Source organism: Leptosomus discolor, chromosome 23 (assembly GCF_034619465.1).
Source record: "Leptosomus discolor isolate bLepDis1 chromosome 23, bLepDis1.hap2, whole genome shotgun sequence".
Classification (NCBI taxonomy): domain Eukaryota; kingdom Metazoa; phylum Chordata; class Aves; order Leptosomiformes; family Leptosomidae; genus Leptosomus; species Leptosomus discolor.
In genome coordinates, this window is record NC_141413.1 from 3,670,346 (window position 1) to 3,792,945 (window position 122,600).

Sequence of the window (122,600 nt, forward strand, 5' to 3'; positions counted from 1 at the left end):
AGGGGGACAGACCCTTCCTTTTGTCCATGCATACACACAGGTGACTTTTCAGTCAGTGTGATAACGGCTTGCAGTTTGCACTACATACGAAGTTTGTAGTTCTCGTTAATGCGCCGAATCTCTTCATTTGTGCGAGAAGCCAGAATTTCAATCAGGCAGCCTTCATCTGTTCCGGCACCCTAGGGAATTGCAAAGACAAGATCCAAGATTATTATGAGAACTGCTTTGATATGCAGCTAGGATCATTTTTTTTTTAGTTGTATGTAAGTTAATAATAATAAATTAATAACAAATGTATAATTATGCCATATCGTACTAAATTGACCAGAACTTAAGCAACATAAAAGGAAGATTTCCAAACCTTCATAGCCCTCCTCAGTTCATGCACATCATACATGGTGGTAGGAGTCATCATACCAATGATCACCCTTTCAAAATTCCCGCTCAGCTCAGACTTCAAGTCATCAATCAAATCCTGGAAGATGGAGAGAAGAGAAAGGAGTTGGGGGAAGATACAGCCTTTTAGAACAGAAAGAACTCATTCACCGCTTTTCTTCGTGCTCCAGCCCTCCTTGGATGAATAGTTGCTCTGAAGTGAACAAGACCAAAATAACCTTGGCCAGGCAAAGCTTGTGCTAACCTTACTGTCGTAGAGACTAGGATGTTGTTCACGTTTCACCCGAGTGATATAACCCCAAACCTGTGTGCATCTCCCACTTAAAGCCACAGTCACTAATCTCTGAAGACCACCTACCCTGCCAATACTGCTTTTATAGGTGATCAGAACTTGCTGACGTTGGGAAACATTTAGTTTGGTCAAGGTCTCGATGATGGCATCTTCATCTGTGCCTGGAAGAAACCAATGGAAACCAGTCAAGCCGCTTGCACAAGAACCAGACGCATGCTCTGGGCTTGTCCAGAGTGAGCCATTAGCCATCTTCTGTTCCTTACACACCCTGGTCCCCAACATCTTCTGTTCCTTACACACCCTGGTTCTCAATATCTTCTGTTCCTTACACACCCTGGTCCCCAACATCTTCTGTTCCTTACACACCCTGGTTCTCAATATCTTCTGTTCCTTACACACCCTGGTTCTCAACATCTTCTGTTCCTTATACACCCTGGTTCCCAACATCTTCTGTTCCTTACACACCCTGGTTCTCAATATCTTCTGTTCCTTACACACCCTGGTTCTCAATATCTTCTGTTCCTTACACACCCTGGTTCTCAACATCTTCTGTTCCTTATACAACCTGGTTCCCTACAGCAGTGGGGACTAGATCAGTGTACAGAAGTGCCTCAACCCAGCCAGCTGCATGGCAGCATCACACCACAGGAGAGACAAGAGCCTGACTAAGGATGTTTTTGTGGCCAAGACTTGGATTTCCAGTTGGGTTCATGTCTCAGCCTGATCGAGTCACTTGAATCCTTTCAGTGCCCTCACAGTGGCAGTGCAAATGGCTAGGCTTCCCTCTGACAAACCACCAGACAAAACATTCCTGGTGCTCAGGGGATGAGGGGGGAAGAGGGTTTAGCAGTGGTAGGAGACCAACTTACCAAATCCCTTCATAGCCTTCCTTAGCGCCTGTGCTTCTTGCTCAGCACTGAAACTCGAGACCCCCTTGATTGTTGCCTAAACCCACAGGAAAGGAGTTATCAAAGGCAGATGCAGGGATACATACATACAGTAGAGTTGAATTAACAAACTTTCAAAAGATGCAAACACAGTGATAGCAAGCGAAGCCCACCCACCAAACATGAGAGATTTTATACCAGGCTTCTATGCTTCCCTAAAGAGAAACTGCTCTACAGGGACTTCCCAGGCACAGAAGAAATAAGCCACAGGGATACAACTAAAAGAAAAAAATAACTTCATAAAGCTGCCCATGGAGTATCTGGTTTTCAGTTAAATAATGGCAAGCAGCCTGAGATCTCTGTTCAGTCCAGCTGGGGCTTCTTCCCAGCAGTTTTCCACGTAGATTGTAGAAGAAGCCGTTCCCAAAGCCCTACTCCTGACTTTTCTAAGAGCAGCCAAGGACCATCATTCTGTAAATAATGCACCAGGAAGCTCAGTGTTTTACTCAAAACAGTGATTCACAAAGAGGTTTCTCCTGCCTCCTGTCCAGTGCCATTTCTGTGGGATGACACTGTCTCTTACAAAGCCATCCTTGTTCCCATGAAAGTCATCACCCAAACACTGCTTAACATTCGTGTCCATTAGGCTTTCTGAAACAGGCACAAGGATAACTACCATATAGATGGCTACCTTGCAGGTTGAACCTGGAAAGAATAATATACCCAGGAAGTTTATCTGCAGAAATTCATGCTCTTTGAACTAATATCAGATTGGATTTTCCATTAACTCCCAAAATGGAGAAGCCTATAAGCATGGGTCATTCTTCTGTAGTATGAGGAAGCAGAGAGAAGTGATAAACTCACCCCCATAAAGGGACAGACAGTGACAGTGTTCTTCCTGCTGTGTCCTTATCTGAGCTACCCTCCCCACGTTTATCTGATCGGAGCAAGCTTGGCACAGCATGGTACGGAAAACACACACACTCACCATCGCTCTCGTATTTGGTCAATCTGTTATTGTCCAAGTCCCCAGGCAGTTAGACACCTGTAATAAAAACCAGAGGGAGTGGTAGTTTTCTAGCAAATAATTAATGGACTATACCTACCCTTACCGGTTAATGGGGCTGGTTAAGTAACCATCTAATTCCTCTGAGGACGAAAAGCAGCGCTTGAACAGCCCTGCTGAGCACCCGCAGCAGCATCCCTGTGTTCCCAGCCCTGCTTCGTACCGAACGGACAAAGGCTGCCTTGCAACAGCATCGGGCCAGGGCGCTCACCCTGTGTGAAAGAGGGGTGTGGAGCACAAGCAGATGATTAGCACTAGTATTTAAAAAAATTCTTTTCTTTTGCTAGCGTGGCAGCCCGGCTGAGGCTACAAGGAGAAGCAGGCAATGTAGCCCTGGGAGCAAAGGAAATAGACTGGATTCCCATACCCTTCAGAACACACAGCTTTGACCTTGCCAGGTGAGAGCATGAGGGTGAGTTTCGGTGAGGGTGCCTGCACAGTCCTAACAGCCCTCCCAGATACTCCTGGGGAGGCAGAGACAACAGCAAGGTGTAGATGAGCATACAAAGGATGACCTCACTCGAGGACTGGGACACAAGAGTTATTTTCCCTTTTAAAAGCTGCCCTATTCCACTTCTCCTTAGTTTGGTACGATATGTAATTCCTCGCAGGACTGCAGTTTCGACTGTTAAAGCCCTCAAGAAAAAAAAAAAAGCCTACTTGCCATCTCCCCAGCTTATTCTTTCTGCTCATAATTTTGTTTTCACGTGTAGGGCCTATACCTGTGTATAGCCAAAGTGTTTTCCCATATCCCTGGTCAGTTGACAGGATGTCAAGTACTAGGACCAGGTTCCCTCCCCTGCAACTCCAGTTCAACACAGCACGAGCCGGGGTTCTCGCATTAAAGCCCTTAAGTAGAATGATGCCAGCGGCTGACAACATCTCTCCTTAATCCTGCTCATGGTGCTTAATAGCTGCTATCAATGAGCCCAGACGGTTGTGCAAGAACAGGAGTGTCTTTGCTCATGCTTCACATGACTCTGACAAATCCGGAATACGTTTGGAGGGTGCTGTTTAGGCAAGTTAACTCTCAGTCTGACATTTGCCATCGTTGTGTTACGCACAGGCACTCCCGAGTACTCTCCAGGTCATCTGGACGTTATTACACCCTGTGCAATCAGGCAACGCATGGAAAATTATTAGTGTTGAGTTTGCTGTCACTTCAGTATAGATTTCAGTGGTCAAATTAAGATGTAGACCTCAGAAAAGTCATCTTTGCTCTTCTCTAATCTTTTACAGAACTATAAAGCCAACTTTATTTGCTTTAGCCAGATGCTAAATGATGGCTTTGAATTTCACGGATGTTTTTCTGATGCAGTTTTACCATTCAGTTGTTTTGTGCACAGAAGCAGGAATATTAGGCAGGCGGGTTTAGCAAGTCAATGAGGGAGCAAAAGAAAGGTCAATAAACAAGGAAAAGCGTGTGGGAAGCAGAAAAATTCTGAGTGCCGATGTGGTGGCAGAAAGAAACGAAAATGTGAGGAAAGGATGAGTGTACGGGATGCAGGGCAAATGCTCCTGCAATATCAAATTGCAACAGAAATGTCACATTGAATGTTGACTGTAAGATTCTGATTTCTTCATCCAGCTTAAATGTCCCTGGGAATACAAAGAGTAGAGCACAGCGAAGGGCAGTGGTGCTAACCCCGCTGCCTGAGCTGCAAACGCTGTTCTGTTCCCAGTGTGTTTCTGTGTGCGGTGCCACGAGAAACGAGCCACTGAAGTTACAGGTGGAAGCGCTCGGCAGTTCAACAAGGTTCTCCAGTGGCCCCTGCCCCTGTCACCCTCTTGCTCCCTTTCTCAGGGGAAGGTGTCTCCGTGAACTGCTCAGGCTGGGGCATTAGATGAACACAACTCTCCTAGCCACCCCCTTTGCTAGTAGAGAGAGAAAGGAATTGCTTGGTCAGATTTGCCAGCGCTCTGCAGCTTAACACAATGCCTGGCCTGCAGCTCAAACGGGGAAAAACAGCTTCAGGATAGGAGCAACACTTCAGGCCGTGTTTTGAAGAACTAAACTATGCATGCAAAGAGTCAGGTGGCAAGTGCTGAGGTGCCCTGGCTAATCCCTGTCCTGATGTTATTTGCTTCATGCCATAATAAAGGCCTGAGCTAGCCGTTATGGTAAACCTGGCTAAGCCAGGCTCAAAACACTGTGGCCAGAGGACAGAGTGCAGGTGTACGAGACATCCCTCCCATTTTTCACATTTTGTCCAGGGATGACCTTTTCCTGGCAGGCTTTATCAGCTAATCAGGCAGTTGTAAGTCCACATCGATGTCCTCCAAAAGCTGAATCCAGAATAAACTTATAAAACAGCTGAAACGATCATGTGTGCTGCCCAATTCAAATCTAGGCTTGCTCTGAATCAAGTTTTCCTGACTGTGCACAGAGCACACACAGCTCCCAGCAAGCAAAGCTCCCAACAGCTTAACAGGATAGAAACCCAAGGTTTGTTTTCTTTTTCCCCCAAGTTTGAGCTCGCAGACACGTTGCCAGTCCTACACCTTGGATCCAGAGTGGAAAACCAGCATTTTGCGACCCATCCCCTTGCAAGGCAAACACTGGACTCGTTTGACTAGTTCTTTCGTTCAGTGCACGTTTACTCGAACACAAGCCCACACCCTGCGCCAGATCAGCTTTTCCATGGCTCTGCCACCGCCAGCTGTTTCCAGTGCGCTGGATCCAGCCTGCTCCCTCCGCAGCTGGGTGTGCTTCAGGGAGGCAGAGTGCCCCGGGGTAGGTCTGGGGCTCATAGCAGAGTCACTGACTTTGATTTCAGCCCAATCTGCAGCTCAGGAAAGGATCTCCCTTCTGCTGGCGAGCCCCGAGCCAGCTGAAATATCCCAGCACCTCCCACACAATGACCTTTGCCTGGCCACTGCCCTCAAAAGGAATAAAAACATAATACCGAGTTAGCAGAGCTTTGTACTCCTCACTTCAGGCTGTGTGCCCACCCAAAGCCGCTTCACAAGCCCCCCGGCACGCCCTCCACACTCCAGCATCCAGCGGATGGATGTGCCAGCATGGACACGGCAGAAATAGGAAGCAAGACCTGCACTGCTTGTGCCTGGGAAGAGTCAGCCATCTTCCTCCTTCCCACAACCTGCCTCCCTGTCCTTCCTTACCCCAGGCCTGCCCCAACATCCTAATGCCTCGGCATCGTGGCCCCGACACGGCATCCACCAGCCGAGGGCTGTCCCGCTCCCGCACAGCCGCGCTACCAGCCGCTGCGGTCTGGCAAGCGGCGACGGTGCTTGGCACCTTCCCAGGCACATCCAGCCGTGCAACCCCTTCCCCACGCCAAAGGGGACCCCCCGGTTAGTTTGGCACTCACCTCCTGTCCCAAGCGGGTGACTTGGCAGGGATGGGGAGCTTTGCTTGCCTTGCCCTGGATGGCAAAGTCCCCGCCCTGGAGCGGGGTGGGACTCGTCAGCGCAAAGCAGCTTTTCTCGCACGCCTGACGGGAAGGCGATCCAGCCCCGCTCCCCTCCTCTGCCTTCCGTAAACAGTTGGTTGTAATCCAGGGAGAGGTTCCCCAGGGAGCCTCACGCACATGTAGGAAACGCACATTTGGGGTTACGCAGAGGCCCTTGCAAGTAAAAGTGGCCTGGCAGGCTCGGATGGCTTCCAAGCTCCCCAGCATCGCCTGTAAAAATCTCTGAGAACAGAGGGGGTCTCTGACTGCAGCCCGAGCACACAGCCTGATGTCTGCTTGATGCTGTGTGAAAGGGCAAACCCAAGGGGGGAGCGAGGGGGACGATGGCACGGAGCACGCTGGCAGCAACAGCCTTGAGCAAGAAGTCCTGTTCCTCCCCCCCCCCCCCCCCCCCCCCCGCAACGTTTGTGGGGATTTCTTACCTGTATCGTGTCACCTTTGCTCCCACAGCACCTCTCCAGGTCTTCAGTGTCATTCCCCCTTGTCTGAGAACTTCGTGTCACAAACAGCCATGATTTCTGTAAGAATGATTGTTTTCATAAAGATGATTATTTTTGCCCCAATAAATGGCGCCACCCTCAAGTCAAAAACACTTCAGGCAAAGGGATTTCAATTTTACCCTGATGTGACACTGCCAGGGTCAGCATTGGACAAGATCATGAGGCTGACAGAGGGCAATCAACTTTGCAATAATACCTATCTTGTCTTCACGGTGTTTATCCTCGGGGGCTTTGGTCTCCACTGATGCCAAAAGTAGAGTTATTATAATGGGCAAATCAACCCCCTCAGGTTCTTTTTTTCCAGCTCATACGACAGTTATATCTCATCCCTGTGCCTCTGTGCACACGCTCTTTTGCTGGGAGAGACCTAAATTTAGCAGCTGGGCTGAATGCAGGCTGTGCTCCAGTGAGCATGCCTGTGCCGCTGCCTTATTATAGCTCCCGCTGCAGCTCAGTCTCCCAAAAACAACCCCACGGAGGCCAGCCGGCCAGCACCTACCCACCCCCTGCTGATGCGGGGGGGCAATGAACAGAGGGTAACAAAACCCCAGGGTTCCAGCCACGAGCACTCTCCTTTTCCATTGCAGTCTCTCTTTCCTTGCAAAATCTGGCACTTCACCCCCACCAGGATTCAGTGTGGACTAGTACATAATGTCAACAGTCACTAGGGAGAAACTTCTCCTTCCTACATCTGTTCCAGTTTCCATCCTCACCCCTTCCTCTCACGTCAGCTGTCTCCTGCTCTGGGTCCATACCCACTCATTTTAATCCACCAGCAGGAAAACTTCTATGTTTCTCCATCTTGTGTTGCCTTTGATTTTTTTAGCCTGTGTATTTTCGAAAGCTTCATTCTTCTGTTTGCTTTCCTCTTCAGCGCCAAGGGCTGGATGGCTCTGACACTGCAGTCAGTGGTATATAAGCAACAGCAATTATTCAAGACCATAAGTTATTCATCTTTTTTTGGAAGTTATCCTTTAAATATTGCACGAATCCTGCTGTTCACGATTTGCTTAATTCAACCTTTTCTTTCCCCCTGGGAGAGGCTCCACGTAGGGAGGAATATTTGAAGATGCAAAGTGTTTGTGTGGATGTTTTTGGCCATCCAGAATTAGTCATGTAAGTGCAGTCCGTTCGGAAGGCAGATCCTGACCCAACACACAGCCAAGTTCCCTATATTCTTGGCTGGTTATGGATGCTGGCTTCATAGCCATCCGATTCAGACAATCACAATTATTTGGACCAGAAAGGGGGAAAAAAAAAATACAAAGTACAAAAGCTTCTGACCACGCTGAGAGTTAGCCAAGCTTCTCTGGAAGGTGGATGGAAGGACAGGGGATTTAGGGCAATGGTTGTCTGCAGCCTGTTGTACCTTGCTACAGGAGCTGCTCCCTTCAGGAAGGCGAGCGGTTGTTGCTGTAAGAGAAATTTCCTATATAAGGTTCAGGAGACAAAGCTTTGTCTCTGCCAGAGCCCTTTGTCTAGGGTCTGCTCAGCTTTCAGTTGTCTTTGTCTCTTAAAGGACGGAAAGGCTATGGCTCTCCTTAAATATCTCCAGCCTGGAGCACTGTCTAGCACAGTTTTGCTGTCCTCACATCAAAAAAGGGACAGTAATGGACAAGCCCACAGTTGCTGTCAGTGTAGTAAGTGACAAAGCACATTGCTTTTCTTGTCACTGATGTTTCCTGTTTGTCCCATCGATTATTTTAAACCTCCTTGTTATAAAGCCCTCCAAAACCCCAGACTTTACTCAGTTGCATACCTGCTTTGTATTCCCACTCCATCCTGCTGTTCTCCCATCTCTACAAAAGACATAATAAAAATCAAAGGTCACAGAAAGACAGGACAATGTGCATTAAGTAAATAAATGGAGCTCAAGCAGCCAGCCTGTTCGGAAGGAGGTTTTATTCTAGGTCCCACAATAAGAACAGAGCCGAACCTCTCAGAAAATGGAAGCATTTGTGGTTTTGCCCTAAGGACCTGGCCTTTTACATTTGCACCTCAAAGAGTACAGAGCCCTGGTGCTGGAAGAAGAGATTATGTGTGTCATTTGATTAGCAGGTACCTGCCTTTAGCTTTAGAGAAACAGCCTCCCCTAATTCACCCAGGTCCAGATCCTGGCTAAAGACTTGGTTACTGCAAATCTCCCACAGATTTAAGTGGGGCCCCGAATCTGGGCCTTTGGGGATTATGGAGGTGTTTTGAGGCAGTTCATAAAGGAATGCTCCTTTTTATACCTGAGCACCGGCAGTTTGCAACCGGCAGCCCCTGAGAACGGGGTTACTCCGCTGTTGCCCAGGTGCTGTCAGAGCTGTGTGGCAATGCTGCAGCTCGGTTCGACTGCTGTCTCCATAGCAGCGGGTAGCCGAGGTTAGGGTGGAGGCTGGAAACCAGCGCTTGCTTTGCTAAATCACCCTTTTTCATGTGCTTGTAAGAGGGTGAAGAATTCTCACGTTCTGCCTATTAATATCAGATTAATCACAAAGTCAACTGCAGGTATTAGGACTCACTGCAGAGATGGAGGGGTACTTTTGAAACTTAGAGCAAGGATGTCTCCTTACCTCCAGTTCAGCACTGTATGAGGTACAACGTCCATTTCCACAAGGCAGAGGTGGCCTTGCTGTAGAAACAGCAGTGTTTTGGGGAAGACCCCAGGAAGAGCCAGCCTGAAGCTTTTGTTCCATTATTTGAGCAAAGCCCTTTTAACACAGAGAGGAAGGAAGGTGACAAACACACTTCCAGAAATAAGCAAGCAGTGTTTATTTGAGGTGGGAAGGCTGAAATACCCCAATTCACGTAAGAAATGAAAGCATTCTTAGCTCTTCATTACTTACCACAACCATGAGAAACACTGGGTTTACACGGTCAGTGTTGCCAGGGGAATGTGCAGCACTCCACCACTTCGCAGGCCAGACAGGACTTTTCCAAGCCCTGAGCAGAGCGTACCAGCGCTGCTGTGCAAGTCAAGAGCTCTCTGGATAGACCCTGGTTGATTGCACAAACATACATGTCACCGAAGGCCAAGAAGGAACAGGGCAGCAGAACCCATTTGAGAAAATCTCTCTAACCCAAAGCGCCTTTAAATCAAGAGACCACTTAGACAGGGTGGTCTACACGCCTTAGAAAATATGCTGTAAGGGGAGACAGCAATGAGCCGCCGTATGAAAAAGCCAAGAGTCAAACTCCCCATTTCAAGTGTGCTTCAGTGACAAGAGTTTTAAGACAGGGATCACTTGCATGTTCTGCAGGCAGGCACACAAGAAGAGATCCTGGGTGCTATTACAATTTATAATAGTGACAACTATAACAGCACCTCGGGTGCTGCCGCACTCGCTGCTTTCCACGCGGCTGTCCCACAGCATATGCTGTGTTGACACTGTCTCAGAAGTGCCCACACACTCTGCCTTTCTCTTGCAGAAAAACTTAAGGCTGCACTTGGCCATGAGCCCAGTCTACTGTTTTCTTTTATTAACTAAAGCTATAAACAGCAGGGAAGGCAAAGAGTCCCGAGCCGTTGCTTGTTTAGCAGCTTCGTTGGCTGCCTGTGTTAATGAGTGCCATCCAAAGGGGGACTGGAGTCAGCCAGCACCTCTGCAGTGGGGTTTGAAGACAGTTAGGCTCTTGTGGGGTGACACTCTTACCTTCAAAAGGGCCTCTTGCCGCCAGAGAAGTTGTCACTTGCTCTTGACCCTAGTTGTGTAGTCTCACCTTCCGCTCTTCAAACTGAACTGGGGAGAACAGGTCTGCTTTAACATCCCCAGCAGGACTTAAGGCACAGGCTGTGGCAGAATCATAGAACAGTTTTGGTTGGAAGACACCTCCAGGATTATCGAGTCCAACTTTTGTCCTTGCTCTACCAGCACCACCAAACCATGTCCCTAAGTACAACATCTACCTGTCTCTTAAACACCTCCAGGGTTATGGTGACTCCCCCACCTCCCTGGGCAGGCTGTTCCAATGCCTGACAGCCCTTTCAGTAAAGAAATTCTTCCAGATATCCAGGCTGAACCTCCCCTGGTGCAGCTTAAGGCCATTTCCCCTGTTCTGTCGCTTGTTACTAGGGTGAAGAAACCAACAGCCACCTGGCTACAACCTCCTTTCAGGTAGTTGTAGGGAGCAATAAGTTCTGCCCTCAGCCTTCCCTTCTCCAGGCTAAACAGTCCCAGATCCCTCAGCCGTTCCTCACGCGAGACATGCTCCAAGTCCTTTCCTAGCTTGGCAGCCCGCCTCTGTACCCTCTCCAGCACCTCAATGTCCTTCTTGTAGAGGGGGGACCAAAACTGGACACAGTACTCGAGGCGCAGCCTCACCAAAGCCGAGTACAGGGGCACGATCACCTCCCTGCTCCCGCTGACACCACCATTCTTGATGCAGGCCAGGATGCTGTTGGCCTTCTTGGCCACCTGGGCACACTGCTGGCACAGGAGCCTTCACATGAGCTCGGGTTGCCCGGCCTTGGTAAGCCGTTCCCATCACGTGCTGGGAAGGCATCGCCTCGCGCGGCTGCGGTGCCATCCGTGCCTGTCGTGGTGTAGCCCACGCGCCTTAAGGACAGGGGAGGGTTCAAGCCACAAGGCGTCTCCTTTTTCCTTGCGGTCTCTTTCCTTGTGAAATCTGGGCTAGACCCCTATAATTGCATTCACATTGCAGTTTGTACAGATATAATAATTTTATCTCAGACAACTCCCCACCATCAAGAGCGATTGATACCACTTGAGCCCCAGGCCTTAGGGCATTTACCAGCTCCATGGAGAGACAGCCAGGGAAACTCCTGCTGCCCCTGTGGAAGCTGTCTGGTTTTTGTGGTACAACCTAAACCTTCCTTCCCCAAAGCTGCAGGCTATGAACTGCTACACCATTGCTTCCAGCGGCCTTAAATGCATTATCAAACCTAAATTTCATTTAATGGGCTTAATGAATGTTTACTTCAATTAGCGTACATATAGTTCTGAAGAGGAAATGAGTAGCTTTCTTTTTTTTTTCCTTCTTAATTAATATCTGCCTCTTGTAGCTTTATCTTACTTAGCTGCTCTGTAATTTGGCTATAACCCAGCTCTAGGGGACGGAAACAAATCTACGACTGCCCAGCTAAGGGGCGCTTCTAAGGCACACGAGTATTCATTCCTTCACGGAAACACGATGGAAACTCACTGGCTGAGGCAGTATTTGGAGTGGGGAAAACACATTAAGGACCTTCACGTGATGTATCAGGTGCTAAAAAGCAACAAGAGCAGGGCTACTGCACAAGAGAAAACAAGCTAGGAGCAAAGGACGCCAACAGCACTGTGGGTCAGTCTGCAGACAGGACCCACTCCTGCCCTGCCTGAAGGGAGTGGGGAGTGATAACCGGCTCCCTCAACCACCCAGCGATCACGAGCTACAGCAAGGCAGCAAGTCCACAGCCTACCCAGGAAACCAAGCTAGGAGCACTAAGAAATAGCACTACTCACCAGCCCAGAGCTCCCCCAGCACGCCCAAAGGCAGAACCACAGCCAGGACTACCTGAACTGCCTCAAAGAAAGAGCAAGTCTCCTGGGCCTGCGGTTAAATGGAGGTCAGGGTTGATGAGCAAAGGGGGCTGGGTAGAGGCCCAGGTGAGACTGCTCGGGGGAAGGAAAGCCTGAGGGTTCCCTCAGGACCCTGACGCTTGAAACGCCGCTGATAAATCCCTTCTCAGTGAGAACCCAACCTCCAAATTTCTCTTAATGCAATGATACCTGCTTCAAACAACGGCGTGTATTTGTAGCGCAAAGTCAGGCTCCTCGAGAGACACGGCTCTTGTTGACTTGGTGGTCAATCCTATTGAGGCATCAATCCAGGCTACGCGTGGTATCGCATCAAACGTGCATGAGCCTACAGATCTCAATGACTTCCCTGTGTGCCCACTATGTCTACAGGCCATGAGTGCCACTACCTTTGATGGAAGGTCTTGGCTTCTGGCTGCAAGAAGCGTAGCTATTGCTGGAGCCAATGAGAACGTCTTACAAGGGCAAACAGGAGCATGTAAAAGGTGGAAACTTTTAGTTTTTAAGCAGGTGAAACACAGATACGAGTTTTGGAGTCTTTTTGTTCCTCTGCAGAACTCTGAACCTAGCCAAATCACTAGCTAGATGAGGGTGTGCTTGAGAGTTGACCTTTTCTTGGGGATGGTAGAGAAAAGTGATGTTTTTTCCTAGTCATGCTAGTGGTCTTTGTGGCCACTGCTATGCATTTAAATCTTGGATTCCAGAAAACATGGGCAGAAATATAGATGGACAGAAGAGTAGCTCTACTACTCTTTAGCTGGTGAGAAGCTTGGCAGAAATTTTTGCAGTAAACGTGTGTGGTTAAGGGAATATCCTTATCAAGAACAAAATAACCGGCTGGAAAGACTTAATTGTGCATCGAATGCAGGAAAATATGAGCAGTACCTTGTTGCCTCTGGATAGCTCTGTATAACCGAGCACCGAAAGCTGTGCAGGCTCGTTCCTACCTTGTTGCCACTTTTGGAAATGTCCAGGAGAGGTCAGTGTGCCCTCGCTTTTAGGTTACTCGCCTAAACCAAGCCTTTCCAAACGTATGTTTTTATTTAGAAAATGCTGAGTTGTCTGGAAAGTTTGATCAAGAGGGATGCAGCTGTATTAATGTGCTGCTTCCTGGGGATTTGAATGCATTTTCTTAGCGGTATAGGGGAGCCAGGGATCAGGGAGACAATATGTAGGCAAACAGCTCTGCTGACCACATCGTCAGGACTCAAATATTTTAAACTCAGCGTCACAGGATTTTAACAGCTAGAATTTGGTGTTTAGGGTTGGCTGTATTAGACTGAGGTTTCTCTCTGCAGTGGGACAAATCTGCGAGCGCTCTGGAGTTGCTCCAGGCCAACACAGAAGTACTAGACCACGTCTCTGCTGGCAATCACTGATTAGCTTTTCCACTTAAAGCTTTCGGGCTCGGTTCTCTCTGATCCCTGTGAAGGTCACTGAGATTGCAGCAGTGCAGCCGAGCCTCGTGCCTTCTGGAACAAAGAATATCATCGGCATCTGCAACCGAGGATCGGCTTCCCCCGTGCTTTTGCTCCCCAAAATGGTCACCGACAGTGTTCGTGTGCCTGTGGCCAGAACGTCAGGGTCCCATAGCCGTACGTGGGTCTGACACTCTGCATTATACCTCAGCGCTCCCAGGTACATTTTTAAAAAGTGCTTCTCAGTGCCTAGTTGGGAGGTTCAGCAGTGCATCTGCAAGCCCTCTGCATGGCAGTAGGCTTTATCTTCTTTAGCTGGAAATGAGTCATTTCCCTGTACTGTACAGAGATGCCCAATTTCCTTGGAAATTGTTCAGTTCTGCAGAGTCCCCAGAAATCACTGATTATTGTACTCTCTTTTCGCACTGGGTACTTTACCTCAGTCTTAATAGATGCTTGGGGATGCTTCATAGGTTAGCATAATTAAAAAAAAAAAAATAGAAGCAACTGAAGCTTTACCCAGTTCATATTTAATCTGAAGGGTAAGTGAACCTTCTGTATTGACCATTGGCAACTCCTCATACAGCCCCAAACCAAGCTGAGCAAGGTTTACTGGAGATTAAAGCCTGCTAAAAGAAAAAGGACTGCCTTCACACTTGTGTTAGCTGGCTGGTTGAAACGATTGCCGTTCTGGCTGAGTGGATTTAGGGTGTCTTGTAGATGACACTTGGAAATGAGGTGCAGATAGGAGCCGCTCTGCAGCACCCTACAAACTAGGGATGAATGGAGGACTTTGAGGTCTGCAGGGTGGGCCGGTAGACCCTTACCTGCAAGAACTGCTGAGAGCAAGGATGATGGAAGAAGCGTAGCGTTAACTGTAATGAAGAGACACAGGGGCTCAGCAGAAAAGCAACTGTACAGTGACGCGCTAAAAGTATCCGACATGCTAAATATCACCAGCAATTTTACTTGCCTATTCCGAGAGCCATATGCATCTTAAAAGTCTTCAAACATTGCGGAGGGGGAACCCAATTAGGTCTGTTTACAACAGTCTTGTTGGCGTTGTTGGAAGCCTGTGCCCAAAAGCAATGCAGGAAAAAGAAGTGCTGGGCTACGTGTAAATATTTTTGCCATCCCGCAGTAAGCAGGGCCTGCCTAGCCTACCCGCTTGGGACAGGAGCTTGTCAGCAGGATGACTGTGGTTATTGCCATAATACAGGAAATAATAGTCATCGGGAAAATGCGAGTGTGCCCTGGTTTCCTCTTCTGCCTCAGTCGGAGGGGAGGAAGGAGAGCGGTGCTGTCATGGAGGCATTCCCCTGGCGGCCATGCACTCCTCAGGGTTCCGTGTTCTGGGTTGCAGGCTGAGAAAACTGATTTTTGCCATTTTAGTATTTCCCTCTGCCGTTTGAAATCCCAGCTCTGGCCTTCCCTGTTAACACACGTGGAAAGGAGAGGAGTTGGCTGCTGCGGACGCCATAGGCTGGAGAAAGCTCCTGATTTCTGAGGGGAAAAAAAAAAGAAAATGGTTGAAAAGAACCCAAAGTGCATTTAAAGGAAATTTCACGAGATTCGAGCTAAATTGAACTTCTCTGAAGCCAGACCAAAGGGCTTTGGGCTTTTCAGATGAGCCAGGCTGCTGCTTATGAGCATCTCGCCGCAAGCTGCGTGAGGTACTGGGGCGGGGAGGAGAAAGATGTAATTTAATAGTGGATCCAAGGTGCAGGCTCTGCAAAACCAACCGCTAGGTTTAAAGCTCCCAACGAGTTTTGAGGGCTGGGGCTTTCCCTGCTTTCTTTTTAGTTTTATTTGAGGCTCTTGAACCGGGCGCTAGCAGGGCCCGTGTGAAGACAAACGTGGTACTTCAGGCCAAGCCCATGATGTCACAACAGGAGGCTATTATTATTATTATTTTATTATGACACGAAAATGTAAAGTTTACGCGCACTATTTCGAAAATAAATGTAAACAACCGTCGACGGGCGAGACCCCTCGCTGACAGGATTTCTGTGCCCGGCCCTCCCGGCAAGGGGAAGCAATGGCCCCCGGGCCCCCTCCGCTCTCCCTGGGGCCGCCAGAGACCCCGTTCCCGCCGGCGGACTGAGGGGAAACCCCGGCTCCGCGGTCTCTCTCCACAGCCCCCTCACGGCCCCGCCAAAACGGCGCCCCCCGCCCGCGCCCCCCTTTCCTCCCCCTCCCGGCCCGGGCGGGGCCGCGCTGCATGCCGGGAGTTGTAGTCCCTGCCGCGGCGGCGCAACCGGTGCCGCCGGGTGGACGCGAACTACCGCTCCCAGCGTGCCGCGCGGCGGGGCCGACTGCCGCCATTCCGCCTATCCCCCCCCCCCCCCCAATTCCCCCGCCAAAGGGCATTCGCCTCTCCGCCGCGCTGTGGGGCGGGGGGTGACGGCCGCACTCCCGGGTGGCTGCACCGGTGGTGGCGGAGGGGCCGGGCCGAGTCCTCCGGGCTGGCGGGGGCGGCGCTGCCGCCGGCAGCCGGGACTTCCTGTGACAACCCATTTCCTGGTCGGATGGGGCCGGCGGGGGGCGGCGGCGGCGGCGGCGACGGGCTCGGTCCCTGACGGGCTCGGTGGCCGCCGGGAGCTCCGCCAGGCAGCGATGCGGGCCCCGGGCCCTGCCGGCAGGCGGCCCCCGCCGTGACCCGCCGCGGGCAGCCGGTGGGGCTGCGGGCAGGCCGGCCGGCCCTGGGCGCCGCGGTGCGGGGTGCATGGAGGCACCCCCCGCCCGCAGAGAGGTACCTGGCGGGGGGCCCTGCCGTCAGCCCGGGCTCCCCTGAGCGGGCTGCGGGGGCCCAGGCCGTGCCGTGGGGATAACCGCCTCTCCCCTCCCGTTATCCCCCCTGTGCAGGTGTGAATCCCCGGAGGACAGCGCGCCTGCTCTGCTTGGCCCCCCACGGCGAGCGGCCCCGGGGCTCCCCTCACCGGCCTCGGCCGGGCCGCAGGAGGAACAAGGAGGGGGCTTGGGACCTTAACCAATAGCATCGCCCCCATAACCAGGCAGCTGCTGCCTCCTGAGAAATGAAGAAGTTTTTCGACTCGCGTCGGGAGCAGGGCGGCTCTGGCCCCGGATCGGGCACCAGCGGCGGTGGCGGCGGCAGCGGTGGCCCGGGCAGCGGCTACATCGGCAGGGTGTTCAGCATCGGCCGGCACCAGGTGACGGTGGACGAGGTGCTGGCGGAAGGTAAGACCCTGGTGCCTTCTACAGAGCGCTCTGCCTTTGCTTCTTTTTCCTCCCCTTTTCCCTCACAAAGCTGGAAAGGGAGGCTTTGGCCTTTCCCATGCACTCCCGCCTCCCCTTCTGTTCCTGGATCCCCGAATATTTCATTGTCCTTGACAGACTTGCAATCCAGTGGCATCTGCAAGCTGACATTTCTGGTCTTCGTATGTGTAACCCCAGTGTGGGTTTGCTGGATTTGGTTTGGGTTTGTTTTGTTGGGTTTTTTTTTTGGGGGGGGGGGGGGTTTTAAATGTTTTGATGCAGAACAAGGTGTTGTAAATAAAAGAAGCAGTGGCCTTCACTCTAACTTTCTTCAGCCAGTTGCCTCCTTTCCTACCTTAAGCAGAGAGGAATAAAACACTGGAGTAAGTTCCTTGTAGGAATGTCATGCACATAGGTAGGCTGAATAGAGCTGGCTGTGATCTGGGGTGAGGGGTTTCTGTTTGTGTGGGTTTTCTGCAGGGGAAGCAGTAATCCCAATTGCGTGAGGTTTTTCTTTCCAAATAAAACAATTAAAGAACTAAAAATGAGCAGTAGGGGTTATAAAACTCACTTATATGTACAGTCCTTGCAGTGCAGCAAGCTGCTGGTGGTATTTACAAAATTGTAACCAGCACTGCTGCTTTAACTATCGTTTTACATTTCGTTTGTTTGGGCTATAAGGGACCTTATGGATGGCTCTGGCTGGTAACCTTAGCCTCGACCTTCAGAGAGATGTTGGCCTCCTTAGACCTGCTCCTGGTCCATCTCCTGCACAGCATCCTTTGCAGTTTCAGTCAAAACAGTGTTTTGTTTTGATCTTGTAATTGCGAAGGAGGGGGTAGCTGCTGTGTGAGAGCTGAGTGGGAGGGCCTGTGTTGGCTTTTACAGAAAGAACCCTAAAATGGAAAAGGGGCTCTTGTGTACGCTGTGTGCGGTCAGGTTTGTGAAATGTCACCACAGTCTACAGGAAAATAGATCCGTGACCATCTTTCAGACATGGTTTCTGATGTGTTCTGCTGCATGCTGAGCTGAGAGGAACACCAAACCCACTCTTTCAACTAGTAACTATAGTGATTTTTTTTCTTTTTTTCCTGGCTTGGAATTTGCAATGTAGGTTTGCCTTGGGTGATATTTCAAGGCCCTTTTGGCCCGAGAAGCTTAGGAACTGTAGGAGCTAAACCTGAGAAGCTGTCACAGTCCTTTTTTTTTTAATGCAGGTTGGCCTCATCCTGGTAACATGGGGAAACAGAGGCTTTTTTTGCTGATGAATAATCTGTTGGCAGGTTCTGCGCCGGTGCTGACAGCACCAGGAAGCAAGCCTGTGTGTCACTGGGCTGTCTCCTGCTCTGCAGGCCTAAGCTGCAGCCACCAAAGGTGCGAGGTGGTAGCACAGATTGCGTGGGGGAAGCGCCTTCCCCTCCTGTCCCGGAGGAGCTGCTCCTTCAGAGGGCTTTGCCCTGGCTCCTGCTTTCTTGCCTGGCCTCCGGGATGGCTACAGCTCTTAGATCTGCACGCACAGGCCAAGCAAGGTGCAGCAGGCCTGTAAAATAGGTGCTATGTTCTCCTGCTGGCCCACGCTGTGAGGCAGAGGAAGTTGTTTTGGTGAAATGTGCTACGCAGGCATTTTCCTCGCAGTCGGACTCCTGGTGCGGGCAGTCTGAAGTCCTTCTGCGTGGTGAGCGAAGTCTCCAAGGGGACGAGAGCAAGGGGGCTTGTAGGTTTGCAGGCTGTTGCTTTTTGATGGGAACAGAGGGGTGGAAATGCCGTTGCCTTTCTAGGGAAGGTAGGCCATCCAGGGAGTCAGTGCGGGTCAGAAGCGCTGCAGCTTTGCATGCTTCTGCTTTTTGGTGTAGCTGCGTGTGCTCCCCAAGTGCTGGTAAACAGCAGCTTTTCACTGACTCAGCTGGAGACCTGGGGAGTTCTCTGGCAACCTGGTTCCTGCACTACTGACGTCTGAATCCTCAGCTGGAAAACGCTTTTGTATCTGCAGTGAATTTTGATGGTTCAGCAGCGGTGAAAAGGCAACTTGTGAAGTCTTGGCTATTTCTGCTAAAAGGAAAAGTCCCCTGGGAAGCGCTTTGGAGGAGGAGTATCCTGTCTGGGAAAGAAACACCTCTCATCCCTGTTGCTTTAGAAGGGAGAGGAGAGGCTTGTGTTTTGATGCAGCATGTGAAGCCTAGAAAAGAAATGAGATGTAAAAGTGGCTTAAAAGAAAGAGTCTCTGAAATGATGATGGATGGTGTGGGGGAGACTTGAGTTGCAAGCCTGAGGAGCTGGTTGAACCAGAACTTTTGGAATTAAAGTGTTGGGATTTAGCTGTCAAAGCTGTGACTGGTCACCCTCAATTCTGCTGAGCAACCCTGCTGCTGCTGACTGCTCCCTGGCCTGGGATGGGAGTCCTCAATGCAGGCACTGTGGAGCATGCCAGATGGCAGATGTCTGCCTGTGCTCGCAGTCTCTTGCGTAGATCCCCAAAATATCCGCTGTGGTTGGGTACTCTCCTCACCCCCTTAAAAATAGTTGTGTCTGGATACTCACTTTCTGGGTGGGGAGGAACATTTCTTGCTTTTGGAAGTAAGTAGATGGGAGTAATATAGAAGGAACTGGAACGATTGTTTGTCTGTGATGGTGTAATACTGGTGAATCAGTATTTTCTTGCAAACAGTATATTGCAATAGGTGATTCTTAGTTGAGTCTTTGTGGTTGTCTTGCTCTAATCCATATCACAGCGTGAATAATCTCTTGAAAATTTCCCCTAAAGTTTGCATGAGGATTAATTGCTGTGGGAGATCAGCGCTGCCGGCCTTGGAGTCCTGCAAGGCCAGGGTTAAAATCGGCATCATCATCCTGGTGCTCCAGTATGGGCTGAGGGAGGTTGTTGCTGACTTTAAGGTGATGGCGTTTCTGGGAGCGGAGGTGAGGCATTTGATCGTGTGGGTGGGTCAGGCTGCTATCTTACCATTTTGTTTTTGAAAAGGAACAAAACTGTGATCAAATTGGATGCTGCTTTTTGGTTTTGCCTGTGTGTAGGGAACAACAACAAAAAAACCACCTCAGAAGCCCACACTGGAGGTGTCCCTCTGGTGAGGACCAGAGCAGCAGAAACCTTTAGAAGGATGTTGCCAGAAATCAGAAATCTGCTGAGGAGTTTGTGGGATGTGCGTGTGTGGCGAAGTACCACAAGCCACATGTACTCCTCTGAGCTAAACCAAACAAGGTGCCTGCCCCAATGCCCAGTTTTCAGGGGCTGTGTTTTGTGTTACCCTGGGCACTTGGGGTTTTGTAAGAGTGTGCTGAAATGATCCAAGGCATGTAAGCGTTGATGGGGTGCGTGTTTGAGCTAGGATTTGGTTTGTCTTGGTCTCCTTCTAGCAAAAGATAGAGGCTGCATTTCTTCAGGTCTGTGAAAAGTTACTTTTTCGATTAGTAGTCTTTTTCTGAAGGTGCTACTTGTGGTTTTCTCCCCTTAAACTGTGTAAGTTGGGGGATTCGGGTTTAATAATTGTCAGATATGGCACTGTGTTTTTTGGTCAGCTACATTCCTGTCTGTGTTGTTAGCTAATGTCTCTTTCAAAGCATTTAGTGGTAGACATTATAAACCAATGCAAAATTAGCTTAAATTTGCCAGCTATATTTTTTACTCTGTTTTGAAAAGACAGATGCTGTGGGAAGGTTTCATTGTCATTTTCTTTAGCAGATGTGCAGGCCAAAACGTGCATGAAGAGCTTGGTAAGGCTGTGAATGCACAACCTGTGCCCGGTGGGGGAAGGTGGTCCCCTGAGCTGCCCAACTGTGTGGTGGGGCTAATGGCAGAGGACGTCTGCTGATCCCTGCCTCGCTTACCCTCAGCGCTCCCTTTCCTGCAGCACCGTAACCTGAAATCACTAATATTACACGTGAGCTGCTTCTGAAATAACTTCCCATTCAAACAAACCCCATCTGAGGTAAATTTTGCACATCTGCTTGTTCCTCAACCCAATTCCAGTGTGGTTGGGTTCAAGACATCACTTTGAAGTGTATTCTGTCAGTTATTGCCTTCTAGCTTCTGCCAAGTGCCAGCTGCTGATCAGCTGACCAGTGACATTTGGATTAGGAATTAAACTATTTCTCCTCTTGGAGTGGGACATGTGATTTTTATTTTTTTTTTTCCCCATTACTTTCCCTGTGTACCTTGTGAGGCAGGGCATGTACGCTACGCTCTGTGCTCCTGGGGAGAACATTGGCTCCTCGGTGTTTTAGTAGTCTGGTTTTTGAGCGTGCAGGCCAGGCAAACTGGTGAGGAATACCAAGTGAGTGATTTGGTAAATGTCAAGCTATCCCAAGTGCCTTGGTGCTTTTAGCAGCGCAGATTTTGGTGGGGCAGAGTGTGTGCCGTTTCCCTGGGTGTAATTGGGAAGGAAAAGGAGGTGTTAGTGGGTTTAACTGTGTAAGGAGTTGTATAGCCCAGACTCGCGTTGTCTAGCCTCACTTGTGAGCTTTATGCAACACGTCAGAGAATGGGTCTGGGATTGCACACGGGGGTGGCTGGTTTCTTACGTAACAGCTATAGAAGCTAAAAGCATATTTAATGGTAGTGTGAGCCCAGTGCGGGCATGGGAGGACGAGTTTTCTGCAGTCGTCTTCCCAGGCAAGAGCCTTCTGTGTTTGAAATAAAATAGTTTCTAATTCGGGCGCTCCTGCAACAGCCTTATGAAGTTGTTGGTATAAGAAAGCTTAGTTTGGGGTTTCTGGCTGGGGAAAAGACAGGGTTTAACTATCGAACTTGGGTGTTTTATACATACAGGCTACTAACCTCTGGTTGCAACACCAGCATTGACATTTTTGGATCTGAGGGGAACATGTACTGCCATGAAGTTGTTATTGTGTCGTGGGCCTTCTCCCGTTCGTACAGGAGCTTGTCAGCAGTTGAAGAGAGCAGGTGGTAAGTTATAAATGTGCCGAAGACAAGCTGGAATCCACTTTGGGTTTAGCACTTGCTGCCTTCCAAGCTCACCCACCTGCATTAATCATGGCTAATAAGGGGTCAGAACTGACTCGGCACTGCACACTTGCTTTGAGAGCTGCTTCCTTTGAAGGTGACTTTTTTTCAGTGAAAATAGTGATTTGGACAGACTGAGGCTGTGCCTGTTGGAACAGTGACTTGCCAGCTGCAGGACTTGCTGCTGCTCTTCTGGAAAGTCACAACCAAATTGCCTTCATTCGTACCAAGTAAGTGTTTACTCGTGTTTCACATGTGGAAGGAGACAGGAAGTCTCTGAGGAGAAACGTGCCATAAGCAAACTGGTTTACGGAGGAGTTCTCTTTTGATAATGAGAGGTAACTGAATAAATAAGTTTCCCAGGAAAGGATGCCTTCTTCCTTAGATAGGAGGGAGTGCAGATGTCCTTGTGGTGGTAACATACTGGAAACGTACCTCCTTCAATCAGATAGTGGCTGCTGTACGTTTATGAACATAGGAACAATACCGACCGTGATTTACAAGCACAAGGAAAAGATTTGGAAAGGCTTAAGTGAAACACAGTTGCAAGGTAACTCTCTCTTATTTGTGGCTTCTTATCATGATGGAAACTCTCCTTTTCTCCTTTTGTAGGAGGTCCAGGAATTGCCACTAAGTGCCCTGAAGGCTATTGTTAGCTGCCTACAGTATGATGCAGTAGAATGAAAGCAGAGGAGTGCCGCTGCAGCCCCTCTAACGCGAGGAGCTCTCACTACCCTGTTGCCAGAGTATCTGAGCCCTGGCACAGTCTATGAAAGTGTCCTTCCGTTCCTTTTAGGGCTGCTGGGAAATAATATACTGAGATACGAAGGTGAAGCAATGCAGAGTGTGTGTGGCCAAGTCAGGAATTGATCTCTGGCCTTCCAGATTGAGTGCGTTAATTGCAGTCTGTGTTTTCTCTCAAATGCTGCCTCTGTGCGTTTTAAATGGGCGTGCTCTTGGCACATTTGTGATTTGGGCATAAATTTACGCTTGCTTTATGGCAGAACCCATGCTGACATCAGGACCCCGGGCCATGTGTCACAGGATTGGATTAAAGACTTTTTTTGGAACAAGATGCTCAGAGCATCTGGTTTGCTTCATGGTTTTGCAGAAACAAATTACGTACCAGTGACGGGTGATCTCAGATTAAAAATAAAAAAGCCATCAGCAGCTGAGTTCCCCAAGCAGAGATGTTGAGTGCGTGCACATCCACCCCACAGCTGAGCGGGAAGCTAGCTGGTGCTGTGATGAGGACAGCTAGATCTGGTCTTCACTCATTCACGGTTAGGAGCGTGCTGGTTTTGCTTCCTATTTGGTGTTCGTAGGGCTATAATAGGAAGGTGACCCCAAAATGTGCCTGTGTGAACTTAAAAAGCAATCTGGCATGCTGCTCTCGGGGGTGTGATGGTAAAATACGTGGTCTTCTGAAGTTCTCAATAATGCGTAGCTGTGATTCGGATGATTTCTTAGCTCGTGTCTCCTTTACTTCTGTAAGCTAAATGGTGCTTGCCAGGTTGACGTGTGCTTTTGCTGCACAACTCTGATGGCAGCAGTAAAATAAACTGAGCTTGTCTCTCGAAGGAGTGCAGGGTGCTCCATGGGAAGTACGGTGTGGCCTGGTTCCTGCAGGCTTTCCCTGAACATCAGTTTCTATTCAAAGCACCACAGTAAGCGAGAGGAACCCTTGGTTTGATGTGGTATACCGGCTTTTGTGACTTCACTCCTATCCTGGATTGTACGGGGAAGCTACTCGGTTGTTGTGGGAGTGAGAGTGATATAAAACTCAAGACTTTCAAAGTGTTTTAAAATACTTAAAATGAACCCAGTGCTGATGCGAGAGGAGCAGACCTATTGCTTTATGTGCCTTCTCTGCGCGACCTACCTGCTAAGTCGGTGATACTTTAGTTACCTGTCATGAGCCTCTGAAGGATTAATTGCTTCTGACTTGGGAAGTGCTTCAGAAATAAAGACCTTCTCTCCAGCGTTTAGCTGCCGCTTCGGAGGAGCGAGCTGGATCGATAGGAAATCCTTGCCTTATGACTGCGGTGTGTTCACGTGAAGATATTTGTGGCTACTGTTGACCCTTGGGCTCTGGTCTAATAACTCTCTTCGTGACCTTTGGCAAGAAGTGTCTAATAGCAGGGGATATACAAATGATTGGTGGCACGAAAGGTACGGTGAAGTTCTTAGAGGAAATACCCTTCTAAGTCAGGAGAAGGATCTGTGAAAGCACATGTGCGCACGCACACACTCGTGTGCTGGCACACCGGCCTTTCTTGTTCACCCCAGATACTGTCGCACCTCTTGTTAGGCAAGCGTCCGCGTGGTGTGTAGAGTAGGTGGGTAACAAGGAACAGCCAGCCCTCTGGGGTTCAGCACAGACAGGCGGGAGATGTTGGCAATGATGATGAGGGAAGAGGCAGTGCCCTGTCTCTTTAGGGGAGAGACTGAGGTAAGGGCAGGAGATAAGCAGAGGTAAGCAAGGATGGCTCAGTGCCTGGGTGGAAAGGTTCTCTCTTTGTAGGATCCCTTTGAATAGTTCCACAAATGTCCTGTTTGGCAACTTGCACAAGTGAGAGGTACCTGCTAAACTCATCCGACGCCTCTGTGCCGTATTTCCCCCTTGGAGTGCAGGTAGTGTCAGCAGGATACTGGTGACCGTGTTGGGAAGCAGGTGACGTGGACGCCAGCTGATGGGCACTGAGTATTCCCCAGGAATTTCGGCAAGTGCTGCTTGCAGAGTTGGGAGTGTTCTGACTTGGGCCCTTTGGTGGCTGCGTGTTCGTGACAGCCCTCTCGCAAGGCAGTCGACGTGAGATGACACAAGAAGCCATCCCCAGTTGTCAGTTGGTGAGATCCTGCTGGTTCTCATGTTTGTTCTTTTTTATTGATTATCATAGAATCACAGAACGGTTTTGGTTGGAAGGGCCCTCAGATCATCTAGTTCCAACCCCCTGCCGTGGCAGGGACACCTCCCACTAGACCAGTTTGCTTGAGGCTCCATCCACCCTGGTCTTGAACACATCCAGGGATGGAGCATCCACAGCTTCCTTAGGCAACCTGTTCCAGTGTCTCAGCACCCTCAGGGTGAAGAACTTCTTCCTGGTATCTAGTCTAAACCTGCCCTCTCCCAGCTTCCAACCGTTACCCCTCCTCCTGTCACTGCAGGCCCTTGTAACAAGGCCCTCCCCAGCCTGCTTGTAGGCCCCTTCAGGTACTGGAAGGCTGCTCTAAGGTCTCCCCGGAGCCTTCTCTTTTCCAGGCTGAACAAGCCTGTCCTGGTAGGAAAGGTGTTCCAACCCTCTGACCATCTCTGGACTTGCTCCAGCAGCTCCATGTCTGTCTTGTGCTGGGGGCTCAGAGCTGGATGCAGTATTCCAGGTGAGGTCTCACAAGGGCAGAGCAGAGGGGTAGAATCACTTCCCTCGACCTGCTGGCCACACATCAAATGTTTGTAAGGAAATTTAAAAAAAAATGCATCGCCAAGCACTGATATGTGGATTGTGGGGTGGCAAAGGATGAAGGAGGGACAGTGCGGCAGAAAGAAAGGGAAGGGGCAGCACAGACTGGGGTCACACTCCGTCCTGGGATGCCTGGAGTGCACCTTTCTGGCAAGAAAATTTCTGCTGCAAATCAGAGCCTTTCTTTTGGCCTTTACCTGCTGCTTTTGAGTTAGAAGATGTACTTAGATAGGTGAGTGTGAGTTCACCTTTCTGTTTCTATACCCCAGTATCAGTTGTAGTTTGAACCGTTGCGCTGTCTCTGCTCTCCAGCGAACATGAAGACCCCTGTGAACTGGTTGTTATACAACTTGTGGTTCTGTGCATGGTGGTTGTTCCCCGCTGCAAAGCAGACCAACAGATGGTGGAAGAAAGGCCTATCAAATTATTTTACAAATGAGAAACTGAAGCCCACGAAGATGTAGCGATTTGATAAGGGCTGTGTAGGAAAGCAGTGACAAAGCCTTGTATTAAATGCAAATGTACCTCCTTGTCTGGTGTTTTAACCACACTGTCATTAATATTCATGTCACCATAGTATCGTGGAACTTTTTATCATGGACTAGGGCCCTGTGTCACATAATGCAAACACAGAACAAAGACTGTCCATACTCCTGGGAGATGTCTGGCTGCCCTTGCCTGTGCCTGCTGAGGCTCAACATTTGCCTTCGGTACCCAAACACGCTCGTGTGCTGCCGCCTAAGCAGACGTAGTCAGAAAGACCCATCACGAGGTGCAAGCAGCTGTAATCCTGCAGCTGATCATGACATGATAACTGACACACTTAGCTTCTAAAGATCTGATGTTATTCGGAGACCACAGGAAACACACAAACCCAACCTTGCTCACACAGCATTCAACAGAACATGTGACAGGATTAAATATGTATTGGATTTTTTTTTTTTAAGTTAAAATGGTGCTATTTTTGGAGTGGGACAGATGGTGGTTTTCTACCTTTTGCTTTTGTTTTAAAACAACACAAGAAGCTCTTAGGTTATACCTTTAAAGCTTTTTCTGCTACCAAGCAGGCTAGAAATGCATATATCAATATATTATATGTACGCTGGAATTCTCAAGCAATAATGTAAGTTCATTTGAGCTGGTGAATTAAATCCATAATAATTATGGGGCTTATGAGTAACAATCACAAGACTGCAGGTTCTGGACCCCTGCAACCCTTTCCTGTTTCTGGACAGCTGACAAATGAACAGACAGGCATCTGTGTATTCATATCTCTCTGCTTTCTCACCTTGGTGTATGTGGAAAAACTCAAAGCCCTGCTTCACGGAGGGCTGATTTTTTTTTGATTTCTGTTTTTAATTTTTTTCCCTGTGCTGAATCATGGATACTGTGTGCTCCTGACTGTACTTAGTGGTTTGAATTCCCTGGGAGCTGGCTGGTGGGGTAGTAGATACCTCTCTCCATGCTTGGCATGTACTGAGACGTTGAAAAGTTCAGTGCTGTCTTCAGGGTCCAATTAGCATATACTCTTCTAGAGGAATATTACGGAATCCTGAAGTTGTGTTTTCCTATTACTCAGTGAGATGGCACTTCTGTGGCTCAAGAGTATACCTGTAGTTACATGGGAGACCCAGAAAGGTTGAAATCTGGATTCCTGGGTGTGGGCAGAAGAAACTTGTTTGAAACAAACCTCCACACACTGTTGTGAAGCTCTTACAGTATCGTGTTAGCTGTAAGCTTGAGCTTTTCTTAGAATGCCTGTATTAGGGTTTCTCTTGTGTTTTTCATGCTGCTTTGCTCGGTAGGGGTGTCTGGGTGCTACCGTAGTAATCAAAATTCCTAAATGTCTAACTTGGCTGTTGCCATGAGCTCTCTTTGGAACCTTGCATAATTGCTTCCCAAATGGAGTTTGCTGTTACCATAGCGCTTACGGTCTCCAGTAAGCCCACTCTGGCTGGCCCTTGCAAGCAAGTCCAGTTAAAAACCAGTCCCAGCCCTGGCCAGTTTAATCTTGCTTTCTCCTTCCTCAACAGCTCCAGCTACAACCTGCTCTCTGCTCAACTAGTTTTGTTTTTTCTCTCCTCTCCTGTCGACGTGATTCACCGCTTCCTCGCTTTTCCAGTGAAGCTTTTCAGCTGCATGCGATTGCTGCAGCTTCTTGCTGGCTTTGCAGTTCCAGTCCTGTTCACTCAAAACCAGTCGTGCTCTGCAGCATGTTTGTGCCATTGCTAATTTCACTTGGAGATGAAGGAGGTCTCAGATGCTGTTAGCAGCTGCTTGAATAATGGCAGCTGAAACGTGCTTTTTAGAGGGCCGACTGATAACAAATGATTTTTTTTTTTTTAAGCTGTGAGTTATTCATGACCTGTTAATTTATTTTTCTTTTTCAGTCTTACAGTGGAAGTTCAAGGACTAAAATTGTCACAATAGAGAGGGACTGAGTCTGCTTTGCCAAGTAATCGACTTGGAGGCAGTGCATCTTGCTGCATAGTAATAAAACACTGCTCCATCAGCTTTGGGTTTCCAAGCCTGCCTGTCAGGGAGGAATTGAGTGGCTGCACAAGACTGTAAAGTGGAGCACATGCCTAGCAAATCTACCCACGTGAACGTCTAAACGTGCTTCCTGCTGTGAAGGCCAGTACAGTTCCGTAGCCTTTAGTGAGCTGCTATTTGTTATGAAATTGCTGTCACAAATACTGTGAGACTTTAATACCCTTGAATTAAGGTGTCTGGGCTATGTTCTGACGGCGTTCTTGGTGGATGGGTAGTGTGACAAGCTATCGCTGCCCTTGAACTGGAGCTTTTGAAAAGGGAATGCAGAGTAAATGCACAGGATGAATCTTGCCCATTGATTATTTTAGGCTTCTAATATGCTGTTGCACAGCAGAGAATAATTTACTCCCCCTGTCCCCCTTTTTTTTGTTATTTACCTCCTCTCCTTTCTCTGCTGTATTGTGATTTACAGTTTCCTTTTTTGACTTTCTCCGTGGAGTTGGCTGGGAGTTGAAGGGCTATCGACTAGGGGAGAGTGAAAGATCTGTAATGAGACAAGGTCCTGAAAAATGCAAAGACATGAAGCTACACAGCCTTAAATGAGACCTATCAAAATAAACCCTAGAGAAGTGACGAGGAGGCAGTTAAGCTTTTTTCCATGTCATCAATGCAGTGAAAAAGCCTGTGACTATGTAAATATTTTGTGGCTGTTTGTAGTTGTGAGCATCACAGCTAATAAACTGAATGTTCACCCCAAAAAACCTCAACAATCCCTAGCCAACCAGTCTGCTTTCCTAAAATTAGGAGAGGCAAGGACTGTGCTTCTGCTTTTTCTTGGGTGATGTGTCTGATTGCATTATTTTGCACAGTTTAGGCACTCGTGGCCGTGACTGCCACGCTGACATTAACTATGACGTCCTGCCTATTTAAAAAGTGCCCAGAAGAGGGTGGAGCCTGTAAATCTAAATCTGTCTTGTCATGGCCTAGATATTGCAGCAATGACACTAAGCGAGAGCCCTGTAATTATGTTGGTAATATTGGATAATCACATTAGGATTCTCAGCTATGGTAAATCTGTGTAGGGCTAACTATGTCCCTGCTTTACTCTTGCTGTGAGTCCGACCCGTGAGCTCTACGTGAGCTTGAGCCTTTGTTTCACCTGGGGAGCAGTCCTGTGCTCTGGTAGATGTGCTGGATGTTCTATTAGAGTTTGTCTGGTGGTATTTAAAGACTAGAGCTTAAGCAGCGCTGCAGCTGGAGCTGGGGGAGCTGCTGCTTTCTTGAGTTGGTAGCGAGAGGAGTTTCTAAAAAGCAGGGCTTCGCCTGCACGCCCTGGGCTTTTTTCAGTGTTGGATGCAGATCTTTGCTGTGATGGTGTGTGTTGTCTAATGGACGCGCGTGACTCTGGAGATAACTTTCTAACTAGGTTTGGGGTTTTTTTGGTCCTTTTTTTCTCTCCCCCCTCCCCTCGCCTAAATCAGTTGTGCAGCAGTTGCATTTTGTATCCGGCACAAAGCTGGCGCAGGTGCAGGGCTCTCTGTGCCCAGCGGACTTGCTCAGCGTGAAGCTGCCTAACGGATCGTGGCTGGCCAGCAATGGAGGCTCCTCTTCTTTCAAGTCGTAGAAAACTGTATTGCTCCTATGTGCAGATTTCCTTTGTGGACAGCAAACTTTTCCAGCTTAAATGTGAGCTGCATGGAGAATTTCTTGCTGCTTGGAACGGTTATCGTTGGTGGAAGAGTGCCGAGCCTCACGCCTAAACCTTGGGACCTCTGGAGCTGTAGGGCTGCGTGTGTAATTCTCTCCACCGCAGGCTGGCTGTGTGGACCAGAGGACCGAGTGTGAGTTTATGAGCTGCTCTGCTCGGAACTGGTGTTGATGTGAATATGAACCAGGTGAACACAGAATCTACCTTGATTTCCCAGCACGGCTTTCCCCTGGCTGTAGGACCAGACCTGTGCTCGCTCTGCAAGGAGAGAAGGCGAGTTGGTGATTTTTATGGGGCTGCTGCTCAGCAATGCTTGAATGTTCTTCAAGAGTTTGTCCTGCGCCAGGAGGATGCAATCCTTGGATGGCTTGACACACAACCTGTGTCCGTGTTCCTTGTGTAGTTGCTTTAGTTAAAGTATCACTAGAAATATTTATAAAATGAGAAGCTGCATTTCCTGTAAGTTCGATTTGACTTGGAGCTCTCTTGACTTTTTGCAGTTGTGTCACTGTTACAATCTTCTTTAGAGTATGATCGCTATTAAATTCCTGATCTTGTCGCAAGTATACCTGCCTAGCCGATTTTCCACCTGCTTAGTATCTCATCTGGGGAGATGCAGGTTTCAGCTGATTCTCCTGATATTTGTGCCTGTTTCAGGTTTCCTATCTCATAATACTAGGTGTCCTTTATGCTTTATCTAGCTGCTATCTACTTTCCCCACAGTTCTGAAGCTCTGGTTCGCTCCTACAGCCGCTTAAAGTGGTCAGAACACGGATGAAATTTGAGTGATTGTCACCATTGCTACTTACACAGACAAAGCTCTTTCAGCTGGAGTTAGTGGTTTGCTTTTCTTTCTTTGCCCTCAAGATAACTCTTAGATGTTCAGACTATTTAATTGGCGGTTGATGTTTCAAGATCTGATTTGAAAAGTTTCCCAGAGCAGTTCTATCTCCACTCCAGTATGAAGCCTTCTAAATTGCAGTTTAGGGGCAATGGAAGCAGCTCAAAGGAACAGACTAAGCCACAACTGAAAGCTTAGTAAACCAGCCAGAATCTCACTGATTTTTGTTTTGTTTTAATGGTGTTTAACTGGCTGTACAGGTGAATATGGTAAGGTAAGACACTGAGAGCTGTATCTTTCTTCTTGGAAATGAGCATGGGGAGCTTCCCAGGGATTGCTCCTGTGCATGAAAGGAAGCGTGGTACTTTGTTGTCTGTGGTCTCATTTGCTTCATAGCTATTAGGCCTGCACGGACTAGAAGGACTTGTGGCTTTGTGTTCTAGAGCCCTCGAGCTGAAGGAGAACCCCTGCAGTACTGTACAGAGATCCTGCTTTCTTCCCTGCAGAGACCAGGGGTTTGTATTCCTGATGTGTAGAGTTCACCTTAATAACTTGCTCCAAATACTGCTCTCGGAGATGCTGGTGCAGGCCTTTTAGATTGAAGTAGTCCCTTAAACTTGGCACTGTTATGCTTTAGCATAAGTCAAGTGACTTAAAAAACCAAACCAAAACAAAAACCAGCTAAGTAAAGCTTGTTATTTCCTTTGAGGTAGAAAATCTTAGCTGAGAGGAGACCTGTTTAGTTTAGCGTTATTATCTGCTGTTCTCAGCTGGAGAGCCTGTTGGCAGAGGATAAGGGTTTTGTTTTGTTCTTGTTTGGAACGGGACTCTTTGGTTATAACACACACAAACGCACATAGTGATTGGAGTTAGAGGAACTTGGATGTAGTAAGACCAGGAGATGCATATTCAGGCCTTCCTGGTTCCAGAGGCGACTGCTTGCTCTGTGGTCTGCAGCGTGTCCTGCGTTTTGCTTCTCTGTTCTCATCGCTGCCTTCAGAAAGTCACTCCAGTCGCACTTACAGCCGTGGGTTTCTGTGTGTGAGCCTGTTCCGTTTCGGCGGGTGGCTGAGCGCACCCTGTCACTGCTTTGTGCTTGAGCTTACAAGCTGTTGACACAGCTTAGCCTAGGTAAAGAAAATCCTAGTTTTGTAGCCTGGGTTGTGGGAAACAAACACCAATTATGTCCACGTACTCCTGAGGCGTGATGCAAGCCTGTGCCTTTAGGATAGGCCGTGTGTTTTCTGTGCGTGCAACTTGACGGTGAATAATCTTTGCTTATATGGATATGAAATAACATGTAAATACCCTAATGTAACCAGAGGATTATGGAATTGGGTGGGAGAGTGAGTCATAGGCATTTAATTAAATCCCAAACCCCAAGTGTCATGATGAATGCTCCAACATGGAGTAATAAAACAACAAAATACAAACACAAAGGAGAACATTAGTACAACCACCGCTGCTTCAAGTCTTTTTAGTCTTTTTGTGCTAGGTAATCTGGAAAAGGCACTCTGGAGAGCACACCTCCAGCCGTGCAGGAGGTCGTGGAGAAAAGACCGGCAGTAGCTTGTTGATGGCTGTGGCACGTAGGGTAAGAATCTGGGGTTGAAATCGAGTCAGTGAGGAATTCGGTGAGACTTCCTGAGGGTAAGGGTAACGCTGCCCCAGGTACAAACCTTAGCTCAAGAGCATGTGGGGAATGTGTCAGCAGAGTAGTTAAAGGACAGGTTAGACAGACGCGTCAGGAGTGGCTGTGGGCATTGTCAGGCCTGGCTGTAAGCGAGAGGCTGAGTCAGGTGAAATCCTGTGCCAGACAGTGACGCAGTGACACAGGGCCACGCTTTTCCAGTGGGGCAGTCCTGTGTTGCGCACCAGCATCCTACTGCAATTTGGAGCGGGTGAAATCAGGCTGGAGAAAGCCTCCCTCTGTCTGTTAATCTTGTCATCCTCAACCTACCTCCATTCGACTTCCCTGGGGCAAGAATAAAATCCTCTTTTTTTTTGATGCAGATTTTGTACGTTATCCATAAAGCTATAAAACCACTGAGGGGAGAAGGAGAGAGGTTCGAAGGCCCAAAGCGCTCGCCTTTTGGGATGCTGCTTAGGTGGAGATGACCACGAAAAAGGAAGAAGATACTGGAGGCCATGCTAGTGATCCTGCAGTTGTCTGTTTGGCTGCAGTGAGTCTGGTGTCTTCGCTCAGGGGAAACTGAAGTGCCCCTTTGCTTGCAGGCTCTATAGTAGCAGACTACCTCCCACTGCCTTCTAAAAAAGCTGAGGGTGTAGGAAATGCTGTTTGACTGTATCGGTGATTAATCTTTCACCAGACCAAAGCAAGCTTGTGAGTAACAGTTCTAATGTTCACTTTTAAGACTGGATTCTTGGCAACAGTTGGGGCCCTTTGTCATACCTGGCAGTACTGGGAAACTTCTAAAAAATGTGTTTTCTCGATGGTAATAAGTTGTGCCGTACCCAGAATGTACTGAGGGGTTTCTGGGTGAACCTGCAGTCCTGTCCTGTGAGGATGACTTGCTGCTATTTCTCACGATGGGATGCTGCGGTTTGAGGGGTCTTTTCTGGACTTGCCCTGGTTGGACACCTAAAGGTGCCCTTCCAGCACAAATTTGCTTGCTGGAGACAGCCTGCAGAGCTCACGTCTGCGAAGCAGAGCTCAGGGACACGAGCTGTGTAATCGGGGCCTTTGCTTCATACTGCTGCTAGGAGCAGTATGTTGTCATGTTGACCCATGTGTTCTTTGGCCAGGTTCTTGATTTTTTTGCCTTTTTTTTGTTAATCGCAGGTTTTCCTACCCTAGTAGCATCCTTTTTAAGACTGTGACTTACAGAACAGAGGATATTTGCAAATTGCTTGTGTTTCTCACAATCTCCATCTCCAGGAAGGTGGGAGCAGAGATAACATCCCAGGTTGAACTCAGTAGATCATAGATTGTACCAGTGTTGTCTTTACTTTCTTTGTTATGGCTGTGATCTTGGATGTTACAGCACTATCACAGTCTGCCTCATTACTGTGGCTTCTTAATTAAATCTTGAACCGTTTTAAAAACAAATCCTGAGGGAGTTGTATTTTTCTTTCAAGGTGTTATCTGACGTCCCTGTCTAAAGGTGGTGTAGATGCTTCATAAAGCGGGAAAAACGATGTGCAGTGATCCTGACCATTCCAATTCCTTGTTATGTATCAAAGCAGAACGCTTCACAACACTGATCCCAGTTTGTGGGTGCATTTGGTAATGAGAAGGGGTAATATTGGAACAGAAGGCTTATTTTGGAGTGAAATATCCTGCCCTGGAAGCAGAGCTCAGAAGCGATGGAGAAGTTGCATCAAAGGGGGAAAAATGGGATTTGAAATGGTGCGGGTTTTAGAGGTATGCTGCAGGAGTACCCTCCTGCTGGGCAGTGGAAGAATGGAATAAAAGATAGCAGAAAGAATATATTAGTGTGGATTAATACCAACAAAAACAGGACTATAATCCTAATGCCGTTCGTAGTTGACCAGTGACCTATAATTAAAGAGCCCATATTAGAGTTAACCAGCAAATATTTGCCTGTGTGGAGGGTAACACAAGATCTTCACACGAGAGACCTGACCAGTAAGGGACTGTTGCCCTTTGCTTTTATCCCCGTTATCGCTGTATTCTTGGGACCATGTGGTGCTTTTTATAGGAGCTGCGGGGTGAGCCTCCTCTTGACAGCGAGACTCCCGTTGTGATGCACAGCAACCCTTTCTGGCAGTAACGGGCAGTTTTTCTGAAGGTCTCTGCAGCTCAGCAGCCCCAGTGTGGTCTAAGGAAAGAATCCCAGGGCACCTTGGTGGTTTTCCCTGTCCTGCAGATGAGTCATTTCCATCTGCATCCTTGGTTTATAGCGGGGGAGAACCGAGACTGGGTTATTCTTTGTTGAAAAGTGGCACTAAGAGCTGTAGGAGAGCAGAACTGGCACATCTGAGTGCTTTTCCCTGATGTGCTTGCAGAGCTTGATGCTAACCTTAGCTGAACTTGGCTGTTGTCTAAAATAATTACAGATTATTGTATTGCTTAACTCTGCCCAAAGTGTTTTTCTTGGCCTTTTTTCTTTGTGGGCAAGGGTAAGTGACTCCAAAGTTGAGGTTTGCTGAAGCGGTCTCTGTCCCTAGAAAAGACTCCCCAATGCTTTGGTTCTTTATGATTAAAACCCATATCATAGAATAGTTTGGGGTGGGAGGAATGACTATTGTGTATACACAACTAGGGAAAAGCTTCTTTTTGTTAAATGACTGTGTGTTATGCCAGCTAGAGGCGTCAGAGGGGCAGGAAGGCTTTCTCAGTACAGCAGCAGAGAGAAAATGGTTCTGGTGTTGCCAGGTGATGATGTCCAGTGACGGGCAATGTGCAGCATCTGTCAGCTGGTTGGGGCTACGGCTGTGTGAAAATAAGTGCCGGGAACTACGTTTGAGTAAAGCTTTGGGAATGGTGAGCTGAGACACCCTGTGCAGGGGAGTTGATAAGATTTTCCTGTAACTGGATTCACAGCATCCTGACTTGGGCAGGAGGGGGGGGGGGGAAATAAAAGAGGCAGTGAGCCTGGCCCTTGTACTTAGGAAAGTAAATGCTAAGGAAGTTCTTCTGGCTTGTGAGATAAGGCAAAATATGACATAATTCTTGATGGATAAGAATTGGTAAGTGTTCAGATTGTGCAAATGAGGAGTGGCTTTGTGCCTGGTTCGGCAAAGCACTTAAAATTAAGTGCTTGCTAGCACAATCGGAGCTTAAAATGCCTTGCTGGCTGTCCCTGGAGGCAAAATATTCCGAGGGCAGTTGTTGGGGATATCTGAAAAGCACTTGGCTGTCCCCTCAGCTTCAGTACTAAAGCACGGTGGGCTGTCTGGCACACAGAGCTTTGAGGTGGACGAGGTAGAGCTAAGGCACAGAAAGCTGGAAACAATTCAGTGGAAAACCACATGCATTGTTTGTCCAGCTCAGAAAAGAATTTCACCCCTGATGAATAAAGTTATTAGTGGCATCCAGAACGTTTATCAGGAGCTGTGGTAATTCCAGATATTGTTAATTTGTTTGTAGAAGGGTGATGGAGAAAATCCAAAACGAAGCAGTGATATTTTTATTATTTTTGCTTTGAAGTGTGAATTGGTGATTTGAGAGTTGGCTCTTTCAAGCCCAATGATTTGAGTAACTTGACTGAAAAGAAAGGCGATTCCTCCCCCTCAAACCTGACTGCTTTTGGGTCATCCGACATAGCCTTGGAAAAAAATGAGGGCGGTGATCTAAGACAAAACTTGAAAATGTTTGCAGAGGGACGACACATCCATGCGGTGGAGATGTTTTTGTAGCTGTTATTGCAGAGCTCAAACATGCAGCTGGGAGATCATCACGCTACATGTCTCATTTGCTCCTGTGCAAACAGCATTTAACATCTCTGGGGACATACTTTCAGCGTGGATTTTAGAAGGAGGTGTTCTGCCCGACTGTGTTTGGATGAAGCTATTCCTGTTTGGTTAGCGTACCTGCTGCCTCTTGTAGGGGGTGGTGGACAGCATGGCAGGGTGATGCAGAAAACGCAGTATGTTTTGGGAACACTAATGGCCTGTGAAAAGGCCTTTGGTCCTGCGGATCCCGTGAAATCTAACTTGCTTTGCTCTGTGTGTGCAGGGCAGAGTCCAGCCGGTTGTCCTGTGGGCTGTGATTAACTTGGGTGAAGCGGTCTGTTGAGCTGGTGCTTCAAGCGCTCTCTGGCTGTGGTTGAACTTGCTTTATTTTGGCTCAGCATGAGCAAAACAGCCTTGTTGTGGGGACCCGTTGTCTGGCAGGCACAAAACCTGCCTGCAGTAATACCTTGTTTTCTTCTCCGCTGTTTAAGTAGTTATCCGATAGCGTGCGCTTGGAGGTCTGAAGCAGGACTGAAACGCAGCTCCAACAGCCGAGTGAGCGGTTGCCTGTGAAGATACAGTAATGGTGTTCGTAGGAAGGGAGTTCTCAGGACAGGCTGTTTCTGATGGTTTCCACCACCACCACCACCGACGGTGCTGTCCCAGAAGGACAGCGTGGGTCTGTTTCTCCAGGAGACCCCATGCCGGAGGGCAGTTGTGCCCATCAAGGGTGAGGTGTGCAGTGGGGTAAGGTGTGCGGTGTTCAGCGTAGAGTTCCTCTGCTGTAGCCGCACTTACAGAGCTTGGCTGATTTCTGGGGTCACCAGTGAAAGGCAGCGCTGGAAGAGCTTGTCACAAAAGGGTGATGGAAGGAGCAACCTGTTTCTCTGTAAACTTCCTCCCCGCAGTGTTAGTTAGTGCAGCTTGCTCGAAGTAGCATCTTGTGCTCGTTTGCAGATCGGCGTGGCTGGCTTGCTGGTTGCAAGAGGATTCCAGGCTTGCAGTACACATGGAGCACTGAAATGCAGCAGAGTGCTATCTGCTTACCTTGTGAGGAGCTAAGAGAGGGGATCACATGCAGCTTTGGGCGGCTGGTTTTACCTGGTTTAGAAGTGCTTGCCTGTCTGTGAAGAGTTCTGCATCCTGCTGAAATTACAGAAGGGCTGAAAATACAACTACCAGCGCTGGAAACTGCCCAGTGCATTGACACAAACCTGCACAAAAATTGCTCTGGCATCTGTATTGACTGGAATTAACTTTCCTTTTTTTTTTTTCCTCAGCTTATCCTAAAACCAGTTAGCAAGAACAACAGTCAGGCCAGAAGAGTGTAGCAAGATAACCATGTCCCCATGCTGTTGTAGAGGTCGATGCAGGCCTAAGTGCAAAAGGCACCGATGTTTCCCAAGAGACAGTTGCTGGCTCTAAGCTGACAGTGATTGCAATACTGACTGCAAGCTCCCTGTTCAACAATGTTAATATGTCTTAAGGATGAGCATATAAATAGCCTCCTAGTCTTAGAATGAGGGTGGTATTTTAGCTTCTGCTGGCTTGTATGGCAAAGGAGTTGAATTTCCTTCAGAACTTTAAATCACAGGCACTTGTTTACAAATGCAAGGAAGAACTGTCTCCTGAGCTGACTCTCAGGCTTAGTTCTTGCTTCTCTCCCTTCTGGTGCTTGCAAAGCCTCTGGATTTATTTGCTCTATTGCATCTGAAGCCCAGACTGGTGTCTTGCCTTTTGCTTTGGAAAAAAGGCTCTACCAGCAAAGACGTGAGGATGTTCCTGGTGCCTGGATTATTTTGCTTCTGAGCTCTGCCTTGTGTGTGACCCAGCCTCCCTGGCCACGTGTGGCACAGCTATCTAACTTCACCTGAGGCAGTGGAGGCTCTTGAGCTGACCTTGGTTGCCTTGGAGTTGCACAAATCCTGGCATGTCTGGCTGTGGTGTTGGAGCTGGCATAGTGCATTGGAGCTGGCGTAGTGCATTAGAGCTGGCAGTTCCTGGCCGTTGGAGGGGTTGTCTTGCTTTGCTCTTCACTGAAAATAGAAGTAAATGGCCCTGTAATGTGCATCTGGCAGTGCTTCATAATAATTGCTTGTCAATTTGTCTTTGATCTATTTCCTTTCAACTTTGCCCAGATTTAGCAAAGTTGGGAGTTGGATTGGAATGACGAGGGAGAAATTGGTTGTGGTCTGAGGCTCCGGAAGCTGAAAGTAGTCCTTGAGGCTGACGAGGTGGTGAAGTTGTAGACATGTAGTGTGCAAGGAGGAAGGGTTAACCGGTGGGGAGAAGCTCTCAACAAGGTAGTTAAAAGCTAAAGAAAGTGTATTAATTTCAGCACGATGCTGTGAAAACCCATCAGAGTTCAGATGAGTGCTGGGTGACTTGTCTAAGCAAAACCTGCTTGTTCAGTGCAGCGGGGACCAGGCAGACAGCGAGAGCCGGGCCGCACCCGTCCTTACTGCTGCAACCCATAAAGACACCCATCGGCTTCTGCGAACAGGCCCCTCTTCCACCGCTAATGCTGCGTGGTAGGTGAAAGAAAACTCTGAAATCCATTAGAAGGCCTTCGTTAGGCAGGGTTGGCTGCAGTCCAGGTGCTTGATGGCTTGGTCCCTTCCTGGGCTGTGCTGAACAGCATCGCTGTTCTGGGCTGTCTGATGCTGCCAAGTGAGAATTTCAGCCTTCTGTTGGGTCCTCCTTCCCTTCCTCTCCGTCACACCTTGCTGAAAAAGGTGGACTGTGCTTGCTGTCTGCTGCTTACCAACAAAGTTGCTGCTTTTGAGGAAGCTGTAGGAGCACAGGTCCTTCTGGAACCGCACTTTCAACGTGAATCTGAAGTATTTGCCACAGTTGCCAAGAAAAAGGTCTCAAGTGCTTCAAAATGCTTGAGTGTCGTAGCTGATAACCTACTTCTGCACCTTAACCCCTAACCTTAAAATGATGATGTAGTGTTACTGTTAACCTCTTTTTGCAATGCAGTGGTTTTGGGCAAGTGCTGTTTTCTTTAGCAGCATGTGTGGTGCATGAGCAGTTAGTGATAAACGTGTGAGGGACTTGGGAGGTGAGGGATAGACCAAAGCTCCAAAATCATCTCTTATGCACGAGTCTTCAGAGGAAATCTCTCCAGGTCTAGGTACAGACCACTGAAGGCATCCCTGTCATTTCCAGACATGCAGATACACAGCGGTTGTTGCATGAGAAGCTTCTAAGCAGATCCACCCATAGCTCTGACCTTGGCCTGGAAAGACCTGCAGCCCGAAACGCTCCTGGAAGGAGCAGGATTCCTCTGGTGGCTGATTTGCTCTGGCACATGGATGTGATCGAGCCCCGTTTCTGTACATACGTGTGCAGTGCGTGAAAGCCGGTGGCCTGATTTCTCTGCCCTGTCTGTGCACCTGCCGCTTCCTTTGGGAGCCAGTTTGCAGGGGCAGGTTCTCGGTATTCTTAAAACTGGCCGGTATGTCCTGCTAATGGACCTGGATTTTGTGTTGCTAGAGCCATTTGTGTATCAGGAGTGTGGGAAGAAGCTGCTATTCTTTCCCTGTCCCTTTCCTCTTCCCTGATCCTCCTGCTGTTTCACTGGGTGTTTCACAGTCCTGTTCTCTGCGTGCAAGACGGGGAGTGCTGAAGCCAATTAGCAGTGGATAATAAATGCAGAGAAATTAAAATTAAGGTGGTATTTTTCACACCTTTTCTGATTGAAATGTGAAATGACTCCCTCGGGGAAGTTGGACGCTCTTGATTATGTTGTGTCTTTTTGGACTAAATCCTGGCTATAGTCAAAACCTGAGCTCAGTAAACTGTCGTTTGGAAGGATATGGTGATCTGGAAGGATATGGCGATCTGTTTTAGCTGAGGCATCGGAACAGATGACGTATTAGTCATTTAGAAAGCAAAGATTTGCACCCTCTCTCAAATGGATGCGGATCATCAAATTTTGCTTCTCTGATGGCAAAGTCGCTTATGCTAGATTGCTGTGTAAAAATTGCTGTATGTACTCTTATTAAATCAATACTTGTTTTCTCTGGGGAGAAGCGTGCTGCTTTTACTAGCAGCCAAATTGTCATGCTTTAATCTGCAGTCAGTGGGAGTTTAATAATAAAGTAACCAAATTGGTAGGTGTATTTGCAGACAAAATAAGTTCAATGATTCTGCACAGCTTCCGTGTGTGGTGTCGTCAGCTGGAGTTTGCAGGAGTTAAAGGTAAGGGAGAGAAGGACACAAGGATGTAATTTTCCTACAACTTGAGTAAGTACTGTGACAGCTCTGCAAATGTTGCAGGCTTCCTCCTCCTTGAGCGCGCCTCCACCTGACATACTCGTCTCTCGCTGAAGATGCTCCGGGTCATATTTCTGTCAGGTCCCAATGTGTTGATGTTGCAGTCCTGTATCAGAAAGCACTGAGTTAATGGTTATTTTTTTTTTCTTTAGATTCTACATGTCTTTTTTCTTGGAGCTCTCAGGATGGTTTAGCCATGCTGTCCGTTGCATAGACCGTAATTTTCTTTGCCAGTTGGCCCTGGTTGCTTGTAAGCGGAGCAGCATCATGTACCTGTTCTAGCGAGGGTGCTCCAGGAGTGACTTCGTTAATCAGCACAGGGTCCAGGCTGGAGGAAAGGTACCTTGCCCAAAACTTTGCTAATGAGACATTAGCAGTTGGTCTGAAGAGGCGCCAGTCCCACTTCAAGATTTAGAAGAAGGAAGTCCTTGAATTTAGTGGATCTGCCTTTTTTTTTTTTTTTTTAAAGCTGAATTGATCTATTTTTGCTGCTCAGCTCGTGTTTCTTTCTGCTGAGCGTAGCGCTGTAAACAGAGATACGATATGCTGCTGGCCTCCGGGCCTGGCGGGAGGCGTGGTGAGGAGGGGAGGCTTCTGGTGGGCAACTTCTGACATTCGCATTTGGGGGGAAAAAAAAAAAGTTTTTGTGCATCCCAAAAAGTTTTGATGATGACTGAGACTCTAATTAAAAAAACCAACCAAACAAACAAAAAAGGTTTTGTTTTGTTTTGTTTTTCTTTAATGTTTTCTTTAGATTTTATCTGCTGTCCATGGAAATGAAAAAATAAGTCCAAACCTAATCTCTCCAATGATTTTAAAACTCATAATGTGTTGAGAAAGTAGGGATTGGGGAAGTTGTGCTGATTATGGGTCCCTGATTTCTTACTGGCTCCGTTGTGGGTTATAAGGGCCGGGGGGGGGGTGTGTGAAATCAGTAACGTGCTGTCTTGCTTTTTTTCAACACAGACATCCTTTGGGCTAAAGATAGCCCAGCGGGGCGTGCAGATTTGTTCCCCAGAAATGAGACCAATGTGGCTAGGGTAGAACAATAAGGCTACTGCTGTGGGTTTAGGAGTTCTTAAAAATTACTTGTAATTTGAGATCCTCAACTTGAAACAGCTTAAGGGAGAGAGTCGGGGTTATTTTTGTGTCTGAATTTGAGCACTATGAAGAAATGAGGCCCTCCAGAACTAGACAAGGGTTTTAAAACCCTCTCTGGCAGGAGTGAGCAGCATCCCAGGGCCGTGTCCCATTTTTCCGAGTTTGAATATCCATTTTGCAGCCTGGTTTTAGTTTTTTAAGACCTTTAACTGAAGTCTTGACACCTTTTTCTTCTTCACCACCCCCACCCCCCCCCCCCCCCCCCCCCCCCTTCTTTCCATTGCATCTTTTTGCGGCTTCTCTGGGGCTGCTATCGGTTAGTTCTGCTCCTAAAAGTCAGTGGGGCTTCCTTGGAAAACCTGGTCCAGTTCCTATGGCAAACTGTGATGTGTAAAACCAAGGGTTTTGCACGCTAAGAGGTATTTTTTTCCTTTAACAGCTCTGGTGCAGATAGGCATGTTACATGCATGTGTTGGAAGATGGGCTGTAATGGGTGCCATAAAAGCTGTTTGATGACAAATGGGGAGGCTCATACTTTGAACACAGCAGTGTTGTCTGGTCACTTGCTCTTTTTCAATCTTTTCTTTGTAAAAATAAATCACAGAGTTACAGAATCACAGAATGTCAGGGGTTGGAAGGGACCTGGAAAGATCACCCAGTCCAACCCCCCTGCCAGAGCAGGACCACCCAGAGCAGGTCACACAGGAACGCGTTCAGGTGGGTTTTGAATGTCTCCAGAGAAGGAGACTCCGCCACCTCTCTGGGCAGCCTGTTCCAGGGCTCTGCCACCTTCAGAGTAAGGAAGATTTTCCTTATGTTCATGTGGAACCTCCTGTGCTCCAGCTTGCACCCATTGCCCCTTGTCCTGTCACTGGCCATCACCAAGAACAGCCCAGCTCCATCCTCCTGACACTCGCCCTTTACGTATTTATAACCATTGATGAGGTCACCCCTCAGTCTCCTCTTCTCCAAGCTCAAGAGACCCTCATGAGGGAGATGTTCCACCTACTCCATCATCTTCGTGGCTCTGCGCTGGACTCTTCCCAGCAGTTCCCTGTCCCTCTGGAACTGAGGGGCCCAGAACTGGACACAATAGGCCTTTTGGCTGTGGTGTTTGATTTGTTAACAGCCTGTGAGCACCAGTTGTTGCAAGACTGGCGTTGTCAAATGCGACCTATTTTAACCCTAAATATTACCCCAATGTGGCTGTCTTGCTTGTCACATTTTACAGGACGGGGAGGAACTCATTTAAGTGCCAAATAACCATTAGTAATAATTACCTACAAACTTGTCAAGTGTAACTGTGCATGTATTGTTGACCTGGTGGTTTCTCCCAGCTTGTAAAGAATGGGATCCACCAAAGGGCTCACACTTTTAAAATGAGAATTCTTTGGGATGTGACTAGCTTTTTATGGTGTGTAACTACAGCTCTTGGCGTTGTGGGACTTCTGAAGGCTGTGACGGCACTGAATGATAACTTACTATTGAGCTGATGCTTTAGAAATCCTTAAGCACAAGAGAAATAAGTGCTGTAATGTAAGGTAACAGAGCAAATGAAGTGCTGTCAGGCTGTGGCATCGACAGTGTCATCGTGCTTCCCTTTTTGCCATTGTGCAGCACTTCTTGGCTACTTGGATCCGTGCAACTCTTTGTTCTGATCCATTCTGATCTCTGGCAGCCAGGTGTGAGACTTCGATGCCTGTGTGCCTTCATCCTCAATCAGCTTCCTATTTCTGTCCGGGACTACAAATGTAAATCCCGTATGTTTTGATGCAAAAGGCTTTCATCCTAAACGAGCCAAGTATGTCCTGGGAGTCCTGACTTTACTAATAGCAACAACCACAAAACGGATTGTGGGTTTTTTGGGGTTTGTTTTTCTTTGTCTTCTGTCCTTTTTTAAAAGCACCGACATCAAACCATGTGTGGGAGATGGGTTTCTTCTGCTCCTTTCACAAATCAGCTTTGTAATGTAACTTAGATGCTTCAAAAGTTGGAAAGCCTTTTGAGTTTAGGCCTTTAGTAACTCAGTGGGTGATCTGTAGCTCTGATTTCTGTCCAAGGCAATGTTGCTGTTTGTACTTCAGCTTTCTTCTTCAAAATGGAAATTAATGGAGCACTGAAGGACTGCCTGGCAGGACAAGTAACCGGTGTAATTGCTTGTTTTTATGGAGATGTTAAATGTTAACTTCGCTTCCATTAACTGCGGATTTGCCCCCTTGGATTCCTTTTAGTTCCCAGAAATAACTCTCTAGGTGGAGCTGGAAGCTCTGGGGCTAAGGACGTGGAAGGGGCGCGCCCACCATGGCTCTGCTGGTAGCTGCTGAGTGCCCTTCCTCTTCTGGCTGTACTCTGAAGGCAGATGGAGGCAGGGACAGGTCGGAAGCAAGGACCAAGAGGGTTCTTTGTTAATGAACAGGATGATTTTGTCTCTTCTCCAGGTGGATTTGCAATAGTGTTTCTTGTGAGGACTAACAATGGGATGAAATGTGCCCTGAAGCGGATGTACGTCAATAACGAGTACGACTTGCAAGTCTGCAAAAGAGAAATCCAGATCATGGTAAGTCACCGCTTTGTATTGGGGTCCCAGACTGGGAGTGGAATTGTGTGAGACCCTGGGCACCTTCTGCCTGTGATCTGCGTAGCATCATGTAGAAAACTGTGGGTTTTCTGTAGTGAAACTGTCTTTCTTTTGGGAAGACCTAACTCCTGGAGTTACGCGACTATATGAAAATCTCGTGTGGAATGACTTAAAATGTAAATAGTTTCAGTGGACAAGAAAAACATGGGAGCTGAAAAAGCAGAGGGAATCTCGGGAAAATGAGGGGAGTAAGAACTCCTGTGTCAACCCACGACTTAATAGGAAAGGGAAGAGCTGAAGAGGTGAGCATCCTTGGTGTGTTAGACTTCAAAGTCTAACCGTCTCCAGGGCTAAAGTCTTAAGCCTTTTAGACTTCATCAGAACAGGCTGGTGATTCTGATGTACCTGTCTGAACTCAAACCAGTGCATGACTGGAGGAGCTCCATCCTGAGATGAATTTGTATCGCCACAGCCTCTAATCTTCTGCGCTGGGAGGAAGGCTGTCTCTGTATTGGTGAGGCTGATAGATTGAAAACAGTGTTTGTGGGGTAGTTCCTGCCTGGGCTTTTGAAACAGGGAAGTGTTTATAATAAGCACTGGGATATTTCCTGGATTATTGGGTACAAGGAGTTACATGATAGGATAACTATTTTTAATGGCTGTTTTAAACTTAGCATCTGTAAACGAAGAAAAAAACTGAGATGATCCAAATAGATTTGCTTGGTCTTGTTTGGAGCCTGGTAAACGTGGAAAGTGCTGCTTTTGAAGTTGTATTCAAAGATACTGATGAACATTTCGAGCAACTGTGAGGCGGGGAAGGAAAATCCTCATTCTGCTCATTTATAAGACGAGGTATAGGTTTGGGTAGATGATCTTCATATCAGAAGCTCTTACCTGTAGCAATTCCGGGTGTGTTTTGTGAAGTAGCTTCTAATTAGGTTAATACCTTTAAGGTTAACTTCTGGAGTTGGTGCGACAGCGCAGTGAAGCTTTTGGGCATGCTTTGTCATCACTGTAGCTAATGCTACATGGGAAAAGTTGAGATTAGATCTTAACATCAAAGGTTTTAGCTGTGCTCACAAAGCTTGTTTACTTGGATTTTACTTGCTGGTGCTTTCGGTTGTCTCCGTGTCTTTGGTGTCTCTTCAAAAATGTGTGGCTGACCTGGAAAGCAAGGGCAACAAGTGTCCTTCCTCGGCAGGTCTGCTTGCTCTGGTACTGAATCTTTCTGTAAGCGCTAACCTCTGCCTCGAAGAACCGGTATGTCACTAAAAGGACATATTTTCTTCTTCCCTAGCTTTTGCGTGATAAAGCCGTATTTTAAACTTAATGGCACTTTTTGCAACCCTACAGCATTACAGCAGAATGTGGCCAGCAGAATCTTGATTTCTTTTACTGGTGAAGCTGAACATTGAACTGGACCGGCTGTCACACCTGAAGCTGGCCGTCCCAAAGAAATGCCTTTTCCCTGCAGGTTTAGCATGTGTCATGGATAAGGCATTGCTACGGGAACTTGTGCTTTAATCCCTTGAGTTACTTAAAATAAGGTACTTCTGAAAGCAAGGTTAAAATTTATTTTATTACCTTAGTGGTTTTTTCTGAGCATGCGAAGATTTGGGACGCTGTTTGCCAGCAGAAGAGTGGAAGGAGGTGAGGAAAGTAAGCAGAAAACATACAGCGCATGGCCACCATGAAACATCTGCCTTGTTCTCCCCTCTGCGTAAAGGAAGAGCTTGGCCTGGGCCATCTAAGGGAACATGCAAAAATCTGGACCAGTTAGTTCAGCAGGATGGCTGTTTCCCTGCTGTTTGTCTCAAATCCTTCTGGAAGGAAAACAGGTAGAGGTGTTTTGCGTGACGATTATTCTGAAGTGACAGAAGCTTGCACCTAGGCAGGAGGAGAGCTAGGAAAGCTGCACAGTGTCGAACCACCAGATAAAAATGTTACTCGCTCTATATGGTTGGTTTATGCTTGGAATTTATTTATCTTGCAGCGGGACCTGTCCGGCCACAAGAATATTGTCGGATACATCGATTCCAGTATAAACTCAGTAAGCAGCGGCGACGTGTGGGAAGTGCTGATACTGATGGATTTCTGTCGAGGTGAGCGTGGGCTCAACGTATTGTTCATTGGTGGATTTGTCCCTTTTCAGCACTTATGGGAAAGTTGTACAACATCTTTGTTTAAAAAACAAACAAACAAACAAACCAACCTATTCCTAGGCCCTTCCTTGGCTACCAAGGCACCGTTCTGAGCAAAGCAAAGCCAAGACTAGGTGTGGAGAAGTGGATGATAACGTGGGGCTGTGTTGATGCTGTAATGGGATTGGTACCGCCTTTGCCCCTGCCCAGGGTGGTCCTCGATCCTTCCTGTTGTGAAGGAGAACACTTAAATGTATATTGCTGTTTTCCGTGGGCTGGCCCACACAAGGGGTGGCTCTTCTAAAGCTGCTAGGCTGTGGAATGAAATTCTGCTTCGCTTTATGTCGTATTGCAAGGTTTTTTCCACTTCAGCCTGATTTAGGATTGTTCTGGAGGAAGCTTGAAAAGGATCATGTGAAGCCAAAAAGTATTCCTTTTACCTCTGACCTTTTTGCTTGGCTGTCTCTAGCCAGACAGGCTCTTCCAGTCTTTTCCAGCTGTCCCAAAGCTTTGATCTCTTGTGGCTAGGAGGTGGTGTTTGGAAAATGACGGATGTGCTGCGCTCAAAGGACCTCTTGCAGGAATAGTGTTAAGCAAAAATAATGTTTTGGCCAGGTGACTTCAGAAGTCTGTGGCTGTTTTGGATGGTGGCGGCTGATGGAAATAGGTATTTTTGGGACTGTTTGGCTTTTAACTGAAGCCAGGTGCATGGTAGCAAGAACAACTGGATGCTAAAATGCCTTTAAACTCGTACGGTACAGCTTTCTGTTCTGCTGTGCCCTCTTTGCTGCTTCGTTTTGGTGCAGGAGTCTCGACTAACTGGCATTGGGTTCGTTTGCTGGTAAAAGGAAGAACCTTATGTGCGGTTTTGCTGGAGGAATCATTACGTTAGCTTTCTGTAAGCTTAAACCTGAATATCTCAAGGAGCGTTGTAAGAAGTAGGCCTGGCAGTGCTGGTAAATCCAGACTCAGCTCCACATTGCAGACCCCAGTGCAGAGGGAAGTGCAGACTGTGGCAATTCGGAATGCACTCCCTCCAGCTGCATTAGGCTCCCTCTGTGCCAAATTTGGGGCTGATGAAGTAAAATCCATCTTTCTGAGGTGTTTCCTTCCATCTGAAAGGAGGAGAGCTGCAAGGTGGTGTTTCTCCTGTGGCTTGCTTTTACCCAGTGCTCCGCTCAGCACATGCCTGCCTCTGTCTCCAGCGTTCAGACTGAAGCACAGGAATTGCTGTTATACATTGGATTTTCCTTTGTTATTTTCCTTTTGTGTCAAACAGTTTCCAGACCAAATCAGTGTGTCTTTGTGTGCAGAACTGCACTCGCTTTGAGTTCACAGCTGGACGATTTATTAAGCTGAGCTGTTCTTTTGTACCATGAAAATAAGTTTTCCAACACTTGTGAAATGATACCGTTTGGCTTTGCCAAAGCTTCAGAAAGGAGTTTCTTCTCTGTCTGTGTAGGGTGTTTGGAGGGGGGAAGAACCTCTGCGTGGATTGTTTTGGAAAGGCCTTGACAGCAACAAAACCCCAAAGTTGAGGCGAATTCAGGACTCATTCATGAAAACTTGCTTTTGTTTGTCTGGAATTTCTGTTGTTACAGGTGGATTTTAGATATTTTTTTTTTTTTTTTTTTGCCAGTCATGACTTTAGCCAAACCACTTACGTGTGGGGTTTTTGAGTGTCTCCCTTTCTCCTTCCTCTTGCTTACGGGTGGCAAACTATTTTGTGGGTGCACCAAATTCAGCCTTTTATTCCTCTAACTATTTGAAGAAGAGAGAAAAAGACGTGGTGCAGTCAGAGTTACATTCGAGCGTCCCCACAGGCAGGTGAAGGTAGGCCTGGGGAGCTAGCCTGCCGCTCTCGGAGCGTGGCTCAAAGACCAGATGAGATGTAACGCCTGCTGGCAGGTATGCAGAACACCCTGGGATTGAGGCGAGGAAATGAGAATGAAGCACGATGAGTAAGCAGGTTGCAGAAAGCCTCCGGGGAAGGCTTGGTGCGAATTGTGAATTTGAACTCGTGAACTTCTTGTGCGCTGACTGTACGGCCGCAGCTCGATGGGGAGCAGACTCAGACAAGTGATGTCTGACAGGACTGGGGCTTAGGCCAGGCCAGACCTCATCTTGCACGCTCTGATTCTTGGTGTTTGTTTCTCCTCAGGAGGTCAAGTGGTGAACCTCATGAACCAACGCCTGCAGACAGGGTTCACGGAGAACGAGGTCCTGCAGATCTTCTGCGACACCTGCGAAGCCGTAGCCAGGTTGCATCAGTGTAAAACGCCGATAATCCACAGGGATTTGAAGGTGAGTTGTGGTCTCCAGTAATACAGCAGGGAGTGTGCATCCTCCTTAACGTGTCTGTTTGCTGCCTACGCCATGGCAGACGGGCTTTGAATACCGGTACTGTGTTTCTGTGGTTATTAATGAGAAAAAGTGGGCATAAATACCTCTCTCTATTGGAAGATAAAAAAGAAATGAGCCTCTCATTGCTGCTTACCATATGTTTACCATCTATAGATCTACTTAAAAAACACAAATGTTTGTGAATAATTCTGTTTCACACAGGAGATGTGCCAGGATGTATTTGATGAATTATTTATGGTGCCTTTCTACCACCTGAAACACTGTTGATGTTATAAGGTAGTTCACAAAAAGCACGCTGTAAATTTGCTTCCTGGACCCACATTAAAGGGTTCCCTCCAGAGATGTTGGCCTTGGGGCAGGAGTCCTTAGGAGCTTTTGAAACTGGCCTCTAACACTCTGTTTACCACGAAAGTGCATTGTAAAACTCTGTGTGCTTAGCTGGGAAAGAGCTAGGCCAGCAGGGAGAGCTTTTGAAAAGTCCCATGCCTATAATCAAACAAACAAAAAGATGTTCTCTTTCCTCTCAACTAGCTTGTAAAATGCTCGAATAATGTATTCAGCCAAGAAGGAGGCTCCTGTGTACATTTGAAATTCAGATGTGCTTTGTGGGTCAGGCTCTGTGTTCAGAGCCCTCAACAGATGTTTGTTTTGTGCCGCTGGCCGTTGTTTTGTAGGAGCAAAAGGTGCCACACGTGCCCACGAGAGCCAGATAGCACAAGGGGGAAAAGTCCTCAGGGTTCAGTGTGCTTCAGAAGCGTGTTTCAAATGATGGTGACCCCCCTGCTCGGTCAGTTTGAATACATGAAACAAGTCTGACATTTTTCTAGAGTGAAACGGGTGGAGTCTTCTAACAATTAAACCTGTTAAGGTCTGCGGGCATCTCGCAGGAGTTTGTATAGGCAAGGAAAACTGGGGTGAGAGGATGAGGCTGAGCAACAGGAACTTCTCCAGTCGATATTAACCCCTGCTGTTACCTTTGCTGTTACCTTTTTGGTGAATCCCTGGGGGTTTTTAAATAAAGGACAAACTCATTGTGTGGCATGTGAATAAATTCTGGGACATCTGTGACGGATTAGTGAGTTGATCGTGAGCGTTACTTTCTACACTGAGCTGCATTTGAAATGGACTGTTACGGTCTGATGTCCAGCCCGCTGCTGCGTGCTTAGATCAGTAAAGTTTTTGCAAGGCCTGGCTCTTGGTTGGTAAGCTGTGCCTGAGGTCAGAGAGTTGGCTCTTCTGTGCTTTGAGGTGTGTTTGCCAGTTGAATATTGTATTATTTCTGTCATGATGACCTCTGGAGCTCCAGTCACGCTTGGGGATCTGAGTACTAACACAGAATTAATGATTTAGATATGTTTTGATTTTATTTGCGTTCAAATTTAATAATTTGCCAGGGAGGAGCTGCAATTCCGAGAGAGATTAAGGGCCTGAGAAGTTTTGTACAAGTTCTGAGTGTAAGGAAAGGCATCCATTGGGTGGGTGTTTCCCTGGGGTGAGCATAACCCTGTTGAAGAGTGGGCAGATGTGGACTTTGCAGCCAGCTGCATGGGGATCGGAGGCGTTTTTTGCCTTCCAGCTCTTTGATGTCGCTCTGATGCTGGAGGTTCCTGCCCAGAGAGCTCTGCCAGCAGAAGGGATTGTGTGAACAGTCTTTAAGCCCTTTCAGACGAACGCAGCTGGATTAGTTTCAGCGGCCTGTGGCTGTGAGTGTTGAATTAACCCAACAGGCTTTGCCTGAAGCAGAACAACCTCCTGTTGGCACAATCTCCAACTGGTGGGAAGTGACCAACAGCAGGGACAGCAGCACCTTTAAGCAGCGTGCCGACAGGCAACAGTGGGCATCTGCCAGCGAATAAAGACCACCAAAAAGATGGCGTGTCATCCCTGCGTGTGCTTACGGTTTTCCTTCCCGATGGGATGGTTCGCTCTCAGGTGCTGTGTCAGTCTGTCCGTGTGTCCCTACGCCTGCGTGATGTGCTGTACGGGCTGTGAGGTTTAGTTTCATGCGCTTCGATTGACTGCCGCAAAACCAGGCGTATGTTGATGCTGCTTTTTCCTAAAAGTTAGGAAGCCCCTCATGTACAGCCTCTGCCCTAGCGAGGACCCCTGTGGAGGCAGCGTAAGCCTACTGGCAGTAGGCTTGCCTTGCAAGCTTACCTTTGCTTTTTCTCACAGATATCTTCTTCGCCTCAGCATTCATAGGGCATTGCTGCTGCAGGGCATTCCATAAATTACTTTTGTTCTCCTCTTTCTGGAATAAGAACAATTCCTGTATCTTTGTTAGGCCTTTTAACAGCAAAGAACAAATGGCCAAACCTTCTTTTGGCTGTTATATTACCCTGGCTGTGAAGTCTCTGCTTCTGTGTAGAGAAACTCTTAACTGTCAGACCCCAGAGGAGCAGGGTTTAGTCAGGTGGATGGAGGGGAAAATGTATTTAGGGCTGATGGTAACGATTTATACAGCTACTCTATATCTCGTGGCAGTTGTTTGCATAACTTGTTTTATGTTTAACCTTATATTTCCAGTCTTGCATCCTATAACACGTGGTGTTCAAAGCACCAGCCGAGAGACAACTTTGATTTCTACAGCTCGGCGCTTTCTGCAGTGAGGGGTCTCTCACTTCTACCTGTGGTGCTTCTGCTAGTCTGAGCCCATCTGCTTCCAGGAGTAGATGACTGGCTTGCAGATGAGCGGCTGATTTTTCTTGTAGTAGACACACAGCAGGATGCACCAAAATACTGTGACAGTCAACCCAGAGGATGCTGTTGATCAAGACCTCTTTCTCCTTTCCTTTCCCTGCTTTCTGAAATAACCAGCTCTCATGTTAAGGATTCGGTTTCTTCTGCTTTCATTTTAGCTGGAGTCCTCCCAGCGTTGCACTTCTCTGTGGTGCGATAAGACAGTCACGCTGTGCTGCTGTTATCTCTCTGCCTTCCATCACCCTTCTTTGTAATGCCAAGCCTTGCCCTGATGCCACCAACAAGCCTTTGGCTGGAATTTGTTTGGATGGATCTGTGTTCAGAGTGCCATATGTAAAATGGGTCAGTCCTCTCATGGTAAACCCTGGTGTTGACCATGTGAAGAATATGCCTGTGCCAAAATCAGTTAGTGCTCTTAGATGTCACGTTGCATTCGTTTCTTTGCTATAAAGTACTAACTAAGCTTTCACAAATAAATAGTGAATGCTGCCAGGGGAGGAAGGGGTGTTGAAACCTCTCTATGGAGACCTGAAGGTGCTGGAGAGCAGTCGGAAAGCGTGCCTTGGTCATGCACCCCTCCCGAATTGCTGCCTGAACTTAGAAGTACCGGCCTCAGAAGCCATTGGTCTCACGAGAGGATAACGCGTGCTGATTTTGCTAGTTAGAGAAAGCCTTACTCCTCCTCCCTCGCCAGGATGTGTCTGTGCAGTGTTTTTACAACTGGACTTCTGGTTTTAGCGAAGAAAGGCATTTGTTTCAGAGAGTAAAGGCAGAAGCTAACTACGTTCTGTAACTAACAAAACTTAAGGCAATTCATAGTTTCCCTTAAAGATTTTTGGGGGGAGTGGGGGGGTGTCTCTACATCTCACTTTAAGTGTCGGGCATGTCAAAGAGTGCAGCCGGCGTTGCAAGTGCTCAGCAGTGCTGAAAACTGGATTGCAGCTGTGAGTGTTTGGGTGGAAGAAGGCACTTCCATACTTTTTTTTAAAAGACAGTTTTCTCTAGCCTGGCAGTCAGTAGCAGTAATTCAGGTACTTTTCTTTTTTTTTTTTCCTGGAAGTTCCTGAACAAGGCTGTTGCTGGATAGTCCAGTGCTGATGCACATTAAAACTCTCAGGATGTTTCAGTGAGAAGTCACGTCAGACTTCTTGGCCAGATAAAGCGGAAGGATTCTTCTGGAAATGTTTGACGAGTATTTGCAGGGAATAGGGAATAACACTGTCAGTGTTGATCTGCTGGGGAGAACATCTGTGTGCAATGCTTTATTCAAAGCAGATGGCTAGCAGAGGGGGGAAGGGGTGTTGTTTAACCCTTGGTTTCAAGCCAGCATTTCCCCCTTCAGCTGCTCTAATTTGGCTGCGTTTTCTGATGCTTAAAATGCTGACTCCTCCTTTTTCTTTCCTTCTTGTAAAGATCATCCTTGATGGGGAGCTCTACTTCCAAAAGATTTTGTTAGCAAACAGTTGTGTGGGTTTTTTTTTAAATATACGAGCAGCATGTTTTATCTCGTTGTATCCGAGCATTTGACAATGATTGACGATAAATACATTAAAAATTGTGTGAGCTCCCTGGAGAGAACATGCTGTTAATGCCACTGTACAGATGAGGAGCTGGAATACAGGGATGCTCTGCCAAAGCAAAGAACTGAACCCAGGTTTTTCCACATCTTATGTCAGTGTCGAAACATTTAGACAGTTTCTTAGGAGGATGCAAGCTAGATTTTTGTTAATGCATGATTAAGTGTGAATATTTAGGGGAAAGGCAGTGACTCTGCTGATTTTATGTGTTTTTCTTTTCAGCTATCCCAGGTGTTTGTTTCAGCATTTGTTTGTTGTCTGATTCAAGCTACCAAATAATGTTTGAAAGAAAGGGGTCATCTCAGCAGCCTGGAGGAACCTCTGCTGATAGAACCACTGTTTAGGGAGCATGGGGTACCCAGCACGTTTGATAACAAGCACCTGAAGTGTGAGCATAAGCTGAAGTTTGTTTTGAATGAGACCCAAAGTGACAGGTGAAATGCAGGCAAAGAACTGGAGATTTATTATGGTTTCATAAAGTACGGAAGTGTGCGTGCTGTCACGCGTTTGCCTCCTTTCAGCCCCACTAGGCAGCGAGGAGTTGTACCCCTTTGTAAAGCTGTGGACAGCTTGTGTTAGCTGTCCCAAGTTCAGATGCCAGACTGGGGGTCATAGTAGCTCAGGGAAGTTGAGCACTAGAGACACCAGGACACCGTCCTTGTCCTGAAGCACATAGGAGTCTTAGTGGAGGCAAGGCCATGTGCTTTCAAAAGGAGAAAGGAGAGGTGGCAGGAGGGAAGGCAGTGTTACAACGATGCTTCCACAATTTGACTTCTCCTTTAGGAGATGTGACAGAGGTTTGATGCGTGTTTTCTTTGCTGTCATGTTATGTTTTTGTGTCAGACATGTCTAGTATGTCTTCAGGCACTAAAAACCCTGGCTCCTCTGAAGAAAAAGAATGGGTTTTTGTCTGAACAATTCTGTATTTGTCTGTGATGCTCGTAGGTTGAAAACATCCTGCTACACGATCGTGGCCACTATGTCCTGTGTGACTTTGGGAGTGCTACTAACAAATTCCAGAATCCTCAAACAGAAGGGGTGAATGCAGTAGAGGAGGAGATCAAAAAGTAAGTGTGCTTTTCAACTCAGACAGAGTTTGTATTTGAAGGGTAATTTTGTCTTGTACTGGGACTAAATTTTACTCAGGCCTGTTGCGGCAATTGGATGCTGCTGCACAGAAGTGTCTTCCACAGGTAAATAAGCGCCTGGGGGAAGGTGAAACAATAAATTGAGTTTGATGTAATTGCTTTGGACCTGAAAGACTGAGCGTACTAATGCAGAGAAGTTGCCCACCTTGACGAGGTAGTGACATGTTCGGTTATGTATGGGGGTCAGCCTGTCTCTGTCCTTCATCTATCTTGGCTGCTTTGAACTGCAGTACAGCAGATGACAAAATCCCTGACCTCCACTGAGCCACTCATCGTAAATCCTTACAGTGACTAAGGGAACACGTGGCCTGACTCCTCAGCTCTTCATAGAAAATGTGAGGACCTCGAGGTGTTTAGTCTGGCTCCTTCTCTTGCCCCATTGTCGTGGTTTGAGCCTGCCCAGCCGGCAACAAAAGCCCCTCTGCAGCCTCTCGCTCACCCCTGCCCCGTCCCCTGAGGGATGGGCGGGAGAAGACACAACCCAAAAGGCCTGAGGGTCGAGACCCAGGACAGGGAGGGCTCCCTCACCAGTGATGGTCAGGGGCAAAACAGCCTCAACTTAGGGATAACACCACAAATGTCATACAACCAACCACCACCATCAAGAGTATGGAGAGATACAACCAGCTCTTAAAACAACCCACCTCCCCCCACCCCTCCGGGCTTCCCGCGCTCAGCTCTGCTCACAGTCCCGCCGGCACAAGGGGTCTCCGCTGCTCCTTCCCCCTCAGGGAGAGGGGCCCTCGCAGCCCTCCCCTGCCCCCCCGCGGGGTCCCCCTCAGGGCAGACCCTCCTCCATGAACTGCCCCAACGCGAGTCCTTCCCGCGGGGCCGCAGCTCCCCAACCCGCCCCAGCGCGGTCCCTCCCGGCGCTGCCGCCCTCCCACCGACCGGCGGCTCCAGCGCGGCCGGAGTCGCGGCTGCTCCGGGCCCGGGCCCTGCTCCTCCGGCCCGGGGCCCTCCGCGGGCTGCAGGGCGACCTCTGGGCCGCCGCTGAGCTCCAGGGGCTGCAGGGGCTCAGCCGCCATCTTAACCGCGGGGGAACCTCTGCTCCGGCACAGCTCCCCTCTGCTTCCTCACCCCTGGGTGTCCGCAGGGCTGGCTCTCTCCCATCCCCCTCCTCTCTCCCCCTCACCCAGACAGGCAAAACAAGAACAAACCCCTTCGTTCAGCCTTAAATAGTCATTTGCAGAGGTGTCCTTGCCCTGGCCCTGCCCAGAGGCGGGTCCGAAATCGGAGCTGGGGAAGCTTCTCGAAGCCTCTGACAGGAGCCCCCTGCCCCGCTCCCACACCCCCACCAGGCACCAAACCAGCACACCCAGCTGTAGGGGGGTAGCAGCTAAGTGCACCTTGATGCTTTTAAAAAGAGAACTTAGCTGGCAGTTCAATGGGACCTAGATCAGGAGTGGAGCAGGCTGCAGGTCCTTGGTCTTGCTTTAGTTTTAACACCATCACTGCTGCAGTTTTTCCAGTTTTGTTAATACAATATTTGGGCTAGAAACCAGCATGTTAGAAACGTGTGCAAATGCCTCCTCCTTGTTGGGATTCCATTACACCTAGACTTGTTTGACTGAAGTTTTTAGAGCGGTCCTAGTCTGGCTTTGCAGTCCCTTTGGAACGCCTTGTTCGTACACTTGTTAACAAGCCTACAAAAACTTTGCCTTTAGCAATGCTTTCTTGTGAGCAAGGTAAGCAGCACGCAAGGTGTCGCAGCAGAAATTATAGACCTACCGATAGGAAATCTTATCATAAGAGTCTCTTAAACTGTGGCGCAGTTTCCAGCTTCTCTATTTGTAGTGGTTTGTTAAAATGAGGCAGATCTTGGCTATAGTTTGAGATACGAAATAACCTTTCACTTGTTTACAATGACTCTGAGCAGGAGTCCTGGTATGGAAGTCTGTTTATTAGGAGCCACGTATCTGGTTACAGTCTTTGTAATACACTTGGCCAAAGCCCCAGCAGTGAGGACGCTGCAGAGGACATTTGAGTACTGCCCTTGTTAATGCTCTGAATCCTTGGATATTTCTGTTCTAGTTCTTAAAATGACTGTATGGTTTTGTGGGTAAATTTCTTGCTTTAGAAAGGATTGTGGTTACTGCTTTGGTTTCACAGGGCAGTGTGCAGTGATTAGTATTTTATTGTTATAGGTATATAGCAGATTCTGTTGTTAAAAGATTTTTCCAGTAGATTGTCATCTATAGTATCCCTTTCCCTAAAATGAATAGGGAACGAGTGAATTTTGAATTGTTTGGGAATGTATCTTAGTGAAAATGCATCTGATGCCCATTTCGAACTCACTGATAGATCTTTCTGCTGCAGGTACACTACGTTATCCTATAGAGCACCAGAAATGGTCAACCTGTACAGCGGCAAACTTATTACTACAAAAGCAGACATCTGGGTACGTATAAAAACCACTCAACGTCATACAACCAGACTGCAGCTTGCTTTCGTTGCCATAATGCCAGGGGAGCTGTCTGGCTGGGGCTCACTTAGTTTCCATAAGAGACTGGAAGGTTTCTGAATAAAGAGTTCCTCTGCTTGATGTTTCTGATGAGTTACTGCTGAGCGGGGTGGTTTGTGCATAAAACATGCGTGCTTCTTCGCATGCTACCTCCCATGTGGTTTTAATTTGGAGATGTATGAAATTCCAGGGTTGAACAGTGCAAACCTGCTTGTATCGCTTAAGGGTTAAAACAGAAAATCGGAGTATTGTGACTTCTTGTGCCTGGATTGGGCTGCAAGTGGGTGAAATCAAAGTTACTGGTCAGAATTTAGTAAAGATAGACCTTCCCCCAGGAGCAATAGTATGCTTATCCTGGACAGTGTAACACAGGTCTGAGCTGTCAAACCTGGCCAAAGACCAAGCTTTTGCTCTGCTGTTTCTAGTGATCAGTGCAATCTTGCCACGCTTTTCATCTTGAGAGCAAAAAGCGACTGTGGTGTAATCCGTAACCGGCTAACCTGACCAGGGATGGAAACCTTCCCTTCAGTTGGGATGGAGGTGAAAAAAGGTCTGTGCTGTTGGTAGTGTGGTGGCAGCTCAGCAAGTGGGGTGTGTTTAAAATGCTAATTCAGAGCATGTTCGTCTGGTTTCTGAGGCCCTCAGCTAGGAAGTAACAAAGCAGGAGCAGTGTCAGGAGAGTTTTAGTGTATCCTCAATAGCTCTGCGTCTGCATATGCAAGAGGGAAGATTGCTGGCATGACATCTGCTGGGAAGAGTCCTCTGTCCTCTCTGAGAGCTGGGTGCGGAGTCAGGAAGGCAGCAGCTCCTGTGGGGCTCTGACTCTGCTGAGTTCAGCAGGGGGGTTGTAGAACTGGGCCCTGTACCGGTGCTGGGTCACTCGCCTTGGTGTTAGAGACCCCGAGAGGGAAGGTCACAGCTGTAACAGCATGAACAGATTGTCAGGGCCTTGAAGGCATCCAGAGGAGAACCTGGGATTTGCAGTCCTTCCTGTGATGATAATGTGGAAAGGTGGAGGCCCGAAGGCTCCAACAGCTCTGCTCTTCCCGGCATGGAAGGAATTCTGTTCTAGTGACCCGCTGAGCGTTTCCAAACGAGTGTGTGGTGGTGCACACAGTGGGGCCTCGACTTCAAGGCCTCCTGCAGTGCTTGTCTTGCCTCCCTTTCCTTAAATCTTATCAAGGTTATTTTAAACTAGAGTGCAATTTAATTGTGAAATCCTATGACAAAAGATACAAGCTGATGAGGAGTTGCTTAGGATTAGGAAATGCTTCCCCCTCTCCCCTCTGAGATGGTGGGAGTGTTTCATAATGAGCCCTTTGTGCAGAAGTTGTATTTTCTTTTGAAATAGGTGGTGCTTCTTGCTGTCAAAAGCAGCGCAGGAATAGATGGAAGGGTGATAGAACCCAGCAGCCTGCAGACTTAGCTGTATGTCTCTCCCTGGTACATATTTATGACAGTTGAAAGATTGTTTGAGCTTCAGCTTGGAAACAGTTTGGATTTTTCTTTGTCAGAATAAATGTGTAAGGATGATGATTACCATTTATTTTTGCTATTACTTTGCTTTTTCCTTCCAGTATGTGGTGGAAAGAGGCTTTGCCTGTTTGCTGACATGAAGGGTTACACTATGTGGAGCTGGAGGGGTGGGTACGTGATGATGCTCACGCGATCCCCCAGACTACGTGGAGTATCTCAGCCTAGCGAGGGAGAGCTCTTCGTGCGTTTATCTTCCCATATAGCTGGGCTTGTTTTCGAGTCGATCCCAGGGATGTTCAAACGTAGGCCTGGCGTCACGCGGGACCCATCCAGTGGAACAAGCCAGAGCGCTTTCCCCGGTGTCTGCAGCGGTATTTGAACTGTGCCATTCCCTTCGGTTTGTTAAAGCCTTTGCCCTGTTCTCTCCTTCCAGGCCCTCGGCTGTTTGCTGTACAAGCTGTGTTACTTCACCTTGCCGTTTGGGGAGAGTCAGGTGGCGATCTGTGATGGCAATTTCACCATTCCGGATAATTCTCGGCACTCGCAAGACATGCACTGCCTCATCCGTGAGTGTCCCTGGCAGTGCCATAATCTACTGCCGCAGAACTAAAGAAGTAGCAAAGATGTTTTGTTCTTACGTTCCCTGTTCCTACAGTAAAACAGTTGGTGTTTCTCTCTCTCTTTTTTTTTTTATTTTTTAAAGGAGACTTTCTTGCACCAGGGGTGGATAAAGTGATCTTTTGGTAGCTTAGGAGATCACTCTTCAAAAGAAATTACGGTGAAGAGGTTGCTGTTTGGCTAGGCTGTAGTGAACTCTGTGGAAAGCAGGAACACGGACAGCCGTTTGGTTTAAGAGGCCTACAGAAACTTGCACAATAAGCCTATTTATGCAGAAACGTATTTCTCCAGTAATAAATCTATTTGGATAAGGAACTGAAAAGAACCACAGTGACTTAGACTAGCGATAAGAATTCATCTTCTGTGAATGAGAAACAGAACTGAAATGATTTATAAATAACTCCCTGACTAGAGTGAATGTGTAATTAAGGGTACAATGCACTACTCTTGGCAAAGCTGGGGCAGCTCTCTTGTTTTCAGCACAGCGTTTGATTATTTTTTTTTTTTCCCTTAGCCACAATCTTAACTAGCACAGAGCTGGATGTGTTTGCAGAGCAGCCTGTATTTTCTTTGCTTACATGGTGGTATATGTGGCTGGCCTGTCCTCCTGCCCCGCTGACGCACCGGGGCTGGATCAACCTCTTTCCCTGCAGATTCGCTTGGAAATGCAGAAGCCGAAGCCAATGCTATTCCCTGACCAGGCAGGCTGCGCTTCCCCTCCTCGCCCTAGAGCCTTCGGTAGCAGCTACAGCTTGTTCGTAGCTGTGTTGGAAAGTATCTCCTAGGTCCACCCTGACTCTCTGTCTTGCCCCGTTCTCTCTGACCCTGCTGATCAGCTCAGCCCCGCTGCCCGGGTGCTTTGGAAGAGGCAGGGCACCCTCTTAGCACCCAGTTATCCCAAATGTAGCTCTGCCACGTCGGTCTGTTCTAATGCTCTGATACCAGCATCTCTGTCTTTTGAAGGATATATGCTTGAGCCAGACCCTGATAAGAGACCTGACATTTATCAGGTCTCCTACTTTGCGTTCAAACTGGCAAAGAAGGAATGCCCAGTCCAGAACGTCCAGGTGAGTCGCGAAGGAGCGGACTGATGTGGGGCTTTGTGGGAGGACACTGCGGGGGGGGGGAACTGGTAAATATTGAGCATTCCGCTATATTCTATCAGTCATTCCCAGTTCTGTAATTAGGGAGGATCTTTCCCTTTTTTTTTTAATAATTAGCAGCGCTGTTTGGAGTTTTGAGTTTGTTTGGGGCAGGAATCAGGGATTTGTTTCATATGTTGTTTGTTTCCGTTTGTCCCTGATTTACCTCCTCCCCCGGTTACCAGCGTGAGGCCAACCAAGGGATCTTGTGCATGTGAACGTGGTAAAACTAGGCCACGCTTGTGAAACGGATTTGATTTCCAGGCACACTCGTCGTAGCGTGTGTGATTTGTGCTGCAGTTGGTTTTAAACGTAGCAGTTTTGTGTCTGCCGTCTGGCCGGGACGAGCCAACTTGCATTTGAACTGCATCAGACCTTACACAACCATCTGCCCCTTCTCGGTCTATCTTTATAGTCTTCAACTGAAAAATAAGAGTTGACAAGTATTTTCTTTTGGTGTCATGGACATCTGTGACATGACACTTTATTGTGTTGTATCCAGGTAAGAAGAAACCTGGGTTTTTTTTCCCCATGTTCAAGTGATTATTTGTGTTCCTTATGAATGAGACATGGTTTTGGTACTGTTATGCCTGTATTTTTAACAGCATCATTAGTAAGTATTGCTGCTGTTGTCCACAGATGGTCTTTTAAAAATACCCAGGTGTGCTATGAAGCTTTGTGTTGAGATTCCACATGTAGTAAATGGTCAAAAAGCTGACCTGTATTTTTCCTTTGTAAAGACTCTCCCAAACTACTGTGTCTTCATGATACTGATGTCGACGGGTTTGTCCCGTGTCTAGCATAAGGAATAACTGCTTTGAGTATCCTCCAATCTCCCCGTTTTGTTGTGATGCTTTTGCAAATTATTTCTGACTCTGATTTCTGCCCTCAAAATACAAAATTCCGTGTTTTTGGGATCTGCAGAACTCTCCAATCCCCACTAAACTCCCAGACCCGGTTAAAGCAAGTGAAGCTGCTGCAAAGAAGAGTCAGCCCAAGGCCAGGTAACCACATCTGCGTTATGCTCAGCCCTCTCTCTTTTTATTGTCTGTTGTCTTTCTGCTGTTTACTAGGAAAGGTGCTCGGTATATTTAGCTGCTTCCTTGTGGTCTTGCATTTACACATGGAGGCAAACACTGCAGTCCTGAGGCCTCTGCTTCAGCGACATAAATAGCCATTGATCTCCTTGATCTGAAAGGCAGAAAATGCAGATATTAGGGGAAATTTTTCTGCAGCGGGGGTGGGGGTGGCGCTTGGGCAATACTCAGCATGACTCAACATCGAGGCTTTTTGTGCTGAAGACATTGCTTGACAGCAGCGCTCGCAGTTCGGGCGCTTAGATGAATCTAGCGGGTCATCCATCCGGAGGCAGTACCCGGAGTACCTGGGAGCAAAGTCAGGAGAAAGACTGCGGCGGGCCTGGAATTGGCCCAAAGAACGCGAGTCTGCCGAGAAACCGCATCGGGGACTGTTGCTGTTGGAGCTTGACCCCCGGCAGATGATAACCTGACCCAGTAATTACTGCATGAAATTGCTGCGATCTGTGCAAGCGTCCTGTAATTTTTTCTGGGGGGAACACGAAAGCCCAAGCAGCCTCCATCTGAAGAGCCCAATTAGTGGGGAAACCGCTGTACTGCTGTGGCTTTTCTCCTCTCCTGCTGCTGCTTGCTCTGCTTATGATCCTGTCATTGAGACTTGCAAATCCTGTTGGACAAAACTTGTACCTTGTTTTACTGCAAACTGAGCAGTACAGCAGTGGGTACTCCAAACCCAGCAGTTTTCTTCCAACTCTGAAATAGGGCATCTCTCCTCCTGTCTGTCAGTCCCAGGAGTCTGCTTTGTTTATTTTATAATTGAGTGCAGTTACTCTCCCATTAGTGGAACAACTTGATATCTAACAAGCAAATGTATCCACAGAAGGGCAGGGTTGGTTGTCTGGCTGCTTGGCTCTGTTGCTGTGCATTTTTGGAGCTCGGTAAATATTGAGCAGAGATCCAAAGAGGTCCAATGAGCTGATTCTGGGGTAGATGTACTAAAAAGTTAAGGCACTTTTTAAGATGGCAGTTTAGACAACTCTACCCAAAGGTGCCAGCTGCTCTTAAGCTAACTCGTTATGTCCTTCATCTGCTCAGCCAGAACTCTGAGTGGATTTAAACAATGTGTTGCAGCAAATATTCAAAGGAATTGAGTGGTTTTGACAAGTTCCAGCTGTCCAACAGGAGAAGATAGCACAATTGGCAAAGAAGTCAAAATGATAGTGTTGGATTAATTATCGTGAATGCATCCGTTAAGTTTTACTGGGCTTGAAGTTTTCTGGAAAGAGTCGATGTGTGTCTGGATGCCCACAAGTGTTTCGCCTTTATGAGTCACGTACTGCTGAAGTGTGGATGAGGTTTTAAACCCCTCCTGTGTGGTGCCTGCACCAACTAGCAGGCTAACAAAGACGGTGCTCTTACTGCTCTTCCTCTTTATTCCTTACCTTATGTTGTAGGCTGACAGATCCCATCCCTACGACAGAAACGTCCATAGCGCCCCGCCAGAGACCTAAAGCAGGACAGACACAGCCCAACCCTGGAATTTTACCCATTCAGCCAGCCCTGACGCCGAGGAAGAGACCCACAGCTCAAGCAGCCATTCAGCCACAAGGTGAAACGACCCTCCCTGTGCGGTGCCTTCCTGCCGGGCACCGTGTACTGCAGGGCCATGGTGCACATTGATCCAACTGATCTGGTTTGGTTGGTTGGTTTGTTTGTTTTGTTGTTTTTTTTTTCCCTCCCAGTTGCAGGACCTGCTGCCCTGGGCAGTGGTCAGCCTTCGCTCCCTGCAAGCGTCCCGCAGCAAAAAGCAGCCCCTCAACAGACTCCGGCGCAGCCACAAGCCAAGCAGGTGCCAGCTCCGCAGCAGGCCTCGCAGGCGCAGCCCCAGGTCCCTTCTACTCAGCCTCAAGCCACGCCTCAGCATCAACAGCAGCTTTTCTTGAAGCAGCAGCTTCTGCAACAGCAGCAGCAGCAGCAGCAGCAACAGGCGGCTTATTACCAGCAGCAGCAGCAGATGATGCAAGCTCAGCAGGTAGGTGTGCACGGCCGGGTTTGTTGCATGCTTCCTGTGCTAGAGGCCCGCAAGGCTGTATCTTTGCGGCAAGGCCCCTCTTTTTGGGGGGGGATAGCTGCAGGTTTTAGGCATTTTCCAATGCGTCTCCAGTTTTCTAGCAAGGCTTTTTGCTAGGCAAGGCTGGCATTTTTAACTGTCGATGTGGAAGGCCTTGAGATAGTTTTGTCATGTGCGAACATAAAATAGGCAGTGCTGGTTAAGATTTTACAGCTCTAAATGTTTCAGGGTCTTGAGGTCAATGCTCAACTGATGAGCAGAGGGGTACAGTTTCTCTTCTGCTCTTGTTGTGGCACAAGAAGCCTGGCATGCCTCTGCAACGGTAGGATTCAGGTCTGGTTTTGTGGTAGACTGCGGTGATAAGGCGGCCTGTGAACACATGATGTGTTAGACGGGATGTGTCTAAATGACAGGCTTGCGTGCTTAACTGAGGTGTTTATAGCAGCACAGATCTCTGCTAAAGCATATTTAACAGTGGAAGCAAAGGGCCAGTAAATCTTCCTGTCCTGGGGAAAGGTTTGAATCGGTAAAAATGGGAGAACGGGATTTGGGACCACAGGACAGTCTGTGCTGGGGGAGCCCCGTGTGGGCAGGTGTAGCACAGGAAGGCTCTAAGGTTAGACCAGGAGGCCGTTGCCCACCACTCCTTTGCAGATGGTCTCCGAGCCATCGCAGCCTGTTACTGCTTTGCCACTTGGCAGTGGCTATAACCGTTCCCGTGGCCGGCCCCACCTTCTGGTGGTGGTATCCCAGTTTCCAGCTGCGCAACAAACGGCTCAGCAACTGGTTGTTTCCCAGTTCCCAGTGATGCAGCAAGGAGCACCAGCACAGCAGCAGCTGATGCAGAACTATTACCAGCAGCAGCAGCAGCAGCAGCAGCAGATGATGGCCCAGCAGGCAGCAATGCAGCAGAAGACAGCAGCAGCAGCCGTGCAGCAAAAGCAACAAGCCCCGGCGCCACCGCAGCCCCAGGCCCAGCAAAGTGCGGCCCAGCCAGCGCAGCCGCAGGAGCAAGTGGTAAGAGCCTTGTGGGGAGGAGTGGGGCAGCAGGATTAGGAGTCCTGGCAAGTGCCAGGAACATCCCAGCAGGGCGGGTGGGTTTTCGGAGCCCAGGTAATGGGTGCTCTAGGGCCTGCTGGCCCCTGGTGCCTTGGTACTGAGTTGGAGATGCCAGCGCTAAGCCTGCTGCCTCGGAGACATGGGCAGTTGTTTGGAGTGCTCTTCCAATGGGATGCTGGACTCTGGAGTTGTGCTCTGGGTCCATAGAAAGAAACAAGTAGGTGATGAGTAGAAAGCAGATGAGAAGATAAAAGTAGCTGCTTAACACAGCTTCTCCCTATCCCTCCCCTGTCACGTTGCCTGAGAAGACGTGTGATCAGCTCTTACAAAAATTATTTGTACTTCATGCATCAGGATGGGCACCAGGCACAGAACTACTTTATGTTGCTGCTTGTTTGGAAAACTTCTGTCTCATATTCAGGGCTCTGATGCAGAGGAAGGTGCAAGCAGCCTTCCTCGTTGTTTCTGACGTTGGGATAGCCTTTTTTTGTTCCTTAATGAGTGCTACAGAAAGGAGACTTTTCAAAGCATCGTATCTATAAATAAATAAATACATAAATCATCCACTTTACTAATCATCTGAACATGCATCCAAAATAAATGCTCTTTACTTAATGGAAAATATGGCTGTCTGCAGCAGGGAAATAGCCAGCTGTCCGCAGTGCTAAAGGCGGGGGAGCCGTGCCAGAGGGCAGGATCCCCGTTGCCAAAGGGTCTCTGCAGTACATGTGGGAGGAAGCTGTGCCTTTTGCTTTCATTCCTGCAATCCTGTCCGCTCTTGCTTGGTTTTGGGAGCGCAAGGGGATGTCCCTGACTCTGGTTGCGTGTTGGAAGGAAAGCATGTGCCGGCAGCGGGCGAGAGGAAGCCGCCCGTTGCTTTGCTGCACCAGGTTGCACGTGTGCAAAGCAAACAGCGTCTGATAACAAACCGCTTCAGGTTCACGGTGTTTGAGTCCAAACTAAGGGTCAATTTGTGCTTGTTTGTTCATGAGTTGCCGGTTATCGAGGACCTAATTAATCTCTTGAGCATGCTTCCTTTGAAGTGACATGAGGAATTAATTTGACTAATAAACTCCATAAGCCAGTGACCTGAGCAATGCTGGGGCAGCGCTGTTTGCTTCACTCTGGTGTGTCTCAAGGCTCTGTCGTATTCGCCCCCTTTGCTTTTGCATTAATTTTCAGCACTAAGCTGGTTGTTAGGGTAGGGGACGAGCTTGGTGCTGTTGTGTTCCTGGTCTTGTCACTGTTTTGCTGAATGACCGGGGGCAGGTCAGTTTGTTGAAATCGGTGGGAGGTTTTTCAGTACAGGCAGACGGGTTTTGGATGACGCCCACTATTACCCTGTTCCTTTTAGAGGAGAAATGCCTGAGATGCAGTCTTGAGCGTGCATCTCTAAAGAGCTTTGCTGTGATTCACTAGCACCAAAACAGTCTTAATTTTATTAAGCTTGAAAATTAGCCTTATTCCCCTGGAAGGCTGATCGGCATGGACGCATCTGGACGCTTTTCCAGTCCTGCAGCAGCCAGGAGGAGAAAGGCAGTGGTCGGCTCATTTAAAAAATGATAGTGAGACATGGTCTCTACAGAGCAGAGTCTCTGAGCAGAAGATACCAAGCCAGGACCCATCAAAACCTTTTCATGTTATGAGACTTCAGCTTAATAAGCTCTGCCTTCACTGCTGTGGCGATTTCAGCACTGCCCTTTTATTTCTCAGCACCAAATGTACTGTTCTGCAGTGACCTATATAGCGCGATGGAAGGTGGGTGCATCAGAGGCAGTCAGGTCAGTTTGCTTCTCAGCTGCGGTGAGTTAGTCTGCCTGAAAATGCCAGAGGAAAAGCAAGACAGCTAACCGCTTGTTTGCCTTGCCCCGCTGTAGTTAAGCACCGCACTGGGGGTGTAGCTCTTTCTCTTGTTGCCTTCTCGGATCTTTCCAAGTCTTTCATCTGTCTGGCTTGGTTGAAAATGGCCTGGGGTGATATGGGATGGGGAACAGAGACCTAGTGCCCAGGCAGCAGAGGTGACATGCATACCTTTCTGCTCTTTGCATTCTAGTTTTCCTGCTTTAAATCCAGCCATATCTCGCTGACAGACAGATTTTGAAAAATCACGTAATTGGAAGTGATGCTGTTGTTTATCACTGCAAACCGGTATTTCAAGTATTTATGGGTTTGTGAGTTTAACCCAAGACTGAGGTAACAGAAGAATAAGGTTTGAGGAAACCCCTTAAAGTTTCCAAAGAGTTTGTAGCTGGGTTACCTTGGTTAACACCTGAACCAAATGTGCCTGTTTTTCTCCTCCAGATTTTAATGTCAAATGTTGCTCCTGTGGTCCTTGCCCCCTTTGTGGTTTTGGGTGTGTTTTTGGGTTTTTTTTTTGCTAAAAGAAAGCTAAGAAAGCTGCTTGCACAAGATTTCTGCAGAAGACCTGTAGTCCTTTAGGGATTTGACCCCAATCACACAGATAAGTCTGCTGGAAGAAGCGCTGCGCTTCACCTTACCCCCACTCCGTGTGTCCCTAGGACAAGACTCCTGCACAATACTGTCTGATTTCTTTTTTTTACCTCTGCCCTGGATCTCAGCCTCTTTACCCACGAGCAAGTTTCTGAGACCAGCTAGCCTTTAATGACAAGCACTAATAGAGGCTTCGCCTCCAGAGCTGCACCATAAAAAGGGGAGAAAGCTTGTGCAATTGTAATAATCCTGGAGTGCTATAGATCAGCAAATCCCCCCTGCCCCCGATTCTTTTGTTTGTTTGTTTTTCCCCTCCAGACTGTCCCCAACTCATGACTTGAAGGTCAGCTCCTCCAGCATATAGCTGTTCCTTCGTCCTGGCTGCCGTTCACGAGCAAGGACGTAACCGTTCTACTTTTTCTCCTAGATGCAGGCACAAATGAGGCAACAGCAAAAACCTCAAACCACGCCCCCCCCAGCAGTGCAAGGGCAGAAGCTGGGCTCTCTCACCCCTCCGTCCTCCCCCAAGACGCAACGCGCAGGACACAGGAGGATTCTGAGCGACGTGACCCACAGTGCAGTTTTTGGGGTTCCAGCCAGCAAGTCTACCCAGCTCCTGCAGGCAGCTGCTGCCGAAGCCAGTCTCAACAAGTCCAAGTAGGTGGCTGCTCACTTGGTGTCAGAGGGTATGGAGGGAGGGGATAGATGAGAAATCTCTTCAGAGATTTCCCAGGCAAAGCTCTGAGATGAAGATAGCCAGCAAACTCTGAGGTCTAGATGAGTCTTTGCCTTCTAAGACCACAGTTTAGGGCTCGGCAGAAAGTTGCTGAAAAACTTCCCCAAGGGCAGAAGTCCTCCTGAGTGCTTCTGTGTGCCCCAAAGACTAAGCGAACGGGGCCTTCCTCTGGCTTACAAAAGCTAGTGTCGTTTCAGCTGTTCCACCAGTAGCCCTGGTGTGTGCTTCACGCTTCTTGCTTAGCCTCAGCGCTTCCCCAGGAGTACCTGCTAGCTCACGTTTGTAGTGTCTGCAGGCAGGAAGCCTCCACGTGGGCACTGCAGAAAATTGTTCCAAATGGGATGCTTATGGTGCTTGGTTTAATCCCTGACACCAGGATGCTTAACCAGATTGGGAGTAGGTAAGGCTAACTGGTCCCAGCTTTCTGCGCATGCAAGTACAGTAGCTTGTGCTGAGTGTTTTAAGTAGGAAGTAGTTGTAATGCAGTAGCTTGGACCAGCTCATAGATTCCAGATGGGTTATTAACGACTGTTGTTTGGTTGGGATGATCACATCTAGATCTGCTTCCACCACACCCTCGGGTTCCCCAAGGACCTCACAGCAGAATGTCTATAACCCACCCGATGTCTCCACGTGGAATCCGTTTGATGATGATAACTTCTCCAAACTCACAGCCGAGGAGCTGCTGAACAAGGACTTTGCAAAGCTGGGTGACGGTAGGTTCATGGAGGCGGTTTAATGCCGGCCTGCTCTCACAACCGAGGATGGCGTGGAATGATGATGCTTTTGGTCGGGTGCTGCTGGGGTGCCCCCCTGTTGTCATGGTCCCCTGTGCCTGTAAGAGCTAAATACTTCCATTTTCCCTTCTCAGTCCCTGTCCTCTTTGCTGAGCAGTTGCAATTAAATGAGCATGATCCTCAAAGGGAGAGGTACTAACTGCTTTGAAAGTGGCCTCGATCATTTGGCTGCAGAAGCTACGGTTTAAACTGCTTCATCTGCGAGTTATGATTTGCAAGGAGGGACTTGAGTCGCACATTTGAAATAGCATCCTAAAAATCTGGGTAAGCAACCTACCTACAGAATGTAAGTTTTTTTCCCCTAAATCTGCGTCTGGCCTTTCAGGGAAAGCTCCAGAAAAGTTGGGCAGTTCCACAGAGAACTTGATTCCAGGTTTCCAGCCGGCTTCATCTGCAACCCAGGCAGATGCATTTGGTGGCTCTTCCTTCACTGCTGGATCAGGTGAGTTTGTCAACATGTCCTACAGGGCAATGCCCGGGGCAGCACCATGGCAGAGAAATGGCAACGCTTTGTCGTAACCTCTTTGAAAGGAAGGTAAAACTGATACAAGCTGAGCTGAGCCTTGGCACTTCAGCAAAGAAGGGAAGGTAGGAACGGCATGGAACGGTAGGAACTTGTCACAACTGGGTGGCAGAGACAGGACCCATTGCCTGTAGGCAGAGGTGAGGCTTTTGGTGAGGGAAGAAATTAGGTGAGCCCCTGAAGTTCACCAGACAGCTTCTTAACGTGTTGAAGTTCCATGCAGCACATACGTGGTGTGCAGTAAGGGAATTGGACTTGGAGGCATCAGTCGGACATGCTGGAGGATATTCCTTGCCTGCAGTTGTTAGGCTGTATGAAGGAGGAGAGGAGCAGGGATAATGATGTCTGTGCCGCAGAATGAGGAGAGTAGCAGAGACGGGAGTGAGCAGGGAAGATCCTCTGAGGAGAGCACAGTTAGTCTCACAATGGACGTGTTAAATGGTGAAGGTGAGAGGTTTCCACAGGCTGGGCTGTCTGGGTCTAGAGGCAGGGAGTCCTTGGCTTTTCTGCAGAGGCCTCTGCACATGTGACCTTGGCTGGTGTCTGCTTTGGTCCTTGGGTACCAAGGTTTTCCCCTGAGCAGCCCCTTCTGTGCCGAAAAAACTCGGTGAGCGCTGCTGCTCGTTTCTGGTTCCTCAGCATCAGTTCTCACTGAATGCAGCGAGCGCAGTATTGACAAACTGCTTCCAGGAGCCCTAAACGCAAGTAATCCCCTCCCCTGTCTTGTGCGGCCATTGTTACCGGTGACAAATGCAGCTGTTTGGTGCTTCCCGGTGGAAGCACAAACCCTTGGTGAGAGGAGTCCTGGGAAGAGATTGAAGAATCCTTTGTGGGGCGAGAAGTGACAAATCCATCGATGCTTATTTCTATTATAAAAAGAGATTTAGAGGAGCTTATAGCTGAGCTTGGTATTGTTGACTCCTACCTGAGCATAAAGGAGTTGAAGTCCATGATGCAGGAGTGCTCTAGGGAGTTGCTTTCTGAGTTTGTCCAGCTGTTCAGTGCCCTGTGAGCAGTTTTATGACGTTCCATCAGCCTTTGTGGGGTGATGCTGAGTAGCAGCAGCTCCACATTCAGCTGTAATGTACCTTCTGCAAAGCCTGAGAAGCACCTGCATGTTCTCGGCTTTCTGGATGCTGTAGCATGTTTAATTCTTGTAGTGCTTGTCTTTAAAATGTGCCCTTGACTCTCCTGTCCGGCAGTCTGGCATAGGAAGGTGTCTTGGAAACTCCGTTTGGGCTGGGCTGGGCTCTTCTAGCCCTTTTTCTTTCCTCATGGGTATAAGCCCGTCTGATGCAAGGTGTTGTATCTGTAATTTCAGACGAGGAGGCCCGACATGGGGGCTGGCCTGCTGTGTGTCCTTTGTTAAGGCATTTCACCTTTTGTTTCGCTTTGTGAGATAATAGTACTGCCCTTTCAAGGAATGTTTTGAGATCTGTGGGTTAAATTGTGTTGGAGAGCTGCATGGTAATAGTTGTTTGTTTGTTCTTTTCAACATTGCTTATTTCTAGCAACATAAAGTTGTTCTGAGTGTGTGTGTTTGTGTGGTGGTTTTGTCAGGCGGTCGCTGGGACTCTGTAATAATTGAGCTGTGCCCATGCTGAGGATTTGCTCGATGCTTTCTGCTTTTCTCTCCTCTCTGTTTCACTCTGCCTTTTCTCTTCCTGGTTCCCAGCTGAAAAAACGAAAGACATTCTGAGTTTGGACACTAGCCCTCCTCTTCTGACTGTGCCTGATCCTTTCATTCCTCTCCCGCTATCCGACACGCCAGGTAAACGGAACTGAGTTTATGGAGGGGGGCAGATTCTTGCTGGTTTTGTACTCTTAATCTTCCAGTTCTGTTTCTAGGCGCACCTGAAATCCTGGGGCTCAGTCAGTGGTGCTGGGTGCTGACAAGCTCTGCTGGCCTCGGCGGTAGCAGTGACACGTCGCGCTTTCTGCTGTTGAGTGTCTGTGGGGTGGCGGGAGCGGTGCTGAGCACAAGAGCCCGTAGGTTTCATGGCAGACCCTAGGGTTGTCGTTGTTTCTAATGCCAACAATGTTGGTGTCTTTAAAGTATTAAAGTTCAGTATTCAAAGCCAAAAATAATCGCCCCATGATTACCTGTTCTCACCTAAGCCATTTTCAAATTGGTCTCTAACGTTGAAACTGTGGTTTTCATTATTGTTAATCTTCCTTTCCCAGAAGCATCAGTGTTTCTTTGGCTTCCGAGGTCTGTTGCAAATGCGGGCTTCATGTGCAGCACAAGTTAAGATGTAACCTTTTCTGAATTGGCAAAATTTTCTAGTGCAGTTGGTAGCTATTTCCATTTACTTTGCAGTACTACTTAAAAGTCTTCCCTGCGTGCGCATTGCTGACTGCAGCAGCCAACACTTTTTAGCACAAGATTATGTAAGTGCTTAGGAGCTTATTTGCAAATCGGTGGGATTTGGAATATGGGAATGTTTTTTTATCTTGGAGTTTCTCTAAGCCCTCTCTGGTGAATGTCTGTGGCAGGACCCTTCTTGTCAGCTAACCCCAGAGGACAAGTGCTTGTTACTGCTCTCACCCGTGTCCTTAGCTCAAGCTGCGGGTGACTGGTGGTTTGACAGGAGAGGACCTGAGCTTCAAAACGATGTGCTTGCAATGATGGCAGCTCTCCATGGAAAGTTAAGCAATTCAGGAAGGGAAAAAAACCCAACAAACCTGTTTTTTTCCCATAACTGTGTGGAACTTGCTTCCTTCTGGTTGATGCTCAAAGAGCACGAGAAACGTGTTTTGCTTCAAAGGGATTTTACTCATGAATGCTGCAGTTTGAGAAAACGAGCAGAACTTACAGGTTTTCTCCCCGATGCGAGCACTTGCCAGGAGCTGCTCTGCCCAGCTATGGTTTGAAAAGAACCGCCAGGAGGCAGACGACTGCACCTTTTCCGTTTGGCCCCCCAAATGCTATCGTAAATGTTGGGTTTCCTGACTTGAAGTCTGGCAGCACAGATGACTATTTAACCCTCTGCCAGCGTGCTCAACTCGTACAGTTGCACACCAAGACGGTTGTTTTCCTTATTGCCTACTGAGTTCTGGTGCAGCACAACCGTGCGAAGGAGCAGTTGCAGCCTCAGCTGCAGGAGCTCTGCAATTATTTATAGTACAGAAACCGCTGCAGAGAAGTTGCCTTTCAACCCTGCCCTTGGGTGCAAATAATCCGAGCAGCAGTTGTCTGCAGTTTTTGTGGTGCTGGGTTAGGTGCTGGCCAGCTGTGTATCATTGCAGGCAGGTGCTGAACCTTCTTCTGCTCATCTCTCTGCTGCCTGCGTCCGGTCCTGTTGCCCTCAGAGGATCTCCCCTCCTGTGGGGGCAAGGGCATGCAGGAGATCTGGCTTTGGCTTCCTGCAGGTTCCTGCAAAGACATCTCTGATTGATTTTTTTTTTTTTTTAAATTTTTTTTTTAACATAAAATTTGAGGCCAGGAGTTCATGAATGTTTTCAAGGACTGGAGCTACAGACTTATCCTTAGTGTTGAAAGCTGAGAAGGGTTGTCTGTGCTTGTAAATTCAGCAGAAAAGATAAAAATCCTACATTTGGACTCAGGTTTTCAATCTGTGTGTCTGTGATGCAGAACAGAGTCATCTTTGTTCTTCTGTGCCAGCGTTACCTGTGCAGATAATCCCCACAGCAAGCAGAGAGGGGTGTGCTGACTCGGGTGTGAAAGGCATTCTTTTAGGTGTGCCCCTTGGGTCAGTAGAGCTGGGATTGACTTGAGTCTCTTAGTATATCAGCATCTCCAGTTCCACAGAGCCAAGCTGCCTTAGCTTTGTGGTGAAGCAGCTGAATTTCTTTGCATGCTTGTGAAGTCTTTGCTTTCTGCTTGGAATATTTTTATTTCTGAGAAAACCTTGATAGTGAATCTCAGTGCTTTGAAAACATTTTATGCCTGTCTTTTTATAGACTGGGAGCATGCATAGCCCTTTCAGAAGTAAAAGCATGAGCCTTTACCCCTTGGTTACAAGAGCCATGTTGTTCAGGAAGGCTTTCAGCACAGGCATAAGCGAGGCTTTGATTTGGTATTTTCCCTGTTTGTCATACAGAGCCAGTTTTGTTGGCTCTCTGCGCTCTAAACCTGTGACAGCTGACGGTCTGGCTGAGAGCTCAGCTGCTTTTTTTTTGCTTAGACCACAAACTTACCCCCTTTGCTGGCACCTGAGGGCGCAGGTGGCATCGCTTGGATGTTGGCCAGAGACCTCCTTGGGCTCTCCCACCTTTCCTCTGTGTGCTCAGAGGGACAGATGAGCCTTTTTATTACAGATTCCCGAGAAACAGTAAGTGATGCTCAACGCATGACACATAGCCATAGGGTGCATCCCCAGACAGCATAAATAGGTTCAAGTGGAGGATCCCGCGGCCGTGGAGCTACAGCCAGCAGGTGTGGCTTTAAGTACGACTGCTCGCTTGGAGGTTTAGCCAGAGCGTGGTTTTGGTTCGTGTGGTCGGTTAAATGTGTACAGGAAAGACAAACCTTGGGCAGCAGGTTCCAGCAGACTACCCTGTTTGCTCGGAGATGTGTAATGTCCTAGAGGAGGTGGTTTTTCGTTTGTTGTGGGTAACAAGCTTCTCAGTAAGTGCTTCTAGAGAAGAGGTAACGTAGCACCCTGTAGAAGGCAGAAATACCAGCTCTGGACAATAATCAAATGGAAGTAGAATGGTTTTCGGTATATTCCTCCTTCTCCAGTGCGTAATGGCTGCAATTCTTAGTGGAATTGTAACTGGTAAGAGGAGCTGGCAAGAGGGATGTAAAAATATGGCAAAACATCTGTTAAAATAAGGGAGAATTAAATATTCATGCTGAAAACATTTTTCCTTGTGCACATGTAGGAAAGTGAGCCAAGTTCTTCTTAATAAGCTTATTGCAGGCTTCACTGCAGATTAATCATAATGGAGTATTTGATCAGAATGGTAATTTTTCTGCTACGTGTGGCTACTTAATGTCTGCCAGTATGAATTCAGCTCGTACGAACATGGGAGGCTAAATTTTGCACAGGGTATTCCGGAGACCCGAAATTAAACTGAGTTAGGAAGCCTCAAGGCAGATCTTTCCCGTTGTCATTGAGTCCCAACCTAGAGTTTTGAGGCCCGTGGGGCACAGTAGGGTTTGTTTCTTTTGACTTCATTTCTGTTGGCATGAATAGACCTTGGACTCGCTGCTGAAAACCTGCTTTGCAGAAGTGTTGAAGGAGAGGTTTGACCCAGAGCATGTGAATACTTCTGCTTTAGCCCGTGTCCCTTATTAGCCGCTGAAATTGAAATGCTTAAGTGCTGTCTTGACGTAGTTACCCGCACTCTTCAGACGTCCGTTGGCGTCAGGAAAGGTTTTGGATAGATCCTTTTTACTCTAGAAGCAATCTGCTCAGAGGAACAAATTTTTCAGTGAGTGAAGGGTGGATCCAGTGAAACGTCCTCTGAGATACTGCCAAAAATATTCCTTTCCAGGTGTTTGAGGGTCAGTTGGTTTGGGGTGGGACGGGGGTGTCTCCTTGCTCTAGTTCCAGCTAAATGTTGTTCTCCCAGGTACCCTGTGCCATCAGAAGCGCTGGCTTATTCTCTCTTCTCCGCAGAAGCGGAGAGATGAGGTGGTGGGTGTGGGTCCTTGGCAGCAGGGCAAGCAAGGAGAGGTTGTTGAGCAGCAGCACTGAGCTGTGAGAGCTGAAAACGAGAAGCTCTGCTCCTCCCTGTTACTGGATGGAGGACAAACTTCCCCGTGCCGCGGGGCGCCCCGCGCTGAATCATGGGCGGGCTGGGTCCGGCGTGTGCAGCGTGGTGGTACTGGTGGCCTCTGCAGCAGTACAGAGTACAATGTCATCTCTGCACAATGAGTCAATCTTTTTTTTACCCCTTTCCAGAAGAGAATGGATCATTCTTTGCCAATTTGCACGACCATTTACTCCCTGCAGTAATTCAGCATCTTGGCTGCAGCTGAGAGACAAAGGTGCCTTTAGTGTCGCTGGTTATTTGTTTGAAGAACAGCAACACCAAGCGGCCTCTGCGACGTTGTCTTGCCCGTAATGGAAAGTGAGATAAGAGAAATTCCACGTCTGGCACAGCCAAGTAAACATGCAGACAGAGCTGGGGAAGGAAACACAGGCCAAGAAAGCACGGCTGGGCCATCTGGGCACACACCGGACTCTCAGTTTTGATGAAAAGGCAAACAGCGTTGCTTATTAACAAGTCATTGTCGTGCTGGAGTTCTCTGAAGCTTTCAAATAGCACTTTAAGGATGATTTTTGCCTTTTTATTTCTTTCAAATACCAATGGACTTGTGTGTTTTTACGTTAGCCCAAGAGGATGCTTATCGGGGCTGAGGAAGCAGATATCTTGCAGTGCGATTTCAAAACAAAATGTGTCCACGCCCTTGGCCTGTTTCTAGAGCTAGCTATCAAAAATGGGTAGCCCCGATAACCATTCCTGCTTAAAACATAATTGTCTTCAAAAGTGTAAATTTTAAGCAAAACTGGGGTTTTCTCAGTGTGTTCTGACACGCAGCCTTCAGGCACTGGGTTTCCAAGCTTTCCCTGCAGGGTGCTGCACCAGCGTTGCGAGCTGGAGGTGAGTTTCAGGCTATGGCAACGTTTGGAGAACTAGAAATAGGAAAGAATCGTGAGGTGCTGAGATCAGGTTGCTGAAGCTGGCAGTTTCTGGGACCTGGAACCGTGAGCTAGGACTCCCTTGTCAAAACACACAAGTTCAGCTGCTTTAACAGGACCGCTATTGCTGGTGTAGGAGGGCTCTTGCACTTTTTGGCACAAAATACTTGCTGAGATGTTTTTAATCAGCATAACTCTCTCTACCCCAGGCCCGTAGGTTCTGAGAAGATAACTGTATGCTCACCTATGTCGGGGTGTTTATACCAATTGTAAAAGAAAAACTATTTCTGAGGAGAACTTGTGTTTGTACCAAGGTGACACACTGAGACGAAGTAATTGCAGACATGCACGGACACCTATTGGTGTGTACTAACAGTTTGGGTTCACCTCCTGAGTTGGGAAAATGCAAAAGGGGAATTACTCATCTGGTAACTTGATGAGTCAATTGCTGTATTGTTAACTGAGAGTAGAATGTGGTGTTTTGATGGTTTGGAACAGCAAAGCCAATGGACCACTGGAATCCCAACTAAATGAGTGTAAATAGTACCTACTGTTGTTTCAGGCTGGGTTCTGAGTTTGATCTGAAGGGGTATTATTTTACAAATATTTGAGATCTTGAAAGTTAAACTAAAATTGTTTGATTTTGATCTCTTCAGGAGCCACTGCTGAATGTTGTCCTACTGTTCTCCGTGGTGTTTACAAAGTCATGTGCGTGTGTATTTAAGGCATGCCAATTGCTTTTTTTTTCCCTCCCCTTCTCCATTTGTGCTGTATAAGAAACAATTCCATTTCAGAGAAACTCCATTAGGAAAATTAAAGTCCAATGCCTTCCCTTGATTAGTCAAAGTCCTCTGTTGCTGAATAATGTGCAGGGCTTCCTTTAATGTTTGCTTAATCAATAGGCAGAAATCTTCCTGAGTGACTAATCTATACCTACCTTGGTAATTTGCTCTCCCACTCGCAGCACAGTTGACTTGGCAGGATTTTTACAACCTTGTCTTTCTTTCTCAGTTGACATCCGAAGAAAAGAACTCTGCTGTGTGCTCTATTGACTTGTCTTTCTTTTTGCTATTCCTCCGCAGTACACGAGTGAGTAATGTTCTTACTGTGTGCGGTGCCTGGCTGGTGGACTCCTCTGGCTTTGAGATGTTGCATCTTGATTGTTCCGTGTGTTACCAACGTGTGACAGATTTTGGCCATCCGTTCCCTTTTTGACTTGCAAGTTTCTCGGGAGTCTTTATTTTTTCTAATAGCCTGCCCTAACTAAAAACCCGTTTGCCTCCCTCGACTCTTGATTTATGTTTTTTTGGTAACTCTAGTCCTTCTTAAAACGCTTTCTGCTTACACTTTGTCGCCTAACGGGTGTATCGCCAAGTACAGACGCAGCATGCCAACTTACAGCCTTTGGCAGCGGTGGTGTGGCAGATGCAAAGTCTGTGCAAATTGACTAATTGTAAGTCTCGAACATCAGATTTGTGCATGTGTTTGGAAAAGAAGGGATCTGAAGAAAAAGGTCAACATTTTCTCACTGGATTGTCCAAAGCTGTGCTTCTCAACCCGCGCACGGGCCCTGAACTTGCTTTCTTGTCCCGTGATAGAAATCCATAGTTAATTCTGCTGATGCTAAGTGGCATTACTTCCTTCTTATGTTGGTGCAAAGGCTCTGAAAATTCCTGGAGGAAATGATTTGGTTTTCCAGTCTCTGAAGCTACCAACATCTGCCATTTGGGGATGCCTCCGAGAGCTGTTTGTTAGCTGTAGGCTCTTGCTTTGCTTTTTCTGCCACGTGTGTTGCTTACTCTGACTACAGCAGGAAACAATCAGCAGCTTCTTACTGTGAGCTTGGGAGGAATGTGAAACGTTCATCTAAAGGCTGCAGTATGTGGCTGGGCTTTAGCTCTGGAAAGGGTTGATAGCGCACTTTTTAATCCCCCCTGCCTGCTTCTAAGCTTAGACACCTTCTTAAGACATGCTAATGAATCTTGCTTACTCAGCCATCGTCCTTACTAGCTGATGCAAGGCCATAGCAAACCTGGTGTCAGGACTGAAAACAGGCCAAGTAGAAAACCCATGGAAAATGAACTAGAAGTGGTCGGATCAATCCTGAGCCTGAGTCAAGCTTCCTTCTCTGTCACCTGGAAAGGTCTGGCACGTTTTTGGTAGGCTGTCTGGGGAAGAGGATGCCTCCAAGAGGCAGCCTGAAGTGGGAGCACAGTTACTGATTGAAGCAAACGTTTGCCAGATGGAATTTGATAAAAGCCCTTCCGGAGAGCCCTTCAGGAGCTGCGTGGTATAAAATATCGCTGTATTGGGTTACATTTTCTTAACCTTGTTTATCCTTGGGCTTGTTCATTTGTCTGCATATGAATAGTCTGGATATGTCTATTGAATTTGAGGCAGAAGGACCTCTGGTGCTATAAAATCCTGACTTTAACTGCACAGCGATTGCTACAGAGTGTGTTTTGTCCTGTCACGCTCCAGTCTGAGCTCTAAGCATGCACAAAATTACTTGCAATGAGCCCTGAAACTGCAGCATAGGAGAAATTTCTGTCTGTTTGTTTGTTTCTTGTTCCACTGCTGTCTGCTGCATTAAGTGATCTTCTTTGCCAGAGTGAGCACTTCCAAAATGCAGCTTGTGGTTGAATGACCACGTGCCCGGAGAGCCACAAGAAACTGGTACCGTAGTGGCGAAACCTCTCTTGGTTTTCCTTCCGTGGAAGGTCTCTGCTCAGGGGACGGCAGGTGGGAGAGGGTGTTCTAGAGAAGTCCATACCCGAGGCTGTAGCCTTCGTCTCTTTCTGCAAACGGCAGTTACGTGCTGTTTGCTTTACTGGTGGAGTCTGTTCTGCAGTTGATGGTCGCTTCATACTTGTGGGACTTGGAACTGGTGTGTTTGTACAGATAACAAAACCGAGCCTAGTTATCCCAGCTTTCCCTTTTCTTGCATTGCTGGCTTTCTTACTCATTCAAATTGCTTAGCATTGCTGGCTTCTCACCATCTCAACCGTGGCTTTGCTTGCAGGTAAAGCAGCTTTTCTCTTGGAAATTAAACTTCTGCTAGAGAGTTCCCCTGGTAGCAGGACCCGAAATGCACTTCAGTATCATGAGAGCGCCTGGTTTTTTCTTTCTAGGTCTGCATATAGTTACAGCTGCCTCATGTTCACGCGTAGGGAAACAGCCTAGAGAGCCGAAGGTGCCCTCCTTGAGTTACTGCTTTGATCATTGCAGCTATGGTGGAGCAGAGGCTTGAGAGCGGGGCTTATTTGCCACTGCAAAGGCACGTAGTGTCTTGGACTTGAATGTCTGACGTGGATTCAGAAAACTTCCCTGAGCCCACGGGTGTTTTAATAAGCCTGTCGTGCTAAAGAGCACAAACCTGACTCTTGTAGAGAAGGTACTCCTGCTAACTAATGCAGAGCCACGGATTTCTCTGGGCCTTCGCTAACTTTTCCTTTGTTCCTGGTTGAAGGTGGATTTCCCACCACTTGAAGCGACTGCTGTGCCTTTACTTCATCTCTTGTTCCTGCGGTTTAGTACGAGATGTAACACAAAACAGAAACCAGGGAAATGAACTGCCAGGCCTCAAAATAGCGAGGCATCTGATTTTTGTTACTTTTGGTATCTCCTTTCCCGTTCATCCTGACATCTTCTTGTTATTGTTGATCTTCTCAGCCTCACTCAAAAAGGATAAAGTTTCTTTTAATCCTGCCCTAAGAGATGTGGTGGCTACCTGTAACAGTGTTGGCAGAGCAGCACCGACAAGGAAGGACATGAGAAAGGAGATCTCGTGAATCAATTACCAAAATAAGACAAAGAACCACTGACAGTCTGAAGCTTTGCATAAAACCAGTTGAGCCCAGGGGACTGGAAAGAAAACTGACACGTAGGGAGAACGCCACCATGTTTGTTCTCGTAATCTCTGTGTGTTTAGAAAGCGTGGGTGAGCTCAATAGGCATCTTTCTAGTACCTGGCCACGAGGCAGCTCCAGTGTCTGAAATGGAAAGTCTGCAGTAGTAAAAAAAGGAGGAAACTGTTTGGAAAGGTAAGGTTGAAGGAGGGAAACTTTGGGGAGCAAGACACTTGGAAATGAGGTCATCAAAGGAATGATTACTGTATGTATGGGTTTGAAAATGTAGGTTGATGCAAGTGCCTTGGGAAGAGCTGGGTGTGGGCAGACAGGCCTCCTGTAAGGGTCTGCTTTGAAAGGAGTGTCTTAGGCCTGAGTCTGTAAAATGGGAACACGTTCACAGCGTACGTACGTGTCGCTTCATAGCTTACAAGCTCCATCTCACAGTAGGAGCCAGACCCGATCTGAAACTGCCCAGCTCTGAGCCGGTCCGTAATTTCTCCCACAGTTGGGTCCTGTGCCTTGCTATCTGCATTAATTGCTTTAAGACGCTGTTCCAGTCAGCTGTACTCTGGGTGCATACCTGTTCTCTTACCGCTTCCCTTCTGGAAAAAGGAACTGAGCGTGTTCCCTGTCCTCTTGTCCCCAAGCCTCTCTCCTGTGTGGCGTTAGGTTTTCCCAGCACTGTTGTCAGCTCCGTCCTTCTGAGTCCCCTTTTGGTAGCCACGACACCTTCTTTTGTTGCCAAGCCCCTGCTCCCAGCCTCTCCATTCACCCAAGGAAAAAGCCCCTCTCTGTGCTGCTGAGAAGCCAAGGCTGATGCCTCTGCAGTTGGGCTGCATCTTCTTTGGCAAATACAGCCTTTAAAATTGACTATTCCTCACAGAGGTGAGAAGGTTTCAAGTACATTCAAGGCTGCTGTTCCCGTCAGGTTTTTCCTTTCAGCTGACCTTCTTCAGGCCTTCAGTGCTGTAACAGCTGCCTCTTGGGTCACTTTTTAGGTTTCCTTCCCCTCCCGGTTGCTTTAGTGTGTTTGCTTGTGAAGATTTTCACGGGGAGTAGAATTTGTCCTGCTTTGAATAAGTAGTTCCAAAGCCACTGGGCTATTTGTATTATTTATATAGGCCAATAAAAGAGATTGATAGTATTACCGTGTACGTAACAGTGCAAGTTAAGCTTTTCATTGGCTTTCTCAGCATGGTAAGTCTTTTATATGGTAGTATTCCAGAGCCTGTGCTTTTGTGGAGTTATGAGGACGTTTTCTTTGGATAATAAATAATAACACCAGCCTTTGAACTCCAAACATAAAATACAGATGTAAAAATGTTCTTTATCATCTTGTTCTGTGAAGAAACCCTTGTGAAAGCCAAGTAATTAAGCTCATTATTGAAAACCTGGTTAGTATGATTGGGAAGTCACTCATCCACCAGATTAATAATTGAGATTAACTTTTTGCCTAGGCTATCTAAATTTCTTTGTGTGAAGGATAATGGGAACCACAGGAGTTGTACTGTGGAGAATGACATGTCTGATTTGAAACCTGATAGATGAAATAATTAATTGGTAACTAGACAGCTGTTGAACCCAAGGGCAAGTTCTGATGTCTGGCACCATGTCAGCCTGTCTGTAGGGTCTCAGTGGTTTCTGGTTTTGCTTAACTCTTAAGGACTCTAAGTATTCCATTCTTGAGCAAATTAATAGGTGATGTATACCTAGCTCTAGCATCTTGAGCTTCTCATCATCTCTTCTCTTCTCATTATGCAAAGACTAACAAAGACCTCCCTAGTGTAGGAAGGTTGGGAGGGGAAAAACTGCAGGGGTTTGGGTGGGGTTGGTTGTTTTTTTTTTTTAATTTGATTTTCAGTGGGTCATGTTAAGCTTTTTTTGTGCTTTGGATAGGAGGGAAGGAACTGCTTGCTGGTTTACTGTAGGTCCTTGGGGAGAGCAGCACACAGTGGGTGAGGATGTCCTCAGCTGTCTTAGATGACCACAGCCAGCTGGTGGAAAGCTGCCTTCTGATATCTCCCAGTGACAGTGTTCTTTGCCCACGAGGTTGTGCAGATGCTCCCCTGGGGCTGACACACTGGACTATGAGCCGCTGAACTGAGCACCTGATTAATGTTGTCTTTTCTTGTAATTCTGTTTTCTTTTTTTTGCTTTTTTCCCCCTCTGTTGCCTGCCTTCCTCCTTTTCCCGCTTAACCCAGAAAAACTGATTGAGGGACTCAAATCTCCTGAGACTGCGCTTCTGCTCCCTGATATCCTGCCTCTCGCTGACCCCTTTGGTAGCACGTCAGACGCTGTGAATGGTAAAAATAAACTCAGGGCGCCTCCTCCCCTCTGTCTTACAAGGCATGTCTTGTCCCGCATGATAACTCTGCGTGTTTACCCCCACTGGGCTCTCGAAACAGCTGCTGATGTCGGTGAAACGCAATGTGGTAGGAAGTTATGGATTATGCTGAGACAGATCTGCCTTTTCCCCACGAGACTAGCGTCCGAGCAGCGAAGGCTTGGTGTTTGCGTTTAAAATGTAGGCTTGCTGATTGGGCACAATGACATGGCACCGTTGTGCCTTCTGTGTTCTTCTGCTCTTGGTTGAAGAAAGTTAATCGTTGACTGAAAGAGAAGATGCAAAAAAAAATCCCTCCATTTCTGCTAGAGACGTCGTGTGTGGGCACAGCCCAGGCGCTGAGCCTGTCTGTCTCTCCGTCGACCCTCAGCAGGATGAGGAGGACGGCATTGCCGTTGACCTGGGGCATATGCAGAGAGCAAACCTGCTAGGCTGCTGTGAGCCCAGATGCAACGGGCTCCGGGTGGTGTAAAGGTTACGGGGTGTTGCAGAATCCTGTTTTGACCTACTTGCCGAATGTCCTAAAGACTAATAATTGCAGGCTGCAGTTAGCTGCAGTCAGCTGCTTTTGTGGGTTTGGGTCCCAGCCAGGGTCCCCTGGCTAGCTGGTTGCAACCTTCTAGCTTTGGATAGAAAGGTAGGAAATGAGTCACCTTAGTAGTGAGATTTTTGTCTTTTCCTCCCTTTTGCAATTTTTGGCAGTTGCCTGAATTCTCTTAGATAATGATCCTGCAAATCACAGATACACACGCTGCTATGCAGGCAAAAATATTCATTAATCTCTCTTAGGTTCACCAATTAGACTGTTTCTGGTCCCAGCATTTGAGTGTGTCCTTGTTCTTTAATTTAACTTCTTGGTCATTACCTTGATGCTGGTCCTTGAGGAAGAGACCCAGACAAGCGTTACACCTGGCTGGTGACCGTGACAATTACCTCCCGTGTCTCTCCCCCTCCCCTTTATGGTTTCTACAAAACCAAACCTTTCTGTCTAGCCTTTGCAGACATCTCCTTTTGCGTGCCCATAGTGGACATCGACATTAGACGATGCGGGGAACTGGTCTTTTCAATAAGACCTTGGGGTCCAAAACTTGGTCACCTCTCTGGAGGGTCTGCGATCTTTGTTCCACTGGGCACTCAAAGTCCAAAAAAAAAAGATCCTGTGTCTTGGCTTTTTCCAGGTTTACCTGGGAATGTGCTAAGGGCTCACAGTAGGTATTAATGATCTGTTACTTCCAATGCAGGGGGGCTCCTTAAAGGTCAGTGTTTTCCTTTTGCTGGAAAAGGCTCTTGCAAAAGCTCGTAGTTATTTGCCCAGCCGCAGGCCTTCTGCTTAGCTGCAGGGCGGGCATCCTTAACCTCCCGTTCCACCCTCGGGGTATTTCAGATTGGGCTTGCACAAATTAAAATAAATACATTTAAAACAAAACCACAGTAAAAACTCAAACCCAACAGACGCTGATGTGTTACAGCCTTCCCTCCTGATTAAACTAACATCGGTCTAACTTCGGCCTCTTGTTGCTGACACGTACGAAAGGGTCACTAAAGGATTCAGACAACTGCCCCTTAGTTCCTACTTAGACTGTCTCGTGCAAACTAACCTCTGGCTTCTTCTCTGCTCTGGTGTTTCGCCCATTTGGAAAGGAAAACCTGACGTAGCTGTTGAGAGTCTCATACCGGGCCTCGAGGCTCCGTTGCCCCAACGCCTTGTGTCACAGACAGAGTCGGTCGCCTCCAACAGAACAGGTTGGTGAGGCAGGAGGGGGCTGGGGGGGCAGGGGGTGCATCGCACCGGTGTGGGCTGTGTCAATCACAAAGCGCTGTCTGCTTGAACGTAAGCCTCTCGGCTGCTTTTCCCGCCGGTGTAAACTGGGCTTGCTTGTGTGGCTTGTAAGTGGGTGCTGCATGGTTCCTGGAAGGTCCGTGTTACTTGTCTCCTTGGGAAGAACGGTACAGCGTTCCTTGAGCCCACCACTACAGATCCGTAGATGCCAGAGTATTGCTCTGATGAAGTGCTCTCGAAATCTGGAGCAGTCACTGATTTATTTTTTTTCCTGTCCATTCCCTTGGGGCACGGCAGTCAGCAATTCATGTCCCTTTCTTACTCTGAAGGCTTTGATCTGGCTACTTTTGCAGCAAAAGGACTCTGCATCTTTTCAGAGGTCTCTTGTGAAATAGCCAGTGCACTTAGTTTTGCCAGAGTTCCTGCAACTCTCTCCCCTTCATTCCCCCTGCGGTACCCTGTCACTTGTGTGGGATTTCGTTGTTGTACACTCAGCTTTAGAGGGCAGTTCGCCCCAGAGAATGTGCTATGTGTTGCTAGAGGTGTTGGGAATCCCTCTGCTCTCGCTGCAGAGCAGTAAGGAATGTTTTCCATCACAAAAAATGTTAGCTTTTGTGCTGGCTTTGCATCAAATCTCTACGCGAAGCGGACGGGAACAGGAATGCAACAATACGAGCTTAACAGTGTTTGTGTCCTGTTTAATGCTCCCTTGCGGCCTTTGGATGCTAACCTGGATTCAGACTCTCTCACTGGGGAAGACTCTCTGCTTGACTGTTCTCTGCTTTCTAACCCTGCTGCTGACCTCTTGGATGAATTTGCTCCCGTAGCTTTCGCAGCTCAACCTCACAAAGGTAAACGGTCCCTTTTCCTCTAGACCTGGGACTTGGGCTTTAGCTGTCGTGAAGTTTACGTGAGCAGATGCTCTGACCAGGGTTCTGGTGATGGGTGGTTGGTTTTTTCCCCAAGCCATTGTTTTATTTTCTTCCCAAGCTGGTGAAACTTGGAATATACATTGAAGTATGAAGGGAAAAATATAAGTATTCAGCTTGACCGTAAAGACAAGGTTTGTCAAGACAGATGGCACCTTCCGCGGAACAGGGATACAGCAGGAGGGATGCAGTAGGCTTCAAGGGAAGGCTTTTGTGTGCGACCCTTCTTCAGGCTTGGAAGGGGATGCACTCTGGGTTTGCTTTTTGCACATGGGGTTTAAGACCTGCTGCATTCTTGGTTCAGGAGGGGAGCCGGATGATCATCTGCGCTGGTGTCACAAGGTGTTTGAAGCGAAAGGAATTCTTTTTTGTCTGTCGGCGTTAGCGTCCAAAACACACGAGTGAGCTCCTTCAGGTCTAGAGAATGTTTCCCTTTTCAGAGGTTATCAGGAGAAGTCAAACCGCAGCGTCACAGCAAATAGGGAAGTTTCAGTGCAACATGCAGAAATGGAACGGTTTCGCAGTAACGCAGGAAAGCAGAGCGGCAGGAGAGCAGCACACCGTGCGTGGTAATTCCCAAGAGCTGCAGGTCAGCCCTTGCAGTACAGCAGTATTTGAGCCTGAGTGGAATTGTGGAAATACTGTGCAGTGACCAGAGTTCTGTTCTCTTTCCCCTAACAAGCGAGAGTAGAGGCCCCTGGGAAGCCGGGTCCTAACTCGGCTGCTTTTTCCCCCTGCCCCCTCCCAAGCCGCAGAGCACCCAGCTGAAATCTGGGCCCTCTCCCTGCAGTGTGGCTGGAGTAGTTTGAAGAGCTGTCAGCTGGGGTGTGACTTGCACGGGGAACTTTATTCCTGCTCTGTTCTGGCACATCCCTGTTATGGGCTACAGCAGTTGTGAGCAGTGCATGTGTCCTTTGGGGACAGTGCCAGACGTTAGCAGGTGACTCACGTAAGCCGAGCTTGCAGTGAATATTGGGCAGTACACATCTACCTGGGGGGGGGAGGGAAGACCAGGACTTCTGTGCTGTCTATTGCCTTGAAAAGAGAGGCTCAGAGCACAAATGCTGACTACTGGGTCCCCCTTGACGATGGGTTTTGCTGAGCTCATTTGGTAAGTATCCCTATAGCAACCGAAAGTGATCTGTCCTCAGAGGAATCGCTGTAAAACCAGTCAGTAACCAATTTTTACACTTGATGGCACTTCAGAATGAGTTTGTGTTTTTCATAGAGCTTTTGGGTTTAAACAAGCTGTTGTTCTAATTGCTCATTGCTATAATACACTTCCATGCCACTTCATTTTGAGTAAATGGCTTGAAATGTATGTTGAGCAGTTATTACTCCATGTCTGGAACACAGCAAAGCCAAAACGTTGGTATGATTTAATGAGCAAATGAATTAACAGGCTCCTGCATGACTTCTCCCAGGTTGCCCTGCTGTTCCCTCTGGGATGAGAAAGGCTCGCATTTAGCGAGGAAAACGGGACTTGCATTAGCAGGGTGGGGGGCAAAATATTTAAATCTTCCAAAACTCATTTGTGGCTTCTTTTCAAAGCCTGCTTTGATAGCTCTGGGTGTGATCATTAACTGTATGACTGTCTCAATCTTAATTTGGGGGTTTTTTGTTTGTTTGTTTGTTTATCCCATCCTGGCTTTGGTGATGTAAAGCACCTATGGGGCAGATGCTGCTGTCCATGGGTATAATCAGCCTGTGGAAGTGCAACGCTGCAAGTTATCGGGAGGACCAGGAGGGCTTGAAAAAGCAGCCGTGGTCTGAGCATGGCTTGGTGCTCCAAGCACGCCATAGCATCCTTTCCTTTGTCCTTTCCTAGGCTGTTCTCTGGCGTCTGAATTTCTGCTCAGCTGTCAGGATTCCTTAATTTGCATTTGCTGAATACAGCACCAAGCTGCACGGATGGGAGGGGAGAATTTTTCTATTTATGGTGATACATAGTCACTGAGGCGAGCTCAATGGCTTTGGAAGGAGTTTTGCCCAAATAGGGACGCTCACCAGCCTTTCTCTCCCCTTAGGGAAGCTAGTCCATAACGGAGCCGTGCTCCTTCAGGGTTGTACAGCAAACTCCAGAGCTGTGAGCCGTTGTATGTGTAAAGGAAGTGGATTGGAAACAGTCCTTGCAAAGGCTTCCGGGTAGGGTGAGGGGAGCCACAAATAAATATCTCCAGAGACAGTGGTGACAAGATGCGACTTTCCATTGAGATGAAACGTCTTTGTGTTTTTGACGCTTCACAGGCTAGTTTCCTACAAAATTTGTGGGTGTTTTTTCTGGGTCTGGTCCTCCAGAGAACAGTGTATTTCCACAAGTGGTTTCTTGCATCATCTCACCCAAAACCTGTTGGCGTATTTGTCAGCTTTAGGTAAAGAGCTTTTAGTCTTTATAGGTGTCAAACAGGAATGGTCCTGTTCCTTGGAAACCATCGACTTGCACATGTCCTTGCTAGGCTTTCAGAAATGCTTCATGTGGTAATTGAGGACCAGATTTTAGAAGGTGTTTTAGGTGTCTAAAGTAACAAGTAGTGAGGCACAGCAAGAGTGTGAAAGTCCCTAAAGGTATGTAATTGCCTGATAAGGCAGATAAATGCCTCCTCTCCTGTGGAGATTGTTGAAAATGCCTCACACCAAGTGTCTAACTGCAGTTGACGTGGTTTGAAATCAATGGAATTATGTGCCAGAACTGCTCTAGGGGCCTTTAAAAAAAAACGCAAACCTCTCGGTATCTAGTTATGGCATTTAAATTCCTTGGAAATCTGCCTCCGTGCTGCACTTCTTGTTTTATCGCTGTAGGTGAACGCGCAGGGGCTTTGTCTCGTGTAGATGACTGGAATTTCTTCTGTGTTGCTGGGTTTTTTTCCCCAGCCCTTTTCTTCTCCCTGTGTGTGACAGCTGGTAGCTGGAGAGCCAGGCTGCTCTCTCAAACTGCACTGATATCTGATGGCCACTGGATGATGACAAAGAATACTTTCAGTCCTTGGGAGCTTAAGCCCCAGGCTTTTACCACAGCTTTGAACGATGCCAATCGTGGAGCCTTCAGATTGGCCAAATTTGATTTTGATTCTCATGGCTTGGCTCGCTTTGTGTTTTGGTTTGTTGTTTTCCCCTCCACTTTTGTATTTAATTGGCTCTCTTACGTCCTTTACCAAAGACTTAACACCTTAATTTCATCTTTTAAATGAAACTCCTGCTTCTAAACCCTGTCTCTGAAAACATAAAGACCTTCTAACACTTTTTAGCGTTTCTAACCAGCCTTCTCTGCTATCTTTGCTTCTTTACCTCTGTCTCTCCTTTATGCTGCAGAAGATACTAACCTGATATCAGGCTTTGATGCTCCTGAGGGCTCTGAAAAAGTGACAGAAGATGAGTTTGACCCAATTCCAGTGTTGATATCCAAAAATTCACAAGGTAAGCCAGGATGTGGGGGTGAAAAAGGGAAGGAAAAAAAGGAAAACAATGAACATAAATTAGTTCTGGGGCAGTGGTGCTGCAGCACGTGTGAAGCAGTTCAAATAGTAAACTATCGTTGTAGTATTCAGTGAGCTTAGACTTCCTCTGATTTACATTGGCCTTGAAATTTCTCTAGATTCTCTGTTTGGGAGAAGATTGCATGTCCCGAAAGATAAGAGGTGACCAGGCATCTTTAGAGCCCATGAAGTAACTTCTGCCAGCCTGCCAGGCGGGGCACACGGGCACCCCTGTGGCTGAAGTGCGATGGAGATCGGCGTTCTCCGCCGTTCTCACTCACTGTTCGAGGCAGTGAAAGGAGAGCCTTTGGCTTTTGAGTTAACTTGGCAGGAGGCTCAAGAGGGGGATGATGACAATAATCCTTTATAACTCCAGAACTCCTGCAGAACGTGAGTTTTCTCACTTCTGACGGATGCCTTTCAAAGGTGCTTGTGGGACCCGAGTGCAAGGAGTTTGGTAGACGGTACCCACCGCCCTTGAAGAGCTTTGAGCCGTCACAGCCCCTAGGCCAGAGGCTGGACATTTCTCCTTGTACAGCAGGCCTGTCACCTAGATCACGTTAGCGTGATCTTTGCGAACGGTAGGGTTAAATCGAAGAAGCAGCACTGTTTCCTTAGGAGAACTGGTAGTGCTGCAGTTCACAGGGACAGAGGCAGGCAGCGTTTCGCAGTCTGGTCAGTCAGACAGGTCTCTGGAGTCAGGCTGTTGAATGGTTTTGATGACCACTTTTGAGGTGCTAGCGTAGGCTTACAACCACACTCCAGGGCTCCCTTTTTTTCTGGTTTTCTTTTTTCTTTTTTTTTTTCCTTTGCTTGTAGAGCTTTTTTGAATTCCCTAACTCCCTTTTTTGTTTACAGCAGGAATCTGTACACCTGCTCTGCATCTAATGCTAGCTTGCAAAGACTGATACTCAGTAGACAAAGTTCCCAGACACTAGAAACCCTGCTCCTGCTGAAAGTCAGCGATTTCTACCAAAGCTGGGCCAAGATAGGCTACCCTGAATAAAGAGGAGCATCTTCCCTTCAGTATCAAAGCACCAGTTTTAGAAAGCCACATGGCAGCTCAGCTCTCCTCGAAGTAGCTGGCAGCTCAAAGATGCCATTAAACCAGCAACTAATTTTCAGGATTTAAAACTCTGAATGGCCTTTCTGTAGGTTGTGGGAGTTCTTGTAATTGCTTTATAGGTCCTTTAGTAAGGAGAGAATTCTGCAGCTTGGACGTAAACCTTGGGAAAAAGAAGTAGTTTGTAGAGATTTGTTGCCTGCTGTGATGTTTTCCCGAGCAGGTCCAGCGAGCTGGGTTTGGGGGCGGGGAGAGGGTGGAAGAGCAAGCAGGGGAATGTTGTTGCTATCGTGATGCAAGTAATGAGAAGAGCTTGAGCAAATTCTCTGTTTTGCTTTGACTTTTTTTCTTTCTTGCTTGCTCTTGAACATCTGAAACTGTCGTGTGTGTGTGTCCTGTTCAATACTGAATTCCTATCTCTCACACTTTCAGGTGGGCATTCTAGAAACAACAGTGGAAGCTCTGAGTCCAGTCTTCCCAACATAGCCAGGTCTTTACTGCTGGTGGATCAGCTCATAGACCTGTAGCAGTGACACAGTAGCAGACGCAGTTTCTGTAACGTACCTAATCCTCCGTTTTCATTTCCAGAAGAGTTACCTTCAGTTGTGGTTCTTTTGGGCTTTTGGTTTTCTTTTAATTAAGGGGAAAAACAAAACAAAACAACCAAACACACCCAACCAAATCTGCCGGCAGGAGACAGTCACCCACCTTTCTCCCTGTCTTCCCGTGCCCTGGGAAAGACTCTGTCCCAGTTCTCCGGGTAGTCCTCGCTAAAGCTGGTACAAACCTGGTGTGGTTCCTTCTGCACCCGTCTGTAACAGCCGGTGTCTAGAGGGAGCACTGTCCTTAGCCGCCCTGCCGGGCCGTGCCCAGAGCACCGTGGGAAGCCTCGCTGTAAATGAAGTAGATCATTGTAGCTGATGTACGGGCCCTGCGTCCCTCAGGCTCCTTTCTCCTTAGAGCAGTGCGTGACCAACTGTGTTTCAATCTTTGCAGTTATGGGTTTGGTTTTGGTTCTGTTCCTGTTTTCTGATGAATGGGCAGGAGGAAGGGGACGGGGGAAATCGGGAGGGACGTCCCCCTCTCGCAGCATACAGGTTAGGAGAGCTGATGTTTCTAAATTGCCAGTATATGCTTCAGAGGAGGAGAAAGCACCGCGTTCCTCTGAAGTAGTCTTGCCTAGTACCTCTGGTGATGGTGCATATGAAGAGTTTTCCGGACTGCCCCCCCCCGCTAATGGTTTGCTGTTTAACAATCCTCCTTGTGAATGAACTGCACTTCCTTAGGGGAGGGTCAAAAAAAAGAAAAAAGAAAAGAAAAAACCAAAACCGATTGTTAAAGCTGCAGAAATGACTCGAAGTGAAACATAACAAGGTTTTGAACCAAATACATGTGAGTATGGCTGCGACTAGTGTTTTGTTGACCTTTTTTGGATGAAAAGGGCATTGTGGCGGCAGCAGATGTATTTTCTGTGACTTCTTTTCTGTGTTTGACTGGAGAAAAAAAAAAAAAAAAGGAAAATCTCCCCAACCTACTGTAAATTGTGTATGAAACAAATTGTCCTACGGTTGTTTGTCTATTTTTAATCCTGGTTTTAGTCAAGCATCTGGTATCTGTTCTGGGTTCCCCATTTTCTTCTGTAACTGCATATAGTGCAAACCAGTTAAGTATGGAACCATTTGTTTCAGTAGGCGAAGATTACTGTGGACTTTACTCCACTCCTCAGTCTTTGTGGAACAAGCATGCACTTGGTTCAGGTGGTTTGAAATCAGTGCTGCTGTAACTTGGTGGGGTTTACCTTTTCTTTTTCCCTTCACGTGCTTAGTTTGTCAACTAGCTGGATACGCTAAACTTGTTTTCATCAGCTTATGGTCATGAAGTCCGGAATTTCTATCTTGTATTTGAAAGCCCTTTCTGAACAGAAGGACTCTTCCTCTGTAGTGGAATAATTACTAGCTTACTGCTAACCTTGTGTATGTGTATGTAGCCGTATTAGTAAAGTGCAGTTTCCCATGTGCGAAAGTATGAACGACTGAAACGTGTATGTACTGACCTCTCGCTAAGAAGGAAAGAAATCAAAGTTCGTGACTCCTCCTTTCCTATCTCCAGTCTCTCTGCTATTCCCCCACCCCAACACTTAGTTTAACAAATTCTGTAAATAGAACTACCATCGATTGTGTCTGCTCTACATTACTCTTCTTTTAAAACCTACACTTAATAATAAAAGTATTGCTTAAGTGTGTTGTATCATTACATGTGTATACTGCACTTTCCAAGAGAAGCTTTACATGAGAACTATGGAAATGACCTTAGTAAAATTGTGGATAGAACTTTATTATTTTTTTGTTTTATATTCCTAAAGCACAGGCAAGCTGGACTGGAAAACAAGAAGACGTTATAGATAGAAAGTTATTGTATAGTCAGATACTGAGATTATATGAAAAGAGAATGGATTTTAAAAAGTAACCATCTACTGTATATTAGAAACAAAGATTTCTGTGAATTAAAGTACTTTTAAAGAATGTTTAAGATTTTAAATCTAATGGCGCTTGTTCAAGGGTTCTGGAAAAAAAAATATAAATGCACTGGGTTGTTGTTAATGCTATTAAATAAGCAGATGTGAATGTTTATTTTATTGCTTTTTCAAGTACCTGTTAATGGATCTGGGTGGGAGATACAGTACAAGGGAAGCAAACATTTTTAGAGATGTTTATTGTCCAGACCTCGTTCATCAGCAAATACTTGCTGCTTATTTGCAGAATGAATGGAGAATGTGAGAGAGATGAAATGAGTGGATATTTGGGATTGATTTTAAGCTCTCCAAAAACCGTGCCTCTCCCACAGGCGTCAGGTAGTGTTGGTGTGCCGCTCCAAAGTTGAGGAGCTTGTTTGAAAGCTGCTGCTGTGGAGGAACAAATGGAACTTTCACCCACTGTCCGCATGGGAGCCGTTTGGTACCCAGCAGTCCCAAAATGGCGTAAGAAGGATTCTCTCTTATAGCTGTGGTGGGAGCCTCGTCTGAAGCCATGGGGGATGTTTCTGTCCCCTTTTAAGGGTCGTAGGGTCAGGTGTTGTTCAGTAACATAATACAAACCTACAGTCAGCAAAATCACAGCAGGGTCATTCTCCTGTCTGCCTGGTGCGTGCTGTCCGTTCGTGTCGGGGTGGTGGAGGAGCCCTTCTGCCCTAGCAGGCTGGAGCTTGGCGTACTGTTCTTGGCGTTAACTGTCTGGACGGTCCCTCCTGGTAGGGTCCTTCAAATGCAACCACAGTACACGGAGCAGTTTCCTTTCAAGTCAAGGTTCTGCTTTGGATGCAAGAATAAACTCTGGGTTTGGGGTGGCAAGATGTTCAAAGGACTAGTTGGAACTTAGATGTTGGTTCTTGCTTGCTCTGAGGGGACTTGGCTTTTGAACTGCCCCTGCCCTTGGAAATCTCCCCAGTTCATCTTTTAACCGGATGAGCACAAGTGTTGCACCCACCCTTCCAAGATCGGCAAATTTGTGTCTGTCTGACAATATCTGCTCTGTGGGGAGCATCTGTCCCAAAACCAGAAGGTGCTGCAGCTCCTGAATTCTGCCTGGCCAAGTCTTCCTGGAGTTCCTTGGGTCTTGGCCACCTAGGAAGGACTTGGCCAGGGCTGCAGGCACTGTGCAACCTGCTGGAGAAGTCTGAGAGATGGGTGGAAGAATCTTAGCGCTGGTGGCTTTGTGGCAGACCTGCACCCTCTAACAGCCCGTTTCCCAGGAGCAAACAACAGCCTGAGTGAATCTCTGTATTTTTAGAGGTTTCTTGTAAATGAATGCTGATGGCATTCTTCAGTCTGAAAGCTCGCAGGATATTGCCTCCAGTGACTTTCCAAAACCACCTCATTTAAAAAATTATTTAAACCCCAAAAAATTCTTATTACAATGAAAGTTTGAATGTGGTTTAGGGCAAGTTTTGGGGTATCCAAGCAGACATAAAATGTGGGGCCTGTGGGCCTCTGACTACAGGCGATGTCATCAAGCACCTAGCGTGCTGTGGTGGCATCTGAAGCTGGAGTTACTTTCTTTTTTGGCCAATGGATTTTCTAGTTCAGGAGCTCTTGTAGGAATCTGTCAGAGTTGGGGGGTAGCTGGCATGGCGGGGGGAGTGCTCTGAGTGAGGCTTATCGGTCAGCTCGGCTACCAGTAATGGGGTGAGGCGAGTTCCTCCGCTTCTCTGTGGGGGGGTGTGGGCACTGCACATTAGGGCTGCATCACTCCAGCAGGAAACATAGACTTGGAAAACACAACAAAAAAGGCTTTTCTTCATCGTTATTTTTGTTCCCGTGTGGGCTATTTCCGTAACTGAAAGAAGCTGTGCTCTGGGGACAGCCCTGCCTCCGCACAGGAGCGCAGACCACGCTCAGCATCGGAGCTCGTTGTTCCTTGGGAGGAAGGGGGGTTGCTTGGCTGGGGTTGTTCTGAGGACGTTTCTGATGTGGGAGGCTTGTCCTCCTGCCCTGCACAGGGGGGAGTTTAACCCCTAGAAACCTGCCTTATGTTTTTCTCAGACGGTCTCTGCATCTCAGAAATGACTTGTGTACGTAACGCTTGGCTGGCGCACGGCACAACTGAGGGGCAAACCCGACGATGGTGTCGGTCTTGTTCGTAAACGGCTGGAATATGGTGTGTGGGATTAGCGTGTTTAACACCTGCCCTGTCTCACTCTGCGTGGTGCAAGCGACTGTAGGAGTGTGCCAAAACTGGAACGTTAAATTCCTTGTCTTCTGGAAGCGAAGAACCCTAGATCTGCTCCCAGATCTGCCGCTGCCTAGTGACTTTGGGCAGGAGCACGTCCTCGTGCTGTCCAAGCTGTTGCCCAGCGACGTAGTAATGGTGATGCTGACCTTTGGTGTTCTGCTTTGGTACCTCCTCCCTGAGAGCGCTGTAAGGGGGTAGTTCGGTGGTGCTGCTTAATGATACTGCTTCAAGGAATGGGAATACAAGGAAAAACGCCATCGTTCCAAGAACGAAGGAATCTTTTGACCCTTTTAAAATGCAAACCTAGTAATCCTGCATAATAGTAATTGTGCTGGTTTTGAGCTACCTGTTACCCTATGTTGAGACCTCCCTGACTTTGGCTTGATGAAATCAGGAGAGTTATTTGGTGGAAGAGTAGCTTCAGACTCTAGGAATGCCTCTGCCTCTCCTGACTTGCTTGTTTTGAGCTCTGCTCCAGAAATGAGGTCACCATCTCGGCCACTGCTCTGCCTCCTTGCAGCCTCGTGTAATAGGGAGAGTAAATCCTTTATAGCTTTATAGCTTTCCTGCCGGTTATTTCAGTGCTTTGCTGCTTCAGAGCACCGTTTCCCTGTAAAGATGGGGGAGCTCTGTGTGTCGGTGCTGTAACTCAGGGGTGAATGGTCTTTTCTCCCGGTTGCTATCTGAATCCACGCAGGGTGTATTCCTGGGGTGATAAGTGGTTTTATTACTAAGGTTCTCCCTGCAGAAAGCGAGCCTGAGTATAGTTTAGGAATTGTTTCTTTAGTATGTATATCTGACCGTGGAATAAAAAATTATACATGAATGTTGGACAGGGGTAGGGAGAAGCCTTATCTATGAACTCCAGCTTCTGGAAATACTCTGTGCTGTAAAGCTTGCAGCTCTTAGCAGTGTGCCTGCGTTAACTCCTGAGCGTTAATTGAAAACGTAAGGGATGCTTCCCCTTGAAGGAACACACAGATCTCGGGAGTCTGGAGGAGGAGGAAGGGACAAAAGAAGCAGCTGCCCCCTGACGGTGTCCATCTTGGCAGAGGCAGATGTTAGGAAATGCTGCCTCGGCAGAAGAGGCATCTCTTTTTGCGCGAGGGGTTGTGGGTGCTTTGGGGTGTTGATTCAAGCAAACCATCTGCCTGGGTCTTTTCAGGCCTCTTGCACACTCTGCCCTTGGTGTGAAGGGGAGCAGAGTCACCACAGAGAAGGGGCAGGGCTTCAAACAAAAAGGCACTGTCTTAGTTTCACGAGATTTGTCCTCTACCCTCACGCTGTTAGCAGCTCGTGGAGCGACCCTTTCTGCCCTTTGCTGTGGCGCAGAACAGGACTGCCACGCCTTTTCGTGTGAAACGGTCCCTCGAGTGCTTCAGTCTCGCTGGTCTCTGATCTCCGACCTGCCGAAGCGTCCATCGGCGCTGGCTGCCTTCAATTCTGTCATCCTAAAGAGACATGCAGCGTGCGCCTCTGAAATGTCCGAATGCAAAGCCTGTAGCTGTGTCTGCTTGTGGGAGTGCACTGATCTTGTCTCGTTAGCTCTGACCTGACCTTTACACAAAGGGGTTTTTTGGTTTCATTGCACACTGCAGTGTCTAAGCATAGCTCAGACCTTTTTTTTAATGTGAGATGAACTGTGAGAGGAGATGTCTAAGCCATGGGCTAGTTAGACATGCACCCAGATGTTAGCTGACGTAAAATGCTGGCGTAATGTTGTCTTCCTTGTGGCAGTGATGCTGCCATAGCTCCTTCTGGGACTGTCCCTTTGCTTTCTGCCAAAAGAAACAAACTGTGAGGGAACCTAAGAACGTGGGAAGGGAAAGGTGCCTGGGATCGGTTGCTGTGGGATGGGGTTTGGAAGCCAAGTCTTCCTCCTTCAACATCAGAAAAGCAGAACATGGGAGTGAAGACGGTGCTCCTCCCTTGCCAGTAAATCCCCAAACTTCTCAGGTAACCCACCATACTTAACTATGGCCGTGCCCACTTTTGTTGGTTTTGAATGACAAGGGCCCTTCCCTTCTTGCCGCATTGCCTGGCCGCTTTGACCGAAACCAGCTCCTAACTGAGGGCTGGAACGAGCTCCCACCTAAGCATCGCTTCAGTCTTTCCTCCCAGAGTAATTCACAACTCCTGTACCGGCCTTAGCAAGGGAGAAAACTGGTTCTGAGCGTTCGGTGCCCTTCTCGCTTGTGGTGGGCAGAGACAGCAAGAAAGCATTGGACAAAGTAATTTTTCCGCAAATAGAGCGTTCTGCCCATCATACAGTGCCTCCAAGTTCAGAGACACAGGCTGCTCTTGTCCGAAGTAAATGGGCTTATATCCTGTCAACTCTTCTCTTGCTCTGTCCTAAATGCCATCGCTTACGTGAGTATAGATGCCTACTAGCGCAAGTAACTCTTTAAAAAGAAAATTCCAATCAAATGACTTGTTTGTGCTGTTCTTGTGAAAAGTGGGCCCTTGGTTTGCATTGGCATGATGTTCACCGTGATAAATAACTTTTTCCTTTCCTTGCTTTACTGGTTTCCTCATATTTCAATGAGGACTGGGTAATTCAGAGGCATTTGTGTGATGTGGCAACCGGTCTCGCTCTGCTTCAGCCTGTATTCTCCAAACCTCACAGTAATACCTGGTGAATATATAACCAGCCTCCTGGAAGAAAACACCACCATAGGCGTACCGTTCCTGGAAGCCGAGATTAGCCTCTGAGGTTAAAGCATTGCTGGCAGCACAGGCTTCAGGAGAGAGAGATAGTATTTTTGTAGAGTAACTTATAAAGCGTTCACATATCTACACTGTCTTTATCTAGCAGTGTGATGTATCCAAGTGAATAGTTTCCCAATAAATACCAATTTTGATGCCTAATGAACGACTGCTGTGTCTTTCATTGTGAGAAGTGCCTGGGAACGGGTTAACTCGCGTACGTCTACGGACTTGATCAAGAAATGGTGCCTTGTGGGCTGTGATGGGCGTGCAGATGTGAACCGTTACCCTGGGCAGAGCTTGGATGCGATGACGCTGTTGCGTCACAGCGGGGTGGGTTGGTTAGTACCTCGCTTGTCCATCAATCGGTGGATACCAAACCATCTCCTTACCCTCCTTGTTCTTCCTGCAATTCACACTGCTTAGTTTTCACGTGCCTTTTTCCTGTCCTCTTGCTAACATGAGTCCAATGACATACTCCTAACCTGCCAGTAGTTCTCTGAAGGTAAGCTATATTCTGTTCTGTCTGTGTGAGTCGTAAGGCAAAACCAACCCCATCTTGGGCTCTTGTCACTGGAGAAGAGCAGAACAGCAAGCCTCTCCCCACACTGCACAGGAGCAAGCCAGATCGTTGGTTATGTTAGATGCTTGATTTGAAGTCGTGGTATGGAGTGTTTAAAATCATTTGTCTTGCAGTGGCTTAAAATAATGCTGCTCTAGTTGCCAGGATTCATTAAAAGCTATAGGCTGACCTTCATTCTTTGAAACGTGTATGTTGATTTAGCAGATTGCAGGGCATCCCTGTGTATTTTCCATGCTGGAGCGTAATTCCACGTATCCGTGGGATGGCTCACAGAAACGGAGGCTGTGCCAAGCTATAGCTCTGCTTGCAGGGCAGTCACTCGGCAACAGTGCAGAACGGAAGGGCAAAACCTGGCTGTTTGCTGGAGCTTCCCTCCAGGCAGCAGCGATCCCTCTCTGGTGGTGGCCATCATTGCGGGTGGCAGAGAAAACCTTGTGGAATGGTGCTGAGAGCGCGCTGGGTGTGCCCTTTTGTGTGTCAAACATCTTCCATCTCTTTCTGAAAACTGGTACTTGTGGTGTCCCCAAGCTGCGAGGCAGCGCCGGGTTGTGGGTCAGTTTGTGTGTCATTAATACCTTCCCTGGCGTTTCTGTTTGCTTGGGTTTGCCCTCCCCCTCCTTCCCGTTTTCCATGTGTGATGGTGGTTTAGATCTGAACGGCATGACCTTTCTTGTGTAACGAGTGCCTTTCGTTCTCGTTTGTGACGAAGGAGATGGAGCTTGTTGAGTAACACCCTTCTCTTGCATTTTCAGGTCTGCAGAGGGATCCAGCCCTGTTCCCAGTTGTAGCCCTTGAACTCTGTAAAGGACCTTCTGGCGCTGATGGACTTCCCTTGTACAAGGGTCAGTCTGAGATACTGGAGGTGAAGACGCCACACAACTCGGAGCCAGACTACTTAATGAGAGATGGTCCTTCAAGCAACAGCTCCTTCTACAGCAGCGAAGGAGAAGGGACAGACCATGAAGGAGACGTTTTGGATTGCAGCGGGTCCAGGCCTTTACTGCTGGATTCGGAAGAGGAGGAGGAAGCCTGCAAGTCCTACGCAGGGTTCCTGCAGTCTGCGCCCAGGGAAAGACGTGAGGCCTCCAAAGAAGATCCCCACTCCCAGACTAGGGCAGGGGAGATGCTGTTCCCTGCCTTCCAGTCGCACACCGGGGAGGTTTTTAACGAACCAGATGTTTTTGCCACAGCTCCTTTCCGAAGCTCGAGAAAAGTGCCTGATGAGGGGGATGTCTTTACCAAAGCTCCTTTTATCTCCAAGGGCAACGTGGCTCTTAGACATCCAGAAGAAGCAGATGTATTCCTGAGAGCCCCTTTCACTAAAAAGAAAAGCATGGAAGAGTTGACTTCCCATAGTCTGTCTAAGGAACAGTTTGCAGCACCCGTTTTCCTAAGTCAGGGAGGTGACGTCCAGCCCAGAGCTAACCCGGTGTTCCCAAGCCTGGATTCGGCAATGCGTGTGCCCGCGGCCTCGGCCAGATCTCAGTTTCCCTCTGCCGGGTTTACGCAGCCGAGCAATCCTCATCCCTCTTCCGTGAGAGCCATGGAGACCCAGGAAAACATCCCTTTTAAAGGTGTGCTGCAAGAGCAGGGTGGCATTGCCAACGAGAGGAACCCAGGAGGACACGCGCTGCCCCAGGAAGCCGTGCTGGGCTCCGTGGTTAACAAGCCTTTCCGTCCGCAATCCTTGTCCAAATATTCCCGTCACTACAGTCCGGAAGATGGGCAGGGTCTCGACGCGAAGCCCATAGCTGCTTACAAAGTGGTTTCTCAGACCAACAGACAGGCGATAGCAGGATCTGTCTCTGTTGCCCCTCTGTCTTCCAGGACTACAGAGCTGTCCAGCGGGGATCCGTTTGCTTCGGCACCCTTTCCTTCCAAAGCGGGAAAGCAAAAGCCTTAATCTGCTGTGAGCTGGGAGGTGTGCTTCCCCTAGGACCGCCTCTCACAGGACCTTGAACCTCTTAGTTGAAATGAATGACATAGCAATATATATATATATAAAAAATAATTATTATTTTTTGGTCAGAACTCTATTTGCAGTGATATATAGTTGAAGCATTTTAAGTTATGTTAGTTAGTCTGAACGCCTGGCACTCAGGATCTTCGTATCCTTTTCAGTTGCTTCTTACCTTCCTCCTCTGACTGTCTTCCCCACCCCGTTTATTTTTTTTTTTAGATGCTTTTTCCAAACCAGTAATATTCCATATTTTTTGGTCCTGACTGGGCAAACTCATTATAAGATGAATTAAACAGTTTATTAATTACAGAGCAAGTCAAGCAGGACTTGCTAGTGCTCTGGAAAGGAGGCGATTTCACAGGTTAAAGGGTTGTTGCGACTTCTTCCTCAGCAGCGGGGGCTTGTGGAGGAGAGCAAGGCCGTCTGTCCCCGCCGCTCGGCAGCGATGCAAACCTGGCAGCCGCGGCTCGGGAGCGATTCCGTCGTGTGCGCTCGTAGGTCGGGCGCGCACCGAGCGAGAGCCGTGCCGGCGATGGGCGGCACCGGGTTTGTGCCGTGCTGGTGGAGCAGAGCCGTGGCGGCGTGTAAAGCGTGGGAGCGCTTCTGCCCCCGGGGCTGTGCCGGCGCCCGGAGGAGGGTGGAAGGACTCGCAGTGCTTTCAGTCGCTCGTCTTGCGAGCTCTCAGGTACGGGAGCTTGAGCAGAGCGGTCTGTGGGGCTGCTCCCAGTGCTGGGTTTGGGAAAGGGAAGGGTCAGGCAGAGCGCTCAGTTTGGCGTGTGTGTTTCCTCTCTGGTTTATGCCAAAGCGTAGGACCCACGAGTTTCCTTACGGGGTTGTGAAGGAGAGCACCGTGCGTTTTTACAGTATTAAAAATACACCTTATGGAAAAATGTATTCTGCAAAGAGCTCGGGAGGCGTCCTGGTGTGCGTACCTCGTTGGGTGTCGTTCAGCATCGGCTGCAGTCCGGATTTGTGCTGGCAGAGAGCTTGGCTCTGCATTCCTAAGTTCTGCCTTTTGTTTTCCTGTCGGTTAAGGATGAACCTAAACAAACTCACACTTCTTTGATAACGTTTCCTCTGCTTCCAAAATACCGTGCTTTCTACCGTGTGCCCAAAGAGAAAGACAACTTCTTATTGCTTGTGCAGTGATGGATGTGAATCCTCGCACAGTGTTTGGAGGAGAAGCCACCTGGGCTGGCAGCTGGGCAGAAACACCGCAGACTTTGCTCCCCTCTCTCTTCACTGGTGTAAGACAGATAAGAGTGAAACCTCACGTCTTTATTTTGCAAAATGCCTGGTTGCGTGAGTTGTCTCGGATCTGCTATTTCTGGCCCGCAAAGGCTACTTGTAAGTGTGGTCTGGCTTTCAAAATACCCAGTTACAGGGACTCTTTGGGCTCCCAGTCAGTGATGAATCTTTGCGGTGCAGTAATCCTTCCTCCTCACAGGTGCTGGTGCTGCAGAATGTCTCCCAAGAAAAAAAAATCTGTTGGTTTTATTCTTAAGGACTTGACATCTATTGAAAAAAATCCCCGTTGTCTCCGGTAGCATCTGGCCAAGTCTCTTAAACGCTTTATGGTGGCCGTTTCCCAGGGGAGTTTGTTCATTATCGTGTGAGCTGGAGCCTCGTGCTGAGGGTAAAGGACATATTTTGTGTTTGGGGGTCTCCCACGAGCGGCTGTGAGGTCTTTGGGTGTTTGCAGGCAGATTGTTGGAGCAACGGGTAGGTTGCTGAGATCAGGACCGGTCGTACGTAGAGCAGGTTCCTGCCCTGCCCGCGTCCTGGTGTGTGTTACTCGGAGAGAAAGTACTGCGAGTCCTGTCACTCAGAGGGAGGCACCAGCCGTAGCTTCTCCCAGCTCACCGGCGTCACGCCCCGGAGAGCTTCGGCAGCCGAAAATGGGTTTCAGTCTGGTTTTGCAGGGAACAAGCCTGACACCGCCTCCAGTGCGTAGCTGTGTCCGACGTTCGGGCAGCGAGCATTGAAGGCCTGCAGCAGGCATGGTACAGCTGCGTGTGAAGGCTGCTGAAACAAAGCACAACATTGCACAGGCCGGGGCTGACTCGCTGCTGACTTTTCAGCCCAGCAGCGTGAGGGGAGGATGGATGGAAAACCCCTGAATGGTGGGAACTGAGGAAGCATCTGCAATCAGGAGTTACCGACTGCTCCGTGTTTCCTTTTCCCTCCCCAAATTCAGTTCCCCTCCAAAATACCTCCAGCAGCAAGAGATTGAGCCCAATGTTCTGCTGGACGTGCTCGGTGCGGGGGTTGTCTGGGAGGGAGCGGGAGAAGCTTGGACTGAGGTCTTCAAGCCCTGGCTTGGGGAGGGAGAGTACTTGAAAGCAGGGAGGCCACGTTGGCTTGCACAGCCCAGTTGCTGGCAACTAGCGACTTGCCGAGCCCAGGTCAGGTCGAGTTGTGCAGAGCTGGGAACGTTCTGCCCTGCTCTGCCACGTTCAGTGTTAAGTAATACTGGTGCGTACTGGTGGTTGTGGGGTTTTTTTTTCTGTCCTCCATCACCACCTCTTGAAAACAGAAGTACTGTAAAGACATTTCTGGGTTTCCCTTGAGATGTTTCTTCAGCAAAGCTGAGGCTGTTGCTTACTGTTGTTTTGTTGTTGGTTTCTGTCTAAATATATACCCGAAAGGCAGGTGTTGGTTTTGTTTTAAGCGTATACCCCCCCAGTTCGGTCGGTGCTGGATTGGATCAGTGAGAGATGCTGAGAATGATGGCGATGGCAGACTCCGAATTCAAGGGATGCCAAGGAGACCGAGCGTGAGGGCCCAGGCTGGTCTCGGCACACAACCGGTGTCACGGCCGTGCGTGCAGCCAGGAGGCTGGATTTGGCCTCGAGCTGTTAAACTTGCTCGGGAAGCTGCTGGAAGGGAGGTCAGGCCTTGGCGGTGCGGGGGTGAGTCCGTGGGACGGGGAGGTGCTTTGCTGGAGCGAGCAGGTACCGTGTATAAATAAGATGTGGGTTCAAGGTATTACCTCTGCTAACTGGATTCAGGTTCTCCTTCCTTTCTTTCGTTTTGACTTGAAAAATCTGCTTTCGGATAATTCTGTGAAACTTCTTTCGATGCCACGTCCAGGTCTCACGTAGCCGATGCTGGAGAAGCATCAGCCTGTTGCCCTTCACGCTCGGCCCCTCGCCCCTCGCCTCTCGTGTGCGTGTTCGTGTCGGCGAGGGGGAGGTGAGCTGCGTGTAGTTCAGGCCTCGCCATCCTGCACTGCCAGCCAAGGGAGAAAGGGAAGATGCACCGAGGCGCAGCGAGGTGTCGCGGGCTTCTTTGCAGCCCTGTTCAGGTCGGGTCAGGCTGAATTTCCAGCGAGCTTTTTGGCAGCTTTTATGTTCTTCAAGCACTTTACACAAAGAGCAAGCTAACCGTGCCCCAGAAGGTCGCGATCCTGCCAGCGTACGTCCAGTGCTTAAATGGTTTTAAAGCTCTTTTGGGGTTGGAGGCAGCTTGTTTGTATCTCTGCGTGTGGCCTATAAAGTAGTGGGACTCTTGGTTATGGTCAGAAAACTGGATTTCAATGCCTGTTAGTCTGATATTCTTCTCGTTTCCAGCCTGTGTTCCTCCTAATCCTGCACTGCCGGTACTGCAGCTTCAGCGTGATGAATTGTAAGTGGAAATTTCATTTCCATAGTCCCTGAAGCTTACTGCTTATAATGGATGTGGAAGCATAACGCTAATAGTTTTCCTTGCTGCACAACCAGTGATCTTACTGAAATAAGACCAGTATGGCCTCAATGCAGCATTTTGAAGTCAGTTTTCTGAACAGAACCACTGGTTTCTTTTTTTTTTTTTTTTTTTTCCCAAAGCTGTAGTAAATTCTGTTAACTGCCTCGAGTCCTTGTGCACGGCCGGAGGGCCGCAGTTATCGCTGCAGTCCTGCGACAATCTCAGATTCAGGCTGGGAAAGGGACTGGTTCTTCCCCATTGCCAACTTCAGCTTGAATGCACTTGGTGATCTTCAAAGCGATTGATCAGAGTTTCTGCATGTGGGGGGGAAGAAAAAGCCAAGCGCAGTTGGCTCCCTGTGCCTCACTGCCGTGACGTTTGTACAGCGCGTGTGACGGGACCGGCCGCCGTGGGGGTAACCTGCGCTTTCCGCAGCCTGCTGCAGCGTTTTGGGGACTTCCCCCGTATCTCCTCGCCCTCCCAGCCAGCTCAGCACTAGTCACGTGTGGTGGTAAGTTTACAATCTCAGTCTCTCGAAGCCAGCGCGCCCTCGGTCCGCTGTGCATGGAGCACGTAGGTGATGTGAAGCTCGTGACAGCAAACCCGTGTAAGCAATCATGACACGCAGCGCCTGAAGCACGTCTTCAGCGGGACTTAAGCAAGACCGTGCGAGATCTGTTCAATTGCTGAACTCTCAATCACTCCAAAGTGGTAATCGGTTACTTTAACTCAGCTTCCACCAAAGACTCTTGTGTTGGGGAGTTGAATTTTTTGGGGGGGGGGGGGTTGTGTTGGTTTTTTTTCCTCACGGTGTTCAATCAAGGCCTTTCAGTACACTGAAAGACTCCAAAGCATTTTTACGGTAGTATCATGACAGAGAAATCTCGTTCCAGTTCTGAAACACATTCCTGAAACCCGCTCAGCTGTGTTAGTGGGTCTACAGATACGCCACGGCCTGTAGTTTCTGTTGTCGGCGGGGTAAGTTCCCTTCCGCACACACCTAGAAATACTCCCCTGTGAAGTCAGAGGGATCGCGGTGATCCGCTCGTCCCCGATCCCTCCCGGGGCGGAAGGGTTGCTCGCAGGAGCACGGAGGGCAGGGCCTTTGTTCAGGGCCAGCTGCAGCTGGCAGAGCAGGGCGACGCGCCGAGCCCGGCAGCGAAAGCAGCTCCCTCGTTCCTGCGCGGAGCTGGAAGCGTCCCTTGGTCTCGGCAAACTGTGACAAACAATCTGCGACTCGTGTCCCAAGGGCCGTGTTTCGTTTGCACCGCGCTGGTATTAAGGTAATTCTTGACGGTCTCGGACGTACCTCTGACTCGCAGATTCGATGGGGTCAAGTTTTGCACTCCGGGTGTGATCGTCTGTGTCTCTGGTAATCATTATGAAGAACCATTCGGGTTGTAAACATGTACATTTTATTAAAACTGTATCTGATTACAATACACCCTCTCTGCTGTGCATTCCTTCTCCCCTCCTGGTGCAAAATATTTTTGCTGGATACAAAGAATCTGGTTTTTAATGAGTTCTTCCTACTGAAGTCCTGAACTCGGCCTGTCCCTACTATTCGATCTGGCAGTTGGGAAGCCAAACTGGTCTGTCTTAATTGCTTTAAGCAGTGGAAATTCCAGTTTACTGGAGAGAAACCTTCATGTCTAGGGCAATGCTGCGGATCGGCATGGAGCTATCGAGCCCTCCCTGCAAACCCAGGAGCTGCTGCTGCAAGAGAGGAGGTGCAGGACGAAGCCATCCCCAAAGAGGGTCTGCTGTATGGGAGCGGAACGGCCTGTGACCACCCGGTGCCGTGCCAAGCTGGGCACACAGGGTGGGGGGACAGGGGTGGCCAAGAATAGGTTTTGGCAAAGCTTGGGGGAAACGTGCTTTCTGCGAGCGCAGCTGCGTGCCAAGGTACAGTGAATCCAGCGAGGAATGACTGAAACGAAGGGCTGACAGCTTGTTTAAAGAACTTTGTTGGATTTTTACGGTGTTATTAGTTAATTGTAAGAGAAGCAGCAGCTCCGATTGACCTAATGCAAGCGACTCTCGGGTCCAAAATCAGCAGGACCATAATCATGCGAAGGAGGGAAGGCAGCCATGACCCAGACACAAACTGGAACCTCTTCATCTTGCTGAAATTGCAAATGTGTCTCCTTCCTCCCCAGGGAGCCTCTTCGTCCTCGTATTCCACTGAATGTCAGCAGCCACCTGCAACAGCGGGGAGCTTCCGCCTCAAATACATGATGAGCAAAACCAACACGTTGCCTCTCCCTTTTTTCATCTCTGGTGGAGGTTACGGGGCTAAATTTGCAATGTCTTGATAGACTTGGGGGGGGGAAAGGCTTTTTGTGTTTCACCGAGCGCTGTGGCGAAGCTGTTTCTGAGCCCTGCGTGGGGGCAGCCCACGCTGCTCCTTCCAGGGGCTGCGAAAGCGACGCCGGCAGCTGGGACACAGCCAGCGGGGCCGCGAATGTGCTGCCAGGGGAGGAAGAAAGTACCTATTTATTAAAAAAAAAAAGGCATTACGTTTGGGGGTGGTGCTTGGAGGAGGGGGAAAGCAGGTCTGTGTATTTTTTAGCAAACCTGGGGCCTGTGGTAACGTGGCCTGGGCCTGCGAGGGGGGCGCGGGCCGAGCTCCACCGCCGCTGCAGGCGCCGCTCCGCCGCCAGGGGCCGCCGCGCCTCAGCCCGGGCGGGAACCGGGGCGGCGGCCCTGAGGAGCGCCAAGATGGCGGCTGCGCGGTGGGTCGGCGCGGCTGCGGGGTTGGGCGGCCGGTAGGTGACCGCGGGGCTCCCTCGGCTCCCCGCTGCCCCGGTCCGGAGGAGGGAGCCCGTCTTGTTCCCGGAGGGGTCCTCTCTCGCCCTTTCCCCGCGCGGCTGGAGGGGGGCGGGCGGCCGTGTCGCAGCGAGCGGTACCGCGACCTCCCGGGCCGCGCCGGGCTCCCCTCGCCGTTCCGCTTTCCTTCCCCGCAGAAGCGGGTGAAGTTAATCCTTCTCCTCGCTACAGGCGGGCAGTAAGAGGCTCTTTCTTCCCCCAACGCCATTACACCAGCGAGGCTTTGATTTCCCCCCCCCCCCCCCCGACAGGCAGGTGCTGAGGGCCTTCCCCCGAGGGGCTGTTCCCCCCCTGCGCACGTAGGTGTGAGGAAGGAGGGGGGGATTCCCCGTCCGTGTGCTCGGGACCCTGCAACGAGGGGCAATTCCCCGTACGTGTGCTCGGGACCGTGCAACGAGGGGCAATTCCTCATGGGAGTGCTCAGGACGGGGCCGCAGGGAATAATTCCCCTCCCCTCCATGTCCTCATGACGGTGCAACGGGGGGTAATTCCTCGTAGGAGTGCTCAGGACCCTGCAACGGGGGGTAATTCCTCATAGGAGTGCTCAGGACCTTGCAACGAGGGATAATTCCTCATAGGAGCGCTCAGGATGGTGCAGCGGGGAATAATTCCCCCCCCCAGCTGCGCTCATGACTGTGCAACGAGGGGTAATTCCCTGTGCACAGGGTCACGCAGTGAGGGGCAGCTCACTCCCCCCCACATTTATGCTCAGGGCTAAGCAGTAAGGGGAAAATTCCCCCCCATGTAGTTGCAAAAGACTATGCGATAAGAAGAAATTCGAAGGCCCGTGTGGTGATGGGCCATAATCTTTGTATAAGATGGACCATAATCATTAGTCCCCAAAGCTAAAGGGAGAAAGGAGGACTTTCCTCTTGAGGGACCTTCCTCACACATCCCTTTGTGGTCTCTGTACCTGCTGTTAAGACCACAAGTTAGGGAGTAACGTGATTTAGACCTTTTCTGGGTTCGTGACACCCTCACTCGCAGTAGGGAGGTCCATTTTGTGTGAGAGCGCTTTTTTTCTTGTTCCCACGTTTGAGGAATTTGGGCCTGGGTGTAGGGCTTGTGTTTGGATTTATGACCCCCTGAGAGAATCAGCCTCCTCTCTCAGGAACAGCCCCTGCAGATGTAATTTACTTATTTACCTGCTTTCCCTGCTCTGTTACCTGATAAGGAGGAGATAAACCAGATAATGATGACTCCTCTGTGTGTAATATTTGTTGGTGCTGTCTGTGCACGAGGTGGGGTTTGGTTACATTTTCCGATTTTCGCTTTGCTCTCAAATACCTGGGATGCTGTTGGCTGAGCATACGGTTAGAGAAATCAGGTGTGCCAGCGAGTATTTATACTTTTGAAAGTTAGATCTGTAACCCCATCACTCCACCTTGCTTTTTTTCTTAATGTTTTTTTCTTTTTTTCTTTTTTACCTTCTGCTCTCTCCTGGTTTAACTTTGTTTGAGCAGATGACACCACCCCTTTTTTGACTGCTAGTGCAAGGTACATGGCCAGTACAGAGCAGGGCCTCTTTTTAACTGGTTTAGTTTAATTCTGGAACAGTATTTTTGTGTGAGAATTCTCACAATATTGTGTGGGAATATACTGAATTTCTTTGTTCCCCGAAGGGAAGAAATACATAGAGGTGGACAGGGGCAAGGTATGGTGTGGTACGTGTAGCTAATAGAGTTTTTATCTTTTACCCAAATAGTGGGGTTTTTTTTGTACGAGAATTGTTTGTGTAAGCGTAGCTGTTGCATTAATTTCTTAGCCCATCTTGTGTCTTCTAAAAGAGTCATGTAGGAGAGCCTTATGTTTGACCAGTTAAACCCCCAGAGTATAGAAGTAAATTCTGGCCTTGATTTAGGGGCAGGTGTTTGGGGTTGGATTCATCTCAGCTGTCCGTAATCTTCTGAAAATGAGGTATTTAGTTCAAGCTGCATCTCCAGGTGCTCGCTACTGACAAAAGGCTCCCTTAGGGTGATTTATCCTCTTACAGGTAAGTAACGTGATTTGCCTTTCTTTAGTGACTGTCAAGGAGTGTAGATTAACTTTTTAGGTGGCTAAAATTGGAGAGTTATGGCTGGTTTGTTACAAAATGAGAGAGAGGGAGCCCTGGAAAGGGGAAAAAGGGATGTTTTGTGGTCTAGCCTGTGAACTTGCTATGTTACCTGAGAGGCAGGTGAGTGTCTTGCTGAGTTCTGGGGTTGCTAGAAGCACGTGAAACACTCTTTGTGTGGGGCAGCGCAAACTCGTAATTTGGAAATTGTTAGTAAAATTATTTTTTCCTAGGTTGTGTCGTACCATGTTAAAGGACCATCATGTGACGTCTCGACAGTCTTTTCACCAGCTTGCGCAAAAGAGACCATTTCTTCCGTCTGCAGTATGGCATAATGCAGGTAAAGGCTGGTTAAAAATTAATAGATGAGCGCATTGTGAGTTTTTATGTCTTGTGGTAAGAATGCGAGCCTGGTGTTCCTGCTGAAAGCAGAGTGTGAAGGCACTTCTTAGGTGGTTTTTAATGAACCGCGGGTGCATGTGGACATTTGGAGCCTGGGGAGGAGATGTGGGTGGCTTGCTCTGTGCTTGGCTAGACATGTATTTTCTGTATCATTCAGCTGCCAAGATTTACAAGGGGCTTTGTAAGTGCAAAATATGACTGGGGCTTTGTTAGTGCAAAATATGATTCGGGCTTTGCTGCACGTTAATTTAATTTCTGGACGAAATTAATTTAATTTCCGTCTTAGCGTAAATGTGTCCATTGTGAAAGACTCCGTGTTGCCTTCTGTCCTGCTTCAGCCGCTGAGCTCTGCCAGATAAAGTTGCTGGCCGTCCAGGTAGAACCTAGCAAGGATGAAAGAGAAGCCTTTCCTTCTTAGAGCTGCAACATCTTCTTCTTCTAATTTTTTCCCCCTTGAACGTGCGCCCGTGCATGGTGCATTAACAGAATTCTCCGTTAATATTATCTGCAACTGGGTATTACCCTGAAAAAGCAATGTTTAAGATAAAGTTTGTTGTACGTATCATTTTTTTCGTAGGCTGTAATGCTCAGAAAAGAAACAAAAAAAATCTGTGAAACTTGCACCACAGAAAAACATTGTGCTTTTGCACCTGCCTGAGGGATTTAGCAACTGCTCTCCAATGCTGTAGAGGAAGGAGTCCAAGACAAAAAAAAAAAAATCTGCAGGTGCTGTTGCATGGAGTTAGTCACAAATGGAAATGTTATTTAAATGAGTTGGCTCAGGCAGAAATTTCGTTCTGATTTTGATTTCAGAGCCAACCTTATCTGGTCCAGCACCATTTTTGCTGGTTCAGTTGTAACCGCCAGGCAGACTCTGAGGCGTGCGCTTAGTATCTCACCTGCCTCTGCGAGTGTCCTGCTGAAGTCGGCCTCTGTTTGGCGTCTCCCTCTTGCCTCGAGCAGATGGCAGAGCAGGAGGAGAGGCAGGTACACACAGCGTGTTGCAGGGGGTCGGAAGAAACGATTTAGGTGTTTGATGTCAATAACAGCCAGTTACCAGCTCCTGAATAATAAATTCCAAAGGGGTTATTCACAGCTCTGCAGAGAACTCTCCAGGCTGAGTAATGGTTGAAAACGCTGCTCTTGGGGAGGCAGATCCTCAACTGCAGGAGACACTTGTAAAATACAGAGGCTCCCCACATGGACACCTTTTCTGAGAGCTGACACAGCCATTTGTGTTGTAGGGTGTCAGTGAGGCCCGATGGATGAGGTACGGTACTGCTAGTGGGACCTATTGCTTTCAAAAAATGGACAGTGTATCCCACTTAGGCCATCCAGATCCCCGTTGTTGGGTATTCGTTAACTACAGTGTGAGCTGGGTGTGAAGTTGGATGCCAGCTGCACCTGGAAGATGAGGAGTTCTCCCGTCCCCACGGATAAAGCTGGCTAGTTGCTTGCTCTATCAGAATGACTCTTTTCATGTTAAAACTAAGTACTTTCGTGTGAGGTCTTTTTTCCTTTAAAAAAAAAAAAGGCAACGCAGTGTGTGCGTACTTTGCCATTGTGTGTTCAAGTGCAGGGGGCCGTCGCCGTGACAGACACATGCGGTAACAACTTGGCAATTTATAAACAGCGTGATTTGTCATCTAATACTGGGGAGTGATGGGCAAAATGGCAGGTTACGAAAATGAAAACGTCAGCTCTTTTTGCTGCTTTAAATCCCTCTACTGCGTATTCTTTGAAGTTGTGTGAGCTTGTTTCTCAAGTATCATTTATTTATAAATATTAGTTCCTAGAGATCTTTGTAAAATGTGGGTTTTTTCATTCCTGAATGTTCATATATCATCGTGTTACTTGATGTGCAGGGCGAGTTAAGAGGGAGAACTAGAAAGAGAATTAGAATGCGGGAAACTGTTTGAACTTCAGTGGGACCTCAGGTGTATGCAGTGTGGACATGTCTTTGCTATTAAATGTACACTGTTACATGCAGAGTATTAAACTGTAGTCAAGATCAGATTTTTTACACTTGTCTAGTGAAAAAAAGACCCCTGCTGCAAAAGGAACTTCAGTAAAAAATTATCTTTTAAACGTCGTTACCAGTGAACCGTAAATAATTTTATTTTGAATTGTTGCGTCAGTTCAATTTCTGGAGGAGAAGTGGTAGCTTACAGTAATTTTTCACTCTGTGGAAAATATTAGAAGCAGGGTGTGGTTCCCTGTAACGGTTGTTGTGCTTGGTTTTCTTTTTCCATAGTGCTTGGAAAATGAAATAAAAACCAAACCCCATAAATTATGTGTGTCTTTGAGAGAGGGTTGGTAACACAGATTATGCTTTGAGCAGGAAGTGATAGGGCTGGAGAGGAACCAAACAGCGTCTGAGGATCCTAAAATAAAAAACCCCAACCCTAAACACAACAGAGGAGTGAAGGTGGCATCTCTTGGCCTTCAGTAGAAAGCAAGGATGGCGTTGGCCTCCCGCGGTTTGAAGCTGTTGCAGTGGGATGCTTTTTAGTAGGATACAGTCAACAAAAGCAGCAAAGACAAGGTTCCACTTCCCATGGCGCTCCCTGTGCGAGAACCTGCCTCTGTGTGTCAGTCTTCCCGTCGCTCTGGAGGCTTGATGGAACCCGTGGCAGCGTGGCTTTAAGGTCTCGTTGCTGCACAAGCTGCTGTTGGCTTTAGCGCAGCGATCGCCCTGCTCTTGGCCGGCGAAGTCGTCGGGATCTTGCCTTTCCCTGAAGCTCCTGGGGTTTGATTACATTATTTTTCTTCTTCTTTTTTGTTTGTTTTTTTTAATTTTATTTTCATTTCCAGTAAGAGGCATGTTTATTCAAACTCAGGACACACCAAATCCAAATAGTTTGAAGTTTATTCCAGGGAAGGAAGTGCTGGAGTCGAGGACTATGGAGTTTTCCACACCAGCTGCAGCGTTTTGCTCACCTTTGGCAAGGTATTTATTGTTAAACCCATCATCATTCGTTTGGGGGACCAGTATGGGCTGTGTGTGTGTCTACAGCTGATGGTTTTAAGCACAGCTTCTGATCATTCTGCTCCTCCTTATGCTCAGGAGCAGCTTGGCTGGATTTAAGTTTTTAATGCTGGGAAGATTGTTGTTACTGAAGTAGTCTTTGTGTATGTGAGCGTGTGCTCCCCGGGGCTGGATCAGCAGAATGCATCGTGGTCTGGTTTATGCAGTGGGACTGAGTGGTATCATAAATCCGTATTCTTGAACAGCTGCTGCATCACTGGCGACACCTCTGGCCCTGATTTCACAAAATCATTCCCATCAGGACACTCTTAATCCAAGTAGTTACTTGGAAATTGTGTGACTTTTCAGAACTGGGAAACAGCGTAAGGAAGGAAATTGTCCCCAAATGCCACGAGTTAGATGTAGTGGCTTCCTTGGACAGGTGTTGGTCCTAACCCGAGCTTCAAAGCCAGCGGATTTTTCCTTCACAAAAGGTTTATAATGTTTCAGTCAAAGGCAGGCCAGTTTTGTTCCGCTCTTCTAGGCTGGATCTGTAACAGCTCTTGGGAGTTGCAGCTTTCAATACCAAAATGCATAATCTGGAGTAAGGATCGCTGAGGAGGTAATCGATTCCTGTCCTCTCGGTACAGAAGGGTTTTGGAGCACCATCGCAGGCCCCTCTGGGAATATTTGGGAGCACGTTTGTCATTGCTCTCACGTTAGCCTCTGAAGAGAAACTTTGTGTGGGTGGAAGGGCTTCAGTTTGAGGGTGAGATCCAGAAATGCTGCAGTAGGTTACCTCCGGACACCCAGGCTAAGTCATCTTTGAGTGTCTTGGAAGAATTAGATGCAAAGTAGACGCTGTTTCAGCGTGCCATTCTTTCCAGGAACCGTAGGGTTATCAAACACGCAGCTCTAACATTTCCAAAGGTCTCAGAGGTGTCTGCAGAGTTGTTTGAGAGCAAAGAGAATCTTTACCAGCAAAGCTGTGTGCCTTAAAGCGATAAATACAACCTGAGAGGTTTCTGAGGACATCAAAACGTGTTAGTGGAATGCTGGAGCTGTAGGATCCGATTGTGCCAAAGCGCATCGAGTTGCAGAATGAAATCGCCTGTCAGAAAGTGGCTTTTTGTTGTCGTGTATCTGCAGGCAGGTGTTTTCATCACAGAAGGTGTATGGGGTGGGATGTGTGCGGTGGCAAAGCAGCTTGATTGTGCGTGTTGTGCGTTAGTGGAAGAAAATGGTCTGCTATGTATTAATGCCAGAGAATGGTTTTTGTAAGTGGAACGCTCATCTGTCTTAAAAGGGAATATTCATTTTTCCAAAGAAGTAATAAAAGCTTCCTGAAGGTGGGGGGGTGGGGTGGGGGATGGGAATTATTTAATTGTTCTAGGATGGTTTGGTTGCACTTGCATAATCCCATTGTTTGAGTAACGTTACGGTCTAGTTGGTTTAGTGATGCAAAAGCCCAATGCTCGTCCAGCTGTTTCACGGGTGGAAATTCTTTCAAACGGGTGTCGTGAAATCTCTTCTGTAACTTTTCATCCCACGTACCAGTTCCTTCCTTCATTACAGTTTTGATGTTTTCCGGTCTTCCAGGAGAATATAGTTTTCTTTTCTTTTATGTTTCCTTAATTACAAAAACGCTCTTACAGCCCCATGCTGTATTTACCTCTGGGTGCTTCCTACTTTTATTTTTTTAATTTTTTTTTACTCTTCAGGTGTAGCATCATTTATTTATTCTGCAGATGAATTTGTTGGGTTTTATTTAACCATTTGTGGATATCGGTGTCTGCATTCTCATTCTCCTTTTTATACTTAAAATGTTGTCAAAAATATGCTCTGTCCTGTCATTGTGAGTTCTGGTGTCGCTTTGGATCTGTGCTGATTTACCACCCAGTTGTTGGATGCTGTACAGGCATCTCAAGCAATTTCATATGAATCTTAAGCCTTTACTAAATCTTCAGATTATTGATGTGCCATGCAAATGGCTAAAAGCATTGAAGATTGCTCAGAAAGTGGGTTGGTGTGTTAAAGCCTGTGCACTGCTGGGCACTAATCCTTTTGTTTCATGGCAGCAGAATTGAAGGCCGTTTTTATTGAGCTCAACTACTTTAACTGCTTTAATCTAAGGAATATTCATTGTATTTGCACTAGTCCTACCCAAAACCATAGGTACCTACTGGTTTGATGCTGAACAAATACCTTTCTATATATGGAATATATATAAAAATATATATAGAATAGGAATATATATAGAATATATATAGAATAGGAATATATATAGAATATATATAGAATAGGAATATATATAGAATATATATAGAATATATATATGTGTTACTGTGTACACTGCTTCACAGCAGGATCTCCCGGCTCTTACTAAGCTGTAGGTGAAGTAACTCAAAGTTTCTTTTAACGGTTCTGGTTTTAGTGCTCATTTTTGTCTAGAATTGTGTTCTAGAATGTTTTTTTCTGTGACAGATTAAATAGATCTTTAGGAGTTTGCCTGAAATGTGTGTGCGTTTTTGTTTTGTTTGGTTTTCATTCTTTTTTGTTTTCTTAACAGACAATTATTCAAAATTGAAGGAGTTAAAAGTGTTTTCTTTGGACCAGACTTCATCACGATCACCAAGGTAAGCAGAACAGAGATTCAAATGTGCTGAAAGATGAGCTGGGGTTTAGCTCTCTAATAGATGGCCGCTGAGAAGATCCAGTCAGACTCTGGGACGTGCGTAGTGAAAGTCCCAGAGGCCGTGCTTAAAGCGGTGTAAAGAGCACAGCCTCTCGTGTAAGAGAAGGAAAATCCCGGAGTGTGGATAAGCACTGGAATAGGCTGCCCAGGGAAGCTGTAGATTCTTCGATGCTGGAGATGGGTGACATTGGGCAACGTGGAAGTTGCCTCTGTGGAAGAGGAAGCGGGAGCGGCCGAGCCCCAGGGGCCACTTCCCAACGAGGGGGTTGTGGCCGGGGTGGGGCACGCTGCGGGCAGCGGTGTGTGTGCCCAAGGCGTGGCGCTCGCGTCAGCGGAGGTGAGGGGTTGCGTTGTAACCGCACAGTTGTGCTGCTGCTGGGTGAGGAGCACAGGGCGAGAGTAATTTGTCACGAAACGGAATGCAACCAAAGAATCTTGAGTTTCTGAAGCGGTTTGTGTCAGACAATGGATTTGGGAGACTTTCACCTCTTTTTAGCTAATATTTCGATAGCAAACCAGGAAACCTTTCTGCTGACTATCGTAAATTGGGTCTTACTGAACTTTTTTTGCAAAGCTGGATTTGACAAAGCCATGAAATCCAATCCATGTGTCCAATGTGAGAGCCCATTGTGATACTTTTAATGTAAGAAGAATCTCTGCATAACTCAGGAGGCAGATAGTCTGGTTTTATTCTTTTATTTTTCCTTTTTTTTTTTTCCCTTCTCATTCTCATAGGAGAGTGAAGACCTGGATTGGAACTTGCTGAAGCCAGATATTTATGCAACTATAATGGATTTCTTTGCCTCTGGCTTACCTGTAGTTACTGACGAGGCACCTAGGACAGATACAGGTAAATCAAGCTCTTCAGGAAGAGGCCAGTACCTGCCCTTGGGTTTCGTTTTTGTGACATCCAGAAGAGCCTCCACTTGTCCCTCAGATGCAGGAGTGAACACCGCTAAACTTAACACCGGACAGAATTTGCAGAACGTGTGTGTCGAGGGGAAGCAGTGGACACACAGCGCCTGCTTCTCACCTGCCCGAGCATGAGGAGTGTGTCTGCCCGGGAGCTGGGCTGGACCCCGTGTTTTGGTAGTGTGGACCATGCTCTGTTACACTTTGCGGGTGTGAACTGTTTCTGCAAGTCCCGAGGCTGGCTTTAGAAAGCTGTGGGGTGTTGCTGCCTACCTTTTTGTATGGGCACCTGCAAAGGGTTTGATTTCCCTCCTTAAGTCAAAAAAGAGTGCTCGGGCTTAATGTCCATGTCTTAAGGATAGGTTTGTGGTCTTAAATGAGCAAGAAATAGTAAGAAGCCTCCTTCCAAACTGTAATAGAAAGCAACATAGACTAACTTACGGTTTAACTCAGTATTTTGCCTTTTATTTTCTCATTTGCAACTTACCAACTTCAACAATTTTTCACTTTTTCCAGTGTTTTGAGGAAGGTTATGACTATTGAATTCTTCTCTGCTCTGTTATACCTGGGTTTATTTTCAGTATTAACATAGACTTTATTTTATTTGAAAAAGTTGTCTTTAAAAATGCTTCTGCAAGACTAACACTGAGCTTAAAATTGCATCCAGAGCTGCTGAACTCAGACACATAATTCTTCTCTTGCTGGATTTTTGAGGTTGCTAAAACATTTCTTCTGAGGGCCCTGCCTTAACCCGTGCATCCTTGTTGATGTTAGTTGTGGCTTCCCTTAGAAGGTGGCACTGCTGTTGTCTGTTAAGGCCTTTCCCTGTTGAGAAGAACTCTGAACCAATACTGGTTTTTGTCGGCAAAAGCCTGGGATGTAAATGAGGATAATGCGGGAAAAGACCCCTAGTCTGAATTCAGACTTCTGCCTTTTGGTTACAGTCATCTCAGCAGTCTCTTTATGCTACTTCATTCTGCCTTTATGGATGTCAGTAATTACCAGAATTCTCTCCAAGTTCTGATTTGTGCATTTTTCTTTTCCCAAGCTGCATCGGAAGAAGATGATGAAGTTGTACTGATGATTAAAGAACTGCTGGATACAAGAATAAGGTAAACCGGGAGCATTGGGGCTAGATGAGTGAGTTTTGGGGGTTGGCTTTATTTAGGGAACAGTGCATTTTTGTTTGGGTACGTGTGGTTTCATGGTTCCACATCCAGTGTGGGGGTTTAAAGTGCAAAACTGGCCAGAGTTGAGAATGTTGCGGTTTTTTTTCCTCTAATTGAAAACTTTCTATCTAGTTTTCCCATGTATGCAAACTATGGGCTGATCAGAGATCTTACTGCCGAGTGATTTCAGAACAGTGTGTAGTCTTACCCTTCATAATCAGTTTAAACAGGTCCTTTGGGTTTAACTGGGTGATTTTTAAACAGTGAGAACACACAATCTTTGCTTTTCCAGTAACTTTTTTTTTTTTCCTCTGTTGTATTAATTTCTGTCTTAATTGTACTTCTCCTTGTCTTCCAAATATGCCAAAGTAGTTTATATTGTACGGCACTCTAAAGGAAAATGCACTAGTGGGTTTCCCTCGCTGTCTGGGCTTGGGTAGATTTTGTCCTTGGTTGTATTGGTATTTTAACACAGCTTGAATTTAGAAATTGATGGAAACTAATGAAGTCTCGAGAGTGGCTATGGATCATGTTGTTTAGCTGAGGTGGTTTTTTGTGCTCACTAATTGCCTTCCAAAGTGAACTGAAAGGAATAAGCAACTTGACATTTTAGATGCAAGGGAAAATGTCCGATGTGTTTCTGAAGCTGTGATATCTGATGGCGACATCTTCCCCAGCTCACAAATTACAGGAAACAGAAACTTATATGGCGGTCAAAGTCATAGAATTTGGTTTAATTTTTCCAAAAGTTATGACGAGCTTGGGCTTTTATGTCATTTTTTTAGACGCTGCATTTTAAAAGTGATATTTAAAAATACTGTTTTGGGTATCTCGTGGCTGACACGTGGTACTCGTTAATTTTCCTGAGGGGAAGGAGGGAGAAAAGCAAAAATAAGCTGGAACGTTTTTCCCCAGCATATGTACCAAGCGTTGAAATGTGTTAGCCAAGTATGCTGTTGTATAAAGCCATGACCAAAAGTAACGCTCAGGAAGCTCTGCTCTTGCTGGGTACGTGGTCAGTTAAGCTTCCTCTGGTATCTTAGTCCCTGATTTCCAGTGGCCTTTTGTAATGGTCACAGAATTTCTGCTCAAATATCTGGTTTTCCCCACCTTTTCCTTTCTTTCCTTCCCTCTGTACCCCTTGGTGGACCAAGGAGCTGTTGAGAGCAGTAGCAAGAGTGTATCTGACTGCATTTTATAGCAGGATAGAAGCTATATATAAACCAGTGGTGCATGCAAAGCATTTATTGTTTAGTCAGTCAAAAATAAGGGCAAAGAAGTTGTCAGAAGGTGCGGGATGGAGGGAATGAAGATCTGAAAGGTCCTGTAGTGTGTTTAAAAAAGTTAATTTCAAAGAAGAAAAATGGAATTTTTAGTCATGCGCCTTGGCTTTCTGGAATGGAAATAATTTGCTGTGGTGAGTCGTTACTGAATGTGTCAGATTCATAGGTTATTCTCCTAGGAGTGTAGTTCTCAAAGAGTTATTTTGGAAATGGGTATAAAGAGCTTCTGTTAGAGTAGCTTGATGGTTTTAGCTTGGTCTGGAAAATGTTGCTATGGGGATACGGTTACAATGCCGGGCATTTGTTGCTTGCAAGAGGAGACCAGGCTGCAGAAATGCTGGTAGTGCTGGGGTGTGACCTGATCAGACGTGGTTTCTTCACCCGTTAGCAGGATTAAGCTTTTATAGTTGGAGCTTTTTTCTGTCCTGTGTAACCTTTGGTGACCTGCGTAGTGATTTATGGAGGCACTTCAGGACTTGCACTGCCCCGTGTCAGGTAACAGATGCGCAGGCATCGTGTGGTGGGACACGCCTGTTACACTTGGCACACAACCGAGGGAATCATCGTTACCTGTGGAGAGGGCCTCGAGGCAAACCAGTGTGGCTTTGCGGGCTGGATCGAGCTCTGCTCCGAGGTGCTTACCCTCGCCCCCAGGATTGCAGTGACTCCTCTGCTCATTCATTGCAAATACGTTTTGCTTCACGTCCTGTGGTAAAGAGCAGCCGTCAATGTGTCTATTGAATTGAGCTTTACTAAAGATTTCTGGAGGGAAACGTATTTCAGCTATACTTGCTTTAAATTGAGTATCGTGTTCCCTCAGGCCGACAGTGCAAGAAGATGGTGGTGATGTTATTTATAAAGGCTTTGAGGATGGGATTGTGCAGCTGAAGTTGCAGGGTTCGTGCACCAGCTGTCCCAGTTCCATCATCACCCTGAAGAATGGGATACAGAACATGCTCCAGTTCTACATCCCTGAAGTAGAAGGCGTGGAACAGGTGGGTTGGTGAGAGATAACAGCTGTTTTCCTTTGCGTGGGGAAGGAGGTCTTTGTCCCTTTCCAGCATGGCCAGGTTGGTGCTTTGAGCAAAAGCACAGGACGTACAGATACGGTTTTTCCACGTCAGAAGCTGACTCTTGGCCGAAGACGCAGCACCCTGCAGGGCCCTGTACAGCCCCAGGCGCCAGGATGCGCTGGGGACTGCCTGGCTGGGAAGCAGCCTTGCAGAGAAGGACCTGGGGTGCTGGTGGACGCCAAGCTGAACTTGAGCTGGAGTTGTGCCTTTATGGCAGAGGTGGCTGACGGGAGCCTGGGGAGTGGCCAGCAGGCTGAGGGAGGGCATCCCTCGTTGGGCTCCCTCCAGTGTGCCCAGGTCCCTCTTCTCCTGAGGAGCCCAGCCACTCTGTTTGCCAGTGACTGTTACCTTCGGCTTTGGTGACTTTGTGTGATAATAAGGGACAAGCTTTTGTCCCTGAAAGTGCAGATTCTTTTGCTTTCTTGTTAAAAATCCAGTACGCTGTAGTGATTGTTCTCGTGGCCTTTGTAATAACTTGGCCAGCTCCTGGTGCTTCAGCCACGTTTCCTCCTGGCATTTTTGACTGCCCGTTTTTCTTACCTTCTCCATGTGCCCATTGTCCATCCGCGGTGTAGAGTAGCTGCTGTTCTCCGTGGGTCCAGCAAGGGTGTAGTGTAATAAATTCTCTGTGCAGTCCTACGGGACTAAGAGTTTAAACTGTTTCCCTAAGCGACTTCTGGATCTGATTTCAGGTTGTGGATGACGATGATGACGTGGAGAAAGAAGCAAATTCTACTTGAGCTAGCATCATCTCTGGCCAAATAAGTATTTACCTCTTGGTGTATGAACTGTCTGTGCTGAGGAACAACCAAATTTGCCTTTCTTTTCAGAAAAATAGTTGCACTTATATTGGTGAAAATGTATCATCAGTTTAAGCAGTTTGTCCACTAATTTATTAAATGCCCTGCATTCAAAAATTGAATCCTTTTTCTCTGCTTTGTACTGTGTCTTAAGAAAGAAATGGTGGGCTTTAAAAATGATGATGTGTGTCTCCACTGTTCTTTTGTACAAATAATTCAAGACTGAAAAAAAGAGAAGGTGGAAGTAAAGTTTCTTGACTGTTTTTTTTTTTGCGTAATAGAAATATGAAATGTTTATTCCCCGCAAACCTCCTTATGGGGCTTGCAGGCCTATCTGCCCTTGCTCTGTAACTGGGAAGTTCAGGAATGTTCATTTTATCAAGTCTCGTTAAAAAGCTTTTGATTCATATCATTTGTGTGTGTTGTGAAAAATAACCCATGACTTCAACCGTTCGTTTTAGAGGAGTAATATTGCCGTCACTTGTGGAAGGCGACCTGCTTGCTCACTGCCACTGTGCGAACAGCAGCGACAGAAACAAAAAATGCGAGTTGTTTGTTACAAAAATCCTATCTTTTACACGGTAGAAGAAGATGATCCTTATCAGCTTTAGTAAGTAGAGAGACTAATTAGCTTGTTTAGAAGTAAAATTGTTCAGCCACCATTAGTGGTCTGTTTAAACTTGCAAAAGGTGGTTTCTCAACATCATACTCCAACATCAAGATGAATGTGCGGTGCTGCAGGGCACAAATTACATTTGTAGAGTAGCAGAGAAAATTAATGCGTTTACCTGTGCCATGCCCTGTTTGTTCCTTCCGCGGTGCCAGAGCGCGCAGCGTGTGTGTAACTTGGCTGCCCTGGCTGAGCGAGGGAAGGTGTGGCAGCGCAGAGCACGTTCTGCTGTTGGAGACTGTGGGAGGAGAAATACTTACTGTTCTGAAACCGAAATATGTAAACTTTGCAAGGCCCTCTGTTTGCTTGTGCCTGTAGGACTTGATTTCTTCCTGGTGCCTAGCTTTAGCAGATGGCTTTGCTAGCAGAAATACTTCGTGCTGCCACAGTCGAGCGGAGTTTGCGGTCGTTAGTTGCCGTATGGTTACAGCCGTGTTCCCTGCGTGCACGGATCCGGCAGCCGCCGGCCCGTTCCCCTCTTTCGCTCCTTGCCAGTGTGATTCCACTGAGTCCCTAAACAGGACCGATTAAGTCAGTGGAGAATCTTTTATGTAGCATGCAGATCAGCGTGTGGTAGCCATGAGCCTCGTATTACTTGTTGGAAATTTAAAAATAAATATTTTAGCAAAATATTTCTTCAGCTTTCGTGGAGAGTAATAACCCTCAGTCATTTAAACGACCCACTCAGGATTTGGAAATTGCTTTGAAATTACTATGTCTTCTGTACCCCATTATGAAGTAGCCAGTGCCTGATCTTACAAGTATGTTGATGACAAAATTCCCCTCGAGGTGGGCTGAGACTACCCAAAAGGGAGCTTGTGCAAACATTCTCGCCACGTGCTGCTTTGTCAGCAAACCAGAGCGTGGCAAGTAATGTTTCGGGTTTCTCAAAACCAGAGCTTTTTAGGCTGAATTTGTCAGTTTAATGCACTATATAAGCCAAAACTTACATAGTTTTGTAACTTATATAGTAACAGCCAAAGCAAAGTAGGTGGTTTGGGTGTTAAATAAAATGTATCTCTTAAAGATGTGGTCTTTACCCTTCAATTAAGCAGTACTAATCTCTTCCAAGTACAGTAAGGGTCCAGTTCTGCCGCTATCTTTGTATTTCCAGTCTTATTTTTGATGAGGTTTCGATTTGTACAGATAGGACCAAATGAAGCCCACATGTACTGAGGCGGAAGATTAAGCATCTTCTGATCTTGAGACCGAAGAGATCCCGTGTCCGGCGTGTGCCCTGTGTTTCCTCAAGGTCCTCGAGCTCTGTCGTGGAGAGAGACGCGCGTGACGCTCGCCCACCATCCTCTTGTATCTGTTCTGGCCCACCACAAAGTAAGCTCCTTTAGGGCAGTGGTTGCATTTCTGCAGCATAAGGCAACGGGGGGCTCTCCAACGCTGGGTAAATGAAAGCAGAAGGAGGGGGTTAAGTGCCAGTTCTCCCTTGGGGAACAAAACAAAACCCACCTGTAGTGGCAGCATTAACAATAGCCATGAACTCTAATACTGTGGTAGCCCAGCGTGTTGAAATCATCAGCCCGACTCATTAGGAGTTTCCAAGCTCTGTCTGGAACAGCGTAGTTCGTGGAAAGAATCCCCGCTGGAGAGAGGTGTGTCCCGCCTGCTCCACTCGCCCCAAAAGCCTTTCGCATTCCCGGACCCCAAGGCAAACGGGGGAACACAGGAATGGCTGTTGAACCTTCGGTTCGGGAGTTACCGAGGTGGCCGGTGTCCTCTGTGCAGCAGCGGGCGGTTCTCGCAGTTCTTTCTTCAGCTGGGCGCTGGGAAGCCGTGCTGTGCCGTAGCGCTCGGGTCAGCAAGGGGTTGTGACTGTCGAGTTTTTCTGTAAATTGCAGTTAGTCATCACATTTAGACCAGTAATGACTGCTTGGAATTATTCAGGTATTTTTTAAAGAAAAAAAAAAAAAAGTACTTTTGCTGTGCCCCAAATAAGTGCAAAATTCCAGTCTGCCGTTCAGCCCCTCTTGTTTTCCCCCCGTGTCGGATAGAGGAAACACAAGAACTTCCTAAGCGCTGTTCTAGCCCTCTCTTTCACAGGAAAAGTTGATGACAGCTATCTAAACTCTTGTCATCTTGAAACTGTTCGCAGGTGGACGTGTGCTTTTTGTCAGGATGTGACTCATTCCATGCTTCTAGGAGAAATTAGCCCGTCTGTCTGTCAGGCGCTCTCCTGCCAGCGCTACAGCGTACGGCGTGAAGCAGCCGACAGCCGCAGCCGTCGCTGACAGCATTGTTGGAGCAGGTACTTTCAACGTGGCAGCAGGAGGAAATAGCTCACGTTACCTGACGTTAATAATGAAAATGTGTTATCTCAGGGATCGCAAAACACACTCTTTTTCCAGAAGGTGATCTAAAATTCAGGACTTTAGCCAGAACTTCTATTTCAAGTGAAGTCCTCACACTTTCAAGTGAAGTGTGTTGAGCTTAGAGGAGAAGGAAGCGGGTATTTTTTCCCCCAACCATGACCCCTTTCTGTTGATTTTACCAGAGGCTCGCCTCCGAGAGGCACTTTGGGAAACGGTTCACGTTTCTCTGTCCGGTAGCGACCTGCACCTCTGTCTGCACGAGCTCTGTGCGGTAGCAAAGCCACGTGCTGCTCGGAATGACGTAACGGGTTACGTGCGGGAGAAATGCTGGCTTTAACGGGGAACAAATTAAATGGCCACTTCAGGGCCGAACATGTGGAGCTAAATGTGCAAAATTCTGAGGAATTTGCGCCAGATGGGTAGGTATGGAGGGGCGGGTTAGCCTCAGCTTGAGGGATGCGTGCTTATAACATCAAGTAATGGTGTAAGTTGTAAAGTTCGGTATCTGCTGGGCTGCCGACACGTCCGGTGTGTTTTGGGGGTGTCTGTGAGGCCCGTCCGTGCTTCTTCGGGGTGGGCATCCCCTGCTGCAAGTAGGGTCGTACCCTTTCGTTGGTGCTCAGCGAACGCTGTAGGGATTTTAAGTTTGTAGTGGATACCTGCAGAAATTCCGTGAGCGGTGAGACGCGAGGAGCAGCGAAGAAACCCGCGGTGTAGAAATAAAGGGGCAGATGACGGGGAGGTGCCTCGTAGATGAGTGAGGGAGAGGTGGAGCAGCGGCCAGAGCCGAGGGGAGCAGTGTGTCTGTGCCAGTGGCTCTCGCGCGTGTCGCTGGGGATCGCCGTTCCGATTTGCGCCGTTACCATGGGGTAGCAGTTCCCTTCTCATCCCAGAAATCAACTTCTACCGCCACAAGGCGTGTGGCTTCCCAGTTAATGGGGGAAAAAAAAAATAAATCTGAGTTTGAGGTCGGCCCTCTTCCACCTTCACAACGGCCAAAGGGGACGGAAGGCACGGAGCAGCTTGGTGCCCGGTCTCTGCTCTACCCACGCCAGCCCCAGGGACTGGGACCAGCTGCCTTGGGTTGTCCCTGCCATGTCCTCGCTGCCCACTAAAAGCAGCAGCACGGCCGGGGGTGGACGCCTGATGTTTCTGAGGTCTGTGACCTTCCTGCTTCGGCCTGTGCTCAGCCACGTTCTCCTAGCAGCCAGTTCAAAATCTGCACCCGCCCTGGGTGTTTTTCTGTGTAATAACGTTGTCGGTTGTTTTCTGGGCTTTTTAAGGAAATCTTTATTGACTTTTTAGTGTCAAGTTAAGCGAGCAGCATTTATCTTAGGAAGGGAGCGTGCCATCTTCTTGCAGCCTTGACCCTTTAATGACTTTTTCAACCAGTATTTGATCGTGGTAGTTACGTGGTGGCCGCGTAACAAGGCCGCCCAGCCCAGGGAACAAGCCTATCGCTCCTTTGTCGGTTGTGCCTGTCCCCGTTTGCTTCGTGGATTCATCTCAGTGGTTTCTTTATCTTGGTCTGCCTGGGTGCTGTTACAGGGCAGGTGCGGTGGAGAAGAGCGGCCATGCGGGCTTCGGGGAGGACGTGCGCCCCGGCGGGGCTACGGGAGCCCGACGGTGCCGCTTCTTCACCCCCCCCGAGCTCGGAAGAGGTTCGGGATTCCTAGCTCGGCCCTCTCCAACCGCTGGCTGCCGCTGCAAGGCCCGGGGACACCCCCTCGGTGTGGCTCCCGCTCGCTGCCAACGCCAGCGGGGTTGGGCCGTGTCCCTCCCTCCCGCCGCAGCTCGGGGGCTGCGGGACGGGCCGCAAAGCCGGCCGGGGCGGGGGCAGGAACCCCC

General features: G+C 47.9%; 3 protein-coding genes across 12 annotated transcripts in view; 2 read left to right on the plus strand and 1 right to left on the minus strand.

Moving 5' to 3' along the window:
* The window catches only part of ANXA4 (annexin A4), a 4,379-nt gene extending 3,964 nt beyond the window's left edge, over positions 1-415 (minus strand). The window contains exons 1-2 of the mRNA XM_086477137.1: positions 362-415; positions 89-179 (exon numbers count right to left, since the gene is read on the minus strand). Coding sequence (XP_086333263.1) covers positions 89-179; positions 362-415 — 145 coding nt within the window. The remainder of the gene's footprint in view (positions 1-88; positions 180-361) is intronic.
* A 16,135-nt stretch (positions 416-16,550) lies between these two features.
* AAK1 (AP2 associated kinase 1) lies at positions 16,551-97,938 on the plus strand. 8 transcript variants are annotated; one of them, XM_086477287.1, is made up of 22 exons: positions 16,551-16,713; positions 43,412-43,530; positions 45,545-45,653; positions 47,854-47,996; positions 53,279-53,400; positions 55,801-55,882; positions 57,855-57,987; positions 59,003-59,106; positions 60,106-60,185; positions 61,673-61,827; positions 61,967-62,250; positions 63,043-63,306; positions 66,227-66,456; positions 67,094-67,251; positions 67,658-67,774; positions 69,531-69,626; positions 80,524-80,625; positions 82,308-82,409; positions 83,187-83,297; positions 83,959-83,964; positions 86,685-86,789; positions 88,344-88,438. In XM_086477287.1, the coding sequence occupies exons 1-22, from the start codon at positions 16,551-16,553 to the stop codon at positions 88,436-88,438; spliced, it is 2,880 nt and encodes a 959-aa protein (XP_086333413.1). The 8 variants fall into 8 exon arrangements, with proteins under 8 accessions (XP_086333413.1, XP_086333406.1, XP_086333414.1 ...); XM_086477280.1 differs by lacking the exons at positions 83,959-83,964; positions 86,685-86,789; positions 88,344-88,438 and adding an exon at positions 96,680-97,938 and having other exon boundaries at positions 63,088-63,303; positions 66,233-66,456; XM_086477288.1 differs by lacking the exons at positions 83,187-83,297; positions 83,959-83,964.
* A 6,357-nt stretch (positions 97,939-104,295) lies between these two features.
* On the plus strand, positions 104,296-118,007 carry NFU1 (NFU1 iron-sulfur cluster scaffold). Of its 3 annotated transcripts, XM_086477123.1 has the most exons (9): positions 104,320-104,342; positions 106,377-106,396; positions 106,690-106,796; positions 109,673-109,808; positions 112,396-112,462; positions 113,257-113,371; positions 114,482-114,545; positions 116,706-116,880; positions 117,651-118,007. In XM_086477123.1, the coding sequence occupies exons 3-9, from the start codon at positions 106,703-106,705 to the stop codon at positions 117,696-117,698; spliced, it is 699 nt and encodes a 232-aa protein (XP_086333249.1). In that variant the 5' UTR covers positions 104,320-104,342; positions 106,377-106,396; positions 106,690-106,702; the 3' UTR covers positions 117,699-118,007. The 3 variants fall into 3 exon arrangements, with proteins under 3 accessions (XP_086333247.1, XP_086333249.1, XP_086333248.1); XM_086477121.1 differs by lacking the exon at positions 106,377-106,396 and having other exon boundaries at positions 104,296-104,342; XM_086477122.1 differs by lacking the exon at positions 104,320-104,342 and having other exon boundaries at positions 106,075-106,396.
* The last annotated feature ends 4,593 nt before the right edge of the window (positions 118,008-122,600 follow it).

What these genes read in the sequence shown, in the direction of transcription:
- AAK1 (XM_086477280.1), top strand. Translation starts at nt 16,551, where the DNA reads ATGAAGAAGTTTTTCGACTCGCGTCGGGAGCAGGGCGGCTCTGGCCCC. An exon ending in GCCAGTCTCAACAAGTCCAA is followed by an intron (nt 66,457 to 67,093) that starts GTAGGTGGCTGC and finishes GATCACATCTAG; the next exon opens with ATCTGCTTCCACCACACCCT. An exon ending in CGCAGCTCAACCTCACAAAG is followed by an intron (nt 83,298 to 96,679) that starts GTAAACGGTCCC and finishes TTGCATTTTCAG; the next exon opens with GTCTGCAGAGGGATCCAGCC.
- NFU1 (XM_086477121.1), top strand. Translation starts at nt 104,296, where the DNA reads ATGGCGGCTGCGCGGTGGGTCGGCGCGGCTGCGGGGTTGGGCGGCCG. An exon ending in ACTTCATCACGATCACCAAG is followed by an intron (nt 112,463 to 113,256) that starts GTAAGCAGAACA and finishes TCATTCTCATAG; the next exon opens with GAGAGTGAAGACCTGGATTG. An exon ending in AAGTAGAAGGCGTGGAACAG is followed by an intron (nt 116,881 to 117,650) that starts GTGGGTTGGTGA and finishes ATCTGATTTCAG; the next exon opens with GTTGTGGATGACGATGATGA.